Source organism: Eublepharis macularius, chromosome 3 (assembly GCF_028583425.1).
Source record: "Eublepharis macularius isolate TG4126 chromosome 3, MPM_Emac_v1.0, whole genome shotgun sequence".
NCBI lineage: Eukaryota > Metazoa > Chordata > Lepidosauria > Squamata > Eublepharidae > Eublepharis > Eublepharis macularius.
In genome coordinates, this window is record NC_072792.1 from 143,980,354 (window position 1) to 144,124,532 (window position 144,179).

General features: G+C 43.2%; 3 protein-coding genes across 4 annotated transcripts; 1 reads left to right on the top strand and 2 right to left on the bottom strand.

Annotated features, from left to right (window-relative positions):
* Window positions 1-571: 571 nt before the first annotated feature.
* Window positions 572-35,008, bottom strand: ATG3 (autophagy related 3). Its single transcript, XM_054974309.1, has 12 exons — window positions 34,789-35,008; window positions 23,226-23,267; window positions 20,820-20,869; window positions 18,692-18,762; window positions 15,013-15,120; window positions 14,707-14,756; window positions 14,141-14,219; window positions 9,877-9,911; window positions 9,536-9,691; window positions 8,070-8,197; window positions 4,819-4,887; window positions 572-854 (listed from the first exon to the last, which is right to left on the bottom strand). The coding sequence occupies exons 1-12, from the start codon at window positions 34,858-34,860 to the stop codon at window positions 773-775; spliced, it is 942 nt and encodes a 313-aa protein (XP_054830284.1). The 5' UTR covers window positions 34,861-35,008; the 3' UTR covers window positions 572-772.
* Window positions 35,009-35,263: 255 nt separating this feature from the next.
* Window positions 35,264-53,674, top strand: SLC35A5 (solute carrier family 35 member A5). Of its 2 annotated transcripts, none has more exons than XM_054975076.1 (7): window positions 35,264-35,335; window positions 38,091-38,243; window positions 38,840-38,938; window positions 43,895-44,028; window positions 46,372-46,439; window positions 47,707-48,499; window positions 50,871-53,674. In XM_054975076.1, exons 2-7 carry the CDS (start codon window positions 38,114-38,116, stop codon window positions 50,937-50,939), a joined length of 1,293 nt encoding a protein of 430 aa, XP_054831051.1. In that variant the 5' UTR covers window positions 35,264-35,335; window positions 38,091-38,113; the 3' UTR covers window positions 50,940-53,674. The 2 variants fall into 2 exon arrangements, with proteins under 2 accessions (XP_054831051.1, XP_054831052.1); XM_054975077.1 differs by lacking the exon at window positions 35,264-35,335 and adding an exon at window positions 35,446-35,514.
* A 4,087-nt stretch (window positions 53,675-57,761) lies between these two features.
* On the bottom strand, window positions 57,762-85,632 carry CCDC80 (coiled-coil domain containing 80). Its single transcript, XM_054973532.1, has 8 exons — window positions 85,025-85,632; window positions 82,699-84,566; window positions 73,165-73,321; window positions 69,664-69,800; window positions 68,671-68,819; window positions 61,842-61,945; window positions 60,378-60,458; window positions 57,762-59,842 (listed from the first exon to the last, which is right to left on the bottom strand). Exons 2-8 carry the CDS (start codon window positions 84,553-84,555, stop codon window positions 59,496-59,498), a joined length of 2,832 nt encoding a protein of 943 aa, XP_054829507.1. The 5' UTR covers window positions 84,556-84,566; window positions 85,025-85,632; the 3' UTR covers window positions 57,762-59,495.
* Window positions 85,633-144,179: the final 58,547 nt, after the last annotated feature.

The window sequence follows — 144,179 nt, forward strand, 5'->3', positions numbered from 1 at the left end:
ATGTCACTTCGTGCATGTGTATAACCTGCCACACCAAATTTTGGAGACATTTGTTTATTAATAGTCTACTTATCTCACTGAATCAAGATGTATATATTTATATTTATATTCTGCTTGACCTGCTGAGACTTGTAATTCAAATATATCTGGAAAAATGTAATAAAAATTAAGACAGTGCTGTATGTACTAATACATTTTCCATAACTTGTAGGTTTACTATGAAATGCAACAACTTAGAAATGGTGTGACATTTTTCCACCTGTCACACAGACATGTCAAACATCCTTGTTTGACTACATCTGCATCTACAACCTTAAGCGTTATTTATTACTCAGAAGCAAGTCTTGCCAAATTAAGTTGGACTTCTGGCCGAATAAGCATGCTTAAGATTGCAGCCAGAGCCACTTTAAATTACTCCGATCTTTAACCGAGAACAACAAAAGTTTACCATTTGTTAGTAATCGCTTTACAGTTTTAAATTACAGTTAAAATAGTTTACTGGTATGTTAAAGAAAAACATGTTGTAACACCTCTATCTACCACAGCACAGAAATAAAAAAGTTGTGGGAGGTTTTTTTTACACATAAAGGTCTTTATTAAAAAGTAAGGCAGGTAGTGGAATTTTATTTTGATGCATAAACTTGATAGAAGTGGCACGTTACAGAAATTGTATACAATGGTGGATAAACAAGTCAGTCACATATATGGGTTATTCTTTTTTAAAAATTAGGACCAATAATTAGCATAAATGTTCTCCCCCCCCCCCCCACAATTACATCGTAAAGTGTCTTGTATAGTCATATTCTATTGTTGGAATGACTGCTTGTACAAATTTCAAAAAAATTAGAAGGTACCTGAGTATTAAATTAAGGAAAGCAAACTGGATCATTTCACAACTCTAGTATGCAGGAAGGCTAAGCAAGACACTTTTTGAAATTCAATACTAATGCGCTTCTTGAAATTTCAATACTAATTTATCTCCTGGGAAAGATCTCGCTTAGTAGTATAGCAAGTTCAAAATAAGCAGGCAAGTCTATGCAGCACTTTGCTCTAATTATTACTACCAATGACACCAAAAGAATTTTGCTGAAGGAGCTATTGATTGTTTTCTGCCAGCCATTTCTATCATTATGGCCCCTGGAAGTGCATTCAAATTCCCACTAACTCTACACTTTTAGAAGACAGTATTTTATACTACTACACAGCAAGATCAAAGAAGATCATGCTACTTCTAAAGCTACTAAGGCCATTTGAGTGCAACAATACCTACTAAAATTTGAACATGTAGGGGTCGTACACACAAGCTGTATATCCCAACTCGGATCCTGTTGGGAAACAGGTTTTTAAATGGTTGCTAACAGGCTTTAAATGTTTTTTTCCCAGACAGATCAGAGTAAAGCTGATTTTGGAAAGAATGCAGAAAAGCAAGGGAAAACCCAGAGGTATATGGAATGGAAGCACTACGCTGGCTATCACTAGATTGCTACCCTGGTCTCTTCAACTTTTACTGAAGATTCAGCATTTTGACATTCATAATAGATCAGACAGTGATCATATGCCCCAGTTTATACTTTTTTCTGCACTTACTAAACTCTTATCTATGCTATATTATAATAATGTACGTCTTAATTTAGACAAACAACATCTTAAATGGAGTGTTAGTTTAGACAATAAAATTAAAGCTCTTCTCAAATCTCAGAAATTAATGGAATTGAGAAGTCATATGAACTCATTTGACCTAGATATTTTTCATATCTTTGCAAATATTATTTCCTTGTTGAATTCTTATCTAACCACAGTTGGATAATCTAAACAAGGCCATATAAGAAAGACTTGGTTCACTCACGTCATGAGGGAAACCTTATGTACACTCCAAAGCAGAGTTAGAATAGAAAGATTTGACAATTTAGTTCAACTGTTGTCTCAGTTCTGTTCCCAAGACAAGCAGCTCCTGAAGAGAAAAAAACCCTCACCTATTGCAAAACATAGTGGGAAGAGTTGGGTCTTTCCATCACACAAAAAATGATAACAGGTTTTGGGAACTGATAGCTTTAGTGACTCAAGTTAGTAATTTTAACACTAGTGCACTTCTTCCAGAAGAAATTTGGTTTTGTCTTTTTTTATCCTTTATAGTAATACCCAAACTGAGCTATTTTCTGAGTATACAGTTATGGAATTGGACCCTCTCCCAACCTGGGATCCAGTTTCAGCCTCAGAATGTAGTCAGCTGATTGACACCTTGTCATAAAGCTCCAGGAGAAGATACCATGCCACCTGAGGCTTTTAAAGTTCATTGGTGGTGTCCAATCTTAGCTAGACTTTTCTCAGAAATGGACTATACTTGTACTATTCCCTCCAATTGGAAACAAAGTATTATAATTCCTATTTATATAAAAGGTAATAGGCAAGACCCTGCCAATTATCGCTCTATTCGCCTTTTGGACATTACTTCTAAATTATACACACGCCATCTTTTTATTCAAACTGGAAGACTGGGCAGAATCCTCAAACCTTCTCAATCCTAAACAAACAGGTTTCCATAAGGGTCATAGTACAGTCAATCACTGTTATGACACTGAAGGCCCTGATTCAGAAATACACCAAAAATACAGAAGATGTCTTTACGATGCTTTTGATGACCTCACCTCAGCCTTTGATTCTATTGAGCAATCAAGGCTATGGAATAAACTTGATAAAACAAACATTGATAGAAGGCTTTTTAGGATACTGAAGAAACTACATTTCAGTCTTATAGTCAGGGTAAGAGTGGGTTCATATGGCTCTCTTATGGACTGTATACCATTAAAAAGGGGTGTAAAAAAAGGTTGTTTGTTGGCCCCTTTTCTGTTTAATTGTTATATCAATGATTTTGTCCAGGCTATGGAATCCCAGAACTCTTTCCCCTCCTTCATTGGCTGGTCAGAAAATTTTCGTTATGCTGTATGCAGATGGTAGGGCAATTACGACTTTTACCAAAATTGGGTTAGTTAAGTTTCCTGAGTATTGTGACAGAGAGGTATTAAGAATTATAATAAAACAAAAATTGTAGTCTTTGGTAATACTAGATCTAAGCATAGATGGATTATTAATGCTCATGAAATAGAACAATGCCCCCTTTTTAAATTTTAGGTATTGTATTTCACGGGTCTCTGTCTTGGCAGTCACATCTCAATGCCAATTTATCAACTGTTCGCGGTACATTGGGAGCCATTTTAAAATACTTTTTTCCCTAAGCACGGCCAACTAATACCCCCAGCTCTTAAAGTATTCCAGGGCAAAGTTATTATGCAGCTTTTGTATGGGGCTGAAATATGGGGGTGGAATAGGAAAAGACTTGACCAGTTTCAAATCCAGAATAACTTTTTAAGGAAATCTTGGGTCTCCCTCAGAGAAATCCTGCTGCACATTTAAGGTTAGAAGTTGGACTACTACAACAAGAGTCCATTTGAATTTATTAAAATATTATAAGAAACTTGATAGTATTTCCAAAGACCATATAGTAAAATTTTGTTTCTAGTACTATAAGGAAGGGAATCAGTAGTCTAATCTGCTGTCCCTATTCTGCAGTTATACTTCTTGCCCTCTTTAAAGGTGGTAAAGCTTTGGGACTCAAGTAAAATTCATAATTGGCATTTTGAAAAAGATGACCTTTGTGATATTGGTGTGGCTCAACAATCTAAATTTTCTTTGTGGTATTCTTGGATTAAGAAAAATAAATTCTTCTCTCATTACTTAGCTGACTTGTCTTATGTTACATTAACCTGTCTTACGTTATGTATACTAGTGCTCATTTTCAAACTATGCCATCTGAGTACGTACAGTTCAAAGAATACCCGTGGAACAACGTTTCTACCTCTGTGATTTTAATCAGGTGGAAGATATTGTATACTACATGCTATATTGCTCCTTCTATGGGTCCATTAAAAATAAATCGGGTTAGATAAGGAATGTATTAATTTTTTTATTGGCTGATGTTATCCCTCTTGTTACCCTTAAGGTAGCTACTTTTATCTTCTTATCAATAAATATAAGGAAGAAATTAGTATCCACTAATCCTGTAAGAACTTTAGCCAAATTGTAATTTTATGTCATTGCATTTTCTTCGGGTTTTTTGCTGTATTTATTTTTCATCACCTTAGTTTTAAACTTTTACGTTCTATCTATATGTTCAGTTCAGTTTTACTGTTACAGTCTTCGACCAGCTCAAGATGTAATAATGTAAAATGTAATAATGTTTCAACCCTTGTATTGTGGTATATTGTTATATATTGGTGTATATGCTGGAATGTTATGGCCTACAGCTACAACCATAAACTTATTATTCACTAGATTGCTGTGACATGAGATGAATTTATCATTAACATACAAGTTCCTAACTTTCATTTTTAAAAACCCTCTAATCCTTTTTTGTTATAGCTTGTACTTTTCACCTGACAAAGTCACAATCAAAAGGGCTATCAATCAAAAGTTTTAAAAATACAAGTTGGAAACTGGGAAATCACCATAATAATGCTATTGCAATCTAGTGGTATCCATTTTTAAAGCCCTCTTCTGGGGGGTGGGGTTAAGCAGCCATGGGGCTGGGGCAGCGAAAAATGGGGAAACCCTATTGACACTCCACTGAATAGGCAGCCACAGAAAAACTAACGAGGAAAAAGTATGTGAAAATCACTGTAGACTGGGTTAGATGAGCAGGAGAAGATTTGGGAATGCTAATATCTTATATTTCACCAGGACACAATTTGAAAAATCAGACAAGAAATCTCAAACCATTTACCTTTTTCTAAAACCTACCCACCAATTCAATAAAAAGGATACATATGGACTCCGAGTTCTCCCCCACCTTCTGCCACAGTTTCAATTATTTTCTTCATCACTTCTGCATGCCTGAAAACAATATAAACATTCTTCCATAATTCACTAAAATTAATCCATTTGCTTAAGGCAAAATTAATCCATTCATTTATGGGTATTTTCAGAAGTAGAAACTAGCAAGGACTTTTAAAAAGGGTTTGAATTGTTGGTGCAACCAACTATGGCTAATGTCTGGGTGACGAGAAATCAGATCCGCAATGGTATTTTTCGTGCTCTGTTTTGTAGTCAAAGAAATAGGAGTGCAAACAACATAGAAAAAATATCCCCGCAGAACAAGCAGCTCAGCCCTAACACAGAACTGAACAGCCAGCCAACTTGCGAAATATTTCCCTGAATTAAGCATTAGGGGCAAAAATGAAGAGGTACAAAATTTCCAAATTTCAGATATAGTACATAGCAAATTCTTGATTAAAGAAAGCTTACATCAGAATAAAAGATTTTTCCTACTTTAATAAAGAAGTTGTACTGAAGCATCAGTTTTTTGTCACAGAAAATTCTTTCAGGTTTTAAAACTGGATTAGAAGATAAAACCTCAAATTCCTCTAGAATAAGTTATTTTCTGAACAAATCTGACTGTAAACACATCATAAACATGAACATTACAAAACCACTTTCAGATATGATGGGCATTTCAGGTTTCAGCAAAAACCGTTTCAGATACTTTGGAACAATGAACCAGACTGCCTCAATTCTGGCCTACACAGTTACACAGATTTAAGAGCTAAAAGACTAAAGCACCGAGACTAAATATTTACAACAAAAACATCCACATGACCAAGTCAGGAGTCACAACTGGCTCATACAGAATTATGAGAGCTTTGTAGGTTCACAAAATCATGCACTGAAGAGTACCTAAGAAAGCAACAGGATGTTTTTCCAACATCGTTGACATTTAAGACAGGATAAATATTCTAAGTCAGTCAACAAACGGTTCAAAAAGTGAAGCTTTCCCAAGCAAGTTATGTAAGAACAAGGGGACAGGATGGGGTTCACAGGGAACAAAGAATCTCACCCACCTCCCTCCCCAGCTTCTGTCCATTCCTACTAGCCAGGTCCAGTTGCCTGCAGCACCCTTCTCACTTTGCCGCCTCACCCCAAACCACTTGGGCTTTCTCTCCCCTCTCCATGGTGCTGGAGCAAAAAAATGGGTGGGGGGGTAGAGGCTGCAAGACAGACGAAGCCCCAGCTACTCCTCATTAACTGCACTGAGTGGCCACAGGTTGATCAGAGTGATAAAGACCAGGCCAAGAAACGGGTCAAAGTGAAAATTTACTTCCAATTTGCAGATGGCAAAAAAAGCAATATGCAATGTTTCCACAATGGTACTATTATTACATAACCAATCACAGCTAGAATTATTTGTCAGAAGTCATGCATTATAGGATCTAATCAACTACCCCCAACAGTTTTAGACCTGAAATACAGGAATACTCCATATAGCGATGACGAGCATCTTTGTATTAGTGGATAAAGTTAATTAGAAGAACTTTATCTACTCCAGTGTCAATTAGATAAAAAGAGAGGCTTAGACATGAACTTGTCAGTAAACTTTTGAATTTTACAGAGGTTCAGAGAACTTCTTTAAAAGACTAATATGCAACATATTTGACAGCAGTAATCATGAAAGCTGCTGAGAATCTATATTTATGAGGGAAAATGCTGTGCTGGAGATAATGGGTGTAATGATGGACATTTTCATGTATTTCTCCTGTACTAAGTTTTGTCTTTACGGGGAACTGCAGGGACCCGATGCAATAAAATGTATGATTGACATAACGCTGTCACTCTCTGGAAACTGCTACCAAAAAAACAGGATTGTGCAATCTCAAACACAGAACAGCTGCAAAAGTGATTAGTGGAGAACCATTTCATTGCTAGGAGATAAGCAGTCATTCTATGCAAAGCAACAGGAAGCAGCTATCCAGGACTGCTCCTTTACCAGATAATAAACATCCCTCTTCCCCCTTTGCACAGATCCTGAACATATTCAGAATTTTACCTAACTTCAGTACAGCAACATCGATTGTTGCTGCAGCCCTCGGAAAGAGACCTAGATAATTTCTAATGCTAAACTTAGGTGGGAAGCTATTGCCTCATTCTAATACTGGAAGTCAGACTTCACAGCAAAACACAGAAGTGGACCCACAAAGCAGAGGTCCATAATGAGTGATTCCACACACGTTGGGTAATGCACTTCCAATCCTCTTTATAGATCATTTGGAACAGATTTTTTTGTGTGCGGAACAAATAATCCACCTCAAACGATTGATAAAGTGCATTGAAAGTGCATTATCCAATGTGTGTGGAATTAGCCACACTTTCCACAAGTACTCTTCCTAAAAGAATAGAATCAGCCCAGAATCCTTCAGAAAGCTTGTTTCCCAATCATTAAATGTAACATTCAGTTGTTCAGAAATTAGATACTCTAGAGAGAAGCAGCAGCATGAATAGCCCAGTCTCAGAGCCTGGAACCTAAGCAGGGTCAGCCACAGTTAATACTTGGATGGGAAACCATAAAGAAAGACAGGGGTTGTTATACAAAGGAAGTCAATGACAAACCGCCTCTGCTCATCTCTTGCCTTAAAAATTCCATGGTCTTGGAGTTGCCATGAGTTGGCTGCAACTTGATGGCATACAATTACTATTAAGAGGAAGCATTTCAGAAAAAGTCAGCATGAATGATAGGACTTTAGAATGAAGACTGAAAGGACGCCAGTGCATGACATGCTGTGCACACAGATACCGTTGAGAGCAAGTGTGTTTAAAGAAGAGCTGGAACCTTTATTCATTCTGCTGTGGAAAGAAGGCAAACTATTCTTAACTGTCCTGGAAGCATCTGCCACCTTCTGGAGATAATGTGAAAAAATGAAAGAAAACCAGAAAAATCAGTTTGGGCTGATTGGAACCCTGGAGTGTTTAACGTCACAGGGGATTTCAAAATACATGAAGTGTTGTGTGTTTTGAACATAGAGCAGAGGCCAGTTATTGTACAAGTAGAATTTTACAAAAAATCCTGTCAGAAGAGAAGAAAACAGCTTGAATTGAGGGGCGGGGGGTGATGTCACAAACAGAAATGACTATGTAGACTGCAGGATAGAAAGCTGCCAAACATAAATAAAAGATCACTCGTTTCACCTAAACAGCCCAAGTAAACATTTCTCATCAAGCATGTAAATTAAAGCATAAAAAAATACCTGCATGGATGAACTGAACACATTGGAGGTGGAGGAAGGTGGGGGTGGTTTTCAATAGTCACAGTTTTTTTGACATGATCTTGACTAATATCTTCATACATGTGTTCTACAGTTAACGGCTGCCGTTGCTGGAAAGGATAGAAATAAAAAGACAATATAAGTAGCCTAGACTCTTCTTCACTTAAAAAAAAGTATCAGCAAAGCAAAACATCATTTCATCATCATGAAGTATATGAACTTGCTCTGCCAGTCTCCTATACCACTTTTTCCCCCAAAGCAGGCAGATTCATTTTCATTTGTTTTATAGATGAGCCCAAGTCTCTTAAACCCAACACAATGGCTGGGAGGCCACATTTAGGGCTGCACATGATCCACAACTCCTCTAGTCCAAGTGCTTCACAAGAAGAGAATGTGGCTTTAGACAAAGAAGTCAGTATCCCAATCTCAGCTTTTGGTAAAAGAACAAGCTTCCTGCCCTGAAGGCAACACTTCATTAAATAGAAGCAATGTGAAAGGGAGGAAATGGACTCCAAGGCAGAAATGGCAAATGAACAGGCTCCCTTCAAAATGTTTTAGAAGCAGAAGTATGCAACATCTAAAGTGCAGATGTTATGCTCAACACAGTTTTTCTTGGTTTAAATTACCGTAGTAAAGATTTTTTAAAAGCCCAACTTCTAGAAGAAATCTTCATCATACAGTTCTTTTATTTCTTTCATTCTTTTCCATGAACTCAAATAGGCACCAGAGCAAAAAAAAAATGAAATGAAAGAACTTTGCAGTTTTGAGCATAACAAGATCAAAGGCACTGCACAGGGAACAGTATAAGCAGGACTTAAGAGCAGCTTATGTCTCCAAGAACGTTTTTCACACTGTACTATGTACTTGGTCTCACTTATTACTCAAAAAGCACAGTGGTCTCACCATGGGAGGTCTTGAATCTATGCTTCACACATTAGAGGAAGTTGGAAAGCAGATACACAAGCCCCTTACACATCTACTTTACAAGCCTCTCTAACACATGAGCCATTTCCAAGCGTAGCTATGGGCATGCACTTACCACATCCACAGTCCTCCCCAGCACCACACACAGGAACACACAACTAAAGCCCTTAATTTCAGTAATGAGCATTAAAAAAAGGCACATTCTGTATACATAGGAGAGCAGCGCACATTAAAAAATCCTGCAAATACACATCAGAAATACTCTTAAGTGCAGAAATAAGTTGTAGTCTCCAGAGTCAGGTGATTAGAACACAAGAAACAGGCTTATTACTCATTAAGGGAAAAGGTCATTACAAAAGTGATTTATGAACAGGTTACAGAAGGCTGGAGTACATTTATTTCCAAATGTTTGCACAACCTTTGCTGCAATCTTTTGTTTGACCTCTTGCCTGAGATCCTTAAATGCAACCTATTAACAGTTCATCTAACTGACAGGATCTGAGTAATTTCAAAAGATGGTGTACCTCATCATATCCAAACAACCAAAGCCTTGGTGTCTGGTAGTATTTGTCATACGTGATATAGAGGTCATAAGTCCTGGTTTGCAGAATAGCTTCTTCCTCTCCCGCATCACCTTTAGCCTTGGTAGCTTCTACAATTTTCCTTGTATCAAGTGTTGCCTGCTCAAGATTTAAGAATCAAGTTAGCAGCTGAAAACAGTCAGATGTTGCCTATCCCACCCTTCCTACCTCATTCAGATAATGGTATTTTAACTTAGTCCTTGAGCCAATTTCTGCTACGTAAAACACAGGTGAAATCAAAAGCAGCATTATTGAGGAATTAGAAATGAACATGATAGACTCACCTCATCAGTCTCCAACAGCCCACTTTCTTCATATTCTGAAAAACAAAAAGCCTATTGAAGTTGGTTTTTTGTTGTTAATCTGTCCCTTCCCTGAATGCCCAAAGAACAGACCACTTGAGGGTTTTTTTTTTTAAATTAGGAACAGACACTTCATGTTAAAAACTAGTTTTCAGTTGTTTTCTTGACCACCCATTCCCTGCTATGCTGAATTGTCATAGAATGCTCATCAACGGTCTATGTAGTGTGGTATTAACAGAAAGAGTTAGAACTGGCTGAGTGCGGAGAAAAATCCCAGAAGGCAAAGCAGCCAAGGTGGAATAGAAGAAAGCACAGGTTAGGGTGAAATGAAGAGCCTGGGACATACAGGAACTTCAGAAAAGGAGCTCAAGAGATACAAAAACTGATTCACAGTAGGATTGGTATTGCTTTCCTGTAAAGGAGTATTTTGTAGAGTAATGTTTTGTGTAACATTTAGGACCGTATCAAATATTTTTGTCTATGCAAAAATAATTTCAAAATTAAGTACGGGCAAGCATTATTTTTTATTTTCTGTTCCTTGCTTCAGCTTGCCCTTATCTTTGGTAATTAGCACTACAGCAGTATAGAGGATGTTTGTATTAAAAATATTGCATGCCATTAAAGGTATTTGAATTGAATTGTATTAAAAATAAGAAAATTGTCCCAGTTTTTAATTATCCTTAATTTAAAAGCTTTTTAACTTCCCCGTTGAGGAACTGGAGGGTAAAGAGAGCCATGAATGAACATGAACCATTAATAACAACCCCCGAGAAAGGCTCCTCCTCCTTGCAGATTATCAAAACTGGAAATGCGTGTATCTGGTAAAAGTTGGTTCTGAAGAGCCAGTAAAGAGAACCCCATGACACATCTGCTGCAGAACAAAATGTTTCTTGAAAACGACATATAAAACTATTGAAGAACTTGAAAGATAAAAGTTACATTAAAATTGGAAGTCTTTATCCTGAATTACATAAGAACTATTCCAAAAATATATCAAGAAGTAGTTTTATATTTGTTAGCATATGAAAGATACTGGAAGACTAAAACCACATGCACTAAGAGGGAATGGTTGATGAAAAATTCTGACGTACTAAAAGTAATCAATTGCATTAAAACAAAGAAAAAATACAAAAAACGAAAACAGTTGGATACCTTCATGTCACTTGTAGAGAAATATATGTATGCCTAAGGATTGTTTCATAGTTAAGTGTTAAAAGCATTGATGCATGGACACATGAACGCTTCCTTATACTGAATCAGAACACTGGTCTAACAAGGTCAGTACTTTCTGCCCGGATCAGCAGCAGCTCTCCAGGGTCTCAGGCAGAAGACTTTCATATCACCTACTCCCTGATCCTTTCCACTGGAGAGGCTGAGTATCAAACCTAGAACCTTCTCATGCCATGCAAATGCTCTACCACTGAACCAGATAGGATTTTCTGGTTTTGAGAGTGCATACCTAGTGGTTGGACTGCAAGACAGGATTGAGATTCTGTCAGTATACTTCCAACCCCTCCCTACTGAGCAGGCAGAGGTAGTCTTGGGGGTGGGAATGAGGACCCCTAGGCTGGCTGTCCTGGGACTTCATCCATTCTGAGACTATGTTGTTGGGAGCAGCTCAGGATATCTTGGTCTCCATGACAACCATGAGCCTGTCTCAAGTAATAACGGACCTCACAAATCACGTGAGTCACACTTTTCATCAGTTTTTTGTTCTGGGCAGGAAGAAAGTGATCTGCAGGTAGAGGAACTGAAGACCGTCCTTTGCCATGGATGGATCACTACCTGCTGTAGTTTAGACTTACAGGGATGCCAAGACTCTGCAGGGGTGGGAGACTGATTAAGGTGATCTGCCCCCAGAGTCAGAGAGATCCAAATGGTTTTCAGTTTACTCTAGGGAATTTCCCTATTGATATGGCTGGCACTCCTGCTGATGGCTGGTTGGCCTATGAATGAGGAAATTACTATGAACATTGGCACTATTGCTCCTAGGCACCCCCTCAACAACCCAAGTACCCCCTTGGTTTACTGAGAGGCTGCAGGCTATGAAAAGACAGGGGAGATGGCTACAGCAACAGTGGAGAAAGATTCATGAAATTTGTCAAGACATGGATAGAGTTTCTTTCTATTTATTTTTATCTGTTTGTGTTACTTATAGTCTGCCTGTCTCATTGAGACTCAAAGGAGATTATACAGTGTAGGTCAACACAATCAACAGCTGGGACATTCAATACACACAATGTAAGGATTGCAGAAATCTGAAAACAAGCAGAGATCAGATACACAGCTGAACCGAAACATAAGCAGATTAACATGACATATTACGTGATGTGGAACTATCCAGTAGGAGCATACTTACAGCAAAAGACAATACACAGTAGTATAGTCTACTCTGTGGTGATAACAACAAAGAAATTATACTTCGGTGCCACCATTGTATCTACATAGTATAAGCCTGCAGAACTCTTCCAACCCAGACCTATTGGGATCCAGACTACAGGAAGTGGTAGATCACTATAACTAGTTTGCAGTTTTGTCCATGGCGGTGGCTGGTCTAATTGTATGGGATATTTTTCAGTATATTCAGTCCGAGGATGGGAACAAGATTCTTGGAAGTCTGAGATCTACCACCTGCACGTATGGCCCTTGCCCCCCAAGTTGTATAAATCTCTTGGGCAGGGGCTGGCTGACTGGGTCCAGGGCATAATACATTCCTCCCTGTGTGTGAGTGGTCACACTTACCTTGAAACAGACAGTGGTGTGTCCACTTCCTAAAGAAACCTACACTGAGCCCAGGAGAGCTGAACAACTACCGTCCAGTCTCAAAACCCAGGCGAGTTGAACAACTGCCGTCCAATCTCAAATGTACCATTAATCAGCAAGGTGACTGAACAAGTAGCTGTCAGACAACTCCAGGAACTCCTGGTTGAAGTGGATTGTTTAGATCCTTTTAAATATGCTTTCAGGCCTGGTTATGGGACTGATATGGCCTTGGTCACCAGGGTAGATGACCTTCACCGGGAGACAGATAGATGCAGTGTGACCTTGTTGATTCTCCTGGATCTCTCAGCATCAGGGTTAGGACTAGAAGACAACTTCTTGTGGTGGGTTTAGTCCTATCTGGAAAGTATGTTTCAGAGGGTGGTGATGATGAACTGTTGCCTGTCCACTTGGCCTCTATGATCCCAATTTGCCTCCAGGCCCAATTCAAGGTGCTAGAACTGGCTTTTAAAGCCCTATATGGCCTGGAGCCAGTATACTTTAAGGAATTCCTACTGCATATGATTCTATCTGACCACTATGGTCATATTCAGGGGCCTTGCTTTGGGAGCTCCCATCACCTGAGATGAGAAGGGAAGGCCTTCTTGGTTGTGGCACCAAAACTATGGAATTCCCTCCCCAAGGAGATTTGCCTGACCCTACCACCACCACTATCTTCTGCCAGGCAGTAAAGACTTTTCTGTTTTGTCTGGCACTCCCTCAACAACGCTCATTCATGTTTGTTTAATTTTTGTTTTGTGAGTGTTTTAAAGCTGATGTTAATGTTTGATTGTTTCAGCATTGGGGGGCTTTCAGCTGGGTGGAAAGCCAACACTAAGTGTTTTAAATTAAATAAATTCCTTAGCTCCAATTACTATTGCATTTATTTATTTATTAATCTTTGTTTCAGAAAGAGGCTGCTTACTACAGTGAGCTCAGAGTGACTGCAACATGTTTGACTCTGTGAGGCAGGTTAAGCTGAGACAGAATTACTTGCCTAAGGCCACCAAAAGAGCATCAACACAATCAGATATCTGAATCAGATCCTCTTCATTCAAACCCAACACTCCACAGACTACATGAACACTAGGTAACAGGCTTTTGCAGTCAATCGCCCTGCCCTAATTCCACCCAATTATCATCTAGCCTGCTTTAGAGTTTCCATTACAATCACCTTACCCAACTGCGTTCTTACAGTTACAAAATTCTTTCTAAGAAGGAGTCTAAATCTTTTCAGACACAGTTTGATACCATTACTTATCTTGTCCACAGAAGACAAGAGGAGTAACTGATCCTTCTCAGCCTTAAGACAACTTTCACGTACCTGATTAACATCAGTGAAGAGTATACATAGTGCTGGACTGAATATTTCAGAAAATAAGATATCCATGTTGCAGTGCATTCAGGCAAGAACACTGTATTCTAGTGACATAACTAACAGAAGTTTCTTCTAGTGAAGTATGCCTCGTTCACAATAGATTATTACCTTCCATATCAGCTGCCTCTCCCTCCTCCTCCTCCTCATCTTCACAGGCTCCTGAGTGTTCTGGCAATTTTACACTATCCTTTGAACACAAGGGAGAAAAAGTATCTTACCATTATCATTTCACAGAGCTTCTCAGCAACATGTGAAACATGAACACATATCTATGCAATGTGCTACATAACCTTAAGATTCCTGCACTGCAATGAGCATTCACTGTAGTACCAAACCCAAGATGCTAAAATGTTCTCTGGACTTTCACCTTGCTCAAGGTTTCTATTTTAGAACTAACTATATATAATTATCACAGTTTCACACCTGGGAACTTTAAAGAGATTACTGATGTTGAGATAAATCCATAGAACAGTCCGATCCTCAATAAAAAGACATGCTGCAAGTTTACTGCTGTAGGTAATAGCAAGCTCCTACTTACTGTCACAATTTGTCGGAAGCAAAAAACAAACAATACTGGTTTTTAAGGACAGAGACAACTTCAACAAATGTGCATGTTGAGCTTTTTACTAGATTTAGCCTCCTCGCATATAAGTAAAAAATGCACAAGCTAATACCTTGCTTTCCAGCGTGATTTCCTTAACAGATTCCATTACTCCTGTAACACCTATTAAGAAAACAGATGCTATCAGAACTAAGAAGAAACTTGCTACCATTGACAGCACCTGTGATTCAGAATATTCAGTAGCTGCTTAAAGTTATTAAAGATTCAGATTCAGTAAGGAAAAGTAAGCTTAAAGATGATCCGAGTCTGCCACATTTATATACTTTAGAGCACTTTTGAAATACATTAGGTGATCTGACAGGAACTGCAGTCTGGATGCCTGTTCTTTCAAGCTTAACAAACAAAGGAACTAAAATACCTGCATTGTGAAATGTGTCTACCCATCCTCCATCACCGTCGTCTTCTTCTATAATGGCTTCCAGTTCATCGGAGTACTCCATCTGTTTACATCGCTTGTAGCATGGCACTACAAAGAGCACATAGCAGATCACACACACAAAATCAACTGGAGTCTTACAAAAAATTTTGGAACCTGGAGTCCTGGATCTTTTCAAAGTACTGATTGCCAATCTGTACACACTTCAAAATTTTTCACATAAGCCTAAACTTAATCAAATAAACCATACTGCCTTGTGGAACTGAGATTTTTAATGCTGTTCAATCTATCACTGAAGAACACACTTTTCAAGTTAATTTAAACAGCAGTATATTGAAGCATCTAGGAAATGGTAGGAACTGCATTTTCACAGGTTACAAGCACGAAGGGCAAACATCTATGTGAAATTAAAAAATACATTGGATTTAGTGCCATACAGGAATAGCTTTGATGTGCTTCTTAATGAAGAGAAGATCAGTGCCAGCACAAGCAATGTAAGACAACACCGATTAATGGAAATAAGGGCCAAGCAAAGAAAGGGACAAGAAAAGAAACTAGTAACCATTCCTCAGGTGCTAATACTGAACACTATTTCATTAGGGAATGACCCCACTGACCCGCCCAGTTACCATCCAGTATCGAATCTCCCATTTCTGGGAAAGGTGGTTTTCCTAGATGAGACCTCTGTCCTGGACCCATACCAGTCTGGTTTCCGTCCAGGCCATAGGACGGAGACAGTGTTAGTTGCCCTCATGGACGACCTCTGTAGGCACCTGCATTGTGGTGGGTCAGCGCTGCTGATTTTGTTAGACCTTTCAGCGGCATTTGACATGGTCGACCATGAGTTGTTGGCCCACCGCTTCACCGACATGGGGATTTGAGGGACAGCCTTGCAGTGGCTTGTTCCTTTTCTCCATGGTTGGGGACAGAGGGTGGTGCTGGGGGAGAGGTTGTCCACACACCAGCCTTTGGTGTGTGGTGTCCCTCAGGGGGCGATACTCTCTCCCCTGCTGTTCAATCTTTATATACGCCCCCTCGCCCAGCTGGTGCAGAGGTTTGGACTGGGATGTCATCAATATGCGGATGACACCCAGTTGTATCTGCTGATGGACCATCGACCTGACTCTGCCCCGATGCCCTGTTGAGAGCTTTGGAGGCCGTGTCTGGATAGGTGGCACAGAGCAGGCTGAAGTTGAATCCCATGAAGATGGAGGTCCTGTACTTCGGCCGTGGGCTGTCAGAGAAGGGGATCCATCTCCTGGCCTTTGTGGGGGGGGGACCACTTGTGCCCGTACTATCAGTCAGGAGTTTGGGCGTGATCCTGGATTCCTCCTTATCTACAGAGGCCCAGATTGCGACGGTTGCCCAGGCTGCTTTCTTCCATCTTCGGCAGGCCAGGCAGCTAGTCCCCTATCTCTCAGCCCAGGACCTAATGACAGTGATCCATGCCATGGTCACCTCCAGGTTGGATTACTGTAACTCGCTCTACGCAGGGATGCCCTTGGGTATGATCCGGAAACTACAGCAGGTCCAGAATACTGCTGCACGTGTTTTGACGGGTGTTCCTTATAGGACACATATTACACCAATTCTGCAGCAGCTCCACTGGCTCTCTGTGGAATTCCAGATATGGTTCAAGGCGCTGGTTTTGACCTATAAAGCCCTAAACGGACTGGGACCAGCATACCTAAGGTACTGCCTCTCCCCGTATGTGCCCTGGAGAACGCTCTGATCAGCTGGAAAACACCTGCTGGCGGTCCCTGGCCCCAGGGAGGCTCGGTTGGGCTCCACCAGGGCCAGGGCCTTTTCAGTCCTGGCCCCAACCTCGTGGAACTCTCTGTCTGAGAACACCCGGGCCCATCAGGATCTTCTATCACTTTGGCAGGCCTGTAAGATGGAGATGTTCCACCAGGTGTATGGTTGAGGCCAGCATGAGATCCTCACTGAACCTCCCACCAGTCTCCCAGTAAGTGTGGGGTTATACAGTGTCCGACGGCTGCTGCCCAATGTAGGGGTACAGCACAGGGCTATGTAGGGCCCATTCATTAGCTGACCCATGTATGGGTTGCAGTACATTATCTGTCCACTTCCCTCCCCCTGTATGCTGATGGGTAGGAATCTGAAATTGACCCCATCTTGGGACAGTTATTATCTGTTTGTTGATTTTATGATGAACTGTTGTTTTATGAATTGTTTTTAATATTTTATTGTGTTTTTATAACTGCTGTACCTTGCCCTGAGCCCACGTGCGGGAAAGGTGAGTTAGAAAGGTAAACAACAACAACAACAACAACTGATGGAATTTGCTGACATCATCAAGATGGGCAACCAAACAGTTGAGAGAGACACGGAAAAAGCTACCCTACAAATACCAAACCATGACCAGCTAACTGAACTTAAGTAAAACGTTACTAAACTTAAATATACCAAAAGTGAAAAACAAACTTTATTGATGGTTGTTGTGGGTTTTCCGGGCTGTATTGCCGTGGTTTTGGCATTGTAGTTCCTGACGTTTCGCCAGCAGCTGTGGCTGGCATCTTCAGAGGTGTAGCACCAAAAGACAGAGATCTCTCGGTGTCACAGTGACACTGAGAGATCTCTGTCTTTTGGTGCTACACCTCTGAAGATGCCAGCCACAGCTGCTGGCGAAACGTCAGGAACTACAATGCCAAGACCACGGCAATACAGCCCGGAAAACCCACAACAACCATCGTTCTCCGGCCGTGAAAGCCTTCGACAATACATAAATATTTTTGTTTACTCTGGCAGCAAGTGTTTTGCTGGGAGGATTGTGTGTTCTTCCCTTCTTCGGTTGGGAAAGCACATGTTCTTCACCAGTATTTGGAGCTTGGATAGCTAACTGCTGCATGTAGAGTAATGTGAAGAAGCTCAATAAAGTTTGTTTTTCACTTTTGGTATATTTAAGTTTAGTAACGTTTTACTTAAGTTCAGTTAGCTGGTCACGGTTTGGTATTTGTAGGGTATCATCAAGATGGGGGCAGATACTGTAAAGATACACAACGACTGCAGTATTTATACAGGATGAATTGAGTACTGCAAAGAAAATAAAATTCTGTAGTCTGTATCGGATGTATGGATAGTTAAATTTATTCTATATGTATATGTACATGAAGTATAGATTGTATGTGGATATAATGCATACATCAATACTATAAAAAAACAAAATAAATAAATAAAATAAAATAAAATTCTGTAGTATAAAACGTAAGCGCACGGCTCTGAACATTAATACATTTCTGTTACTGGCAAGGGAAACATTAGCTGAAAAAGAAGAGGTTCTATTGTTTAATTATGAAGGGAATATGAGCTGCTAGTATACTAATGCTGCAGAGGGTGACTAGCTCCTGGATATAATTTTAGTGGAATTATGGCGAGGCATTTCTAGTAAGGCTAGAAGTGCTGGCATCCTTGCACAAGGTACAGTGAGACCACATCTAGAATAATAATATGAAAATTATGACACAATAGCAAGTTATTTATTTATTTTTGTCAGATAACTATTAGAAGTGCCAGAGATTCTCAAAAGTTCACACCGTTACTCTAAAATGCAGATGATGTCAAACTTTTTTGGTGCACACTTTTGGAGGCTCACAGCTAGTATATGTTCAGTCACAATTACAAACTAATGCTAGATACTTACCATTTTTAGTGACCAAAAACTGTTTGTCTGTTGGGAGATAAGCCTTGACCTTTAATTCTTCTCCTGTAGCCCTTTGAGATACAAAATAAGACTGTGACAATCTATAGACAACAAGAAATCAAATTATGCTTTCTACAGTATTACTATGTTTCCAATAAAATTAAAACAAACAATACTGCCGTAGGGATCTAAAAATCTACATTGGAGCATCTTAAAGCAAGGACATGCCCAGCCCAATGAAATATTTGATTATTTTCTTTGATTCACAGATTTATCAATCTGTGTCACATGTGTTTTTGAAAGTGCCCTGCCACAGGCCACTGCTTTAAAGAAACAAAAGGTGAAAAAAATCCAACCAAATATGGAGGGCTTATAGGAAAAAGGGACAAAGGTATGAGCTGGCAGTAAAGAGAGCAGCTCAAAGCTTTGTACACTAACTGGTACTTTATAGGATTATCACTGGCCAATTCCACATAGAGGTTTTTCTCCATCTCAGCAACTCTAGCATGCATTTTTGTTCATTTGTTTCTAAACAACGTTGTCCTCCATTCCTACACAAATCATGAACAGCACATTTTCCCCTGCTAAAAACTCCTTTAAAAAACCCTAAAAACAGTATTTCCCATGTTCCTATTACATGTGTCTGGAAGAGAAGGTATGTCTTGTGTTTAAATGAAAGAAAATGCCCCCTGCACTCCCTTCCTCTGTGTTTTTATTGTGAAATGCCTTGGTTTCTGGTGACCAACAAAAAGGAATTTTTTTTTTATTTGGGGGAGGGTCAGGCAATGTCACAGTGGGGATACTATATTATCACAATTCGAGAGGCAAGTGTTTTTCTCTGCTCTCACTGTTAGTATTTGAAAATTTCCTGAAGCGCTTTCTTCCCTTTCTCCAAGCAATAGGAGACAACTTAGTTCTCTCAATGTAGATGATCACAACGGGACACCTAGTGCTTCCAGCAATTAGCATTACTAGTATCATGTTATTCTGGAAAAGCATTTTGCAAATGCGCTTCTTGAAAAAAGAATATAGAATTGCACTATGCACATGCCAAAATATCTAAATGGCAAATGGAGAATTATGACAGCAGCAGAACAACAGGGCTGGGGGGGCACTGTAATCTGCAACTGGTATGAAAGGGAAATCATAGCTAACAAGGGTGAAAAACTGAATTATCCTGTGCCATGTGTAATCTCTAATGCAAGCATGAACGAGCAACAATCACACTGGCAACATGACCACCACACGAAAAACCCTTATGTGGAATCAGCCACTGTTATAAAAATCACAATGATTTTAGGATAGGGTATCCACATGCAATGATTACCTAATAATGTTAATAGGTCATAGAGAAGATCCTATGCTGGTATTCTTAGTATTTGCTTTTGAATATTCTTGCTACATGTACAAGATAAAATTACTACAGCTTCTATTACAAAAAAATATTCATTTTAGCAGTTTATACATGATTAATCATCTGGATTAAATAACGTGCCAGGTACTCATGATAGTCTGCTGCAGCAAATGTAAAATGGAGTCTTGTGGTGCCTTCAACACTAACACATATTAATTCATAAGCTTTTGTGGACTTCATTAGATACATGCAAGAATATTAGCCGGTTTCTAATTATTTAATTATGACAAAGGTAATTTGGCTATAATGGCAATAGAGCCAGTACAAATGCACAAGCAATATGATATATCTAGCACAATTTCAGGTGCTCATAGCATCTGGTTGTGAGTTAAATGTCTTCCTTTAAGCACTAAATTGTAATGAATGCAAAACTTTTGACCAATTAGTGCAGTACATATTAAATCAAAATATTTGTCAAGACAACTCACGCACAACATTAGGAAGAGGTTATTGTACTTCATGCAGCACACAGAGCCAATGCAGCAAACTTTTTTCTCAATGTCTACTCAAAAGCCAGAAATCCAATGCTGAGTAAGGAGCACAAGAAGCACAAGTAGTAAAACCCAGGGATCCCTCCTGCTTCTTAACAGGAAGGGAGGGGCGTGCCCATTTTACTTCATATGCATTATGGGAGACTCCTATGTATTTTCCTTAACATATAAGATCACCAACTGAGTGCTCTTCTGATGAGCATCCTGTAGAATCTTAACTTACCATTGCCAAGTAGGACAGTGGTGAACTAGATGGTCTCCAGCTGCTACAAACTGTCAAATGCAAAAGAGCAGAATGTTACCAAATTTATATGATATATACAGAGCTGCACCAACCTAAGTAGCTTAATCATCATGAATAACATGCAACCCAAGTTGATTAGCACCAGCATAATAATCTTCCTAACCTAATGACTTCTTTGCTTGTGACCCTGTAAACTGGGGTTGCACCTACTAGATTCAGTTAATGGGACTATATACAAACCAAGTGGGATAGGTGGTCCTTGCTTAGCAAATATTCAAGGGATATCCACAGAATATGCTTCAAGACACAGCCATGAGTGCCAATGGAGCCATGCATTCGATAGTCACCACCATAAATTGTCATTTCTAAACTTTGTTTTTTAAGAAGTGCTTTCTTTCTTGTTGATTGCAGCGATAACTGCCTTGATAAATGATGTATAATCACTTTCTCAGTTCTGCCCCAAATCATTAGGCGGACACCATCTTTCATAACACTATCTCCCACATGGCATCAGAAAAAAAGTTAGTTAACAGCAATAAGCTATCTGGCACAACTGCGGCCTTTAATCATTAGATCTTGCCATTTCTATAGATGAATTAAGATAACAGCATCAACAGACTGCCACCAATGAAAGCTGTGGCTTAATTTTCAAAGCTGCAAGGACCCACAGTGAAGCAGGCAAGTAATAGTAGCAGACAAGTTAGAAAACTTACATACACTTGCTAGGCCAGCATGAAAAAGGAATAAAAACCTCAGCTGACTCAGTACTAGACAACTGCAGATTGATTCAATCAAAAGGAACCTACAAAATCTGCCATTAATTTAATGTTAATAAATATTTACAGTAGATCTGCTTCTCCTTTGGCATTCATGCAACGACTTCAGATTATTTGGCCATAACTATCTACTTGAACAGTGTCAACTATTTGTGAAATTCTATTTTCCTACAAAAAGTATGCCATTTTGAGGGGCCTGAAAAAGTCTGCAATCCTCCTCAACTGTCCTTTCATACTCTCTTGCAGCCATTGCGTTCACTGTTTCCTTAAGCAGCTGCTGTGGAGCGACGGGCAGAGGAGAACATTGCTGTTGCTTAGGCAAGCAGGCAGACATTTCTTCACATTTGGGTGTTCAACCAAATGTGCATCCCAGTGAGAGGGAACATAGCCTGACTGCCTTGGCAATGAGAACACATTCCATCTCCTTCTGATTCAGCCCCTTGGATAGTTTCATACTTTTTGCCAAGACATGGGTTCCTTTCGTGAGGGACAAAAATATTGTGAAATGCTACTCTCCCATTTCAGCAAGTTACTTTTCGTTACTTATCAATTTTATAAAAAACATAATTTGAACCGGAACGTTTTTAAGTTTGGTTTTCTTTTGATAAGAATTCACAAGCTGAAAGGCATAAGGTTGGAGCCTGAGCGGCAAAAGGAATGCATGGAAAGTACAAATTGATGCACTTTTGCATAGATCTACCACAGTCATAAGAAAACACATTTGTGAGAGATCAACTGCCATTAAAAACATCAATTCTGCGCCTCCCATTTTGTGACATTTATTTTTGACTGAGTAACTAATCTTTTCTCAAATTTACTTCTTCCATTTACGATCACCCCAGCTTCTCTGTGGATTGTAGCTTTTTGTCTCAGGTTTATACTAACAGTTAAATTAATGTTAATTTCCCAAAGGCCCTTCAAACAAGTTGGGTCCTATTCCTGGCAGATCACACAGGCTGAAGAAGTCTGTTATATCTCAATGCAAACTAGAAAGCAATGCACATGTACAAATTTAGAAACAAAGACCACAGCTTGACTAATAGTGAAAGTCACATTATAATTCCTCATTTTATATAAAGAGAGCACCAGTAGAGAACTGAAAAACAGCCTATTGATAAGACAGAGGAGAAATGCCTGGGAAATTACACATATTTATGTACTGACTGGTACCAGATAATTCTAGGGCATGCTGTTGCCAAACACTTAATATGTGAAAAACAGACTAGCATTTTGTAATATCTGCATATTTCCTTTTACAGACTTCTTTGCTCACAGCAGTATAGTATGGCTTTGTTTTATAGCCCAATCCTGTGCATATTTATAATGAGGCTGATCCTATTACGTTCAATAGAATTTCTTATCAGGTAAGCATATGTAGGATTGCATGCATAGGGGAGATAAAAAAGTTATTCAATGCTTTTATAATTTTGACCAGCTTTTCCTAGTAAGTGTTTCATTTATTTTAGCTAAACTAAAGCATCTTGTCCCAATCATAATTTGTAGCGACAGGAGTAGTAACAGGAACTAACATACCCTTCTAAAAGAACTTCCTGTTTTTACAGCTTTCAAACGCTACTCAGAAATAACAGGTGAACAATTGAACACCTACCTCTTCAGGAGTGATCACTCCAGTTTCTTTAAACTTGGATTCCTACCATAAAGAAGATTAAAGACATTAAGGTATCTGCACACATTTGAGAAAAAGTAGTGACACTAGCTGCCACCTACGCTTTCTGAACAGATTCTAATTTTTATTTTATTTATCTATGTCATTTAATGGCCCACCTTTCTCACTGAGACTCAAGGTAGACTACACAGTGTGAGATTAGTACAGTCAGTATCAAGGACAATTTCATTAACAATGACATAGGGTAAATAAACATAAGTTTACAAAGACATAACATTAGCAAATACAGAGTTGAAGAAAAGCTGATCCAAAAAACCATACAATCAAAACATACCTGCCATAGAGAAAGTTGTCCGGGGTGGGCCCTCCCCCCCCGGACTGGACCCGACCCCCCACCCCCTCGGGAGCCCCACCACCAGCCCCCCGAGCCCCGCCCAGCCCCCCAACCTACCTGGGAGCCCACGGCACAGGGTTCGGAGGGGACGTCGACCCTCGGCTTCCCGGCCGCGCTCCCGCTTGCGCCCCCGCCACCGCGGGAGCCGCGAGACCTGCCGCCACCGACGCAGCCTTCACAGGGGCAGCGGGGCCCGCCGCCGCCGCTGCGAGAACCGCCGGGTCTGCCGCCGCCGCCGCCGCCGCCGGGAGAGTTGAGCCCGGCGCCGCCGTTGCCGCGGCGGGGCCGGCCGCGGCCGCGGCCGCCTCTCGCGACCGCGGAGCGGCCGGAGCCGGGCGGGCTGCCCGGCGGGATGACGGCCGCGCGGCAGAGAAGCGGGAGCGGCGGACGGAGGAGAGTAGCTCCGACGCCGCCGCAGCCACCCGAGGAGGTGGCTCCGGGGCGAGCGCGGCCCAGCGCGGGGAGGGGGAAAGCCCAGATGGGGCGGGCGGAAGGAGGGACGCCCAGCGAGACATCCCCGCTCTGGGTTGGCTGGATGGCTCCTGGGAGGGCTCCCCGGTCTGAAGCGGCACCGGGGATTGGTGAAGGGTGGTGGAGGGAAGAAACAGGCACTAGAGAGAGGGCAGGGGGAGGAAGGGTGACGGAAGGGCAGGGGAACCAACCAGGCGGGAGTAGCCAGGTGTTAGCGACTAGGGCAGATGAGCCAGGGGAGAGGGTTGGTGGAAAGCCAGGGGGCAGAGCCAGGAGGGACTATAAGAAGGGAGCTCCCAGTGACGCCGAGGAGGAGACGGCTAGTTGGAAGGTTGGACACAGAGAGAGAGCGAGTATATTCCAGAACGCCAGATAGGAGGCAGAGCTTGGTGCTTGAACCACTGCCCCTATCCAGTCTGAGGCCGAGGGAGCACCTTCAACCTCCCCCTGGTGGTCACCCCCGGGACGGCAGGACGCGGGGAAGGCGCGGCCGGCGGGGCGGGGCGGGGCCTCACAAACTGGTGGAGAATGCAGGCACTGGCAGCCCCGTGAGGCACCCGCGCCCGCACCTGCCCACTCCAGCCGGCTGGAGCAGCCCCCGACCCCTCCTGCGCCCGGCGGTGTTGAAAGCGGCGAGTGTGGAGACCCCTGCCGAGACTGCAGGCTCCACGATGGATCTCACGCAGTTTGGCCAGTGGCTAGCCGAGCACCAGGGGCAACTATTGAAGGAGGTGGCCCAACAGCAACTGGATGCGCAAGCCGCTCTCGCGCGTCAGCAGCAGGACGCCCAGGCAAACCTCATCCAGAACCTTCAACAGGCGTTGGCTGGCGCCGGGGCCGGGGCCGCCGGAGGCGCCGGACCCAACCCCAGGCCGCCGTTCCACCTCGCTAAGCTAGGCCCGGAGGATGACGTGGATGCGTTCTTGGAGGCCTTCGAGCGTACCGCCGAGGCGGCAGGGTGGGCACCGGGCCAGTGGGCCTTCATCATCGGGCCTTACCTTACGGGGGAGGCGCAGGCCGCCCTGAAGGCCCTTCCCAAGGCCGAAAGCGCGGACTACGCGAGGCTTAAGGAGGCGATATTGGATCGCTACGAAATCATCCCGGAGACTTACCGGCAGAAGTTCCGGTCCATCGCCTTCCAGAAGACTGACCGGCCTCGCACCCTGGTGGCCAATCTCCAGGATGCCGCCTACCACTGGCTGAAGCCCACCTCGGATGACGGCCGGAGGATTGCTGACCAAGTGGTCCTCGAGCAGCTGCTCCAGGTGATTCCGACGCGGGCTCGAAACTGGGTGGCCTATAATAAGCCCGCCACCCTGAAAGAAGCCACCACGCTGTGGGAAAACGTGATGGCCGTGGAGCCCCGGGAGCCTGGGAAGCCGGAGCCCCGCCCCGGCAGCGACGGGAGCCGCAGCACAGGCGAAAAGGGGGGACGGGCGCGGGCGGGACCCCGGCACCCCGCCCCTGCCCCGCTGAATCGAGCAACCGGAGGACCCTCGGCCGGGCCCCGACTAGCTCTCCCGCCGCCCGTAACCCCCGCTACGCCTAAGCCCGGCAGCTCAGCTAGGGAGCCGGGAGACAAAGGGCCGTGCTTCACCTGCGGGCAACGGGGGCACTGGAAAAGAGAATGCCCCCTCATGGAGTGCGACCTGGGCTGGGACACGGCCCTGCCCGCAACGAGCCGGGCCCCCCGGCCTCCCCCTATGCTTGTCTTGGTCTCGGTGATGGGTAGGAAGTTGACGGCACTCCTCGACAGCGGGAGCTCCGTGTCAATGATCCGCTCCCACCTCCTGCCCGCAGACCTCCCGGTGGTCCGTCAGGCCGTCATCGCCTGTGTCCACAACCATGTGGAGGAATGCCCCGTCGTCTTGGCCCCAGTGACGTACCGGGGCCAGACCTGCGAGACGCCCTTGGCCCGGGTACAGGCTCTCCCCTACCCAGTCTTGCTGGGGAGGGATTCCCCCCACTTCCGCCCCGCCATGAAGACGGCCCTTCCCCCGGATCTGGAGGAAGTTGGGGAGGTCATGGTCGGGGACGACGAAGGAGACGCCGAGGGACACCCGGAGGAGAATGGAATCGGGGATGTCCCAGCCCAACTCCGCCGGGGATGGGGAACCGAGCCCCGATTCGCCGCCGCCCAGGCCGAGGATCCCTCGCTGGAAAGCCTACGCCGGATGACCGCGGTAAGTGAGGGACGGGTCCTTGATCCCCGCCGAGCAGGACGGCTACCGCGGGTCATCCAAGTAGGAGGGCGCTGGTACCACTTAGTGAAAGGAGGACCAGGGGAAGTGGCCCAGCTGTTGGTCCCAACTGCCTACCGCCCAGAGGTCCTCAAGGCCGCCCACGACCACCCCTGGGGCGGCCATCAGGGTGCGCGAAGCACTGCGGCCCGGATTGAAGCCCACTTCTTCTGGCCGGGGCTAGCCAAGGAGGTCAAACGCTACTGTCAGGCTTGCCCGCTGTGCCAGCGGCAAGCCAGCCGCCGTCCAGCCCGGGCCCCGTTGGCCCCGCTACCCATCATCGAGGAGCCCTTCTCCAGAGTGGCCATGGACTTCGTCGGCCCGTTGCCACGGACGCCACGGGGAGCCCGTTACATCCTGGTCCTGATGGACTATGCTACCCGGTACCCTGAAGCCATTCCCCTGCGCGACATGAAGGCCCCGGGGGTCGCCCGGGTGCTGCTGCGATTCTTCGCTCAGGTAGGATTGCCCCGGGAGCTGCTGTCGGACTGCGGGAAGCCTTTCACGGCCCAGCTCACCAGACATCTGTGCCGTACGCTGCAAGTACGACAAATCTTCACCAGTGTCTACCACCCCCAAACCGACGGGCTGGTGGAGAGGTTCAACCAGACTCTGAAGGCGATGATCCGCAAGTTAGCCCATGACCGCCCCCGCCAGTGGGATTTGTACATAGACCCCTTGCTCTTCGCGGTCCGCGAGACACCCCAGGCCTCTACGGGATATGCCCCCTTCGAGCTCCTGTATGGGCGGCGACCCCGGGGGATACTGGGACTGGTGGGGGAGCAGTGGGCCCCGAGGGCCGACCCCGAGGGACGACCCGCCCCCGAGTATGTTCAGGACCTCCAAGACCGGCTGGAGACCTGTCGGGCCGCCGCCCGGGAACATCTACGGGAAGCCCAGCGGGCCCAGAAGGCCTACTACGACCGGGGAGCCAAAGCTCGGACATTCCAGGTGGGGGCGAAGGTCCTTGTCCACCATCGGGTCATGGGGCCGGGCCCAGGGGCCCCGTGGCGGGGACCCTACCCCGTCACCAAAGTGCGGGGGCCCCTGTCGTATGAAGTCCAGTGCGGGCCGAGCCCCCGACACCGGAAGAGACTGCACATTAATGACCTGAAAGCCTGGCACGAGGCGGAGGCGCACCAGTGCAACCTGTCGCCCGACCCCCTAGAACTCCCCGCTGGCGAGTTGCCGTGGACCCCGAGCGGACTCGCCGAAGAGGAGCCCGTCCTGGACACGGACCTCCAGGACGATCAACGGGCGCAGGCAAGGGCAGTGATCCGACAGAACCCAGGTCTTTTCTCCTGCCGACCGGGCCGGACCACTATGCTGTCTCACCACATACCTACACCCCCGGGGCAAGTGGCAAGGACCCCCTGGAGGCCACTCCCCCTAAAACGGTGGGAAGTCGTGGCCAAGGAAGTGGAGGACATGCTCCGCCTCGACGTCATCGAGCCCTCTCGTAGTGCGTGGCGGAGCCCCATTGTGCTAGTGGGGAAACCGGACGGCTCCGTACGCTTCTGTGTGGACTACCGGCAGGTCAATGCCATCGCCACCTTCGATGCCTATCCCATGCCCCGGGCTGACGTACTGATCGACCAACTCGGAACGGCGCGCTACCTGTCAGCCCTGGACCTCACAAAGGGGTATTGGCAAATACCCATGGCACCCGAAGACCGGGAGAAAACGGCCTTCGCGACCCCCCAAGGCCTGTTCCAATTCAAAGTCATGCCCTTCGGGCTGCATGGGGCCGCCGCCACCTTTCAACGCCTCGTGGACCAGGTGCTGGCCCACTGCCAGGGGTTCGCCCGAGCCTATATAGATGACATCATCATCTTTAGCCCGGACTGGACGTCACATCTACAGCACCTGAGTGCGGTCCTGGCAGCCCTAGCCGGGGCCGGCTTGCGAGTCAACCCGCGCAAGAGCCGGATCGGGTTCCAGGAACTCACGTACTTGGGATTCCAGGTGGGTCGCGGGGTCTTACGCCCCGTACCCGACAAAGTCACGACGTTGGAGCAGAGCCCCCGTCCTCGAACCAAGCGGCAGATGCGGCGCTTCTTGGGGCTGGTGGGCTACTACAGTAAATTCATACCCCACTTCGCCAGCCAGGCCAGCCCACTCTCCAACTGCCTGCGCAAGGACCAACCGGCTACCATACACTGGGACCCCGACCGGCTCCGTGCCTTTGAAGCCCTACGCCGGGCCCTGTCAGGGGCCCCCGTGTTGCGGAACCCCGACTTTGAGCAACCGTTCCTCGTACACACGGACGCCTCCGACGTGGGGCTGGGGGCGGTCCTCTCCCAGGAAGTCGACGGTCAAGAGTACCCCGTGTTGTTTATCAGCCGGAAGCTGCAACCGGCAGAAGTCAGATACGCTACCGTAGAGAAAGAGGCCCTGGCGGTGAAGTGGGCAGTGGGGGCACTTCAGTTTTACCTTGCCAACAACCCCTTCACCCTGGTCACGGACCACGCCCCCCTGCTATGGATGGCCCGCATGAAGGACCACAACCCACGGGTTCTCAGGTGGTACCTCTCTCTGCTCCCTTTCAGCTTCCAGCTCCGACACCGTCCGGGACGGCTCCATGCGAATGCGGACTACATGTCGCGAATCCCGGAACATTCCACGGACCAGGAGGCTCCCGACCCCCAGGGGGGGTGTGTGTCCGGGGTGGGCCCTCCCCCCCCGGACTGGACCCGACCCCCCACCCCCTCGGGAGCCCACCACCAGCCCCCCGAGCCCCGCCCAGCCCCCCAACCTACCTGGGAGCCCACGGCACAGGGTTCGGAGGGGACGTCGACCCTCGGCTTCCCGGCCGCGCTCCCGCTTGCGCCCCCGCCGCCGCGGGAGCCGCGAGACCTGCCGCCACCGACGCAGCCTTCACAGGGGCAGCGGGGCCCGCCGCCGCCGCTGCGAGAACCGCCGGGTCTGCCGCCGCCGCCGCCGCCGCCGGGAGAGTTGAGCCCGGCGCCGCCGTTGCCGCGGCGGGGCCGGCCGCGGCCGCGGCCGCCTCTCGCGACCGCGGAGCGGCCGGAGCCGGGCGGGCTGCCCGGCGGGATGACGGCCGCGCGGCAGAGAAGCGGGAGCGGCGGACGGAGGAGAGTAGCTCCGACGCCGCCGCAGCCACCCGGGGAGGTGGCTCCGGGGCGAGCGCGGCCCAGCGCGGGGAGGGGGAAAGCCCAGATGGGGCGGGCGGAAGGAGGGACGCCCAGCGAGACATCCCCGCTCTGGGTTGGCTGGATGGCTCCTGGGAGGGCTCCCCGGTCTGAAGCGGCACCGGGGATTGGTGAAGGGTGGTGGAGGGAAGAAACAGGCACTAGAGAGAGGGCAGGGGGAGGAAGGGTGACGGAAGGGCAGGGGAACCAACCAGGCGGGAGTAGCCAGGTGTTAGCGACTAGGGCAGATGAGCCAGGGGAGAGGGTTGGTGGAAAGCCAGGGGGCAGAGCCAGGAGGGACTATAAGAAGGGAGCTCCCAGTGACGCCGAGGAGGAGACGGCTAGTTGGAAGGTTGGACACAGAGAGAGAGCGAGTATATTCCAGAACGCCAGATAGGAGGCAGAGCTTGGTGCTTGAACCACTGCCCCTATCCAGTCTGAGGCCGAGGGAGCACCTTCAACCTCCCCCTGGTGGTCACCCCCGGGACGGCAGGACGCGGGGAAGGCGCGGCCGGCGGGGCGGGGCCTCACAAAGTGTAACTCATTTCTAAGAAGCTGAAACCACTATCAACATCCCATGTCTTTTATAGGGGGGGGGACCCAACCCAAGCTGCAAGTTTTCAGAACCCCTTTGAAATTGCTTATTCAATGGTTTCAGCATTCTTTGAAACATTGCAACTGGAAAACTTTGTCATCTTCTCTGCTACCTGGTCTAATGAATGTTTAATTCAGTGGGAGAGAGAGCAGCCCCCTAAAGAGCTGAACAAAATACTGATGTATTAAATAATCTCAAGTATGCTAGGAAATTATGACAGTTTCCTGCTTAAGGAGTTCTCATATGAGTTCATACTCATATGAAAAATAAGTGCATATGATTAAGGAATTTATAAGCATTTAAAAATACTCCCTCTAAAAATGCTATCATCATGGTGACTAGTGACAAGTTTTAGAGTCAGATACAAAAAAAAGTTCAAATTCTCCCTCTGCACCCAGCCAAGACACTATTACTTCACAGGATTAGTGTAATAAGAGTTACAGAGCCTTGAATATGCTATCCTGAAACCTTGAAGGAAGGACAGGATATAAAAATGACAAAAAATATTACAAAAAGGCTTGCAACTGATCAGAAAGGTACTTCCAAATATTGCAGAAGTTCCAGATACTCTTTCAGTTTCATTCCAGGATACTCTTCCAGTGTCCAAGAACGAAATTAGTGCCAAATGCTGTTCCTGCCACATCAAACTCCGGCAAGAAATTCAGAATCAGAAGGTGTTTTAAATGAAGGGGGAAAGAGAAGGGAGAAATTAGAAATGCACAGGTCAAGTCAGAGGCAGTGTTACTTCTAGGACTGACAGGAAATATCTAGAGATATGGGGGCAGAGCCTGGAGAGGATGGGGTTTAGGCAGGAGAGAGACCTCAGCAGCTTTAATGTCACAGAATCCACCCTCCACCCAAAACAGCCAACTTCTCCAGGGGAACTGATCTCTGACCAGCTCTAATTCCGGGACATCTCCAACCCCCACCTGGAGGCTGGAAACCCTAGTTATTTCCATTTTCCTCATAAACATCACAAAGTTAGGTAATGATCCTATTCCTTGAAGACATAAACCCTATTCACTTCATTGGATTTCAAGATTTCTGTATGTGATTAAAGTATTACTACTAAATGAGTTAGTAATTTCTGCAGACTTGAACAAATATCTTACTCATCACAAAATGTACATAAAAGCATTAGCTCCTAAAGTAATAATCTATTTAGTTTGAGCTGTACTGCCCATAAGGTAACAAGCAATGTTTTTAAATCGATGGGAGGAGCCCATTCTTTTTCTCTATTCAGCATGAACTGAGACACCTTCCCTTCTCAAAGTTGTCTTCAATGCACTGAGAACTTGCATATAAGGAAAGATGAAGGAGTTCAGTATGTTTAGTCTGGAGAGGAGATGACTGAGAGGTGATATCATAGCCCTCTTCAAATATTTGTCACATAGAGAATGTCCCATAGAGAGTTGTTTTCTATTGCCCCAGAGAATTAGACCAGAACCAACAGGTTAAAATTAAACCAAGAGATTTCAGCTAAAGATTATGAAGAACTGCCTAACAGTTAGAGCAGTTCCTCAATAGAACAGGCTTCCTCAAGAGGTGGTGGTCTCTCCTCCTTTGGAAGCTATTAAGCAGAGGATGGTCATTTGTCAGTATTGCTGATTCTATGACACAGTATGAACTTAGGCAGCCCATGAGAGTGCAGAAGAGATGAGCCAGTGCTCGGCTCTCATGGCCATTTCTTATGTGTCCAGAGTAATGCAGATCACCACCTGGGGGCCAGGAAGTAATTTTCCTCCAGACCAGACCTGTCAGGGATCCTGGAGGTTTTCTGCCTTACTCTGGGCATTGTGAGTGGTAACCTGGGGGGGAAGGAGGCTGTGAATTTCCTGCATTGTGCAGGGGGTTGGATGAGATGACCCTTGGGGTACCTTCCAGCTCTATGTTTTTAACTTGAAGGGTCTAACGCTTTGCACAGGGCATCCCAGAGCAGCTAGTCACTAGAAAAAGAACCAGTAAGGTGTAGTGGTTAGATAACAGAGTAGGATCTGAGAGACCCAGGTTCAAATCCCCACTCTTCCATTCAAGCTTACTGGGTGACCTTGGACCAATCACAAACTCTAAGCCTAACATGTATTTTCAAGACCTTCTCAACAATATCAGTAGGAAAGAGCAAGAGTCCAGTAATACCTATAAGACTAACAAAATTTGTGGTAGGGTATGAGCTTTCATTAGTCACAGCTCACTTCTTCAGATACAGCTAGAATGTGAATCCATCTGTCCTTATATCTTGGAGAGCGGAGTGATTACAGAAGCAGGTTTGTGCTTCTGTAGTGGACCAGTTCCTGAATTGAGGAAATGTGTGCTGAGCCAGTATCAGAAAGTGAAGAAAAGTGTATACTGCAGCAAGAAGTTTATCATTGTTAGGAAATAAATGGGGTAGATTTAAAAAAATTGGGCTTGAAGCCACCTTGAATGTTCAGCTTCTGTAATCACTCCACTCTCCAAGATATAAGAACCAATGGATTCATATCCTAGCAGTATCTGAAAAAGTGAGCTGTGACTCACAAAAGCTCATACCCTACCACAAATTTTGTTAGTCTTATAGGTGCTACTGGTCTCTTGCTCTTTTCTACTGCTACAGACAAACACAACTACCCATCTTGATCTTTTTCAGCAACATGTGTAACTTTGTACACTTAAGTAATGATCTCTGACTAATGAAATCTTATGCTAGAATAAACTTTGTTAGTTGTTAAGGTGCCATTAGATTCCTGTTTTGGTTTTGGGTAGCATTTTTGTATAGTCAGAGTATAATCTGACTATAGGGTTTTTGTATAGTCAAGTATTCATGATAAAAACTAATTTGCCTCTGTGTCTGAAGAAAAGGCCTAAGCAAAGAAAAGACATTTTTGCAGATATTGAATATTGGACAGTCATGATTGCTGAAAGACAAGGAAAGGATAAAAGATCAGAAAGTGACACTCAAAGCTCAATTTGCATTCCAGTATTTCTAAAAACAATATTCCTCAAAACATAAGCAATTGTGGTTTTAAGGGTGGTTGTAAGTTAGCTAGAGTGCAGAATAGGACCAGGAATTTCAAAGAAATGAACTCTAATGGCAAACAATATTAAATTATATATTGTTACTCCTGATAAACACAGCTGTTTCTGCTCTTCAACCCTTCATTAAAGCCAGCAGCAATATAAAATTCAGAATAACAATGTCTTCACAGCAACAGCCTTCAGCAGTGAGAAAAATTCTACTTCAATTTCATTTATTTATTAAAAATTATACCCCAACTTTCCTGTTAATTAATCTTAACATTTAAGGTGGCTTCAAGTGCAATTTTCTCAATCTACCCCATTTCTTTCCTAACAACGATCAACTTCTAGCTGCAGTATTCACTTTTCTTCACTTTCTGATACTGGCTCAGCTCAAATTTCCTCAGTTCAGGAACTGGTCCACTACTGCACAAACCTGTCTTTCAAACCCCCTTTCTACTAAGCTAGTTAAAATCTCTCTCTTGCAGCACATTATAGATTTCTGTCACCTACAACATCATCCCAGCACCCCATTAAATTATCAAAAAGCACTAGAAACAAGAAAGTCTGAATTCTCTTTGTGCCGTAAAAAGTCTGCTCCACATCTTCTTTGGTACTGTATAAGCAGTAATGTTTTTTTAAAGCCTGTTGTGTATAGGATCATTTTAAAATATTGTATCTCCTAAACACTGGTATGACATTCCTAAAGTTACTCAGACAGTACAAGAAATTCCAACAGTCATTTTGTTATTCATTTTAATACATCCCTATTTTTAGGCACTGAGGAAACAGATTCTTCCAGTCCTGTGAATGATACTCAGATGAATGATACTCCAAGAAGGCATAAAGGTGTGAAAAATCTCTATTGCGGAGAAGGTGATTGTCTCACAACTGAAAGGGCTTTATATGAGAGTTACTCTACAGACCTTTATAAGAATGATGTATCCCCCCCACCCCCTAAATAAACTCAGTGTGCTGCAGCAGGTTGAGTAACTGGGTTTATGGCTTCCAGACAGAGAAGGGCAGCATCCATCGGGCCCAACTTCACAAACATGCATTCCCTACAAAAAGGTGTAGTAAAAAACAGAGACTTTGCAGGAAGAGGAAGAAACGGAGATATCTGTGCATCCCCCTTCAATGAAGCTCCCACAGAATACAGAACGGCCTTTCAAGGATATGGAAAAAGGCTTTAAAAAGTCCCAGGGACGCCTTAAAGACTAACAGTTCCCTACTAGAGTTACAACCCTCTGAAGTCAATGGGCTTAAAAGTGTACAACTCTACCCAGACAGTGTTGTTACAGTGCAATCCTCTGCAGATACATTCCAGACAAAACCCACTGACTTCAGCAGATAAAGCAGGGCAATCCAGCATAGGACTGCACTGTTATTGCGGCAGAGACTTCGGTGAACACCAGCTCGCTTCATCGGATGGGTAAAGCATGACAAGGCTTCTAACATGCCGCCAAGGGGAGCACAGGTGCGGCGCGCCCGCGGAGCTCTCCGAAGCAGCCAGCCTATGAGTGCGGGGAAAGGGGCGCTCCTTTGCCCAGCGGAGGTCCTACAGGGCGCAGGGGCCAGTTTTCCCTATCAGGGCCACTGAGGGAGAAGAGAGCCTTGAAGGACGCCTCTTCGCGGGCTACCTCAGTGGGGGCCCAACCACGCGCCTGTCCTCCATCCCTGGGGCTTGTGGGCGGTGCCTCACCTTCAGCACCGGCGTCAGGTACTCGGCCACCTCCAGCGCCTTCCCTTTCACAGTGTTGATGACGCTCTGCATCCTGCCTCGTCCGCAGGCAAACCGGCGAGAGCGCGCAGCCCTGTCACCTGCGCGGAGCAACCAAACCCCGGCAAGCGCCCCGCTGCCCCTTCCTTCCGGAGGCTCACAGCCACTAACGCCTTCCCGTCCGCCCACCGCTGCCAATAGGGGGAGGGATCACATGGACGGCTACTCCGGCACGTGACTTTACTGAGCTCTCTTCGGCAGACGCCGCCGCCTCCTGCTCCCGGAGGTAGCTATTGCGACTGCGCAGTAAAGGAAAATAGGCAAAGAGAGAAGCCCTCACTGCGAGGTGGTCCGCCCTTGATGGCTCTCTCTTTTGAGTCCTGTCAGAAGGCGCTCGTGTCACGTGACTGAGAGGCCGGGGTGGGGGCTGACGCTGCTTTCTGTGCGCGTGCGCGGAGCGGCCGGTAGGGGAAGGCTGAGGCAGGTGAGGGAAAGTGATGTCCGGAGAAGGAAAAATAGCAGCTGTCAGGTAAGCAGGTCAGCCGGGAGGGAGACGAGCGTCTCTTTCCCGTCTCTTATGGGGAAGAGGCAGCGCAGGTTGCCAGCGTCGGTGGAAGAAAATTTCCATTTGAGGGTCGCGTTTCTTTATTTCGTCTGCTCAGTTCATGGGACGACCCAGTTCCGGATGGCTAGCTGCCGCGTTTCTGGGTGCGTGTCTGTTCTTGTTTCAAATCTCGGCCGTGAGTAGATCTCCTTTGCCAATCCACTAGCCGAAAGTCGCCCACTAAAGCGGCCACGGTTTTGTACTTTATGGCGATTTGGCTCTGTGGACATTTTCTCCCATGTCTGCCAACTTGGGCTCCGTGCTCTCTTTCTGAGAATGTGGGTTCTAGACCACGAAAGGTTATGCCACAACTCTTTTTAAAAAGGCTTTCATATCACAGGACGCTTGTTTGGTTTTGCTGCAACAGACTGACGTGGCAATTCTAAACAGAGTTACTCCAATCCAAGCCCGCTGGACTACTTAGGGGTTCACTGTAAATCTGTGAAACTTGTCCCATGCTTAGTATGCCTTTAACAGCAATCTGAACCTTAGAAGTTTAACACAAAAAGGCTTTTTGAGCATGGAGATAGGGGGGGAAGCATATGTTGGTGCTGCTTTTAGGGCCCCAAATTATTAATATTAATCTATGTTAAAAGATGTATTGTCGAAGGCTTTCACGGCTGGAGAACGATGGTTGTTGTGGATTTTCCGGACTGTATAGCCGTGGTCTTGGCATTGTAGTTCCTGACGTTTCGCCAGCAGCTGTGACTGGCATCTTCAGAGGTGTAGCACACACTGAGAGATCTCTGTCTTTTGGTGCTACACCTCTGAAGATGCCAGTCACAGCTGCTGGCGAAACATCAGGAACTACAATGCCAAGACCATGGCTATACAGCCCGGAAAATCTGCAACAACCATCTATGTTAAAAGGTTCTTGGAAGGGCAGTGATTATGAAATTCTTTAAACACTTGAAATGAAATGCATAAGTGTTGATTGTGATGATCATGGTTTGGATCCAGCAATGTAGGTGGGAGAAAGAAAATGTGCTTTGTGCAATTCCGCGTATGTATGCAATAGCACAAGGCCTGTAGCAGCAAAATAACACTGTGCAGATGGAGCAAGACTTGTATAAATGGTTGGAGTTTTTTTTTTTAAAGTAACAACATCCTATTATCCAGTATTTTGAAAAACAGAAATAAACCATGTAAAATTATTGAAAGTTACCCTTCCTCCTTACCATTTGAGGATTGTTTTTAAGGCTGTGATTGAGTTTGTCTGACAAGCTCTTCCATCTTCTTTCCAAGATGGAAACAGGCCTAGCTTCCCTGCACCAAGATTAATGTGAATGGTTGATGGTTGTTAAGATGTCACTATAGAATTAAGGCTAGCAAACAAATAATGCTAAAAGAGAAATCACATCCATTTTTCCTTTTAAAAAATTTGCATGTTCCATAAATGATAGCATTGCTGATCTTGTGTTGGATATGATGCAGTGCAAGTTCATCTGTCAGTAGACTCAGGGCATATCCTGCACGGGAGCTTTCCCAATTGCCTGTTAAGCCTTTTACCATTGTAGCAGAAGTGTTTAAAGTAATGCCTGCAAAAGAATGGTTGTGCTGTACACTTTACTGCAACATTCCTTGGCTGGATTCGTCCCATGTTCTGTTTTTTGTTTCTCCAGCCTGGTGTATGGATTGTGATGAATCAGCACACCCAAATCCTAACAGAAATTCCTTAAAGACATGCCCAGAAGGTTAATCTTTTGTATGCCTTGATCTATTAGGATGAGTCTGTCAGGTCATGGAGCAAGTAGCTTGATACATTTGGCTTGACAGCAGTTTAACTTTTCAAACAAAACTGGGTTGCAGGTGGAATACACAAGTCTGTGCAAGTGGAGAAATGGTGTATAAAACAATTAGCTTCTTTCTGCATACCACTGTGAAAGTATTGAATGAGCTTTGCTTATTAGACAAAATGTTACTGTGTTCAGTGTGTGTTTGTGTCTTGGTGGTGGTGGAGAGTGCCCTCAAATCATAGCTGACTTATGGTGACCCCTAGTGGAGCTTTCAAGGCAAAATTTCCCATCCAATTACTAACCAAGGCTGACCCTGCTTAGCTTCTGAGATCTGATGAGATCAGGCTCACCTGGGCTATCAAGGTCAGGGTATTTGTATCTTAATCAGGCAAATATCCTCAGAGAATTTGTCTTCTAGTATATGAAAGTTAATACCTGCTCTCCCCCTTTTGTTTAATATCTGAGTTCATTTATTTGCAATTTTTAGTTAGTTCTTTGGAATGCAACTGACAATTGTTTGACTGCCATTAATGTGTGACCTGACCACTGCTGGTCACGCCTTGGTGATGTCTAGATTAGTCTATTGTAATTCACTGTATCTGGAACAGTCCATGAGGATTGTTCAGAAATTTGAACTGGTTATTGCCTATTTGCTGCTTTACACATTCATATGTCACAAGAAGTGACAATTGCATTAGCTACCGCTGTTTTCCAGGTTCAATATAACTTCAGTATAACATGTTTTGGTAAAAGTCCTAAATGAAGGGAGTTCAAGGTGTTTCTCAAGGAGTACTTCCTCATGAATCTCCCTGTAGTTTAAGATCAGCAGCCTTCATAGGGAAAGGCTTTAGCAGCCTATTTAAATGCTCCAGAAAGTTATGAACTGTACATGGTTGTTTTTCTAAAAGGCATGCTTGATAAGATTTTTGCTTTACTGTTCAAAGGTTACTGACAACAAGACAACAGAATGGAGTCCAAGTTCTACAGTCAGCCTGCTCGGTGGTCCAAGTCAGCAGTCTATACACTCCTGTTAGGAGGTGCCTTTGTTACTCTGGGATCAAGTCGCATCCTTCTGATGAAATACTCTGCCAATGAAGGTACATTTTTGCATTTAACTTTCTAATATTTATCAACTTACTGTCTGCCTTAAAGTTCTTGCCATTATATGGCATTAAATTGTTGTCTGGAGTCCTGATTTTTCTGTGAGTTTTGTGGCAATTTGGATTCTATCCCCAGAGTGACTTTGCCTGAAGTATAGTTAATATAAATCTGTATCACTAGAAAACCTTCTGTAGCATTGGACACCTTTTATTTTATATCATGTAATATACATATTTTAGATACTATTGAGAATGAGGGTGAAAGCATGAAATCCACAATCTTCTGAGATTAATAAGAGATGTGGAGGGAAGTGGTACATTTGTAGGACACTTAAACCTTATTCTGACATCTCCTTGAGATTCCATTTGCCAGCTGAGTCTTTTATGGAAGCACAATCTGTATTTTCATTTATTTCTTTACAGTCATGTGGGCTTGCTTTTTTTAATAAAAATGGGTTGCAGAGATTGTTGGTGACCCAAATCCCACAGGTAAATCTGTGCTAAATATAGTAGACATACATAAATTAAATTGTTGTTTGGTTAGTGTGAATATCTGTGACATCTTGTATAAGGCGTCTGCCAATTTTTCTCAGATAACAGGTATGATTATCTTCCGGCAACTGTGAATGTGTGCTCAGAGTTAGTGAAGCTGGTGCTGTGTCTGATAATGGCACTCTGGATAACTAGAAAAGGTAAGCTGTTGTATTTGTAGCTCTTAAATAATAGTTGTCTGCTATCTTCATATATTTGTTGGGCACTTATGAGTCGTGACACATCTTTTGACTTTCACTGACTGGGTATCTTACTGTGCAGAAAGAAAAAAAATAGAGTGGTCTGAGAAAATTGAATATTCTCTACTAGGGGTGTGCAATTCGGGTATATGATACCCGAAAAAAACCTGAAACAACCTGTTTCGGGTTTTCCCGAAACGTTTCAGAAAACCCGAAACGTTTCGGGTAATCCGAAACAGCGATTTCCGAAACGTTTCGGTATTTCAGCTTGGTTTAGTAATGCGTTTCAATGGGAAAAAGCCTCCCCCAGGCTTCCTGGAAGCCTGGAGGAGGCATTTTCCCACCATATCAAGCCAAAATTGGTGGGGACCTTCCTCTAACTCCCCTCTAACAACCCCCCAAGTTTCAGAAAAATTGGACTTTGGGGGGCCAAGTTATGGCCCCCCAAAACAGGTCCCCCTATCCTCGCCTAAAAGGGAAAGGTTTTTACTTGCTGCTGCTGATCTCTTACGTTGTGGATGCTGCTGCTGATCTCCATGTTTCCTATGGGGGAAAAATGAAGAGGCAGGCTTGTCTTTCGGGGGGGGGGTGCATTTTGCATGCAAAATGCCCCCAACCCTCAGGGGCCCTTCTCCTACCTTTCCTCCCACCCCCCACCAAAGCTCAGCCTGCTCCCACTTGGGGGGGCATTTCATGGCCTCCCAAAGTAGGTGCTCTTCCCCCCCCTTTCTGCACTATTTCCAGATGGGTAATAACAGAGGCTTGTCTTGCTAGGGGTGGCATTTTGCATGCAAAATGCCCCCAACCCTCAGGGGCCCTTTTCCTACCTTTCCTCCCACCCCCCACCAAGGCTCAGCCCCAAGGCTCAGCCTGCTCCCACTTGGGGGGGGCATTTCATGGCCTCCCAAAGTAGGTGCTCTCAGCCCCCAAAGTCCACCCCCTACAGCCCCACACATACCCAATTCTCCCCCAGCTGCCACACACAGATCCAAATCCCCACAGTAGCTCCTCACAGGCCCAAATCCAGCCCCAGAAGCCCCACACAATTCCAGGAACAGGCTGGCCAGCCTTCTCCCTTTGTTTCCTATGCTGTGAACTATAACACTCTGTTTTCCAGAGCAAATGTGCACAGCCCAGGGATGCCACAATGGTGGACACACTTCTGAGTGCCAACTTGTCCCTGTGAAAGAGCACCTGAACCACAGACACCCTCCCTCAAATTCCCCCACCACCTACAGAGATGGCTGGCCAGCCAGCTCCATTATTCTCTATGATGGGAACGAACTGGACAACAAAGAATTAAACACGAACAACACAAAGTTTTTTAAAAAACATTTCTCACTTTCAAAGTACAAGTAGGCAAAGCATTATGACACATTACACCAGCAGTCCCACACACAGAAAAATAACATGACTCACTTAAGATCAGAGAATCACAAAAACACAATTCCTGTCAAAAACACTTTATTTCTTGAACAGCTTTACGTTACACAGCAGGGGGGCACACCAAAGGGCATTCCAGCATTCCACCTCACAAAAATAACACAACTCACTTAACATCAGAGAGTCACAAAAACACAATTCCTGTCAAAAAACACTTTATTTCTTGAACAGCTTTAGGTTACACAGCAGGGGGGCACACCAAAGGGCATGGCAGCAGTATCTTACACAAAAATAACACAACTCACTTCACATTAAAGAATCACCCCAAAAAATTGCTCTCAAAAGCACTTTATTTCTTTAACTGCTTTAGGTTACACAGTAGGAAGGGCCAACAGGGCGTAAAAGCAGTCTACTACACAAAAATAACACAACTCACTTCACATCAGAGAATCACTCAAACAATTGCTGTCAAAAAAGGTGAAGTGGGCTGTATTATTTTGTGTAGTACGCTGCTTTCATGCCCTGTTGTGCCCTCCTACTGTGTTGTTTTGTGTTGTTCGTGTTTTATTCTTTGATGTGCAGTTGGTTCCCATCATAGGAAACAGAACGGCAGGCTGGCCAGGCTTCTCTGTAGGTGGTGGGGATGTCAGGGAGTGGTTGTCTGTGTGTCAGGTCAGGTGCTCTTTCCCAGGGACAAGTTGGCACTCAGAAGTGTGCCCACCATTGTGGCACCCCTGGGCTGTGCGGAATTGCCCTGGGAAAGAGAGTTTAGAAGTTCCCAGCATAGGGAACAAAGCGGGAGGGCTGGCCTTTGCTAGCCTGTTCCTGGGGTTATGGGTGTGGGGCTGCTGGGGGTGGATTTGGGTCTGTGAGGGGCTAATGTGGGGAATCGGGATTTGAGTCTGTGTGTGGCTGCTGTGGGGGAATTGGGTTTGTGTGGGGCTGTGGGGGGTGGACTTTGGGGGCTGAGAGCACCTACTTGGGGAGGCCATGAAATGCCCCCCCAAGTGGCAGCAGGCTGAGCCTTGGTAGGGAGTGGGAGTAGAGGTGGGAGAAGGGCCCCAGAGGGTTGGGGGGCATTTTGCATGCAAAATGCCACCCCTGGCAAGACAAGCCTCCCCCAGGTGGAATTGGTGGAGAAAAGAGCACCTACTTAGGGAGGCCATGAAATGGCCCCCCCAAGTGGGAGCAGGCTGAGCCTTGGTGGGGGGTGGGAGGAAAAGTGGGAGAAGGGCCCCTGAGGGTTGGGGGGCATTTTGCATGCAAACTGCCACCCTGCCAAGACAAGCCTGCCTCTTCATTTTTCCCCCATAGGAAATAATGAAGAAGATTAGCAGCAGCAAGCTAAAAATACGTTTTTAGGCGAGGATAGGGGGACCTGGTTTGGGGGGCCATAACATGGCCCCCCAAAGTCCAATCGGTCTGAAACTTGGGGGGTTGTTAGAGAGGAGTTAGAGGAAGGTCCCCACCAGGCATCCGGGAAGTCGGAGGCATTTTGCCATTGAAAAGAAACCCGAAACAACCCGAAACAATACCCGAACCGCTAAACCGCCTTTTCGGATTTAGCTGTTGCTGAAACAGATTCTCGTTTCGGGTATACCCGAAACGAGAATCCCAAAACAATGTGCCTTTGCACACCCCTATTCTCTACCCTTCATAGGGTAGAGAATACCCTTCATAGGCTAAAGGATTTTCCTCTTTTGCAGTTTTTAAATAGCTTTTACATAGTGCAATTGCACAAATTCTTGTATATTAGTCTATTTATTACGTAATATTCTTCACTAATATGTGTCTTAGGTACCACAACACTCTAATTCTGTATTTTCAGTATACCACCTAGCCACCCACATTTGTTACAGAATTGATAAGGGCCTTTCTGTAGAATTTGTTGTGTAATTCCATCTTGCTCAACCATAGGCTCATTCAGCACATCTGAACAATAAGATGGGCCATCTAAGAAAAGGGACTCTGCTTGTGTATGTGCTAGAGTTTCCCTCTCTGCTTTTGACTTCATTGTTTACCTTTGAAAGTGCTAAGTTTTGCATTAATAGAGCTCCTTGAGAAAAAATGTTTTCTGTCTCCATTCTCATCATTAGAATATGTCAATAATTCCTTGGCTTGTAGCGCAGATTACTTAATGCTCATAAAGAATCTTAAATAGATTCAGAGTGGCATTCAAAAAGATTAAACAAGGGTTTTTGTTTTTCTATAAAATAGAAGGCTTACTACTCATTTTTCAGTATTTCATAAATCAAAATGGCAGGAAATTTACTTTTCCAGAGAGTGGTTAGAATCTGAAGAGCTGTACAATTACTTCTATGCCTCCAAGGGGGCTTCAGGCACTTGATTCTTGAATAGCAGCCTCCCATGAGACATTGCTATGGACTTCTGAAACAGAGGAATTGCAAAGGTAATTTGTGATAAGGCATGATAATCTGCTTTTCAAAGAAGCCAGCCTGTCAAATAGGTGAAAACTAATACTTGGGGTAGTTTAAAGTAGCTCATGCTGTTGGTAGAAAATGTCACATGTACATCAATTATTGTTCTTCAAATGTCAATGAGCTCAAAGGATAGCTACATAATCTATCTCTTTTTGTTGTTGTTGTTATTGTTTTTAAGATTCACATTTCTTTTTTCCTATTATTTTAATCTCATCTAGCCTAGGATTGATGTGTTATAGAAATAAAGCCAATAAATTTGTGATGCCCCTTGAAGTTCAAGCAAATTTGCCACTGCTCCTCAACACCCAGGCACCTTCACCTATACATATGTACTACAGCTCATGATTGTAATTCATCATATCACAATAGGAATATAAATATCTGCAGAATTGTATCCCTTGTAATCTGTTACAAAGATGAAATTTGACTTATCTGTATTGCGACACTTTGCAATGTGTAATATACTTGTGCTTAGCAATAACAACGTGGGACTACAAGTTGTTCAGTTTACTGTATCTTGAGTACTCATGTACAATGAGTACATTCTTCATGTGATAAATGTACTTATGTTGGGAGTACACCATTTTTCATGTGATGAGGCTTTATGTAAAACAGCCTCCACCTGATAAGCCGCAACAAAGATAATATTAGAAAACTAGCCTTTTCTCTGAAGTGGGAGCTTTCCAGTTTGTTTACACCGTGTTCATTTCACGCTTTTAAAAAAAATTAAAGTCACCATGTAACACTTTTAACAAATGAGAAGGAAAGTTGAAATTGATCTGTGATCCAAGGATTGCTTCTCTGATACATCATGGATTTTTCCTGCATTCTTCTCCCGAAATAGTCCCTTCTGACCCCTCCAGAAACTGTATTCCAGATGGCACAGGACCCATGTGGATTAATAGCCACATGGGGGTCTGCATTAGGGGTGGGCAAAGGACTGAACTCTGTCCTGGTGACAGTGTTAGATAGGATCTAGCCCTTTGTGTCTCTTTAAAACCTGTTATCAATGTAGTAATTAGGGCATGGTACGTATATATTGGCAGTAGAAAACATTTGACTTACTTTGCACCTTCTCCCCAATTCCTTTTAGGAGGTTATTCTCATAGTGGATTTGGCTGCAACTCATGGAGGCAATTCTGTAGCTACATTAAATGGTCGATACCAGCCTTTCTTTATTTTTTGGATAATCTGATTGTCTTTTATGTGCTGTCCTACCTCCAGCCAGTAAGTATCACTTCAGGAATACAGAATATTTTTTCAGGTGTCTCACAGTTGTCTTATGGTGCAAAATCTATGGAGTCCTATATCTAAGTAACCTGTGACCAGTTAAGATCAAATCACAAGACTTAACTGGGCCTACTACCCCATTTTTTACCTGATTAGGTGAGCTTCTCATGTTACAAGCATCTAGATTGGTGGGTTATGGGACATTTGTCCTGAGTAAAACCAGAGTGCTTTTTGATTGTTTCAACAAAAATGAATGCATGAGACACATTATTGTGTCACTTGGTATCATGAGCTAGTGTAGTATAGTGGCTAAGAGAGTGAGCTGTGATTTGGGAAATCCCTGGTTCAAATCTTCTTGTTGCCAGAAGCTGATTTTAGGAAAGCTACTCCCCCCTCCCATCTGCAGTATGGGTATAACTTGTGACCTACCTTTCTGGACTTTTGGAAATATTGTAACAAGATATTGTATGCATTGAACTCTGAAAGTAGCATATAAATTGCAAGAATTATTATTAATTATTTATTTATTAAAACATTTTTACCCTATCTTTCGTCGTGGTTCAAGTGATGTCTTATGTCCAGTTATGGCCCAGTGCAATAATGCAAGTAGGAAAGGTTTAACAGGAATGTTCAGCCAAATATATTTTAAAAATATGAACCGTGGCATACGTTTTCAAATGCCTACATGTCCAGAATATGAATAGCAGTTTCCTGTGGCCCCAAGCAGCCCAATGTAATTTTAGTCAAAAAGTGGTAGTAATGTAAGTAGTGATGACTTCACCCACATGGAAAAGAAGAATGCTTTCAAATGGTAAGCAGCAGAGGTATTCTGTGACTTAATGTTGCAACAGCATGATTGTGTATAATCTGTATATAATATATAATATGTAAACATGTACTATGATCCCTCAGTAGATATGCTCCTAATTTGGAAAGTATTCAGTGCTACGTGATGCCATTTTTGTCATGGATCCTGATCACTCAAAAGGAGCCAACTTGTGTCATGAAACATACTTCCAGCTCCCAGACTTTTATCTGAAGTACAGAGTACCATGAATACAGAGTGGCTCTTGAGAACTCAAAAGTTGGCTAGCCCTGATCTGAAGCAAAGGCAATAAGCAATTTTTCTGTTCTTTTATCACTAATGATAGGACAAGGGTGAATAGATTTAAGATACAATAAAGGAGAGTCACAGAAAATATTTGGAGTTGCTTCCTAATAAAGATGTGGAATCTCTCTTTGGCAAATTGCAGAGGGAGGGACAGAAGAAGAGTAGGGTAAAGAACAAAAGACTATCTGACAGGGATGGTCCTGAATCCCTACTAAAGTATAGGTTAAAGTAGAATCTAGAATGATTACGTAATAGCTGTGTCATGTCACTAGCCTCTTCCTGCACAAGGGGCCATAAGCCAGTCATGAGCGGGAACACATTTGCTCTTCTGCTGTGTTGTGGGCTTCACTTAGCTCTAGTTCTTGATCCCTGCTTATTTCACTTCTCTGAAGTTCCAGGAATCAGGAACTGACCACTGTCAGACTGTGGGGTTAAAGAAGAGGCACACATTTTATTTTGGATATTTTATTAATAAATTCTACTGTGCTGTAAACAGTACAGTACTATTAAGAAACTCAACAGATCTATATGCCTCAAGTTGGTAACCTGAAATAAGATGATCCAAAGGGATAGTGTGTGTTTTATTTTTGGTCTTCTGTTTCGGTTGGAAGGAGTTGCCAGAAGTGATCTTTCTCCTTCCTCCAGAATCTTGCTGCTTTTTACAGAAGGGGGACCCCTCATGACTAAAATGCACAAAAATAGTAGGGGCTGCAGTGAGGAGGAGGAATTGGGTGAAATCATCTCCTCCTTTGCTGGCGCAAACACCATAGCTGGGAGAACAGAAGCACAAGCAACTTGTTCTACTTCCTTCCATTGTAATATATGAAATAGGCTTATAGGTCTTGCCTATGGCCCCCAGACAATTTTTGGAGCTCAGAGAAAAAAGCAAGAGTAAAATCTTTCCTTTATAGAAAAAGTAGGGGAAAGAATAACTGCAAGTTACTTGTATTTCTTCTACCTTTACTGCTCTGAAATGCACAAGTGCCAGGAAACTAGTATTTATTTGTAATAAATGTCCAGTTCTTAGTCATTTCCCCCCACCAGCTGGAGATTCTTTGATTCATTTTTATACTGAGAAGTTTTGCTTAGATGGAACAATCTCAACCATGGTTTACCAGGCTTAAGTTTGGGGAGGACCTCCTGATTCTGATAACTGAGCACTGTGATATGTATCCTATTTCAAGGCTGCATTTTACATGCAACTTTGTTCCTTGCAACCTTTTTTCTAGGCCATGGCTGTGCTGTTCTCAAATTTTGTCATCATAACAACTGCCCTCCTGTTCAGGATAGTCCTGAAGTAAGTAGCTGTGGAAACAATTTCATTAGTCATTTCTCTGTTTCTACTATTACTATTGCCAAATTTTCTTTAAAGGCCTGTAAACAAAGACCAATGGTATTTGAAATAAATAGCAAACCAGAATAAATCCAGGGTTGGGGTTTTTTTGCTTTTATGCATTAATGTACAAGCCAGTTGCTGTCTTGGCTATTGTTGATGAGAACTGCAGTCCTGAATGCGTATGCTTGGGTGTTAGTCTCATTGAACTTTGTGAGAGTTATATTTAAGTAACCGTGTTTAGGATCAGGCTGCACATAAGCCAGTGCTGTAGGCATAGATCAATTTAGATCTGTTTTGGTCACAAAACAGTTTAGAGGAATGAGTTTATAAAACCTCCTTAATTGATCTGTTTTCTTTAGCATTTTGAATGTGGTAGGCTTTGCTTAATTTCTGGTCGCTTTCAACTGTAAAGATCTAGTCCTCAGGATTGAGTACCATTCCTATAATATTTGATCTCCCCACCTTTATGCTGTATGTTTTTAGTTGTCTGAAAATAAATAGCTGTCCTATTCTATTAAATGATATTCTAGTCAAACAGGTTTTATACATTTTCAACTAATGCAAACGAGTGTCTGTTAAATCATTTTTCTAGGTGAATGAGATATGTAATCTAAACTGCTGGTTACCATCCAAGACCTTGAATGTAGCATATATCTAGTGTTCTGACATTTGGTTTATTTATTTTATTTATAGTCCGCCTTTCTCACTGTGACCCAAGGTGGATTACACAGAGCAAGTCAATATAATCAACAGCTAGGACATTCAGTGAACAAAATACAATAGGGTATGGGTTGCAGAAATTTGAAAACAAGCATAAATCCGAACATAGAGATGAAACATTTCTGAAACAAAGCGTAAGTAATTAAACATGACATCTTTAACAAAGTGGAAACTACCCAGTAGGAGCATATCTACATCAGCAGATAGTACCCAGTAGAATAGTCTACAGTCCCAGTCCCTTACCCAGCATCTTTCTGATCCATTTCTTATGGCACAGCCTCATTACCTGACTTTTGTTTAATGTGTCATAGTATGAGTCTCTGAACATATTACGTGATTACTGTAGGGAGAAGGTGGGGGAGATCTTGGCCTCACAAGGTATTTAGATTAGTATAATGTGTGTTTTATCTCTTCTTATCACTTGTGCTCTATTGCTGGAGCTTGTTAGATTGTTCAGTGTGTCTTCTTCGGTCTGCATGCTTAAAAGGCCTTTCTTGTCTACACACAGACGACAGCTCTCCTGGGTGCAGTGGGCCTCTCTGATGATTTTGTTCCTGTCTATCATAGCCCTTACTGCAGGGACTGGAAGCAACCAGCATAGCTTGGCTGTACATGGATTTCACCATGACAGTTTTTTCAGCCCATCTAACCACTGCCTGCAGTACACCAGGCCAGAGGATGAGTGCTGGGGAAGAGAAAATTGCACAACAAACTGGCACTTCCCCACTTTCACATGGAACATAACTACCACTGCTACAGGAGTCTTGAAACCATTTCAGCTTGGTCTAGGACATCTGCTCATATTACTACAGTGCTTTATATCCGCTCTAGCCAACATCTACAATGAAAAAATTCTGAAAGAGGGCGGCCAGTTCAGCGAAAACATCTTTGTACAGAACACTAAGTTGTATCTCTTTGGAGCGATATTTAATGGCCTGATACTGGGCCTACGCACTGAACATCGAGGCCAGATAGAGTACTGTGGGTTCTTCTATGGCCACAACACATTTTCTGTGGCCCTTATTTTTGTCACTGCTTTCCTGGGGCTCTCAGTGGCTTTCATCTTGAAATTCCGAGACAACATGTTTCATGTTCTGACTGCACAAGTTACAACTGTGATCATCACCACTGTGTCTGTTTTTGTTTTTGACTTCAAGCCTTCTATGGAGTTCTTCTTGGAGGCTCCTGTAGTACTTTTGTCCATATTTATCTATCATTCCAGCAGCCCTCGATGCACGGAATATACTGCACAATGGGAGAGGAGCAAACTTGGAGGAGGTACATGGGAACGCTCCAGTGGGGTAAGGTTTTGGAATGTTGCATTCTGACCCCATCCCACCCGTAAAGCTGGGATGAGATCAGACATAAGCAGTGGCTAAAGCAGCGTTCTGTCCCTTGAAAAGTGTGCTGCACTGCTACAACAAATATCAATCAACTTCCTTCCTGTAGTAATCTGCTCACAGAATAATGGCATCAAAGATAGGTGGAACTTCTCCAATGGCTCTAAAATACGGCAAAAGGTGCTGCTTTCAGCCTATTGGCTCTCCCCTTGTGCAACCTTCCTTCCTTGAAAAATTCCTTGTGCTTTAAAAATCTGTGTGTGCAGCATTGCCAAAACATTTAGCATCTTTTCTGATTACAGTGTAGCTTAATAGTCTTAATGGTGGCTGCATTGCAGGAGATGAGGCCATGATCCAGTCAAAGGCCATGATCCAGTGGTAGGAACTCCCTTTGTACCACCTTCCCACCACTGTAAGTCCCTTCCATCCTACTGAACTCCTGTTACTTAGGGCAAAGTACCTTTTCTGTACTGGTGCTATTGTGTCAAACACTTGCCTTATATCAAATGCTTTATATATCAAATGCTTTCAGAGCCCAATGTGTCAAATTGGTCAGCGTATATCGTGGAAAAAATTAAAGGCATGGGTATATCTGTGGTCTCACTGTCTATGTTAACATCAAATGCCGCATTTCAACAAATTAAGAACAGGATGCTAGATATTGAATGCCAGAAGTTAAATAGCCTGGCTACTAAAACCTGCTCTCCTCTGAGCTTTGAAATTCCCCTCACTGTAGGGAGGATGGCTCCGTATTTATCTTCCCTGCAGGTGCCACAACTTCGTAGAGCGTTCTCTCTGGCCAGGTGTAATGGCCTTTGGCCATTCTATATGGCAGATTTAACAGGATAGCCTATTCAGCTAGATACTGTTCATGTGAACAAAAATGTGTTGAGTCAATTACACATGTTCTTTTGCATTGTCATTTGTACGCTGGTATATGTCAAACATATTTAAAATCTGTTCTAGCTAGTATGATGGATTGCTCTGACTCGCTCAAAGTCTATAGACTGTTGAACGATTCCTTTTCTGATGTCACCGAGAAGGTGGCTAAGTTTCTCCATTCTGCCTTGAAGTTGCGTCAAAGGATATCACAGAAATAAGTTACAATTGTATTTATGTAGTCGTAATGTAGTATCCTTTTAATTTTTGTTTTTGTAAGTGGATAACCTAAATAGTTGATATATGCCAATAAAGGCGAACTTGAACTTGAACAATGAAAAGCTTTTAGGAGTATAACCCAGTCCATTGAACATAATTTTGATTCCCAAATTATAATGATTACTAATATTTGAATGTATATTATTAGCCTAAATTATTCAGGCGATAGACAATTTAAATACTTCAACTTCGCCACAGTCGTTTGGCTTGTTATAAAGCACTCAATATATTTTGCCTCAATATTTGGGCTTTCTTTTTTTCCCTTGCAATATTTAAAACCCCAGGATCCCAGCTACCCAAGAATTCTAGAACCTTGTAATTTCAGCAGAAATTAAAAAGATGGGGACATTTTCTAGCTGTTGTTTTCCTCAAGGTGCTTTCTGCAACTTCAGAATATTATTATTCTTGTCTTACTGGTATTTAAAACATATATTTAGAATGCAGAGCTTGCCTTTGTGTTCTGTTGAATTGAGAAATTAAAAATGTTGATGACAATCTGATGTAGATTTAAATATGCTTAAACCCATTGATTTCTATGGACTTAACTTGATGTTGAATTTTGGCTGCTCTTTGAGGCTATTGGGCACCAGGTGGCACTGTATACAATGAGCTCTTCCATTCAGGAAATAATTTATACTTAAGGAGATACTGTTAAAAAGTTATCATATGAATGCCCCCCTTCTGTGACTTACATTTACATAAGTAAGGCTGTCTGCTCTTTCCATTCTGGTCCCGCCATCTAAATCCCAGTCACAAAAAAATTCTGTACTAGTGGAGTCCGAAGTAGAGTTATACCCAGGGATCATTTCGTAGAAAAAGAGCTGGAGGAACTCATTAGCATAACTCATTAGCATATGCCACACACCCCTGACATCACCTATCCTGGCGGTTTTGGATCCAATCCTGGATGAAACGGGCCCAAAATGGCTGAGAGTCAGGTGGGCGGGGCCACCTGGCATGTGACCTCTTTGGGGAACTGCTGGAACTGCTTTCCTGCACGTTCCCCCTCGAAATGAGCCCTGGTTATACCTTTCTATGTTGAGGGTCTGTTGGTGTAACTGGATCGGGTTGTAGGGTGCATTATTGTTATAATGTCACAAAAATAAAGGATTTTTTGCATACTTGTAAAAACTTTCAATGCTGGCTTTTCACCCTCTGCTTTTGTTTTCTGTAGGATGGAGAAGAACTCGAGAGGCTCACCAAACCAGACAGTGATCATGATTCAGAAGAAGAGGCCTTATGATGTTGGGATTCTTGAGTTTTAAACACTTCTTATCAGAAGAAAGGAGTTTTGAAGTGTTGAGGTGAAAACTTTTCATGCAAAAAGGAGGGAAGTTTTTATTTTTTCACTTTTATTTTAACTTCTTTTGATCAAGACATTGAAGGAAATACATTTCACCATGTGTTCCTTCTGCAGCATAAAGTGGTTGCTGTGGCATGGATGCTAGTGGGTTAGAATTGGAAGCATCACTTTGAACCATACGTATTAAGACTCCTGATTCTTTCATATCAGTAAACAAGGGGACAACTCCATGCAAGCTGATCAAAGTACCTCAGTTCAAAGCTGTTATGAGATTCAGGACCGATAAAACATTCCAGGCTATTACAGCATTCCAGAAGAACAAATTCATATGGCGTCAAACTATATTTGAGATTATCGTATATTGCATTTACTCATGTCAAGAGTACTTTCTCCCATCAAGTACTGTGTGGCAAATTTGTCTACGCTGCTGTATATATATGTTGCAAGGAGTCGTGGCCACTCATGGCTCCTTGGTATGTATAACATCTGAGATGCATGCTGTGTGTTAGATGCACAATTATATTTTGAGGTGTAAATGTAAAATATTTTATAAGAGTACCTTTGAAATGTAATGTGTTAAGCAGCCCTCAATGGTGGATATAGTTGCAAATTGCAATACATCAGTAAAGGTTCAGTCCAAGCTTAGTCCAATGTGTTGCTGAGACTATAAAAATGCTTTAAATGTGCTAAGTTTTACATATCCTTGAATATAAGAGTTTTGATTTGAATTTCTAATATTTCCTGTGCAAATTCAAAATGATTTTTCCCTATCTTAACAAATCAAAAGAGCATCTTAGCTGAGGGATTCATAATATTTCCCAAGTATATATTTGTTGTGCTGTGGTGGTATAAACTAAAAGAACAGCCTCCAATATAAAGAAGTGTGTAGTGAATAGACAATAAGATAACATCAGGCTGAGCAATGGAACTTGTGCATTTTAGTTCCACTGTTATTCTAATTGCATTATTTCTGTTTTTGTTAAAAAAAAAAGTAAGATTGTATACTTCCCCTATCTCTAAACACAAAACTCCAAACATTCCCTGTGTTCAGAGATTCACCTTCAAGACCAGCTGTGCAGGGTGGCAGAAAGCATTTAATGTTCCACAAATATTTTATAAATCTTCTCACTTAAATACTGTTGTGTCAGAAGGTAGCTTAAACAATGTACTGATGCAACGACAAACTCATCCATGAGGACTCGCTACTATTTTGGGGCATGTGACTAATGATGTGTTGACCAGGAATATTTATCTGGGTGCTGCATGCAGAGGTGGTGCACATATGGCCCAGGCTCTACTGGGAACCTCACTGTGGATACTGTCTGCATCTAGGTAAATAGGGGGGGGGATACTAGATGTGATGTTTGAACCCCGACCCAACTCTCATTCCCCTCAGTCAGATGGCAGCTGCTAGTAACTAATTTCCTATCTATCACAAGGCCCAAACAGGATCAGGGTTGGGGAGAGGTTTCTGTCTTCCTCCCTTGCCATTTTCCCAGTTTAAGTGGTTGTGAGGGCTTTATTTGCCCCTTGGGTTTCTGCACATATAGTCCACATAGTGTTCTTTCTCTATGTGTGTGTACTGCGGTTGTACAGGAAGAAAATGGAACAAGAAGACACTACAAGTGGTAAATTAAAATGGAGCAACAATGGAATAACAATAAATGGAAATAACGATGGCTGATTCTGCACACGTTGGATATTGCACTTCCAATCCTCTTTAGAGATCATTTGGAACTGAATTTTTCGAGTGTGAAACAAAAAATCCACTTCCAAATGATAGCTAAAGTGCATTGAAAGTGCATTATCCAACGTGTGCGGAATCAGTCAATGATGCAGATACCCCCCACCCTCAATTATAATAATTTATCTAACCCTTACTATGAATATGATTAGAGAATCTAAATGGGTTGAATCCTCAGATCTTCCACTGTCACAAGTGGCAAGGAGGAGGAACCCTTTTTCAGCTATGCCAGAGATTGTGGAACTTGTGTGGGCACGAAACCAAGAGACATGGACTACTACCCCTGCCCCCATCCTTGAAGTAGTGGAATATCTGGTAGCATCCAAGCAGTGCTTCTAATTTAACAATGTGTCCAGTTAGTATCCAGACTGAAATCCAGAGGAGTTAGCCGTGTTAGTCTGTGGTAGCAAAATCGAAAAGAGTCCAGTAGCACCTTTAAGAATAACCAACTTTACTGTAGCATAAGGTTTCGAGAATCATAGTTCTCTTCATCAGATGCATGGAGGGTAAGAAGAAACTGGTCAGATATATAGGTGGAGAATGGAGGAGGAGTAGATGCAAAATGGCAACATCCACTAAATGGCAAAATGTTGTTGCCAAAATGGCAACATCCAGAAACCAGTGGGAGAACACTTCAATCTACCAGGACATTCCATCAAGGACTTAAAGGTCACTGTAGTTCAACAGAAACCTTTCAAAAACAGAATTCAAGGGGAAGCTGCTGAATTGGAATTCATATGTAAATTTGATTCAGTCAGGCTTGGATTGAAGAGAGACAATGAATGGTTATCTCATTATCAGAAGTAACTGATTTCATTATCAGAAGCCAACCGATCCCATTATCAGAAGCTACTGATTGCATCTACTCCCCCCCCTCCCCTCTCCACCTATACTGTATATCTGACCAGTTTCTTCTTACCCTCCATGCATCTGACGAAGAGAACTGTGATTCTTGAAAGCTTATGCTACAGTAAAGTTGGTTAGTCTTAAAGGTGCTACTGGACTCTTCGATTTTTATCCAAACTGAGAAAATGTATTAAAAGGGAATAATGTAGATGTAGACAAGGAGATGAAATTATCTTGATTTTTTTTTGCATAATGTAATCTAGAAATCTTGGTAACACTTGAATGGGTCACAAGTGGGCCTTCCACAACTTTTTTTTACACTTCCAGCTGGAGTCCCTATCTGTAACATGGGGTGTAGTACTGTTACATTCTGGTATTGCAATACTATTGTGATATGGACTGTGACAGTGCTCCAGTAAGTAATAATATAAGTTGCTGCAGATCACACATTTTGTTGTGTATAAATGGAAAACTCTCCTTTCATTGGGTAGCTTCTGTTTCTTATGACACTCCTACAATACAAACAGCACAATTCCAAGCAGACTTACTCCAAAGCCCATTGAAATCAATGGGCTTAAACTGGAGTAAGCCTGCTTAGGATAGCACTGAGAGTGTCTTAAGTCCATTTTAATGGAGCATCCTTTTGAACCCGGCTTGTAAATTAACAGTGTTTATTTTTCACAGATATCATTAGAAGCAAGGTTATATTGCTCCTAGTGAAAAAGTGACTGCAAAACAGGTTTTGTGTTAACAGTGGATATAATTCTGGTTTGGTTTTACTTTTTTAATAAACCTTCTAGTTTCTGAGGTAATGTTTGCTGATATATCTGATAAAAGAGGCTTTCTGATATCAGCTGCTTTTTATTATTATTCTAGTGTGTTCTTTCAGGGACTCATCTGGACTGCCTACTAGTGCCTGGGTTTAACCAAAACATGGGATCCTATTTGTGTTGAGTTTTAATATTTACTGTCCAGACTACTGTGCCACAAGGCCAAATAAATGGAAATGAACTAACACAGTGAATGAATACTGGCTTTCTTGTGTACATTTCTTGTGTATGTAGGGCTGGATGGGAGAGGTACAGGGCAATGGGGTGGGGAAGAGCAGGCTTTTTGGTTAGTCCGTGGTTGGCTAGCTTGCTCCTGCTTTTCTCCTCCCAGATTCTTTGTTTTGTTTGCAGGGGGGTGGTCAGGCTAGGATCTGGGATACCAGGTTCAAATCACTGCTGTGCAATAGAAAGTTGCTGGGTGGCAGATATCAGGAAACATTTGCTTGTTATGTATATTTCTGCCCTGAGAGAGAGAGAGAGAGATCCCTTTTCTGCAGTTATTCTGCTTTCTTTGGCTTGGTAGAACTTAGTACTTTACTTTGGCATCTGCTTGTTTTAATTAAGGTGGGCTAGCATGCTTTGCAAAGAAAACAATAACCAAAGACCCAACTACCCGAAGTGTTTGAACTAGTGAGACTACAGGGCTGTATATTTTGAGTATATTTGACTGCATGTAACGTGTGCTAGACTTGCCTCAGTCTCTTCACTTAGGTCAACACTACTGCTGTCATCCCCAGCATGATGTTTCCAGGAAGCATCTGTGAAATCCTTAGCTTTGAATTAGAGAAGTTAAGGAAGGAAAAGGCAGAGAGACTTTTACTTAAACATTCCCAAAGAATTTCCTCTCATAAAAAAGCCTGCGCACTTAAATCTGCTGAACACATCTCACAAGTTCACATTAAACAAGTGAGACTTTGAAACCTCACATTCTGCTGCCTCATTTGTGAGCCATGTATGAAGATCAATGAAAAATGAAGACTATTGTGAAGAAATGTGTTTTATGCTCTTCCATGGCAATGGATATTATATGCAAAGTTTCTTTGGTCCTTTTATCAATCACCCTGTTCTTCCCCCACCCCAGTTAAGCAAGGAAATTAGAGAACAATGACTGTGGGCTGAAACTCATTTCTGAAAGTAGACACCCAATCTTGCGGTAACAGATAAGCTGCACACACAAGAACTAAAATTAAATGCATCACTTGAAGCAGGAAACAAAGTTTTGTATGAGTCACGTCTGCAGAACACTTGGGAGAATTTGGGATTTTAGGCAGGAAGTCCATACCACTTCCCCTGTGAGCACAGGGAATAATCCTCTGTGAAACATACTCTGTGCCTGGGTGATGGCAACTTAGGTGCCAGATAAGTTTGGCTATAATTACAGCCTTAGGCTGGTGATGGCTTCTTCTGGATTCTTTTCACTTCTTCTGTTTTAAAATTATTTTCAGCTAGTAAGTAATTCTTAAACAACAAGGACTAGCTATTGAAGGTTATCTAATACACTTCTCTTAGACCTTCTCAAGTGTTATCATGCAACATTCATTATGAAATTACACTGGTGGATGAAAAGTCGGTTAAGAGCCTAGGGGTTATACTGGATCCAGCATTATTACTAGAAAAACAAGTTAAGGCAGCAGCAAAAAATGCTCTCTACAACCTCACTCTAGCCTGGAAGATGGCTTCTTATCTTGACATGGCTGACCTGGCCACATGGATCCATGCTATGGTGACATCAAGGCTTGACTATTGTAATGCTCTATACATAGGTCTCCCATCTAAGTTTAGGAGGCTCCAATTAGTGCAAAATGCTGCAGCTCAATTGTTATCAGGAGCAAGCAGGAGCATGAAAATCACTTCTATCCTATAGTCGCTCCACTGGCTACCCATCATTTACCGGGCTCAGCTCAAGGTATTAGTTATTACATACAAAGTTCTTCATGGCTTTGGTTCAGCATACCTATTGGACCGCCTCCCTCCCTATGTTCCTCCACGGCAGCTTCGCTCATCTGAACAGGGTCTCCTGCAGGTGCCAGGCTGCACACAGGTGAAGTCAGCAGCAGCCCGTACAAGGGCTTTCTCAGTGGTGGCCCCTATCCTGTGGAATGACCTGCCTGAGGAAGTCAGAAGAGCCCCCACTCTCTTAGCTTTCCATAAACAATGCAAAACTGAACTATTCAAAAAGGCTTTTTACTCAAATGGGAGGGCTGTATTGTAGGGATGGGGTCTCAGATGCTTCACTAACGAGTTGGGGATCATAGCCTTCATCATGGCGAGGTACAACATTGATTAAAATACAACTTAAAATCAATTAAAAAACAGATAAAATACTGTGCCCCTTTTGGGGGGCAACCAGCAGGAGTGGACTCTCCATACCTCTTTTAGAGGGAGACCAGTGGAAGACTCGGCAATGATGGGCTAAAATTAGCTTCCACCATATGCCTGGCAGAACATCTCTGTCTTACAGGCCCGCCTAAATGATACAAGATCCTGGCGGGCCCAAGTGTCCTCAGAGAGAAAGCTCCACCAGGTTGGGGCCAGGACCGAAAAGGCCCTGGCCCTGGTAGAGGCCAGCCAAGCCTCCCCAGGGCCAGGAACCACCAGTAGATGTTTTCCAGTTGAACAAAGTGCTCTCTGGGGCACATACAGGCATTGTATTGAAATGGATACTGACTGTATTAACCTCATACTGTGTAATCCACCTTGAGTCTCAGTGAGAAAGGCGGACTATAAATGACGTAAATAAATAAAATAAATAAAAATATATATGAAAATATTTTCATAGTCTGAATGGGTATTTTAGGCAGTTGGTTCATAGACATTCTGAAGAGTGACCCCTGTCCAAGAACTTAGCCTTAAGTCACAGGATTGTAGATGTTCAGCTTTTTAAGGGTTACGCATTTCAATGAGATTAAGAGCCATTTTCAAAGACTATGTCCTCTGCTGTGTAGAAGCAGCCCTGGCTATCTCTGGATCTGCTGGGATACTATAGCAAGAACTATGCAATTGCAGCTATAACTAGAAGCAATTCCCATTACTGTGACAGCTGGAAACGGTGCCACCAAGCACAACAAAATCAGCAACCAGTTGCATCAGTAAGTGCCCAGTGAAATCCTAAACAGAGTTACTTCAGTCTAAGCCCATTGGAATTCTTTCTCCATACAGAAACATCTCCTCCACACTGAAAACTAGAATCACAGGGAGGAGGCTAGGCTAGAATCTTTTGCCTCTACATGCTAGCCTTCTGTGTTTCTACAAATATCCCTCCATACTGTTACAGCACAGATACCAGTTTTCCAAAAACTAGGTAACCATTTCTCGAAAATATTTTCAATGTTATAAAGGCTGTAGGGGTTCATGAAGGAATTTATTATTAAATTTTATTAAAATACTTCTATGCCATCATTCTTCACTCAAGCAAACCCAAGGTGGTTTACAAAACAATAAAAAAACTCAGATAGCTCAGTTAAAAATATATGTAAAAGCTGACAGTGTAAATTCAATAAACTGGTCACCATAAAGCCACAGACACCAGTTAAGTTAAATTAAAAGTTGTCCCAGATGACCTGGGTTGCCAACCTCCAGGTGGGCCTGGTCTCCTCCCAAAATTGCAACTGATTTCCAGACTACAAAGTTGAGTTCCCCTTCAAGCAATGGCAGCTTTGATGGGCAGGTTCTATGGCATCACATCACCAATGAGCTCCCTCCCCTACCTAAACTGCCTCCAAATCTCCAGGAATTTCCCAGAACTGGAGTTGGCAGACCGACATGTGACCACCTCAAGGAATTCCACCAGAGGTATATTTTCTCTGACTTCCCAGGCAGTGGGAGTTCTGGTGGAGTGGGCTATTTTTTCTGGAATTAAGGAGTTGGCTAGTGTAATCCATGCTCTAATCCATGTTGTTCTAGGAGGTCTCACTTCCCAGGGATGATGTGCGTGAAGGTCAAGAAGAGAGCTGTGGATTGATGGGATAGGTCCTGTGTATATGAAACTGAGGGGCTCAAGTACCACCTTCCCTTAGCAGAGGATAGACTAGGTTGAAAGAGGGCAAGACTAACTCCTTTGCATGATGCAGGGCTGAACTGTTGTAAAGCACAAATCCTAAGACTAGACAAAGAAACCAATCTTGCTACAACTGGTATAAGGAGACATTTTCCTAGAAGGTACTGATTTTTACAGTTTCTGCCCCACAGCACTTGAAATACTGGGTCTGATGATATATCTATGCTGAGGCTGGGCCTTTCTTTTCTCACTAATATACATTTCCCTTTTCAAAATGTTTAGTGTGTTATTGTGTGCATTGCTGAGCTCCTTTTAATGACTCTTTTACTAAGGCAGGAAAATGTTTGGGGATCAAGGAGGAGGAATAGCCCTGCCTATTTAGTTCCTTGAGCTAAATGCTCTCCTGCCAACAAAGAGGGGGGGGGTGGAATCTGCAAGAGAAGATCCCACAACAACATGATGCAATGCTTGCAGTAAGAATTTTGTTTTCAGAATTCTTTCAAGCCTTTAGCAGTTTTAACTTTTCATACTGGAAACAGACAGGTTAAACCAGCAGACTACAAAGCTGGTTTATTATAAAAGTCTTTTTAGACAAATCCTTTAGCATTCATTTTTCTAAAAAGATCTGTTCCATAGTTGTTCCTCAAAAAATGTTTTGTAACTTGATCTGCTGCTCCTCTTCAGCAAAAACTCATACTTTCCAATAAATATTTTCCCCCTTGGGAGAGAAAAATGGTATATGTCTACCATACAGTTTGTATCCTGCCTACAGTACAACGTCCACAGCTGGAGTGGGCCAGGGGGTGAAGTATACATACATAGCACCAGGAAATACCCTCAAATTACAAGGGCTTCAAAATACAGAGGAGTCCATAAGGCATCAGTGATACTAGTCTGACCTATTTCACTTCATGGACATGCGTGTTATAGAGAAAGCCAAAGTCCAATACTCATGTAGTCCTTGATGAACACAGGAAGAAAGAAACACATTTAGGCTGCTGTGAAAGGATTTGGACATGTGGTCCCTTGTGTGTTGAACAACTATTAAGATGCAAACAAGTCATGGTCAAGCTGTTTTTTCAATAGGGGTATCCATGATGGTAACCTTCATGGTGACGATAGTCATCTTGGTAACCTTCTTGGTACCCTTGGTGATAACCATGGTATCCATACCCTGCATATTCATCTTCTGGGCAGCGCATTCCAAGTGACTGCTGAATGGCCATCTCCTGTCGTCGAAGCTGCATAGAGTCAATCAGATCATAAACAATCACCATGGACCACATCGGAGACGGGTACCAGGATTTGACATTTCCATCTTTTCCAACCAAAAGCATGGAGAAATATTCAGGGCTGATCTGGAAATAATTGCGGATGTCTTTTACCAAATGAGCAGGGAGATCTTCTCTATCCACACTAGAGCTCCCTGGGGAAGGTAAGAATCAGAAGTAATATCAGCATTAGATATATACAGGAACATTTATTTTTAAAGCAAATGTTATAGTCCATGGCTTCCTACTTCTGCTAAGGTTAGTTCTCATAATTCTTTACCGTGTAAACAAAAGTGTAATTATTTTAGTTGTAGAAAGATTTTTTTCCTTTTATAATCTGTTATTAGAGCCAGTTTGGTGTAGCGGTTAAGAGCGCAGGACTCTAACCTGGAGAGCCGGGTTTGATTCCCCACTCCTCCACTTGAAGCCAGCTGGGTGACCTTGGGCCAGTCACAGTTTCTAGGAGCTCTCTCAGCCCCACCCACCTCACAGGGTGTTTTGTTGTGGGGATAATAACGGCATACTTTGTAAACCGCTCTGAGTGGGCATTAAGTTGTCCTGAATGGTGGTATATAAATCAAATGTTGTTGTTGTTGTTATTGCTAGTAGGTGATAAACTTTTTCCTACACAAAACCAGGTGACAGCAGTCAACCCTAAGTAGCAGCTAAAACCCAGAAAATGTTTCTCACCATTAATTGGGTACAACTCCAGTAGTCCACCAATCTCGTCTCCAAGGCCTAAAAGCTTCAGGATGGTGATGTGACGCAGACCTGTAGAGAAATAAGGGAAACAGACAAAATGATGAAAGATATTTCTGGAAAGGGAAAAGCAAAATTGCTGGAATGCAAACAATAAATACATGCTCAAATGCTCCCCCCCCCCATTCTATAAGCATCCACTAAATTGGGCTGAAATTCTTTAGGAGAGATTTAGTGAGATTACCATCGAAGAATATAGGTGAAAGATGTACTATACAGTGCAAGTTGTACAGCAAGTGTGGAGACAGCTATCTCGTTGTGACTGAGAACTAAGCTTTTAGAAATCCACTTCTTGAACAAGGCTACTCACAAAGATGGGAGAGGAATTTTAAGAGTCATGTCTTATTAACTTGCTGGTATTCCTTAGTAATAGGAATAATCAATGCAAAGAAATGCTGAAAGCCACTGAAGGAACTGTACAACTAAATGCCAATTTTTAAATTTATTTAAAAATATTTCTATCCTCTTTTTCCAAGGCTTCAAGTGGCTCACAATAACAGATCAAAATGCTATTCACAAAAAACTGCTTCCACCAAAACACATCACCACAAACATGTCCTCTTAGCATATCTCAAAATCGGGATCTTCAGAGTCTGCATGTAGATGATGCTGAAAAACAGTTCTGCCTGGTGGTACCCTGTCTAAGGGCCACACTGCAGGGCAATGTTGTGTAGTGATTAGAGTGCCAGGCTAGGATCTGTTTCAGGTGGGAAGCTGCGTTTGTCTGTAGTAGAAGAGCAAAATTCACGTCCAGTAGCACCTTAAAGACAAACTAGATTTCCAGGGTGTGAGATTTCAATAGTCAAAGATACCTTCATCAAGACACCTAGTCGGACTAGGAGACCCAGGTTCAAATCCCCACTCTCCCATAGAAGCTCACTGAGTAACCGTTGTCCAAGTAACATAATCTCAAGCTAACCTACCATGCAGGGTTGTTGTGAGAATAAAATGGAGAAGTAAAGAATGATGTAAGCCGTTTTGGGTCCCCTTTGGGGGAAAGGCGGATATAAATGAGTCAATAAATAATGTTTGCAGGCCTCCTACCAGTACTCACTAGTTCACTCAGGTAGACAGTCTCCACGGCAGCACTGTGCATTGCTCATTGATGCTGGCACAGAAACTCTAAATCATCTGATTGGTACACGTGTAAAGAAAACAGTTACACTCGTTGCATAAAGCATGTCAAAATTAATTTGGGGTTATTTTTTATGTAGAGACATGGTTCTCAGACCATACCGAAGTATATATCCATGAGAAGAACATGATTGCATTAGCAAGGCAATCCAATGGTACAAGGTTATGTGCAGTCTGACAGTCAGATCTGCCATGATGTTGAAGTTTTGTTGAAGAGCAACTAATAGCCAGAAAGCAAGGGAACAGTATCTTATTATTTACCAAAATTACAAGCTTGTCCCACAAGAGCAGAAAGTTGCTGTGAGAAGGCCCAGTCTTCGTCACTGGGAGCAGATATCACTAGGAGCCTCCTCCTCCATCGGAATCTGCAATGAAAAGAGGATATGTGAAGTGTAATTGTTCCAAAATTATGGGACAGGACCCATGTTCAAATCACTATGGCATAGCTCATACAGACAACAGAGGACTAGGGATGTGCGCTTTGGGTTCCTGGTTCAGGGAAAAACCCAAATTGGGCCCAATTCATAAAGATTCGGTATTTCTGAATGGGGGCCAGTATGATGGCCCTGATTTGGAAATACTGAATCAAAGCTTCCTGAAGCGATTTGGGTCACTTCAGGAAGCTTCGTGGCCTTTTTAAAGGGCTCCCTCCCACCACCACCCCACTTACCTGGGACATCCTGGCGGCAGCAGCGTGGATGGTGTGGGCAGTGGAGGCACCGGCTACAGCCTTTCCCGCTGCCCAGTTGGCTGCTGTGGCAGCAGAGGCACCTGCTCTGGCATTCCCTGCCACCCAGCTGGCCGCTGCAGAGGCAGAAGTGGCAGCGCAGGCAGCAGAGGTGCCGGCTGCGGCCTTCCCCACCGCCCAGCGGGTTGCTGCAGCAGCAGAGGCGCCTGCTCTGGCCTTGCCCGCCGCCCAGCTGGCCACCACGGAGGTGGAGGAAGCGGCGCAGGCAGCAGTGGAGCCAGCTCCTGCCTTCAGGAAAGGTAAGTGGGGTTGGGGAAGGGGGACTCAGGGGATGGGGAGCTTCACTTTGGTATGCTCCAAGTCATTACAAAGCATACCAACGCGATTGGGTTTCGGGTTATTCCAAATCTTTTTCCTGCCTCGAGTAAACCCGAAGCGGGAAAACCGAATATTTCCCCAGTGCACACCCCTACAGAGGAATCCTTCTGTTAGTAGAGGAGGGATACAATTTCCACCAACTCCTCCTCACATTGCAGGCTCTCAATTTGCTCCCTACATTGTTCATGAGGGTCCCCTAAGCCCCAATGAGTTCTAGTGGAAGGACATAGGAAAATCCTGCTCTGTAAGCTCTGCTCCGCTTTCAGATTTCACTGTGTGAATGGGCATGAGACTGCTAACAGCGAGCGCTGGAGCCATGTAGCAGAAGCAGATGAAATGCTGGGGAGGGAGGGAAGGAGGGGAGTCCCTGTGAAATAAGGCACAGAAGATCTTTACACCACAGGTGGCCTGGTTTCTTTGTTGAGAAACTGCCCCTATAGTCTCCAGCCAAAAACTAGCCTACTGATTGTGACATAAACATTTGTGAACCGGAACTCCTGTGGTCAAATGCAGCCTTGTCGTTTATAAGGCTTCTTCATAAAAACCTACTTTGAAGTCTGAAAAAAATGAATAGGGGCATGATAAGAGAGTAGATTCAAAGTGGAGATGATGAAATATCTTGACCTGTTTTCCAAAGGAACATGAAGACTCTCTAGTTATTTACCACAGCTGCATCTTACTTCAACTGATTTTGATTATATCCAGTCCTGGCATCACCTACACCAAAAGCCCCTGTAGCTAAGCAACTGGTTAGGAATAGTCTGGGCACGTCTTGAATGTAATTTCTCTATTACAAACCAAAAAGAAAAAAGGAGAAAAAAACCCTAACATCCTGCCAGTACTATCAATAAAATACCTTTGTTTAACAAATTATAATTAAACAGTAACATTTAAGTCCTGAAGTCCCCAAAGACATTGTAAAGTAGCCTAGTTCTAGATTTTATTTCATATTGTTTTAATTTTCTAAGCTTTAACCTTGCCAAATGCAGCTGCTATAATGGTACTCAGAACTGTGCTAAATGTTCAGCCCAATCCACAATTCCTGTACATTTCAACTAAAACTACGTAAACCAGTTTCTCCATTATTGGTCCTAGTGGAATAAATTCAGCTTACATTTGCATTCATCAGTTGTCGATCAGGTTTGTTGTGAACATAAGGAAGCAATAGCACTCAAGTGCCTTAAAATACCATTTTGGGGTTCAGGTTGTCCCATTTTGTTGTTAAACTTCCCAAGTTTCTATAGACCAGCTGCACTAATATCAATGAAAGATACATTTTCCACTTAAGCTCCCCCTCTGCAATTAAGAGACCACCTTCTGCTGCCTTATTCAGGAAAGTAGGTGGGTGGGGTGACACACTGGTAGTAATGAGCTTAGATGGATTTTATACTTTCAAAACAATATTCCATTCCCATAGAAGTACCTAAGCTAACTGGGTCTAGAGGAATGTACAGAGCTACACAGCAGGAAATGGTCTTTTAAACAGCTACAGATGTTGCTGATCTGCAGGGGATTCCTGTTTCCCGCTCACTTTGGACCTTCTCTTTTCCTTTTGTAATGAGGCGTCAGTCCTTTCATCAGTGAGAAACTGATGTAGGTTTACTTATACTGTGACAGATATCACCATGGTGTGCATTTACTTCACCCTTGCACCATGCTATTGCAGACTATATTGGTCTGTCAAGTCCTCAGAGGGGCATCAAGATACATCATACTGCCCATCCATCTGGCACAAAGAGCACACGAGGCAAGGTCTTGATGGCAACTTTATTAGGCCACTATGTTTAAAGTCCTTACAGGTAGTTCTGTGAAACCTTCAGCACTTCACAAACCCACCCTCTTCACCTACTCCATCTCCACCTTTTCCGAGGCTGCTCTTGGGGCTGGGAGTTTTACTCTCCAAAGGGAGAGTGGTAGCTTGTCAACTTTCTCACCTCTCCCTTCTCTTTTTAATGGCTGAGCTCATTTCCACCCAACTTCCTTGTTCCTCCCAGGCTACCTTTTCTCACCCTCTCCCTAAACCCCAAACCCTACTCCCTGCGCTGAAAACAGGCCCAGCCAACGCTGCTGGTGGACCATCCATTCCTCCCTTGCCTAGGGCCAGGGCAGTTGGTGGGTTTGTCACTGGCAGTCACGCCCACAAACCAGTCATGTCTTGTTCAGAGAGACCTGGCCCAGCTGCACCACCTCAGTGGCACCTGCCGTGGTGCAGCTGCACCCAAAATTGAGGGGTAGAACTAACAGACAGTCATGTGGGCTACTTCCCTCTGTGTCTGGCCTGGCCTCCTCCATGACCTTGTGCCTGGAGCTCTCCCTTGCCTTGTCTGGATCCACTGCCTGCCTCTTCAGTCTGCCAGAGATCCAGGAGGCCATTCAGTGGACTTGGTAGGGCACCTGGCCAGGGTAGGAACTCTCAGTGTGTGCAGGAACTCAACACAGGGATTCCATTTTCAGTGGCAGTCATGTCAAGTGTAGTCCTCACCAGTCTGATACTGCCTTCTCCATATCAGTTTTAACAATGAAGTGTACTAACGGAATGAGGATAGGAACAGACTCTTAAGTCTGAACAGAAAGGCCTGATGGAAAGAGGGAGGGTTTTTAAAATGCAAAGAACAGACAAGTTGAAAGTAATGTATTGCCCTCATTTTGTAAAATACAAAAAAAGACAACAATCATTTTGATTATTTCAAAATGGCTCATAGGCATAAGGCTGACTATAAATAGGATTTTAGCCTACGCTGTATCATTTTCAACCTCAGTAACATAATGAGAGCAAGCCAGCATGGAATGTGAAACAATACCTGGCAGCTGCCCTTGGCAGAGAGTGGCCTGGCCTCTTCCAAGAGGAACCCGTTGGATGCACTATGCAGATTTTCCTTATGTATCTATGCAGACACATAATGACAAGCATCTGACTAACTTACATGGGCAATATAGAGTGTGGGATCAGGCCGGATTGGGAATAAATGGGCTGAGGGTGCATTATGGAGTGATGCTGAGTAGGGTTGGGAAAGAATGGGGAAGGGTCTATTCCTCTCCTCTCCTCTTCCTCTGCCAAACCTTCTAGGTCATTTGCTGGTTTATAACTAAACTCAAAGCATTCTTATGTTTAAATCCTGGGAATAGAGTTTGTGGCCCAAGATAAGTTCAGGCAACACTATCACCCTTGTTAAACTTCCTGTGGCTTTTTAAATGGAAGCAAATTAAAGTCCTGTCCCTACATGAGTCTCTGGAGGATTCTCAGCATTGTTCAGTTGCTCCCTTTGCTGGGACTTCAACATACAAATTAAGAACAATCAACATCATTAATCTGAATACTTTGCCCAGAGGAGCAATGGCCGAGAAATGATGCTGCCTCCTGCTGTTTCATTCAACAGGGAGAGGTGATTATAGGAAACAAATCAGTACTGCCAACATTCAGAAACTAGGGAGGTCTTTCTATAACATAAAATCCATTGATGCCCATTTTGCCAGCGGGAGGGGAATTATGTCTGTTGACATTTCTGTTTAAAGATGTTCTATTTCTGTAGTCCCCCCATTCTGTCTTTTATTTTAATTATCAGAGATATGTAAAGGCAAACAACATTGTGTGGTTTCCCTTTCCTTTCCAAGGATACAGACTTTTCACTGTCTCCTAATTATAGCTGTTCCTAGCGGTCTAAAGTAAAAATCAACTGATGGCAGAAAGGAAGAGCAAAAACTATCCTGCAGATTTAAAGACGCTCTTGTTCAAGAAGGTCACTTAGAATGTACAGGCTTCATTCTCAATTGTACCTGGACTCTCTCTCCTGGAATCTATATGAAAATGACATGTAGAGATTCAGAGGAAGTCAATTGCCTAATAATGGAACAGAATATTCGTCACTTTGAGGACACTTTGGGGGTGGTCTAGCATTTACCATTGTTTTAAAGGAATAGAGGGGATGCCTCAGTTAAATCAACTGTAATTGTGACTGGTTTGAGTAATCAACAAATTGTACTGTTCAGCTTATCCAGCCTCTTGCTGCTTACTCTAACCATTTCCTTACAATGGTTGTTGTGGGTTTTCCGGGCTGTATTGCCGTGGTCTTGGCATTGTAGTTTCTGACGTTTCGCCAGCAGCTGTGGCTGGCATCTTCAGAGGTGTAGCACCAAAAGACAGAGATCTCTCAGTGTCAGCAAGACCACGGCAATACAGCCCGGAAAACCCACAACAACCATCGTTCTCCGGCCGTGAAAGCCTTCGACAATACATCATTTCCTTACAGTTCTCAGCATCTCAGTCATTTTCACGGCAATTCACATTAACAAAGGACTAGTTCAGAATCCCATGCATATTGTTCAATATTCAAGCCTAATTCACCCAAACAGCAGATGAGGAGAGAGAACATTTCCTTCACTGGTTGCTATTGCAAGATTGACTGGTTGAATATTTATGCATGATAAAGATTCTCTTAACTTAAAATGCTGACATATCAATGTGAGAGAAGTTAAGCCTAAAACGCTTCTACCTGGCATCTAATTTGGTTTGTACAAAGAGTTTTTATATGGAGATGTATTCAGTCATCTGTGGCCTGAGATAACATAGGACACTGATTTTCAAAGCATGGGCTGCCTTTCGGTTCTACTTTCCCATTCCAACCCAGGGCCAATTCTCAGTTCCACAAGCAGCACAGAGAAATCAATGTGTGCCATTATGTATACACAGCCTTCCGCTCTGTTCAGTATCTGCATTTGGGAACTAATCCAATGCTAGTACTAGGGAATAGAACAAGACAATCTCAGACACTTCCTAAAAACACAACCAGGGAAATTTTCCTGATTCATATTGTAGTAAATGGGAGAACTAAAGGACTGCCTGAATCAAACATGAGGTTCCCCCACCAGAGGGTAATCAATCCACACATGTGTTGCTGATAAATGGCGCTCCAATTGTCCCAGGCTCCTCTGGATCTTACCCCATGCAGACATTGGCCATTTCCACACAGCTTACCTTGTTCCGGAAAACAGCATCTTCTTGCAAGATTTTGTGCAAGAGTTCGCTGTTTTCCGGAACAAGGTAAGCTGTGTGGAAACGGCCATTCACACACACACCCCTTTCTGGGTGGCCTATGCTCCGCAAGGGAGTCCTAGCCCACATGATATGAATAATTGGTGTGGGATCAATTTTATCACCCTATCCACTGTGTGTCTAAGGCAGATCCCAGTATCTTGAAACGCAGGGCTTTTTTTCTGGGAAAAGAGGTGGTGGAACTCAGTGGGTTGCCCTCAGAGAAAATGGTCACATGGCTGGTGGCCCCGCCCCCTGATCTCCAGACAGAGGGGAGTTGAGATTGCCCTCCGCGCCGCTGAGCGGCGTGTAGGGCAATCTAAACTCCCCTCTGTCTGGAGATCAGGGGGCGGGGCCACCAGCCATGTGACCATTTTCAAGAGGTTCTGTAACTCCCTTCCCCCGCGTTCCCCCTGAAAAAAAGCCCTGTTGAAACGTAATGTATCATCTACCTCAAGAGAAAAATACTGTGCCTGAGTTCATGCCTGGTGAGAGGAAACCTGCCTGTGGTTTAATCTGTAATTGTTATGTCACACATGCAGGTGATCATCAGGCGATTGCATGAAGCAACATGAACTTGCCCTAATGCTATAATGCGTGTGTGTGTGTGTGTGTATGTGTTCTGAAACGCTGCCCAATATCATGAACAAGAATCCAAAATTCATTTTTTAGAAGAAGCATTCATAGTAATTGGTGGCCAGAGTGGCTATAATCACCATCATTTGTTTTGTAATCTAATGGTAAATTGTACATCTTTAACCGTGCAAAGTAATTAACAAAAATATACCGTCTCTATGTATGTGCAGAGTGCCTTTCTTTTACTAGTGAGTTTTCTATCATCTATCTGCACCTACTTGGGATTACGGAACAGGTATTTTGAGCTGGAAGGTCTGGACATCTGTCCATGGTAGGCCTGAACTCAACAAATATGAAATTTATATTGTTAACAGAAATGAACAGGAGATCTGATGGAGCTGAAGAGCTTCAGGAAGTACCTGGACAAGAAGTTTTCCAGGGATTGTTTCTTGTCATCTTTGCACACAATGCCTTCACGTTTCTGCTTTTCCATTTCTTTGATACGTGACTGGAAAGTATCTACCAAATCAAACACTGACTTCATTGCTATGGGCACTTCATAGTATTGCTGTAAAAGGAAGGGAAAAGAAAAGGTCGGATCACAAACAAACCCCTAGGCATCTGCATTTCCATTTCAACTTAATTGCAAATAGTAACTAGTACTGCTAGATTTGTATTGGTATACTAGAGGAGCTTCCACCTATAGTACCTCCCAAGTGCTAATTTTGTGATACATCAGACAGACATAAAAGTTAAAAAAGAGCACCAGGCTGCTGCCGAAAATAGCTGCCATGTATTTAGGTAGTCCTTCCATAATAGCTAGTACAATTTACATCCTCATCTTATTACATGATATTCCTGCTTTTGGGGCATCCTGTGACCACCTAACATTCTTCATTCATTTTAACACATCACTGAACCAACCCATTAAAAGATTCATGGTTTGTTTTCATGTTTTGTAACCTATGGCATCTATGTCCAGGTTTGTTTATAAATATTTGTCCAACTTTTGGTCCTCCAAAAGTGTAGCCTGCTACTGATTTCCTCTAAGGTTCCAAGAAAATTCTGGAATGTCTTCTGGAAATTCATGTGATTGTAATAGTTGACAAAAAGCATCACCAACTTCCCATATTAATGTTGCCAATGCTACTGTTATTAGCCATCAGTGATTACAGAAAAGGAAATTATTGAACAGTTACATAATTAAGTCAGAGAATATGGCTAAGATCCTATTATTATTACTTAGATCCTTCAGGAGTCGCTTGACACATACACACCCCAAACCTTGAGCAGAAAGCTGGAGAGCAGCATAGAAATATCCTAACTAAATAAAATAAAGCGTGTGTGTGGGGGGGGGGGTCCTGCAGCGAGGATGGAGAATTGGTGGAAATAACTTTCTCTTCCTTCCCTACCTTGGCCCTCATGTCTGTGTCTGTTAGAACCATGAAGAAGTCATTGTAGGTCATTCCATATTCTCTTCTCAGCTCATTGATGAGATACTGGTCCACTAGGTCTTCATCTTCTATCACCTTCATAGGCTTTTCATTGTCTTCAAGCAAAAAACAGGAAGATAAGTGCTAAGAAACAAGATTAAAAACAGGACTTCCTCATAAACAGACATCTGAGAACCATTCTTCTAAACCTAACATCAAGATGGAAGTAATGAGAATTCTGCTGAATCAAGATAATTATGCAGAGTTTAAATCAGCATAAAATTAATCAGGGGTATATACTCCTGGCTTTTTTGCACTCTCTTTCTAACTGATTTGGCTTCAGAGATTAGTATGATACTTTAACAGTGAAATCCTAAGCAGAGTTACTCCAGTCTAAGCCCACTGAAATCACTGTTAGTCTCCTATCTAATCAAAAGCCAGACTATACAAACCATTTTAAGCTCCTGCTAAGAAGCACATTAATGTACAGATTCATAGTACACATTAAAACTAATAACAACAATGCAAAAAGCCTACTAGCAATAGCGTTTTAGAAGACTGATACAGCTCACTATCTGTGAAGGTGCTAAATTCCATGTTGCATTAAACTCCCAGCTGTTCTTTAATTAATGTTGTTATTTGTACACTTTAAATTAATTGGGATAATGTATGAGTATTTGCTTATACTTGCATTGCTCTGAAGCTCTTATGAATGAGCTCTTGGGGAACTGTTTATTTTAATAAAGAATCCTCATTACTCACTCTTAATGATTCTCACACAGAATCATTAAAAGAACCCTGTGCAGATGGTAACATCCATAAAGGAATTCAAAGGAAATACACAAATGCTAGAAAACTCGTCTGTTTCAGAAAGACTGAATTAGCCTGTTGTGGTCTGCATTTATCATGAATATATCAAATTCTCAACATGGCCAGATCTGTGCATACTGAAATCCAGAAACTGGAGCCTTGAACAGATCTTTCAATGAAAAAAGCCCAGGTTTTCAAAAAAATCTGAAATCTTTAAACAAAACCATGGTGGGGTAGGGTTTAAAACCCTCCAAAATTATAGAAGCAGCACCTGTAGCTTTAAGAAATGAATATCTTTAAAGGTCACTGCTAAGTAACCATAACAATATCACCAGCTTTCAAACCTTGGCTTCCCTCATTAAAATGCAGGGAGTTGGGGCCTTTTCCAGGGCTGTTTGGCCTTTAAGGGCAGACTCATTGGGACCAGGCCCAGCAGCAGCAACCACCAGCAACATGTAGGGTTGCCAGGTCCCCCAAAACCCTGGGCAGGAGGCTGGAGACCTGGCACTTGCCTGTAAGGTCCCCTCTCTTGCATGCACTCCACACACGCGTGCTCCCAGCCCACATGATGATGTCACTTTTGAGAAGTGACCTCATTGCATGGGTCACGTGCCACCCTGGGAGCACTCCTGTGCTCCGCAGGGGGCCAAATTGGCCAGAATCGCTGGCGCTCCACAGTGGCCTGAATCTGGCCTGAATTTGGCCCAAATCCAGCTGCCACACAGCACAGGAACAGTCCCACATACTGCAGCTGCCCAAATCAGGCCAGATCCAGCTGAATTGAACCTAGGGTTGTGACTTGAGCTTCGGGTTTCTGATTCGGGTTTTTAACCTGAATTGGGCCCGATTTGTATTGATTCGTGGTTCCTGAATCGGCCCCAGCATTGTTGAGCCGATTAGGGAATCCTGAAGCAAAGCTTTCTGAAGCATTTTGGAACACAGAGACTGGCATCCCTAGCAACATGCTACTTGAATGACTCACCCAGGCCTGGCTGCTTACTATTGTTCAACAGCAGCCACTCCATAAAACCCAATGTGGTATAGTGGTTAGAGTTTCAGAATAGGATATGGGAGACCCAGGTTCAAATCCGTACTCTGCTTTCGAAGCTCACTGGGTGATGGGGCCAAACATTCTCACTCTAACCTACCTTACAGAGTTGTTGCAAGGATAATATAGAGGAGAGGTGAATTTTTCCTCAACACCATACCATATAATCCTCTAAAACAGCACCTCTTGAGATCATATAGACTATTCAGATAAATATATTTATGATAGCTTGGATCCAGCAGAAGAATTCATGAAAGATGGTAGTGGGATGGATCTCCCCAAGCATCCAGCTGTTTGTCCCAAAATACATCTTTGAGGATTAGGAGAGCTTTGCAAGCAAAATGTGTCACTGAATTGCCTGCTGCCATAATGAGGAGGAATCAGGTAAAATTGCCACTTTCTCACTCTTCTTCTTTTGGCTTCTGACAGTGGAAGAGGGTGGCTGGTATACGCATACAAGAACATGTGAGAGGCATCTCATTTAACCCTCCCCTGCTATTTCTTCTTCCCCTTCCATGGACTCCCTCATAGCCTATTTTTTTCCCTGTTTCCTTCACTTGTTCCCACCCACCAGCCAACCTACATTTATCTGCCCTCCTTCTCAGCTTTTTCTCACCTGGCAGCCTCTCCCTGGGCAAACACTGCCTGAGTTGTGTGATGCTGGCAGCTGGGCCAGGTCCACTTGCATAGTGCAGATCCTGCAAGGACTTGCAACTGGCATCAGGCTTTCCTCTGTATCTCCTTCCTCACACTGTTCCCTCTTTTCCTCCTTTCGGCAACCTCCGTGCTCACTTTTCTCTGCTTCCTTCTGCCCTTCCCATCTACGCATCAACCTACATTTTACCTGTCTCCTATCTTCAGTTATATATATTATTTCATTTATGCCCTGTTTTCCTCCATAATGAGGACCCAAACTAGCTTACATAATTCTTCTTTTCTCCATTTTACCCTCTATGAGGTAAGTTAGACTGAGAATGTGTGAGATAACAGCTGGTAAAGGAACGAATTTTATTTTATTTTTTGCCATTGCCTAGATTATGGATCATAGGGCAAGCCACCAAAGTTTAAGGCTTAAGCCTTAGCAGAAATTCAAAATTCTGATCACCAGTTAAATACTGGGAAGCACAACCCTCTCTTCCTTAGAACACCACAACTGGGAATGTGAAGTAAGATGAGAGGATAAATTACTTTGTATTTAACATAAAGTAGTCAATTTTTTTAGTGTTAGCAGTTAACTGCATTCAGCCAAAAGTTGTCAAAATATGCCAAACATTCATGACTTAAGGTTAATCACACAAAGAGCTGGAGATATGAGGAGCTTCTAGCCCTGAACCCACTGACCTTTAACCCCTGGTGTGACCCAGTCACACTTTTCTGTTTTCTGCTATTCCACTAGCTTGATAAACAAGCACAGGCATACTCCATAAATTTGACTGTGTTGCCTTGGAAAAGTAAACTGAAGAAATACCAGTGCCAGCTATGCAAATACAAAGGGGAAAAAATGAACCATGTAACCACAACAAAGAAACTCTCAAGTTTTAACCCTAGTTACATGGCTCCCTTTCCCAAAAAAGGAAAGAAAGGAAGGCCTTTGCTTTTTAAATAATAATAATAATAACAACCTAGCTGGAAGTGGTCGATCTTCATGCGGCTGTTGTTCATAGTGCCAAAGATGGTGACGACTGAGATCTTTCTAGTTGCCATTTTGCAAAAGCTCTCCAGGTATTCATCTCTCTGTTGAACGTACATGGTGCTGTCAGCCTTGGGAGTCGTGATCAGCTAGGAGATGAAAGCAAACAAGATTTCAGTTGTTTGAATAAGGCATTTGTATCACAAATCTTACTCACAGGTCTTTTACAGTATTTATATATTAAGGTATGGGCTAGATGATGTATTAACCATTGGAACAGGCATCCCCTGATGCATTTCCCAACCCTGCTGATATCATTTGGTAGACTTACAGCTCAGAGTTGGACTCAAAAGTTCCTGTTGTGTGAGCAGAAAGCATTCCACCTCTGGGCGTGGGGTGGGGAGAGGATTCCCACACGCAGTTCCTTGTGCTCCCAAAACCTACTCTGAATGTCCCCAACACTCCAGAGACAATTGTGTGTGTGTGGAGGGGGTGCAGATAGGGGAGAAATCAATGGCCACCCTCTACCCAAGCAGAAGTTCCTGCTGCCCTGCTCATGCTACAGGATCTTTGTACCCAAGCCACAGTGAGGTTCTGTCTCTGTTCTGTATCGCCAGGGGCTACCAATGGGATAAGGAAACTCAACTATGCCAACCCCCATGGCAAACACAACATGCAACTCAGCTCAGATATTTCCTAGGCAAGGGTTAACAGTTAAGTGAGGCCCTCGGCAAGCTGCAAGCAAAACTAGGGTGTCTTGCTGTGAGAAGAACAGAAAAAGCCGTAGATCCCTGCTGCTTTCAGAAAACCATTAACTTAGGGGAAGTAGACTAAGGCCCATGGTCCATAGCCTACCACCCATTTTCACAGTTCCATATTGTCATTGGGTGGTAATTTATCACAGGAAGCAGTTCCAAAGGAAAAGAGCTACTGGTTAGCCTCTTCTTAACCTTTTAAAATGATATAAAAGGCTTTCATGTAGCAACAACGCATTTACTGGGTATTTATAAAGGGCTGAATTAGACTATGGCACTCCGTCAGGAATCCATCCATGAGTTGCAATGCACAGAGGCATGAGGCAAGGCTAGAGTTAGAATAAATTCTGGGAGATCCATTCAGTTATTGCTTTTAAAGGCTCCAGAAGAGTGTGATGTTCAAGTAGCTAGGCAGAGGCCCAGAAAGTAGGGCTGCCAGTCCCCCGCTGAGGGCAGGGAATCTCCTGCTTCCACCCTCCACCCCTCACCCCTGCTTATGCCTCCCAGGGTTGTGCTCCTGCGCACTCCCACGGGCTGATCCAGCCCCAAACGGGGTGCTGCGGAGCCTGGGCGTGCCCCTGCGCTCCACAGCGGCCTGACTCAAGCTGAATTGGGCCTGGATCAGGCCGCTGTGGAGCACGGAAGCACTCCCACACTCTGCAATGGCCCGATCTGGGTCAATTCAGGCCCGAATTGGGCTGGATTGAGCCCAAATAGGGTTGGATCCAGCCCAAATTGGGTCAGATCGGGCCACTGCAGAGCACAGCAGCACTCTCGCACTCTGCAGCAGCCTGATCCGCCTTGATGTGTGCCGGGAGCATGCGTACACTATGCACGCGAGGAAAGAGAGGGGGGTTAGTGCTAGGTCCCCCACCTCCCACTGGGCGGACAGGGGGACCTGGCAACCCTACCAGAAAGGCAGTCAGTTGCACAGAGTCCAGGAATTGTGCAAGGGTGGAAAGGAACACAACATACAGACAGAAGACACAGGCAGCTGGAATCTGGGACTAGGTGATCCTGAGACACAGAGATTACCAGGCGGCAGCCAGAAGGTCCACAATGTAGGGCAGGCTGACCCAAGAAGTTTATATAGGGCCAGTCAGGGGAGTGAAAGAAAACAACCACACACCATTTTGTGACAGCATAATAGTGCCTTGAAAGACATTAACCTTCTTACTGCCCTTGATTCCTAGTGTTGTGAGACAGAAGTTTCTATCTACAAGTCTGTCGTACAGAGGTCCTGCCATAACAACAACAGTGTGCTTATATACCACTAGGGTTGCCAGGTCCCCCAACCCCTAGATGGGAGGTTGGAGGCCTGGTACCTACTCTGTGTTCTCCTTCTTGCGTACATGCTCCTAGCCTGCACAATGATGTCACTTCTGGGAAGTGACATCATCACACAGGTCATGTGCCATCCTGGGAGCACTCCCATACTCCACAGGGGGACTTAATCAGGCCTGATTCAGCCCAAATACAATGGAATTGGGCTGCTGTGGAGCACCGTGCTCTACAGCAGCCCAATTTGGCCTGAATCTGGCCCAATTTGGCCCGAATCCGTCTTGATTTGGACCTAAATTGAGCCACTGTGGAGTGCAGGAGCACTGTCACACTCCACAGCATCCCGATTTGGGCTGAATCGGGCCCAAATTGGGTGCTGCAGAGCAGGAGAGCATGCCGTGCTGGTCAGGAGCATGCCCCGGGAAGCATATTGCCCCCCTGCTGGCCAGGTAAGCGGGGTGGGGGTGGAGGGTGGGAGCAGGGGATCCCCTGCTTCCAGCAGGGGACTGGCAACCCTATATACCATGCTTCTGGACAGATTAGTGCCACACTCAGACTAGTGAACAAAGTCCCCAAATCCCCAAAATACAGCTGGGCTGAGAGGAGTGGTTTACCCAAGGCCACCTACTGAGCTCATGGCAGCCAACCTGTCCAGCCTGTACATCACCAGCAGGGCTGGGGGGGGGGGAGTGCGCAGCCAGCCAGCCTGCCCAACCTCCTGCTCACCACTAGGAGAGGAGCAGCTAGCCCAGTCGCCCAGCCTCCTGAAAGGCGCTGCCCAGGAGTAACTAGCCAACCTGCCCACCCCAGAAGTGGGGTAGCATGATGACATCACCCCGGTAGTGATGTCAATGCTCCAGAGTTATGGGTGCATGAAGAAAATTACCAAGGTGAGTGCTGCCCCCCCCTCTGGGGTCCAGTGTTTTCTGGACCCAATCTAGCAACCATTTCTCCTGCTATGAGCCTGTGCATCTACTTGGATCTTTCTAGAGCTTCCTCCTGCTTATCCCATCCCTGAAATACATTAAATCTACCACAGCTCAAGCACATTCCTTCACTTAAAATAATTCTTCAAAAAGGCTTTTGAACTGAAGTGATATTTGTGAATGTGCAGCAGAGATGGCTCTAGCGCTGTTTTTTTTAAAATATGGTTATGCATTGTAAACCACCCTGAACCACTGTTTGATGGTGGGAAAGGCAGAGTATAAATATTGTAATAAATAACTAATGCAGTATCCATCATGTGTAGATTCAGCTCCAATTTATATCGTTTATGTAGAGGCTGTTTCAGGCTACACGGGATTTAATCATAGATTTACATATCAGCCAATAAGAATGATTTCTGTCACTGCTCCAGAACCACAGAATAATGATGATAAATGCTTAAAATGCACACCAAAAAAACCTGCAAATGTCCATCAGAAAGAAATTACATTCCCAATTTTCCTTCAAATAAAATGACAGTGGGACAAATTTGATCCAAAACCTCACTGTGAAACCATAGCTCTAAAATGAAACACTGCCCTTTTAAAAATAAGCAAAGGTTTTTTTAAAAAAACAGAAGGGTTTAATTTTAGTATGGATTACACATACAGCTGGGGCAAGTCCTCTATGGGTGTGAACAGAGGGCGACATGTGAGCCACAGACTGCATTTCACCACCACAGAGTAGCAAACAAAAACAAGGTAATAATCTGAAATAGACTGGCCTGAAGTAAAACCACAGACACAAGCAGCAGGTGGGCAAGTTGAAGTCAGCAGTGAATCTAGATTTAGAGTGGGCATCTGTGTTAAGTTTACCAGTCATTTGTACTGGCCCCTTGAGCCGTTAACATTAACAATAGCTTGATCTGCAGACCTTTTCCAATGATAAACATGATCTCTACATCCGAAAAAGCATGCTGTTAAAGGTACCCAAGAGGTTTTTTGTCCCGTTGAGTTGGCAAATCTTTCTCTGTATTGATCAAAGTGACACCCATCACCTGAATGAGAATCTCTTCAGTGACTATTGAAGATTCTAATTCTAATTCTAACCGGAACCTTGAAATTTGTCTCTAGTGTCCCATCCTGCCAAATGGTGAAAACAAAGATGGAAACATGGGCCATTTTTACACGTCTTACCAGCCACACAAAATCACGTTTTCATACATCTTACCAGCCGCACAAAATTGCACAAAACTCCCAGAATGACAGCGTCTTCCTGGAGCAATTTCCCATCATGACTCTGGTTTGTGGTGCGATTCACACCACAAACCGGAGTCATGCTGGGAAATCGCACCAGGAAGACGCTGTCGTTCCGGGAGTTTTGTGCAATTTTGCACGGCCAGTATGATGTATGAAAACGTGATTTTGTGTGGTAAGATGTATGAAAACGGACATGTTGATGAATCACAAGAAACAAAGCCGTAGGATTAGAAAGGGCATCTATAAGTAAACAACAGGGCTAGCAGCTAGATTCCCAAGAGACAGGCCTCCCTCTTTGCATGAAAGCTAGTACCCAGCATAGAGCTGAAAGGCACATGAGATGACAAGCTAAACTAGAGTTGCCAACCTCCAGGCAGTGGCTGGAGATTGCCTGGAATTACACCTGATCTCCAGGCCACAGAAATCAATTTCCCAGAAGAAAATGGCTGTTTTGGAGGCTGGACTCTATGGCATTATAATCCGCTCATGTCCCTCCCCAAACCTGACTCTCTCCAAGCCCCACCCTCAAAACTCTCCCAGAAGTTCCCAAACTAGAGCTGGCAACCCTAAAAGCTGCTCTGGGTCTAGTTTGTGCTTGGCTGAGAAACCTTCTGGGGACCGTAGGTATGCTTGATGGGCAGTAGAATGAAACTTCTGTGCTAAGTGTTCCTGCCCTTGCCTCACACCAGAACTGCAAGGGCTGCTGCCTCTGAAATCCCACTTAGTTATCATGGCTGACAGTTATGCCTTCCATGAATATGTCTAATCCATGAACTTGTCTAATTGAATAGTTTTTTACAGATGAATAGGACATCATCTATCTCATACGCCTCCAAAGGATGTTTTAGAGGATCAGAAACCAGCTGTAGGCTCATGCATTTCCTCCTTCACACCTCACACGCATACGGTAGCTTTCTTTTCAGTTTCCTGTTTTGTGCTAATGATAGTTTGCTGTAACATCTCAATCAGCATACTGTGGCCAGTGTTTTTCTTTCCAAACCAGAATATGAAACCATCCACAAGCCAGGATTTCTAATTCTGGTTTGGAGGGAAAGCCCTAATCAGTTTGCTGATTCAGACAGCATGACGAATTATGGAAACAGGAAATTGAAAAGTAAGTCATACATCAGTGATAAGGTAAGAAGGAAGAGGGGAGAGCACCGTTCATTTTACGGTTGCCAATTTCTCCTGTAATTACAACTGATCTCCAGACTACAGAGGTCAGTTCCCCTGGAGAAAATGCTTGCTTTTTAGGGTGGATTCTATGGCACTATACCTAGTTCTGCCAATCCCCTGCCCTGAGCTCCCATTGTCCATCGCCACTTAGAGAACTGGTGGTGGGGAACTATAAAGACTCACTGGCATCACAAGCATGATGACATCATTTTCAGGGAAAACCTGGAAGCATCTGCAGCAGCTCTAGGAATTGCCCGAAACTCTATGGTTTTACCACAGTTTCTGGTGATTCCTAGAGTTACCACTGTCACTACCAGGTTTTCCCTGGAAGTGACATCATCACATTTATGATGCTGGACTCCATGTCCCTGCCCCATCCCTCCCACCAGTTGCCTGGCAACCCTAAATATCCTTCTGAGGTCCCTCCCCTAATACCACCCTCCCAAAGCTCCACCCCAAGACTTCAGGAATTCAGCAAGTCAGAGTTGGCAACCTTAGTTCATTTCCAGTCCCTCAAGTTTCAGAATATTCCTTTATTATGGACCTACCCTGCTAGTCTTCCTCTTTCACTATGAGATTTTGTCCTCTTTTTACACTCTGATTTTACACATATGTTTGTACCCATCTATTCAATTAATATCTGGCATCCTTGAGCTCAGGTGACATGGCTATTATCAGATATAAATGATTTCCTTACTCTTTCTGCGGCAAAATATATAGGGACAATAATTAAATATCACAAAAATGATATTAAGTAAGTTTTTTCCCATTTTAATTTCTGCTTCAGGCAACGCCAGATAGATAAGAGATAGACAGAATATCTGTCATCCTTCTTGTTGCACAGGACAAAGAGAAAATTGTGTCTGATTTTGCACAATCTAGGCTGCTTTCCTATGACAACAAGCCATCATGATGATTCATGAGTTTCCCCCTTCCCTTCATTCAGTGATCCAGTGATTTAAATGTCCAGTCAAGTTCCTTGGTCAGATAACTAAGCAGAGGCCAGAATGCAGGTTAAAGGAAAATAATGCTTAAAAATGAAAAAGGAATTCTTTCCCAAAGAATATGGGCCATGCACTATATATTATGGGTTCCTGGTCTATGTAGTTTGTGAAAAAGTAAACATTAATTCTGTACTGTAAAAGTATAATGTATATGTGTTTTCCCTACATGGAGACATCTCTGAGAGAAAAAATGTAACCTGTAAAGTGGGACTGAATTGTCACAACATGCCTTCAAGATGAATTCCATCTGCCAACAAAAACATCTGAGCATATTGCTTCATGTTCTTTGAAAAATCATTTTCAAGAAGAACTTGCTAATACATGCAGTTAATCTTCATAGATGAAACACCAGCTTGTGCTGCTTTTAAGAGTCACAAGCTCACTGCAATTAGAGGATATTCTGTTTAACAGAAAAGCAATTCTACACACCTTATCAACAATATTAAAAGGAATATATTTGCAAATACATATGTTCATGCAAAGGAACAATGCCAAAACCAGCTGGCCTGGTTCCAAAATCCAGAAGTCATCAACATTGCTGTGAAACAGATGTTGACTGGAAGAGCATGCTGGGAGTTAGAATATACATGAAAACAGTGACAAGACAACCATGAACCCTAATTCCCTGAGCATGCAAAATCCTCATTTGAACTTCTTTAATTCTTCGTCCCTGTTTAGTTAGGTACAGATTATGCCATCTACAGATTCCTAGTGGTTAAGGAACAGTGATAATTTTCTGGCCGCCTATGCAAATGATTGAGAATGGTTTCATCATAGAAGGTATCACATTATTAGGACACATGCCTTTTGGAGTATGCCGTGGAGCAGTCTAAAAGTAATAACGTAGCTTTGATTAAGTGTATTCTAGGTTCCCCACATGGCCTACCCATCCCTTGCCAGCAAGCACAGACAGTCAAAAGAAGTCTTCCTTTCTACTGTTCATACCTGATGTTGAGAGAATGGCTCGCATGAACCTATAACATAGGGTTGCCAACTCTCAGTTGAGAACTTTCTGCAGATTTGGGGGTAAAACCTGGGGAAGGGAAGGTTTGAGGACGGGAGGGAGCTCATCTGAATATCTTGCCATAGAGTCCATCTGGGTATAATGCCATGGAATTCATTAGAGTCACATGCCAAAGAACCCATTTTCTATAGGGCAACTGATCTCTGTGGTCTGGAGATCAGCTGGAATTCTGGGAGATCTCCAGGACCCACCTGGAGATTGACAATCCCACCCTAACAAGCTGTGTACTGTTTGTTTAATATACCTGACACCTGGGAACATGTCTCATTTCGGTTACAACTTCAAAGTGGGGCCTGGAGTCCTCCTAAAATTACAACTGCTCTCCACACTAGAGATCAATTCCCCAGGAAGAAAAGGCAGCTTCAGAAGATGAGCTCTGTGGCATCACATCTCCACTAAGCTCCCTCCTCTCTTCAAATGCGTCCTTAATCAGGCACCTCCTCAATTGTTCTAGGCAGTTTGCAAGCCAGAGGTGGGAACCCTACCCATATTGCCAGGGATACTGGGAGGCCAGCAGGCAAAAACCACGAGGCAGAGGGCATGCACTGAAGAGGCAAATAAGGCAAACAGCCCTCACCTTGTTATTTTACCAAGAGAGCTTTTGCTCGGCTTCCTCTACCTAGCATGACCCCTGTGAGACCTTCACAGGGGTTGCAGAGGACTACTAAGAAACAAAAGAATGATCAGAGATTCCAGCATATACCATCTATTTCCAAAACCACAACATTCAATCCTTTTTTAGAGAGCAGGAATTGTGCTTTCTGCCAGCTAATTACATTATACCAAGAGTCCATATCTTTGGCCTGACTTTATGCTGCAGCATGCTTAGCATTATGGCCAATCCTGCTCTCAGCATGCCATGGATATAAGACCTCCATAACAGGAAAGGAGAAGATGATAGCAACTGAAACCTTAATCATGGTGATGAAGTTAGTGCGATTTTCTCCAGGGGAACTGATTTCTGCTGTCTGGAAATCAGTTGTAATTCTAGGGGATATCCAGGCCCCACCTAGAAGTTGGCAGTCCTACTCCAGTGTCTGGCCCCTTCAGCAGCTGAAGAACCCTAAACTAGGTTGCCAGGTCCAGGTTGGGAAATTCCTGGAGATTTTGGGGGGTACAGCCTGGAAAGAGTGGAGTTTAGGGAGGGGAGGGGTCTCAACGGGGTATAATGCCATAGTGTCTACCCTCCAAAGCACCCATTTTCTCCAGGGGAACTGCTGTCTGTGGCCTGGAGACCAATTGTAATTCTGGGAGATCACCAGCCACCACCTGGAGGTTGGTAAGCCTACCCTAAACAGAAGGCTCAACTGGGCAATGTGGAATCCTCTACCAGTTGTATTATCTAGCTGAGTTCTGACACTTTTCTGGCTTACAGCGCAATCCTAAGCGGAGTCACACACTTCCAAGTCTGTTTAAATCAAAGGACTTACAAAGATGTAACTCTGCTTAGGACTGCACTATTTGTGTCCTAGTTACTTGCAACGTGGCTATATCATCTTTGTTTGTATCCCATCCCCCTTTTATCAGAAAACATCAGAATTTTTTTCTATCTGCTTTTCCTGTAACAGGGAACTTTGGAAGGCTTATGTGAAAAGAATAATAGATAAAACAAGGGAAGGACTATACAGGAATAACTATAACAAAACAAAGAATAATAGACAGTATTTTAAAGTTAATGGCCTTGTCAAATATTAATCTCCTATGAAGCCTATGGAATGGGGTCTCCAGAAGAAAGGCTAAAATTTGCAGTCGTTTCTGGAGAGTACTTCTAGCGCTCTCTTGCCTTGTTGCTTTGCAATACAGGCTCCTGACTTCTGGTTGCCTTTGGCTGCAGATTCTTCCTTGCTTTTTTAACAGCACTTGCTCACTCTGGAGGCATCTGTTTCCCCAGGAGGGGAAAACAGACTCAGCCAGAGCAAGTGAGGCAGAAGAGAGTGGAGTAAAAGAAGGCTTGCAAGAAACTGTGATGGTGCAAAAAGTTAGCTGTTTTGTCTGGTATCATTAGGGATGGGTTATGCAAAAGTGGGGCGAAAGGAGACTTATTAAGAAACTAACTTGCGAAACTAATTTTATGCAATAAACGTTTATGAACATAATACTTACCAGGAGTCGTCTTTTGCCTTCAAAGAAATCCAGAAAAGTTGATACAGTTTTCCTGGAGGTTTGTGTGAAAGTCTTGGCATTGGGTTTCAGGATCTCCCCATTCTCAGCTTTGCTTCCCTTCTTATTCTTCTTGTTGCGTTCTTTCTCTTGTTTATTCTTTTTATCAGCTTTGTCCTTCTTGGCCTGTTTCTCGCTTTTCTTGTCAGCTCTTTCTTTCTTCTTCTTTTCAGATTTATCTAAGCGCTCATGTTTCTTTAGATCCTTTCCTTTCTTTGGCGGTGTATTTCCCACTAGAACGTCTTCCTCTAAACGGGGGACCGAAGGCTGCCCTGGGTCATATTTATCTTCATATTCATTGCTCATGATTTTGTCTTGAGCTTTCTTTTTAGGTGGCTTGCTTTTAGGTGGCTTGAGTTGGCCACCTGTGATACTGAGGTCCCGACTGTTATAGTCCTTCCTGTCTGTACGATTGTCTCTGTATCTGCTAGCACTGGCCCTCGTGTAGTGTTCAGAGGGGTCTGTTGGGGTCTCTGTGTGGGTATCATAAAGAGTGGCTTTGCTGGGTCTCTTAGTAGCTGTTGTTTGTCTGTGAGTGTGTTGGCCCTGATGTCTTTCTCTGCGGTTCTCTTTCCACAAAGGAGAGTAGAAATCCTCTGTATCTGTTACCCGGGGGGTGGTTGCCTCAGGTGCTGTGGGAAGCAATGTATGTGATTTTGTGGTCCAGGTTCGCTGTGTAGTAGGAAGAGTTGTGGTGGCTGTAAGCCTGCTAGCTGTTGTCACTATTCTGCTGACTGGTCTTGAGGTTATGGTTGTGGGAGGGGGGGCAGTAGCTCTAGTGGTGGGAGGAGGGGGAGGCACTGTGGTTTTTAAAACTTTCTTCACAGTTTTCGATTTTGTTGGCTGAAGACTTTTTCTTGCATCTTCTTTCCTTGCTGAAGATTGGATATGTCCACTGCTTGGTGTTGTCCTTGTGTTGCTACCACCATTGTTACCTTCTTCAACCACTTGGCCCTCCACTCCAGCTGCTTTACATTTCTGGATGAAACCCTTTTGCCTTATTTTCTCAATTTTCCTGATTGGGCTCTGGTCAATGATTTCATATATAGCCTCCAGCCTTACTGGGTAAGGGTATCTTTCCTCTACTTGTAATGTTTTCTTCAGAAGAGCCATGCCAAATTTTCCCTTCTCTAGCTTCAGGAAGTTCATGAGCTTAGGAATCAAGCTTGGATCTAGGGGCTGCTCCAGAATTTTCCCTTCAGTGGTTATCTTTCTGACTTTCCCTCCCTCTCCACCTTCCTCATGGAACAAGATAATCTGCTGGACATGCCTTTCAGCCAGTTCACAATAGACATCATTTTTCAAGAGACTCATCATGAGCCGGTAATAACCATCAGAGGCATGAGGAGCAGAGATGATCCAGACTCTGTTCTTTCCAGCAAAGCTGGCTAGAATATTGGGAGAGCTGGACCCAGATGGGAAACGCACCGTGCGTGAACGATGCACTGTTGATGCGCCTTCATCCTTAATCATTTCTGGCTGAGGTCTCTGCATCTGCCATACTCTAGCCCCACCATTCTTCACCTGGACACGAGCATCATCTACCAGAGGAGTTGCTTGCGGGATTTTGGACTCCAAAGAGTCTCTCTTGACAAGGGGGCGCTGGTTGAACCTCACCACTCTATGAGACACCTTTGTTCTCTTGGGCTGTGAGGCTGATCTGCTGTCACCCCTGTAGGCCAGAGGCACTTTCCTGACTCCGTGGCTTCTTCTGTCTGCTTGCCTCAAGGGCTTTTGAGAACCACACACTAGCCATGCGGCCCACAACACAATTAAGCTTACAACTGGTGTCCAGTTCATTGTGGGATAGACTTTAAAAATAAAAAGGGAGGAGGGCGTGTTAATGACCAAACTGAATATTCATACAGAGTTCAGATGTGCAGCTCTCTCATTTTCTCTCCCACACACCAAGAAAGCTTCCTACTCTTGTTGAAATACTTACAAAAAACTGCATGTTGATTTTCTGTAGTTGTTTCACCTCAATAGAACCCCCCCAAATTTGCTTCATGTTTTTTCACTTTTCACATTCATACACAATGAAAGCAACACTGTCAGTGATCAGGGAAACTAGCTTCAGTTTGGGGTTTGGAATAATTTAAATTAGGATGTGGAAAGATGCCCTCAATTAAAAAAAAAAGACTGAGGTAATCAGTCACCAATGGATAATTGGGATTTGTTGATACAGAAAAACCCAAAGGGGTTATGTAATCAGCAGATGTAACACACAGGCACACAAGTTGGCTTCAAGGCGAAGCAGCGATAAACTTACCCTTTAGTAAAGTTTCCCTTCCAGAAGTGTTTTTCCCCCAAGAACAAGTCTTTCTTTAGACCGAGAAATTGCCCATGTAGATCTGCTGCAAGCAGCTCTGCAGTTTTTCCTTCTACAAAACAAGACTCCAGGGAACGTCCGGTTATGGCTCCCCCCCCCCTTCGCCCCCCAACTTTCTTTACCAAGACGGGTGCGGTGAAAGAGAATTTCCCATGGGATGTTTCCTTCTCTCCATCTATCCGCTGCTCTGCCGTTTCTCAGGAGCAGACACACAGAAACACATTTCGCTTCAGTCCGAGCTGCTGCTGCCCAGCGCTTGCTTCTGTTTCCCTTTTAAAGTTTCATGATCCTTCCCATCGGTCCCGTCCTCCTCAGTGGAGTGGAGCGCCTTTGTCTCCAGAGAAAGGCTAATATATTTTCCAGGCAGGATTCAAACACACAAAATGTGAGGCTGAGGAGAGGGCTTCTCCTCACCTTGTTTTCCCTTTCTGATCTTCTCTTCCTCCCTCTCCCTCTCTCTCCGTTTTCTTCGTTTTTGTTTCTGGATCTCCTCCCAGAAATGTCAGGATAACTTCACAACAGCAGCCGATGGAAATCGGTGAAGCTTCAGTTTAACAGATCAGCAGAACACCACCTCCTTCCACACACTTGGTGGGGTGGAGGGTCATATAGGCTGAAATGTTACACATCATCATTATAAACCACTTTTTTGGAATGAGGTGTTAACCCTTTCAGTACCATGGGCTTCCTTGCCAAATCCTCTTCCTCCCACATTTCATTTTTTAAAAGTATGTCCATGATGTAAAAAAAAACCGAGGTAAAATATTTGCCTCACTTATGTACAAAATGTAACTTTGATATTGTAAAAACAATCTTCAGACAATCTGCTTCTTGTTTAATTCCCCTCCCCCCCTTTCTGACTGTGAAATAACCATTTGTTTCCGGCAGATTTTCTAATGGGTTAGATTTGACTAGCAGACCCTGCAAAATAACACTTTTGCACAGATTCTATGGCAGCAAACCCAAGACACGATCTGATCCCACACCACACATCATATTATAACATTCTCCTTAATAAGTATAACAGCACCATGAAATAACTAAAGTGGAATCAGACAGCCAGAAGTCTTGTGAGACCCCCTTCAAAACTCTACACTTAACAAGAGAGTTGCAGCCAATCCAGTCTCCCTGAGGAGTGTCTATCTGTAGGATAATACCTATTTCTAAACATGTGCTCCAGTCTCATTCACATATTGCATTTTAGGTGTATTCCGAAGAACTGCAACGTTCATCCCTATGCAGGGGTCATTTCATAAAAAAAGAGCGGGCACAACTCATTAGCATAACTCATTAGCATATGCCACACCTCTTGCTATCAGTGTCATTAGTATAACTGATTTGCATATGCCATACCCCCTGACATCACCTATTCTGGCTGTTTTGGACCCAATTCTAGCCATTCAGGGCCAAAATTGAGCCCAAAATGGCAAAAAGGGGCTGAAAATGGCTGAAAAGGGGCCCCAAATGGTCAGGATCGGGCTGCTGATGAGCGGGAGAGTGATCCATCACCCGTCAGAGGCCTGACCCAGGCCATTTCAACCCCAATCCAGGCCGAAACGGGCCCAAAATGGCCGAGAATCAGGTGGGTAGGGCCACCTGACATGTGACCTCTTTGGGGAACTGCCGGAACTGTGTTCCCGTGCGTTCCCCCTTGAAATGAGCCCTGTCCCTATGTCTAGCAAACTAGGATGGTGATGTTTTACAATGAGAAGTTGATTTTGGGATTCTGTGTGTGTGTAAGTGCAGGAAATAGTATATTATCCAAAATACATCAAGTATTATTCAAGTAGGATGTAACTTGTATTGTCGAAGGCTTTCACGGCTGGAGAACGATGGTTGTTGTGGGTTTTCCGGGCTGTACTGCCGTGATCTTGGCATTGTAGTTCCTGACGTTTTGCCTGCAGCTGTGGCTGGCATCTTCAGAGGTGTAGCACCAAAAGACAGAGATCTCTCAGTGTCACAGTGTGGAAAAGATGTTGGCAGGTCATTTATATCTACTCAGGAGGGGTGGGGTTGAGCTGAGTCATCCTGTAAGAGTTTCCCAGGGTGTGGAATGCTGATGGCGGGAGGCTTCACTGTATCCTGAGGAGGTTCTTTTGCATATGGATTGGTACTTGATGTGCTAATCTTCCCTGCAGGGCTATTGTCGGGTGTAGAGTGTTTTGTTATCCTGGTGTTTTTCAGAACTGGAAACCATGCTCTGTTCATTCTTAAGGTTTCTTCTTTCCTGTTGAAGTTTTGCTTATGCTTGTGAATTTCAATGGCTTCCCTATGCAGTCTGACAAAGTAGTTGGAAGTGTTGTCCAGTATTTTGGTGTCCTGGAATAAGATACTGTGCCCTGTTTGAGTTAGGCTATGTTCAGCCACTGCTGATTTTTCAGGTTGTCCAAGTCTGCAGTGTCTTTCATGTTCTTTTATTCTTGTCTGGATGCTACGCTTTGTGGTCACAAGCATAAGCAAAACTTCAACAGGAAAGAAGAAATGTTAACAAGTCTTGCCGGGCCCTGGTCTCATGAGACAGAGCATTCCACCAGGCTGAGGCCAGGACCGAAAAGGCCCTGGCCCTGGTCGACGCCAGGCAGGCGTCCCTAGGGCCAGTGACCTTTAATAGATGTTTCCCATCCGATTGAAGGGTCCTCTGGGGCTCATATGGGGAGAGACAGTCCCGTAGATATGTCAGTCCCAGTCCGCATAGGGCTTTATAGGTTAGCACCAAAACCTTGAACCTGATTCGGTACTCCACCAGCATCCAATGGCAATCAATGCAGCTGGCGTAGCACCGGCGTAATATGCTCCAACGATGGTGCTCCAACGATGACCCTCATAAAAGGAGACATAGAGCTAAGTATAGAAAGGAAATATTTACCTGTAGAAAAGGGTAATCAAAATTCAGGGGTTGGAGCACCTTCTTTATGAAGACTGGCTAATGTACTTGGGGATTTTTAGTTGAGAAAAAAATGAACAGCCCGATCCTAAATTTAAAACCACTCTTGATTAAAGCTGCCCCTTCCCCAAAAACCTTCTGTTTCCCCATTTTCCTTAACCCTATTGCTTTGGTGTGTCTCTCTGTGTGTTTCATTTTTCAAACTGTCTAGGGTTCTGGAAAAAATAATTCCTAGTGTTCCCACTTAATAATGGCTGGGTTGCAGTGCTTAGGGATGACTCTTCACATTCTTGATTCTGTAATGTGAAACATTTTTGTTCAGTCAGTACAATTATGCCAAAAAGCACTGTTCGGGAAGAACATGAGTGGTTTGCAGAGCAAAACACTTACCAAACAATGGAAATATCTGTGAACCTGCAGTGCTTGTTGTTGCTTACCTCTGTATGCCCACATTCATTCTTGACTCTTGGCTTTCAAGTTTGTTAAGCTTGGAATTTGGCCCCTTAGTATAAACACGTTGGTTGCTAGCCATACAAATAGGTATAAGAAGAGGATGGGGATTGTTGTAGTGATTGCTGATGTTACAAAGGCATTAATGTTTCCATTAAGCAGGTGAAAGCAACATTTGTATATTGTTCTTAGAAAGAAGAACCTCTCTCCTAAGCAAAAGTTTGCAAGTTTCTCACATACACTTTACCTTTTTCTTCAGCTCTGCTTTCTAATAGTACTCCTTTTCTTGCATCCACAAAATGGTTGAGGGGGAAGAAGTAGGTAGGCAGGCTGGCTCACAGAAATATGGGCACAGAGTGGTAAGCTGCAGTACTGCAGTCCAAGCTCTGCTCACGACCTGAGTTGGATCCCGGTGGAAGCTGGGTTCAGGTTGACTCAGCCTTCCATCCTTCTGAGGTCGGTAAAATGAGTACCCAGTTTCCTGGGGGTAAAGTGTAGATGACTGGGGAAGGCAATAGCAAACCACCCCATAAAAAGTCTGCCAAGAAAACGTCATGATGCGACATCCCCCCATGGGTCAGTAATGACTCAGTGCTTGCACCTTTACCTTACCTTAACCAATGTGTCTTAATTCAACTCATGCTGCACCTAGGAAAAACTCTGGGACTTTTTTACAAGTAGGCATGTAAACTGTGAAATCGCTGCATGTGGCAGTTCTCATGGTGGAAGGATGCACAAAACTCATGCATCATCATACCTGGTTTAATTCAAGATTGCTTTCCAGTCTCCTGTAGCTACAACCTGCATTGTGCCCTATTGGTCTTCAGCAATGGAACCTGACTCAAAATTAAGCCACAACTTTAGCATTAATGTTTGTAGCAGCTTCCAGCAGTACTAGCCTTTTAATGTTTGCTTGTTTACTTTTTTAAGACAAGGGAAAATATGGGGGACAATAGAGAAAACAGGAGAATGGCAGAAAGAGGAAGGGAAAAAAAGAGAGGGAAAGAGGGAAAGAGAAGATGGACATATGTGGTAAAAAAATTAAAAGTGGATTCCATTGTTTCGGGTTCTAAAAAGGTTGAAGAGAAGACTACTGGTTTGTTCTATAAGGGATTCAAACAAATAATTTACTAACCTCCATATTGCATCCTAAAGAGCATAAAACTCAGCACTGTGAAATAGTGGAAGCACTTAGGGTTGCCAGCTCCAGGTTGTGAAATTCCTGGAAGCCTGGGGATGCAGGGTTTGGGAGCAGGGTTGCCGGGTCCCTCTATCCTCCCATTGGGAGGGTTGGGGACGCAGCACTTACCTCGTGCCGGCAGCATGTATATCTTCACACATGCACAAAGAGTGTGCACTCTGGAGCTGGCATAATGACATCACTTCCAGAAGTGATGCCACCACACCGTCTGTGAGGGTGCTCCTACACTCCGCACGGGGCTGATTCAGCCCATTTGGGTCCCAAATCAGCTCCAAATGAAGCACGGGAATGCTCCCACAGCCAGTGCAATGACGTCACTTCCAGAAGTGATGTTGCCATGCGTGTTGGGAGCATGCACACAGCGTGAATTACTGAGATGCCAGTGGAGGGCAACCTCCATTAGCTTGCCCCTTTCTGCCAATCACTGGGCGGTCGGTGGATGAGAGGGCAAATCCATGGGAGTTTACCAGTCTGCTTCCTGTCTTCAATGAAGTTGCTGTTATGAGCTGTTAATCACAATACTTAATATATCCCCTTCAAACGTTTCCAAAACTGATAGGAAGGGAGGGGATGGGTCTCCCCCTGGACAGACCTGATTGCAGAGAAACAATGCCATTTCCTGGATAGCGATGGGGGGGGGGCGCATACTCATGTGCATTGTGCTCATTCTCCCTTCCCACCGCAGAATTAATTAATAAGAGCTCTCTCCCCTTCAGATCTGATTAGTGAATGCTGGCCACAAAACAAGATGGTGCCCTGTGAGGCAAGCCCAGTGTTTGCCTGCTACTGCAAAGTACAAAATAAGATACACAAACTTTTTGATGGGAGGGACTTATTACAAAATAATTTCCGGGATTTAGTTCAATGTTCCAGAAGTTAATTTACCAAAACAAAACAGCAATTTCCGGGTGTATCTTCAGCTTGGTTTTTCTGTTATGCACACCTCTAGTTGCTATTTATGTGGATTTTATTGTAGAATAGTGTCTCCTATCAATGTCTTAACAGAAAAAGTGGAGTCTAATCTTTTGTGTGTATCATTTTTGAAAAACTGTAAAGAATAGAATGAAACTCCAGAAATTCTGAACAGACAATTTCAACAAGGAAAGTTCAGCCTTCATGAGGTCATGAATTTGCTTGTGTTCCCAAACAGATCACATTCCAGAACAAATACCTGCATTGAGAATGAAAAATCTCTATCACCTAACTAGGACACCCCGGATGCTGAACCAGAGCTTGCCAGAATGTTTGGTAGTTCTGTGCATGCTATACAGACTTGGATAGCTAGATGCAAATTTTGACCCAACATTGATCAGTCTTGGCAGGGGTACCTGATAACCCTTGTTGAGTATTGGCAGTTGATTTATTTACTGAGAAGCCTAAGTTTATCTTGCATTGTATAGTTGTTACAGATAGTAGTTACTAGAGAAGTAATGATTACAGTACAAGTTAGAGGTCCACAAAAAACTGTAGGAGGGGGAGACAATTTGGAAATCCTGTCCTATCTTGTGAGTCATCCAGGCTGCTTCCCCCTGCCTCTCTTTTTTCTTCTAGTTACAAAGACTTTTTTTTACAAAGACTTCTGTTTGTATAGCTGGGGGCTTCCTCAAGTAGGTACAGAACCCTACTCTGTCAGTGACCTTGTTCTGCTATGTTCATCATCTCCACAGGGATCATATCCAGTTTGGTACTGGATACAGTGGTATTTGCTAGTGCTACAATGGATTTTCATGAGATTAGACTGTGATATGAAAAGTGGGCTTCTGCATATTTCTGGCAAAATAGTAGCAAAACATGTGGTAGCTTTATGTTCAGTGGCACATGACTGCAGTGCCCAAGCATTATTCTTGGCACATATTCAGGTTGTTCCCCTGATCTCATCACCTCTGTCAGTGTTGTGCTTGCTGGCATGAGCAGAGTTTGAACATGGATTTATTCCTTGGCATCTGTTTGACATCTGGAAGAGGGATGATGTCAACCAAAGAGAACAATATGTCTCTTGGCCTGGGCTGATACAAAATTCTACCACACTTTGAACATAGTATGTGTGAAGCAGATAGAACTACATAAATATTTATCTGTGCAACGGGCAGAAAGGATTCCTTATTTCAGAATACAAGCAAAACTGTTATAAAAGAGCCTAAGTACAAGTTACCCAGTTTTAATTGAGGAAGCAGAGCTGCATTTCTCAATCTTCTTGAATTCAGGTTGGAATTCTAGGAGTCGTTCCATGAGTCTCCTGGGCAAACATAAGGAACAGAGAGAAAGAGAAAGAGCCTGCCTGCCATGGGGCATGTGAAAGTGTGCTGGGTAGACAGCAGGGGCAGATGAAGGTCTTCTGTCTCCGTGCCTCTTCAACCCAACCATTTTTAAGGTGAGTGCAGTCACATGTTACATTTAAGCTGAGTTGGGGTTTCCCACAATCACACATGAGTTTAGTGCATATGTAACCAGACCCTAGACATACTTATCAGGGAGTACAACCATTGAACTCAACCATGTACAAAATGAGGCTGCAGCAGGGCTGGCTAAAGGTATTTTGCTGCCAAAGTACTGTGTACTTGCCACTGGTAGCATGTTGGGGTCAGGAGATGACAACGGATAAGGTCTGGGATTGTCAGGCTTCCTTTTGTGCCACTTCTGGCTGGAAGCAAACCAAGCCCCAGAGAGTTGTCACTGCTCTCCTGATTGTACCATCCAAAGCAACTGGTGGCTTGGACTTATGGCCATGAGATCCTTTTTTATTCCATAATGTCTCTTTTTAGTGCCATGTCCGTTTAGCAACCGTAGATTTAAATATCTGGCAAAACTTTGGTTTTCTATATCTGTCTGCTTTGCATTAACAGAAAAAGAAACATCCTATAGGCCCCTGACAAACACAGTTAAGAGGTGCAGCTTGTAAAAAATCAATTAGGGAAAATATTTTAAATCACATACCTGCTCAGCTTTTCACATAGGATACTAACAAGAGACAGTCTTATAATCAGGATTTTTTACATCTTTTTTTCTCCCTCCCTCTCCTTGTTGGCTTTTTAAACATACTGTCCAGGGGCATTCTTACACTGCCCCCTGCATTTTGCCCCTGTATTTTTTAACATCCAGCCCAGGGAGAGTTACACTGACAGGTGACAGCAATTCTCCAGGGTCCCTAGCAGAGGCCTTTTATATTACCTCTTACCTGATACTGGAGATGCTGGGGATTGAACCTGTGTTTTTTGTATGCAAAGCTTTATCACTGAACCATAGCAGCACCTCAGACCTAATACTAGCTCTACCTATCACCCATCACATGCGTATTCTAATCTTCCAGGCATTGTGCAGAGAAGATTTATGATCAGACCTGCAGGATCTTTTTTGATCTTCCCTTCCATTACCTTATGGTTTGCTTTTTTAACCAAAGAATAGATATACATTCACATTTTGACTAATTTGATAAGCTGTTTTTGCTTTCCCGAGTTCAGTTTAGTGCTTTTAAACGGTAGCTAGTTGTGTCAGGCAGGTCAGATAGTACTAATGATAGCTAAGACATACTTATACCCAGTGCCTTTCAGAATTGGAGAGCCCACGCATATGCATTCTTTGGCCTCATCTTTGGACCAATGGGAGGTGTTTGTCACAGTAATGTAAAAAGGACATGCTGTTAACCACAAAAATCTGGATTTCATTCTCGGTCATGGCCTACAGATTGTGAGTACTATCTGCCAAAGAAAATGTAGCCAAATAAGAATTTATTAATAAATTGCTCTCTTTTTGAATTTCTTGCTTGTAGTAGAGACTTGCGTTTTCAGTAAGAGATCTGTGAATTTGAACACTGCGATGTGTCTCTGCTGCAACGGCTAATTGTGGAGCTTCTTCTTGTATGTGGCTTGCTGCAACGTAGAAAGCTTGATTACCATTGCTCTGGTTTTCAGAAAAATTAATTATATTCACATTGTAAAGTCACATTTGTGAAGCAAAGTCATTGTGCTTGAAGAAAGCTAAAATCTTTAAGCCTGTGGGACAATATCAATGCAAATAGGAAAGAAGGTGGATTTGGATACATAGCCCAGTGCAAAGAGAAGACAGTAGCATGTCAACTGTGCATATAGCTTTATCCTTGACACTCAGAAACAATTGATGGTGTTGTGTAGTGGTTGGTGTATTGGACTAGGACAGCGAAGAACCAGGTTGACCACAACGCAGCCATGAAGCTCATTGGGTGACCTTGGGCCAGTCTCTCTCTCTAAGCCAATTCTACTTCACAAGACTGTTGTCAGGATAAAATGGAGAACAAGAGAACCACAGATGCTTGATCATCTGTCAGTTGCCTTGCTTCCCACTTGCAGGTATTGATAATGGGAGCCCAACATTCAACTCATGTTCATCTGCATTCAGACACTTCATCATGTCTGATCACAGAAAATAAGATGACTGTGCACATGCCTTGTAGCTTCTGTTCCCTCCCTCTAACGTGCCTGACACTACTGAGTTCAACTTAAAGACAATTTAAAAGAGAGAGAGAGAAACATTCTGAGTAGATTCTTTGGTATATATTTATGCTGTATAACACCATTAGTCAGTGTTTGCTGAGCTGTCTGGATCCAGATCAGTTCATGCATTTATGGCCTCATGTGGCCTCATGGGGATTGTAATCCCCCCTCCTGCATTTGCTCAAAACTTTAAAAAACTTTTATATAAATCAAAATGAGATATGTCCAGACGAATACTGTTGAAATACAGTATTCTTTCCATGGCACACGGTGCCACACTGACAGCTAAAAACAAAGGCAGCCAAACTGTCCTGATCAGGGATGAATTTATGGAAGTATATCCAATGTTGGTAATTTAAAGGATGCATCCAGCAATGTGGACACAAAAATGGAGAAAAGTACAAGTGATTCTTTGCTAACAAGACGTTCACTTTAATGACCCATTCATTTTCCTGTGGGATATACACTTTCTATTCCAGCAATGGGGAAGATTTAGTTTGTTGCCTACATATGAGCAAAAGTGGCTACAACCTGCAACACTTGTAAATTGTGAAAGTAGATTATTTACCAAGCCATGACCAGGTCATGACCCGTAGCACAAACAGCTACTGTTCTGGGCTGTGTGTTCAAAGCAAATCTTGAACAGCAACAGGGTGGTATCTACTAGCAAAGGCAGTTGACTAGTATGTCAATGAGGAATTCAATCCAGATAAATTCAGCTGGCTGTCATGTTCATGTTGAGATTCTTAGCATAAATAGGGAGAACAATGCATGAGGTTTTTTTCAAGATCAGGTTTTTTTTAGCGTTTCAGATTTTTCAGAAAATTTGGGGCATTTCTCAGGTTTGTAGAAACATCTGTCTTGTCTGCCCACAAGTTAGATCTCTGGATTTAAGTATCCAAAGATTCGGCAATGTTCCAAATATATATACTGATTATATGCACTTCATTTTTACCAAGTCTATATCTTAATAATTCTACCAATAGGATCCATTTTACTGTCCGTGCCACATGCCCTGCCACTGTGGCAGCAGGAAGGAAAGCACTCAGGAAACGTCATACCCAGGGGGTTTTTTCAGGGAAAAGAGGTGGTGGAATTCAGTGGTGGAACACAGGACCACACAATGATGTCACTTTGAGTCAGCTGGAACAAGGGGAGAGTTTTTAAAAGTTTAAATCACCCTTGGCGAAAATGGTCACATGGCCGGTGGCTATGCGCAGAGGGCAATCTAAACTCCCCCCTGTCTGGCGATCAGGGGGTGGGGCCACCGGCCATGTGACCATTTTCAAGAGGTTCCGGAACTCCGTTCCACCAGGTTCCTGCTGAAAAAAAGCCCGGGTCTTACCTAATCTTGGCACTACCCATCTGGCTCCCATTTCTCCCCCTTAGTAAAACCTTAATATAAACCTCATTTTTCTTCAAAGTAAAGAGTAAACTGAAGTGAAGCATCCTTGAAACTATCATGGGAAGAAGGCAAAATGAAGCTTTATCTTCAAAATAATAAAACTAAGTGCTGCATTTCCTCACCCCTTTAAAAGGTGTTTTCATTTTTTAACCTAGCCATGCTTGAACTCTTATCATGTAGAACTACACTGTGGCTGGGGACAAGAAAGAAAAATATCTTTAAAGGGGAATTGCAGGCTGGGACGGGGGGTGCACAGTGCACACATGTGACAGGAAGGGGCAGGGCCAGCTGCAGAAAAGTAACATGGGAACAAGACATGTGGTTGTTGTTTCTACTGTTCCCACTTCACTTGATGCTGCTATTGTGGTGTTGGTGTGTCCCTCTCTGGAAGTAGTCCATGTCTTTGAGAAAGCTACAGTACATCTTCCAATAGTAGGAAAATTGTTTCTCCTCAGCGTAGGCTTGGCTTCGTTGAGTTCCTTTTCACTAACAGTTAGCTCAACCTATTAAAAAAAATCCCTCTACCTCCTTAAAGCTGAGACCACATCTCTCACTTACTTGTCAAAGAGCCAAACTAAGCATATTTAATTCTTTTCATCTCTTCTCATAAGTCAGTCCTCAAGTCATTTAATTATTTGCACAACTCTTTACAAAATAAGCCAAATCCGCCTCTTTAAATAGCTTTAGCTGTTATTGTTTTTTCCATCCCCTAAAGTTCCTGTCATGTTTATCATGTAGTTCATTCTCTGATATACTTCAGAGATTCAAAAATGCTAAATGTTTTTGGCTACTACCACCAAAAATACTTCTCGCATGGCAAATTTTCATAGACACACTTTTAAAGATAATAGATTTATCCACATGATCCTGCAAAGTGCTCCCAGCTGAATTTTTTCTTTATGCAGTCTTCCTTCATATCCAGGGGCGGTGATGGGAATATTGTGCTCAACTTTGCATTTGCTATGACCGTGGATTTCCTCTTTCAATAGGAGGCTCTGTCCTGCCCACTTTCATGTTTTATCCTGAAAGGAGAACTATTAATCAGCTGAAATTTCCCTCTCTCTCCCCTTAAAGATGACTATCTCTATAATATAAAAGACAATTTAGTTCTTTGACCATGAAAAAATTGCTGTTAAGGATGAAAGGCAATGTGTCAAGTTAACACTCATGCTTATATCCAAAACCTCCTTCAAAAGGAGGTTTAAATGGCATCTAATGCTGCATGTCTTTCCACCATTGCATTCTTCCATCCTTGAATCAGAGGTCATTTCATAAGTGAACATGATCTGTTAAGAGCCAGCTCAGTTCTTCAGGTTTCCAGGGAGCTTGTGGTGATAATCAGTTGGGACAATGACCACAGAGACTGGTAAAACAGAACTCATTTGGAAGCTTACTATGTGGTAGTGAAGGTAGATGTGGTGGCACAGCGATAAGGTGGTGAGATGGGAGAAGAGAGAGAGAGATGAGGGAGACTTCTGAGGTAAATACCCTCTGGACTTATGGCTGCCCAACTCCCACACTCTCTCTGGTCCCTCCTGTTATTCTCAGTCACCTTGAATCAGTAAAACGGGAGGCACAAGCTTTATCTAGCTGAATCGTAGCATGTGAGCCTTGTGTTTCCTAAAGAGTTCTTATTTATGATTTATAATACTTCATATTATTATGAAATAACACTATGATACTTAATTGTTCAGTAAGTATAACTTCTTTCATGCAGATCTGAAGTGCAATCCTAAGCAGAGTTACACTTGTCTAGCTCCACAGACTTCAATGGACTTCAAAACGTTTAACTCTGCTTAGCATTTCACTGACCCACCCCCCTTACTTACAGGATGCTCCCAGTACAGTTTAGTTAAGATTTCATCAGCCTAAAAATGCTGACAGGGTGCTTGGAGAAGTGCAGCATACTAATCCTATGATTGATCCTTGCCCTTTTTAGCTTACTACATCAAACCAGAGGGGAGTCATTAGGTTACTACTGGTGGTGATGAATGACACCTTGTAAGAGGAAGTGGTCCAACTGTTTTGAAGGAGGCAATTGTGAGACCACTTCCAAAGAAGTCACCCCTGTATCCTAATTATTTGTTCAACAACAAACTGGTGACCAGTGTCCACTGCTTGGGTGAATATTCAGTGGAAAGGGATGCTTCTAGATGGCACTGATTATCTAGACCATTTAAATTTGGCTTCTGACCTGGATATGGGATCAAAACTGAATTGCTTCCCTAATGGATGATCTGTACTAAGAGGGAAAGTATGACTGTATTGGTTTTCTTGGATCTCTCTCTGTGGCTTTTGTCCTTCTGATCCTTGTGTGACCTAGGAATTGGCAACATCATGCGCTGGTGCTTCCAGTTATATCTCTCAAGTAGGTTTGAGAAGGTGGTGTGGGAGACTGTTGCTCAACCATGTGGCATTTATGCTATGAGATTCCTTAGGGCTCCATTTCATCCCCATCCATTTAAATATTTATACAGAACCACTGGGTGGGATCATCCAGATATCGCATGTCATCAATATACAAAGGATGTCCAACTTTATTTCTTCTTTCTGCCTACATCATACAAAGCTGTAAGTATGTGTTTGAAATCATTAATGGGCTGGGTGGTGTTAATAAACTGAAATTCAAACCAAGAAAGATGGAGGTTCTGCTAGTAAGCAACTCTGAGTTCTCCTGGCACATATGGACTTGGTACAATACTGTCCCTAGCCAGGGAACCTCAGAAGGACAAGGTCCCGCCATTAATAACATTTTTTTAAAAAAATATATAGCATATTATAGAAGAAGATTCCCTAGTGGTTGATCATCAAAACCAAGAGATACCCCAACATCATATAGCCCAACTTATATAAACTCCCAGACATTGCAAGTGCTTAAACTGTACTCCTATACCTCCATGCTTGTAAGGAATCAATTGGCCTTATTTAATCAAATGATTAAAAGCTTGGGCCTTTCACAATGTACCTTATTGTTTCCTTTAGGTTAGTGTGAACTTCGTTGTGAATTGTGGAGTTTGTGGGCAATACATGCAATGCTGAATTTACTCTCCTCCTGGGACCATAACCACTTCTGTAAATCAGTCCTCTCAGCCCAATGAATCTTGCATCTGTGCTGCAGAGTGTCAACTTCAGTTTTTTGCCAGTTCCTTGGTTAGCATTAAAAGCAGGTATGAAATAATTTCATATTCTTACTACATCATTTTTCTTCTGCAAACAAACACACATTTTAGGCATGATTTTAATACAACACCACTCATACACATGAAGTGTTTTCTTCCTACACCCTCAGAAAAAAGAGTTGCTCTTGGTCAACTTGAGGCAAGAAAATGTTGGGATTGGAAAAGAATGGGAGAAGAATGTTTCAGAAGATTGCGATGCGCTAACAGTGAAATCCTAAACAGTAATAAATCCTACACCCCTCTGAGCCCATTAACTTCAAGGGTCTTAGGGCTTTTTTCTGGGAAAAGAGGTGCTGGAACTCAGTGATGGAACTCAGGACCACACAATGATGTCACTTTGGGTCAGCTGAAACAAGGGGGGAGTTTTTTAAAGTTTAAATTGCCCTTGGTGAAAATGGTCACATGGCTGGTGGCCCCACCCCGATCTCCAGACAGAGGGGAGTTTAGATTGCCCTCCGCGCCACAATCTAAACTCCCCTCTGTCTGGAGATCAGGGGGTGGGGCCACCAGCCATGTGACCATTTTCAAGAGGTGCCAGAACTCTGTTCCACCGCGTTCCAGCTGGAAAAAAGCCCTGGCCTTAGAACAGTGTAGCTCAGCTTAGGACTGCACTGCAGGCCTTTCTTCCCATTAAAATGTGTAGCTATTCTGCCAGACTCAAATGAAACACGCACAGATTTTTATTTTGCTTTCATTTTTCAAAATGTAGAATTATTATTTATTACACATTTCATTTTTTGACACTGTCACTTTTTGTGGTTGCAATTTTTTTTTAAAAAAAGGATAATGAAAACCTTCTGCTTGAAAAAAATGCATGCAGTAATTTCTGGGCAGTAGCAGAAAAGCTGCTAATATCCGATGGCAAAACTGTAATTCAATTCTCCTCCTTTCTAAAGTGTTTCCATTTCTCTTCTTTACTCGACCCTTTACACAAGAAAGTGCTTTACCTGCGCAAAATGATTCTTTTTTGCTGACTTGCATTCAAAGGAATCAGATCATTAGATGAATGCATGCAAAAAGAGAGAGAGAGAAAAGAACTGGAGTATGAATGTTTGTTTGTTGTGAAGTCCTCAAAAAAGGGACCCCCCCCCAAGAGAGGCCAATTTACAAAGTAGTAGCAATGAATAATTATTGGGGGGAGTCACTAAATTGGAAAAAAGAATAAATGTAAAACTGTACCTCCATATGGATGTAAATAACAAGCTATAAGAAATGATATGAACATTCAACATAGTAGGAGGGAAGGAAATGGGTACTGTTATAGGGTTTTGTAAAGTGAAAATAAGTAGTTAAAAATCAGAAGGCATCACACAGGGTTGCCAACTCTAGCTTGGGAAATTCCTGGAGATTTGGGGGAAAGCATGGGAAAGGTGGAGTTTGACCGGGGGGGGGCATAGAGTCCACTCTGCCGTTTCCCTCCCCCCCCCCAAGGGAACTGATCTCAGTAGTCTGGAGATGTGTCGTAATTCTTGGACACCTCCAAGCCCCATCTGGGATTTGGCAACCCTAGGCATCAGGCCTACCTTCCAAACTACTCCCTGAATCTGAAGCAGGCCCTCCTAACTGAATTCAATTTACGAATTCAAATTATGTCTTGATTCTGCAACTGTAGAACATAAAGGATTTCCTGTTTTCTCCTTAAGAGACACATATCAAGAACTTCTGTTAACCCTCATCTCAAAACCTAATATTTCAAAAGTCTTCTGCTTCATACTTTCAAAAACACCAAAGAGAACTAACTGTTACAGATTTTTAGGTTTAAGTAGTCTTGGATGAGGTGCTAGTCATAAAATTTGTTCCTGCCTACAGGGCTAAAGGTTAGTGTGCAATAATCACACTAGTCTTAATAGATCAGAAAAGGCCTGCGACAGATTTAACTTTGACTAGTTGATGGGATATGTCTTTGAGGGAATAGTTAAGTATTTAAGTATGATCTGAAGTGTCAAGAATTTCTACTCTGCCATGGAAACCTTGGGCCTAAGCTACCTCACAGGATTATGGTTGTGGGGATAAAATGGAGGGGGGAGAATGATGTGAGCTACTTTGGATCTCCACTGGATAGAAAAGCAGAGTCTATAGAAAATAATAAAATATTTCCTCTTTTTCACTATGTTTTTATTTTATTCTCCTTTAATACCCTCCTGCCCACCCTGAGCTATATATCTGGAAAGAGGCAGTGACTCTCTGGGTCAAGCTACAAGTGATGAATGACACAGGTTGGACACTTGTCAGCTTTGTCCGGGGTCCACAGCCCAGCCCCCGGACTTACCTGGAGAAGATGACAGGAGACCCTCGGGAAACAACTGCCCAGCTGCCTCAACAGACAGTTGTCCAGGGTTGAACAGTCCTGGCACCCCAACAGTAGATTCAGGGCACCCAGAGGCCCCAGAAAAGGCAGCACAGCCGGCAGCAAGTGCAGGAGGGGGAGAGCCAGAGGGAGAAGCCAGCCAGGGAAGGGCAGCCACACCCAGCATCAAGGGACAGGCAGTCCAGATGCTGGACAGGGCAGCACCTTGCAAGCAAGGCCAGGGAAGTGCAGCCACGCCCGGCCCCAATGGACAAGCAGCTCAGATGCCAGCCTGGGCAGCACCTTATGAGCAGAGGCAGATATCGCCAAGGCGCGTCACCTGGAAAGGCCATCTCTGTCCTGCAGGAAAGACTGAGGGAGAAGGAAGAAAAGAAGGCACACCTGGGGAAAGCCTCAGCTGGGATACATTCACATTTAACCCCACCCTGCTAGAGAGACAAGGAAGGCCAGGAGGAGTTAGTGAAAGGGAAGGAACACCTGAGGGCAGAGACAGCTGGGCAGCATCTGGAGAGGGAAGGAGCTTGGAAGGAAGAGCAGGGGCAGGTAAAGGAAACCCTATAAAAGCTGGCTCAGGAGAGTGTCCATGGTAGGCTGTGTAGGAGTGATGGAGTGGAGTGGAGTTGAGTTGGAGAGAAGCGAGAGAGTGCAAAGAGGAAAGTTGACAAAGGAGGAGATGGAAGAGATTAAGGGGCATGATGGGAGCAGGTTGAGCAGGCCAGCAAGTGGATTGAGAGGGAATCTGGGTGATATATACCACCCCTCCTTCCACAGAGCAGGGTCCTGCAGTATCCCTGACACCCCTTTGAAGTCAGAACCAGGCATACTGGTGCCCCACCCAGCGACGCCCGCGGCAATCCCTGACAAGCTTCCCTCAGTTTTGATGGGAATTGTCGGCAGCTTGGCGGAATATTGGACAAGTGACAGTTGAAAAGTCCATTGGACAGCAGTTGGAGAGCCAAGCTGCAAGACCAGGACGCCTACATTTCCCATCAAAACTTGAGGGAAGCTGATAAGTGTCCAACCTGTGTCATTCGTCACTTGTAGCTTGGGCCTGAGTCCCTTGTTGGAACCATTTGAAAAGTATGGCTTGATCTATAGTGTTTCTTAACTGACTTTTGGTCTCTTAATTTTAGGTCCAGAACTCTCCCTGGATTAATTGTCATTTGGATTGTAGCCATTATGTATATTCTTGTCCTCTGATAAGGCAACAACCATCAAGTTGCAATTTATAGGGAAAAGATTCATGTTGAAAGGCACAGCTGGGAGCATGAACAGCTGCCATGCTCCCACAACACAGAACATGGGCCTTGTCTGCAAAAGAAGTATTTTGCTTTGTTATTTGTCACATATTGCTGCCATTTTAAATGTGCTCTAAACATACCTGACATAAAGGATCAGCATCAGAATATGCATTTATACTGTGTTCACCTGCACTTCAGAACAGGGCTTGGCACAGTCGGGAACAGTCAGCAGTCATGTCGGCATGGGATGTAAATTGTTCCTGTGCAGGCAGGAATTGTCCATTACATGATCTCTCTCTTCTACTCTGTTGTAACATTATCATTAATGCAGTCTTCAAGTTCATATGCACAGACAGACTCCACTACACATGCTTTAGCTCTTGCAGTGTCCTGGATCAAGAAGAATTGCAGACTCCTAATGCAGGGTCCTGCTGGTTCTAGAGCCAAATGAAGCTCAGTACATAATAAGATATGACTCTTTACATACAATTTTTAAAATAAGGTATATTGTAGGGATAAGTGAGATGCTAGAATAACCAGTATGTAAAGAGAATGGCAGCAAAAAGATTTTTCATGGAACTAAAGGGATTCTTAGAGATGCATTACAGAAAGGAAAATAGTAGAGGGGAATAGTTGCCACTAATCCAAGTTTTAGGTGGGGAGCCATTTGGGTCTGGTAGAACAGCAGGATTTGAATCCAGTGGCACCTTCCTATTCATGTCTGAAGAAGGGAGCTCTGAACCTCAAAAGTTTACACCCTGAAAATCTTGTTAATCTCTAAAATGGCACTGACTGGACTTAAATTTTGCAGCAATCCAAGTGTGAACCATGCACAATTTTAAGTCAGTGCACTAATAGAATTGTGCAGGGGTTTTATGTGTATATGTTTACTGCTTATTATGAGATATCATGTGTGCTACTTCCTGATAGAAGACTAGTAACAACCAGTGTTTGGGCTGCAGAAACATTACGGATTATGAATCAACATGTCAGTCATCAGTAGCATTAAGTAGTATAGTTTCAGTTATGCAAATAGGTTTTCCTATAGTGGCTCTTTTGTTGACCTCTTGCTCTGAATTTTGACATTGTTCAGATGTTTAATTATAAAAGGTTGCTGACCCCTGTCCTTATGGTTCTCAGATAATCTAAAATGTCAGAATTGAAAAATTCCTTAGTATAAAATTTAAGTGCTTCCCCCCCCCCACCCCAGTTTTGAAAGATTTACTCTCCTCTGAGAGGAAGAAATCAACACATCATTTTAGTTCGTGAAGCTCCATGGAAAAGCACCAGCACAGCACTTGGTACTTAGTGTGAAGTTTCCTGTCTTATTCCTAGCAACAGTTATTAAGAGTTGTTCATCCCAGCCTTGGGTTGAGGACAAGGCTCAACCCAAGGCTCTCCACAATGCCTGCTGTCCAGTGGAATCAAGTGATTATAAAACAGTCATTCCCAAATCTGGCCTGTCCTATTTTTAAAAGTAGGCTATATGAAGGCTCAATGGCTGTAAGGCAGACACCAAGAATTGTTTGTAGTGTTCAAGAGAGCTGGAAGAAAGCCACATAACACGAACAGAAAAAGAAAGTGCAATGCTCCAAAAACACCCACTTCAGGAGGCTGCAGAAGGAGTGATGAGAGCAGAGGGCAAGTCTCAAAGCTAGCCAAAGAGACTTCTAGAGAGGCACTGATGCTGACAAACTCTCAGGGGACTCCAACCTCTTCCCTCCCCAAACAGCCAGCTCAACTACTGAGGTAATGTTTTTCTGTCTCATTCACTGCCATGTGGTCTGAATTACAGGCAGTTTTATGTTACTGGACAGCTTTGTGAACAATGATAACAGAACTTCTGACAAAGTCAATGCAGGACATTTTTCTCTTTTCTTATAGCTCCAAATAATGGGACTTTTACTCCCTGTGAAAAATAAATCATCATTTACTGCCATTTTTACCAACTAAACACCACTCTCCATAGTCACACTTTCCCTCTTAGTACAGATCATCCATTAGGGAAGCAATTCAGTTTTGATCCCATACCCAGGTCAGAAGCCAGCCTGCCGGTAGTGGCTGGAGATCTCCTGGAATTACAACTGGTCTCCAGGCCACAGAGATCAGTTCACCTGGAGAAAATGGCTACTTTTGGGGGCGGACTCTATGGAATTATGCCATGCCAAGGTCCTTTCCCTCCCCGAACCCCACTTTCTCCAGGTTTCACACCTGAGATCTCCAGGAATTTCTCAACTTGGATCTGGCAACCCTATACTGCCATCATGTTGAATGAATTGGGGCAATTCATATATTTACCATGTGCATGTTCTAGTATGCATGAACTGACCTCTGGAATCTTCCAAAGTTTGTACTCCTGCATGGTAACTGTGTGTTGCACCTGTTCACACAACATGGCAACATGCACATATCAGGAATACTGTGAGTAGCGCATGATCCCAATACATGTTGTTGGTAGGCTTTCACATGCACAACTGCAATGTCTGAAAAGGGCTTTGAAACATTATCTTTTCCTTGACTTGCAAGCATGCAATTTGGCAATAATCTTTAGCTATTTCACTCCCTTCTCTCCCCATAGCTTATGTCCCATGAAAAAGGGAATTAAAAGCGTGCTGGTAATTCTAGTTATTTAGTAAAGTTACCATTTTCCAAATCTGATCATCCTCTCTAGATTGAGATGTGACTCTCATTCTGCTGCAGCAAGATTCTGATAATCTTTTCTTAATAAGAATCATGCTCACCTCGAACAGTGGCCATCTCCCTTTATGATAATGGAAGCACCAAAACTGGGCCACCCTGAGGCAAAATAGGGGTTACAACCTCCCTAACCCACAGATGTGATTAGCCTTGGTGAGGGAAAAAGACTAGGCAACTAGCTGTTTATTTTAAAAGCCTGGTTGCCAATGAGATTGGGAGCCTTTGCTATTTTCAGATTTTCTGAGTCTACTTTTCAAACACCTGGAGAAGGTGGTGTCCTGTGAATATCTCCATGTAATCCCATGGCTGGAGGCAGTATTGCCCTGGCCTAGTCTGTGATGGCTTTTAATAAAGCCTCGTTTTATTTTCATCATGTTGCTATTGGCAAGAGGTGAAGTGCAATGTGAAAGAAAAAAATTGTTCCCGATTGACTTCAAAACCAAAAAGTTCTTGTTTGTTTTCCTACCATTCTTTAGAGGGGGATGTGGGGTTGTTGTTGTTTTGAAGATTTGCACTCAGAGATGTGAAGTTTGTTTTCTGTCTAGCCTCAGTTTAAATGCCTTAGTTACAAAAGCTGCCTTCAGCACGTGGCTTAGGGCAAAGTCTGTGACCTGTATCCTCAGCTAGCTTGTGCAAACTAGTTCTTTCAACAGGCTGATGGGATGCTTAAAAAAAAAACAAACCTCTCTTAGCTCTTTTCTTTTAATATGTACAGTTTAGAAAGACAGAAACAGAAGAATGTTCAGAGTCCAGATTGCTGTACTTTTATTTTTAATGTGATTTTCACAGGTTGTTCCTACTTGGTAAGAACTGAAGTGCTCGCCAGAACTGAACTAGCTATAACTGAAGTGCTAGATCAGAAGGTCTGCTTGTCTCTGGAGTGATCAGAATCTTAACTCTGATCCAATTTCTGTTACTGCAGCTTATTCATTTTTTAAAAAAATCTTGGACCATTTCCTGACTGGATATTGTGCAGTATTATTATTAAGTACATTTTAATAATAACAAAAGAGTTTGCTCTTGTTCTTACAATGAACCTGAATCGGTCCAGCATAGCCATCTTTAATAACATTAATAATAACATTCGATTTATATACCGCTCTTCAGGACAACTTAATGCCCACTCAGAGCGGTTTACAAAGTGTTATTATTACCCCACAACAATCACCCTGTGAGGTGGGTGGGGCTAAGAGAGCTCAAGAGAACTGTGACTCGCCCAAGGTCACCCAGCTGGCTTTGTGGAGGAGTGGGGAATCAAACCCGGCTCTCCAGATTAGAGTCCCGTGCTCTTAACCACTACACCAAACTGGCTCTCTTTGTTGTCCTCATTATTCTTCTATGCGCCATCACTTGATCAGTGCTTTCCTGATTGCTTCAAAATCCTCGATTGATAATGAAATGTTTCTTTTGTTATCTGATAAGTCCCCTGAAATTACTGCCTCTGTTGCTGAATGTCTTTCATATGTATGCAAATCTAGGGCAGGAGCTTTTAAAATTTAGATTTTATCTTTTTCGTATTGTATTGCCTATATTCGTGTGATTCTTGGCTGGTTTCAATTTTTTTAATTACCCTTGGGTATTGATCTTGTACTTATCTTGTCTCATTTTTTCTTCTTTTATATGCCAATAAAAGGTTATGATGATGATGATGGTATTAAGTACATTTTAATCCCTCCCTCCCTTCCTCCAACTGATGAACAGAATTATGCGTCTGGAATTGTTAAAAGCAGAGACAGGTAAAAATGTAACACCAAATTCTCAGCAAGTCACTTTCCACTCTTGCCATCTTCTATATATTTTCAGCTCTATTTGCTGCTTAACCCTCAAATGGAAGGTCAGCTGCTTTCAAATCCCATCCTCATCATTACTTGACAGGACTGAGTCTAGAGACTGGGTCAGTAGATTATATAATGCATTAGCCCTCTGCAGGCATTCTAAAATTGGTTACAATTACATACCTGCACAGACATGTGCACAAACATTCATCAACATGTGGAGGTTGGGTCAGGGCTTGCTGCCAAAATCTCAGTCTCTCCATGCATTGATCATACTTAGTGTTAGAACATCTGCCTGGAGCTAGTGAGTAATCTCATATTATTACAGTTAGTGATTTTTGTCTTCTGATCATCAGAATCATGAACAATCCACTTAAGATCCTGAGAGCATCTAGGGACACTTCTACTGATGAGAGGGACTGTGAATTAAAAAGTCTGCATGAATCTTCAGATCCAAGTTAGTTGTCAGCCAGAAAAATCTGTTGGTGGCTAGAGAGAAGAAGCAATACAAACTCAAACTTTAACAAGGTACTTTAAACACTACCAACATCTTTTGTAGCCCCAGTGGGCTGAAAGGAAGAGATACTGGTACAAAACATTGTTTAGATAGCCACTGTTAGGATTTCTTTGCCTTTAAAAAAGCTATATTAAATAATTCTGTGCTTTTTATCACTGCGGCATTTCATGCCATCTGAGCAGAATTAAAGCTATGTTTCAAAATTTGAACAAGAGACAGTTTTTCCGATGTTTATTTTTTCAAGAAGAGATTGAAGCATGGTCCATTCCCCTTCTTCAGTCTTTCTGGAAACATCTAACAGAGAAATTAAGATTCATATTCATAGTAGTCAACAGCTGAGCACACCAAGCCACTATACAACGACTACCAAACCAAGAAGAATTCATCTATGTATGACTAGTCGGCTTCCTTGCCAACAGGGAACCGATGGAAATGGAAACTGTACATATGGACTGTAGATGATTGACAATATTCTGTAGTCCTTTGCTTGGCAGAACTTGTCCTATTATTCTATAATCATGTCAATTTTTTAGTATTTTGATCCAATTGTACCAGAGGAAAGGTGAGGCCCGGAAGACCAAGAAGAGATTTAGAGCAGTGAATGGAAGGGACTGTATTACCTAGTTTCTTGTTAAAAAAACTCTGAAATAGAATTTATATGGCAACCCTTTCCTAGAGAACATGACTGATGAGCAGTGGACAGCAAATATGTGGGGAATTGCTAGCTATGACCTTCAACATTCCTAAACATGGCCCTCAAGAGAAATGTTGAGGGCCATGGAAGCTGATTCTTACATATTTCTACTAGATACTCCAGTGCAGTATCTAGCAGGTAAACTGATATTCGCAAGCCTGCTTTGCTGTAGGAGAAGTAACCGTATCATTTCAGGACTGAAGACTAAATGTATACTAATAATCTATTGGAGATTAAATGTTTGGAGTTCGTTTATGGGCTGAAACACAGGTTACGCTACATACCCTGCTTAATCTGAAGAAAAATCCCACTCCTTTGCAAATGACTATGAATGGAGTTTGCATGGCGATGATCAAAAAATAGAAAAATAATTTTGTTCAGTGGAATATTTGTTAGATGGACACTGGGTTGGATACAAACTGTAAGCATAGTGAGGATCAAAGAATGGGACATGCTTGCCTTCCATTTCTGCTGCTGTCTACAAGCCCCTCTGAAATTGTGCTCTTGGAGTAGGAGAGTCAGGGGACTCACACAAACATCATGGGGAGGAAACTGAGGGTTTACAATCCAAGGTTTAATCAGAAAAAAATGGCCTTTCTTCTTTACCAGTCAAAACACATTCCATTGCCAGTTGTGCTGTTATGCTGGTAGTGGAGTACAACATCTGTGGATACAGCCCATAGTGTTTTGAACAGTTCTCTAAATCAGGAAATGAAAATAAGGAGAACTTTCAGAGAAAGAAAGTTTCTGAGCATATTGAATCAATGGAAAGTGGTTTAGGATCACTATTTAGTGGTGATAGCACATGTTGCTAAATGTACATGAAATAATAGTATGGCAGGAATAATTTCATTCACCTCAAATAAACATTAACAGAAAATTCATATTTTGCCATCATGGTTCATCATGCTTATCTAGTGGTGAGTATTTCTACCCTCTAATTCAGGGACAACTCTGTGGAAATAAGAAAATTCCTGAGGGCTTTCTATTAGAAGGAAATAGCTCTTTTTTGGCTATCCATGAAGTTTTTCCACTGTGTTTTTTTGAAGATTTTCCTAAATAACCACCATTTACAGAGAAGCTCAAATTGACTTTGAGGGAAGTTACGTCACAGATATTTTTGTATAGAGGTTTTGTCCTTTGCAAATTCATGGATAGCCAGTGTGGTGCAGTAGTTTGAGTATCAGACTAGGAACTAGGAGACCCAAGTTCAAATCCCAACTCTGCTTGAGAATGTATTGTCGAAGGCTTTCACGGCCAGAGAACGATGGTTGTTGTGGGTTTTCCGGGCTATATTGCCGTGGTCTTGGCATTGTAGTTCCTGACGTTTCGCCAGCAGCTGTGGCTGGCATCTTCAGAGGTGTAGCACCAAAAGACAGAGATCTCTCAGACACTGAGAGATCTCTGTCTTTTGGTGCTACACCTCTGAAGATGCCAGCCACAGCTGCTGGCGAAACGTCAGGAACTACAATGCCAAGACCACGGCAATACAGCCCGGAAAACCCACAACAACCATCTGCTTGAGAAGTTTGCTGGGTGACCTTGGGCCTGTCATTCTCTCTCAGATTGACCTATCTCACAAGATTGTTGTGAGGATAAAATGGAGGGGAAGAGAACGACGTAAGCTGCTTTGAGTAGAAAGGCAAAGTATAAATGACATAAATAAATATACTACTATTGCTACATTGGGCACTTCAAGCAATGTTGGATGGAATAGCATTCAGATAAAAAGTGCCTTCTTTCAAAGTAAGACCATACATTTCCAAGCACAATATTTTGACATCTGTTTCTTTTCACTCTTAAGTATAGTATTGATAAATCTATTGGATTTATCAATTCTATACTGAAGAGTAAAATGAAACAGGTGTCAAAATATTGTGTTTGGAACTGGAGAGTCGAAAGGAATATTTAAACCAAAATCACAGGATACTGCTGCCTAGAAATCTGGTGACATCATGAAATATGGACTAGAAGCCCTTTTTGAAATGAAAAACTTTCACTATCATTGTAAGGCAAAGCTGATTACTGTAAGAGTTCTCACTTGTAAATGGTATCTTAAGGTCTGTATCAGTTGAATAATAGTCATTAAGGTTGCAAGCATTTTGAATAAACAAAAATAATTCTCCTTCTATTGGTCCTTGCAAGGGAATCTCTATTTGATCATGCATGAACTCTGAGCTCTTGAAGACACTATAAAAATGAGAGATAATGTGACACTAGAGAAATGAATTAAAACATAGAAGAAAGAACAGGATATCAAAGAGAAGAGATTGAACTACATCATCCCCCCAGAGCCTCACTGTTAGTTCTTCAGATGTTCCAGTTGAGATGTGAAATATCAACAACACTGCTCAAAATGTTGATATTGTCAGAGCACATGAGCCTTTGCTCCTTCAAAGAAGCTTTGAAAGCAGTGTAGGTAGACATGCCGGACTTCAGAGCCACCCCATATTTCAGAACTCCATAGCTGAGTCAGACTGCAGGCTTACCACTGGGAGAGAGCATGGTTTATTCCTGAAATTTTCACCGGGAAGCATTCTTTGGCAGATGCAAAAAGGTTGCTATGGGTCACTGATGTTTATGCAAAGAAATCTCATCCCTCTCTAACTTTCACGCCATAGATGAATTCACTTGGCCTTAACTAGTCATCCACTTAAGTGTTTTTCTTCAAACACTATGCTAGTTTTTCAGTTTTCCCCTGAAAGCAGGCATGCTTCAACCACCTTTGTTTATAACCTCCTTTACAGAAATGTCAAAGCTCCCCTTCATTGCAAATTCTGTGTTGCAGCCCAATTCTATTTGCATTTACTTACAAATAAGTCCCACTTTATTCAGTGGGGCTTACTTCCAGGTAAGTGTGCGTAGTATTGCAGCTAGTCTTTTGCAGCAGAAATAGTGAGTTTGCATCACTTTTTACAGGGCTGTCTAAACAGACTTACTACAGTTTTACCCTTTGAAATCAATGGGCTTAGACTGGAGTAATTTTGCAAAGGATTGCACTATTATTCTGACTAGACTGGAGTCCACATAGTGTGATGCTCAATCACCTCATATACCCTGTATTTACACATACGTGTTTGCATGCAAACACACACATGGAAGTGGTTAACTGAAGAATCCAAATCGAGCTATGGCCTCTTACATCCCAGATTTATAACCTGACTTTGCCATTTCACATGGTTATTGCTGCAACTGAACAACTCTGGAAGATTTCTTTTTTAATTAAAGGGTTTGTGTGAAGATGGAGAAATGGAAAGTCAAGAAAACAGGCAACAGATATCATATATGAAAATGCAAGCACATTTTCCACATTATTCAGGAATGTTCTGATTCATGTGTCATTTTTTTTTGTTGGGGAACTGCCCCAGTCTTTTCCAGAAGGCTTTCATTTTAAATACTAATGGAGGGGGGGGATTAGATCTACATTACAGAAGGCTGTTTCAAATGTGAAAACATTTTGGCAATTTCTTAATCCCAAATGCACGGCAATTCCAGACTATAGTACATTCCAGTGGCATGAAATATGTTGCTGGTGGGAGGAGAACAAAGTCGATTTGGAGGCACACCAGAAAACACCGAAGCACCCAACAGCCCTAGATTTTACTTATTTGTATTTGTATAGCTGAACGAATTTCAAACAGTTCTGTGATGAAAACCTGTAAAAAATCCAGCATTTAAAAAGAGCCCTTAAAAATGTTGATCTAAGAACTGAATGAAGGTGCTGAAGCCAAGTTCTAAACTTTAAAAAAGAACCACCAGCCAGGGTTGCCAACTCCAGTTTGGGAAATTCCTCTAGATTTAGGGGTGGAGCCTGGGAAGGGCAGAGTTTGGGGAGGGAAAGGACCTCAAGGGGGTATAATGCCATAGAGTTCACCACCCAAAGCTGCCACTTTCTCCAGAGGAACTGATCTCTGGATATCAGTTGTAATTCTGGGAGATCTCCAGGCTCCACCTGGAGACTGGCAACCCTACTGCAGTCATGCCTTCCATAACACTGTTTCCTATAAAACTGTTTCATTATGACATTTTTCATCTTGGATGTAATCTTTTTTTAATAAGGAGAATGTTTTACTGTATGATGTGTTTTAATATTCTATTTATGTAATGTTTTAATGTTTTATTTATATAATGTTAAGTGTTTAAATTGTATTGTATGAAATGGAAATGTTGTATTCTGCCCTGAGCCCGCCTGGTGGGGAGGGCGGACTAAAAATCTAATAAATAAATAAATAAATGGAGGTGAGGGGTGGGACTGATGGCCCCTTGGTATGATTGGCTCAGCCAGAAGTAAATACAGCCTGTCTGAAAATGCTGCGATGGCACCTATATAGGTGAGACGACTGCTTCCAGCCACTTTAGAGATCTATAAAAAAAAAAATCTATGTGGCCTTAATAGGTGTTGCAAAGTTGACAGAGAAGGCATCTGCAGCTCTCCCAGGAGGAAACATTGATGTGGAAGGCAATAAAGAAAGGCTGCCTAGGATGAACCAGCGCAGGAGCCTAATAGAAGCAGTCAGCTGATAGTTGCTGCTTCATGTGCCATGAATATGTAAGACACTCTGAACACATCCCAATTAGAACTAGGGCTATTAATCCCTTGTATAGAGCTGTTTCACTTAAGACTGCTTTCAGGGACACACTCATAATGTTAAAGTCAGCATTACTGTATGACTGCAGCTGAAAAACAGACATGGAGCTTTTCCAAACTGAGTGATTGCAGCACCTCGTTTCTTAAAGGCATTGGTTTTTCTCCTCCCTTACACATGGTTTCATTTGCCCAATGTTGCTCACCCAGTTTTACTTTGAGCTTTCCCCAATGCAGATAAGACAACAGCTGCAGCAAAAACTCAGCGTGGAAAAACCAGTTGGGTGAAATTCCAGTGTTTCTTATGACATTACTTCTAAACTACAACTAACAACTGGGTTAAGTGCATGCACTTGCTGTGTTTGGTTTTCAGTTTGCATTTTAACTTTCCCTTTCTCAGGCTCTTAGCCTGCATCTTCACACATTTCCCTGATCAATACAATTTTAAACAGAAAACTAGAAGTAGTTTTGCCACCACCCCAAATCAGTCTGCTTAAGAAGACATTGACCCTTTTGATATTTAGAGCAGCCAAAGTTTTTCACAGAGGACCAAAATTCACCCTTAATGTACAGAATAAAGAAGTATTTAATGCATATATACGTGGGTAGCTGTGTTGGTCTGCAATAGAAAAGTAAGATTCAAGTCCAGTAGCACCCTAGAGACCAAGATGTCCAGGGTGTAAGTTTTTGAGCATCAAGCACCCAAAGCTTCTAACCTGGAAATCTTGTTTGTCTTAAAGTGCTATAGGACTTCTATATCCTTCAGATCATTGTCGTTAAGGGGTTGAAACTGAAAGCAGTCCATCTCTGGGATCACAATATTGTAACTGCTACAAAGAAAATTCTGGAATAGCAGCAAGACACAGCTAATGTGCATTGAGTGGCATAAGGAGATCATTTTAGTCCTGCTATCAGGATAGTTTTCAGCAGAGTAGTGCTCAAGCATGTGATGCTATAAACTTACACTGTCCATGATTGTTAAGGTTTGACCCGCTTAGAAATACTGATCATCAGGACTCTACCCTCCTGATTATTCCAGAGGTCGCCAGTGCTTGTCTGGCAACTCCAGTTGGTGCAGATTCCATGTAGTTTGTGAGCCAGGAGAAAAAGGATAAAAACATGTTGCACTTTCATTTGATTTGGATTCATCGTGGATCATTCATACCAACTGAAACACATGTTCAACAAAAATTACGTGTGAAACCAATTCAGACTGCAAGTAGAACATTGCATATTGCAATATCCTTCCATCTTTTAAAAAACACATGAAAATCTAGCCTATTATGTAGAAGGCTAGGACAGTTTTCTACAGCAGTTTTTAAATGCAATGCTCGTGCCAGTACTATGAAGTGGTACAGTCTGTCAAGGATCACACTATGTGATTTTGCTAAACATGTGCATTGGCTTGGAAGGGTGGGGGGAGGTAGGGAATGGGCCTCCTGGGTGCCAGCATGACAACATCACTGATGTCATCATGCTGCCCTGAAAGCGCTCTCACATTTTGCAGTGGGCTTTGGGCCTCAAACAGGCTGATGTGGGCCCCAAAGACCTGTGACCCGTTAGACAGGACTTCTGTCCATAAGCACCTGTAAAGAATGTATGCTAAGTCTGAGGTAACTTTTTGATATGGAGAAAATCTAGATATTTGCTACTTTGTTTCCTAATTTTACATAATTAGAAGACTCCTCCAGCCTTCTCTCCCCTCCTTTGCAGACTGACGGCAATTAATTATGGCACATTTACAGTGTAGTCTGTTTCAGTGCCACCCATTACTTTGGCCCGTAACCTGAGCTTTCATAGGTGAAATATTAAACCATGTTAGACTGTCTTGAGGCCTGCCTCGTAAGAGATTACAAGTGCTGTCTGAAGCACTCTGTTCAGAAGACTTACATCATGCCTTAGAAATTCCACAAAGGTTGAGTTCTGTCAGAGCTCAGTGACGTGAGTTCCACTTTCCTCTCCTCATCCCAAAGGGAGAGTATAACTGATTTACAGCAGACGCTAGTCATACATTCTAGCAGTGTGCCTGTGGTATCAGAATCAACTCATCCCTGAATAAGCTGGCCTGTTATATTTTTTTTAAGTGATTGAGATGATTCAAAGGGATAATATTTGCACTGGGCCACCAGCCATAAGAGTCTTTCTGCCCTGTGTTGCACTCCACCCAGATCCAACGAAACACAATGTGAAAACAAATCATATGACTTTCCCAGCTTCATAGGCTCCCAGGGTGATCTATAGTCCCCTAGGATTGCCAACTTCCAGGTGGGGCCTAGAAAACTCCCAGAATTACAACTGATCTCCTAGGGTTACCAGTTGCCTGCTGGCAGTGGGCAATCTCCCAGCAGTTTGCTCTGTTGCTCGCCAATCACTGGTGATCAGCAGGAAGTGGCATACCACTTGACCATTGCCTGCCACTGGCAGGTAACCTGGACAAGCATGCAGCGCGTGTGCTCCCAGCAAGGCATGAGGATGTCACTTCCTCAAGTGAAACCATGATGCAGGTGGGTGCATGTTCCTGCACTTCGCAGGGATCAATTTATGCCCCAAATGGGCTGAATTAGCCCCATACAAAGAGTGGGAGTGCTTCCACCACCTGCATGATGATGTCACAGAAACGACATCATCATGGCAACACTGGGAGTGCACAGGCAAAGCACATGCATAAAGATCATCCTCCCCGGTAAGTACCGGGTCCCCCCCCCCCAACACCAGGAGGATATACGACCTGGCAACCCTATCTCCAGATGAGAGAGATCCGTTCTCCTGGAGAAAATAGATGCTTTGGAGGGTGGAGTCTATGGAATTATACCCTGTTGAGGACCCTCCCTTCCCTCACCAAGCACCACTCTCTCCAGGCTCCACCCTGAAATATCAACCCAGAGTTGGCATTCCTACAGTCTTTCCCTCTTGGCCCTGACAGCCGCCCAATTTCTCATGACCGAATAATCAATAATCAGTAATCTTTGTCTGGCATTATATTTAATAATAAAGGAAGTGATCAAGCCAACATTAAGCAATTTTAAATCCCATACATTTCATCAAGGAGACTTATGCATGTTCTTAACTCACTTCTATTGAAGTAAGTGGAAGCTAAAGGTTGGCATATGCTTTATTGTTAAATTCTGAAAATTGCAGTAGGCAGCTTTAAAGGTTTCCTAAGTGCAGCACTTAGAGAGCTGGAAGGGAAGGGGTTAACAATTGCCTGGAATGAGAGCTTGATTGACAAGATGATTCCTTTTATGTGATTGGCCAGTCAGAACCAGCCTTCAGGATGACAGTTGGATGCTGGCAGGTTTTTGGGGAGTGTGTGTGTGAGAGTCTGACAGGAAAGGTCAGACACGTTCCCCTCTGAGACGTGTTTCGCTCTGAAACAATCTTTTGCCTGACTGCACCATCATTGTCTTGAAGAGGAATTTTAGTTAGGAATTCCAAGTATAAAAGCCAGCACAAACTGAAACCTGTTTACACTGCCACAATAGAACTGGGGGGGGGGGTGTTTTTGGCAAGAGTGAGTAGGTAGTAAGTGGAGACTCCCATTCAAGCCAAGTGAAGAAGGGTTAATTCTTCTTAGGGGAAGAAGATTAATTCTTGCCCAGTGTCTAAAGGGGGGGGGCTGACTCTGAGGAGGACCCTGGGTCTGTTGTAAAGGGAAAACAGTTTTGAACATCAAGAAACTTGAGTTGTAAAATGGAACTCCGTGAAGAAACATTGTTGCAGCAACCAAAGTACTAAACAAAACACCGTTAAGGATTAAGAACACAGAATTTAATCTTAAAGGAAACTATTTTGCCTGTGATTTAAAGAGTATTCTGTTCTACCAACAAATTTTACCTCAGCTCTTTCATTCCCTGACTGTCCTTATTACATCCCTGCCTGTTCAATAAAGTTGTTGTTTCTTTTGAACATGATACAGTCTCTAGTGCCTTTTCCAACACAGAAAAACAGGGCTTCTGCTCCCCCCCCCATCAAGTTTCTAGGCTGAGCTAAAAAGCCAAAATTATAACTGCTTATCAGGGTAGGACAAAACAAAGTTTAAAACCACAAAGAGAGACATGCTACTCAGTGCTGCTCAGCAGGCAAATTTGGGTTTTGGTAGGAAAATCTGCCTCAGAGTGGGGGAGTAAAGGGAGGGTCTGTCATACATGTGCTGAAGTTTGAACATAATACCTGAAATATGCTTCTCTCAAACACATGCACATGTATATCGAATTGAAGTTGCACAGTATGTATACAACAGATGTTTATTCTTCCGACACAGTTAACTTTGGATGTGTGAGTGCATCTGTCTGGAAAGTGAGTTATTGGGAGCAGGCATACATTTTAGTGGTGAAAAAGGACACTTCCTCAGTATAACAGCCTTCTGCTTCCATCACAGATGTAGAATTACTTAATTCTCTGTCTTGGCTTTCGCCACTTTTTAAAGTCTAAATGTTTCCAATTTAATTAAAGAATCATTCCATCTCTCTGATGTATCACATGGCAAGTAAATTCCGCCCAGTGTATTGTCATGATAACTAATCCATTTGTTCCTTGAATGGCTTCTCTCAAATTTCTTTGTGATGTGAACTGAACAACTGGATCTTAGGCAATTTCACTACCCAATTACTTACAAATTTACAAGAAATTTTGCCATCTATTTTTTTATCATAAATTTCCTCCCCCAGGAGCAGGGCTGCCAAAATCCAGGTGGGGCTTGCCATTCTACAGGAATTACAACTAATCTCCAGATGAACGTAATATCTGAAATATGCTTCTTTCAAACACACATGCACATATATACCAAGCTGAAGTAGCACAACAGATACTTATCCTTCCAGCACAGCTACCTTTGGATATTTGAGTGTATCTGTCTGGAAAGTGAGTTTGTTGGGAGCAGGCATATTATGTTCAGATATTATCATTTCCTCAGTTTTGGAGGGAAGACTCCCGGGAATCACATACCTGCCAAGCTCCTTCCCTTCTCCGAACCCTGTCCCCTCCAGCCTACTCCCAAATCTCCAGGAATTTCAAGCTAGAGTTGACAACCCTACCCAAGGGTTATATTTAAATTACTGTACTATATTCTCTTATTTATTTAGACCATTTGTGTACTGCTTCTCCTGAGACTTGATGAAGGCAGCTTTTTTATCATCTTTATTACAAGCCTTCCAGGGAAACGTGAAGAATAACTATTTGTTATGGGAGTGTTTATAGCTATACATATAGCTTTTTTGCCCTGAAGTTTTAGATTTGGACCACTATAAAACTGTGATTCTTGATATTTTATTATATTTTAAATCTTTACTGTAAGCCACTTTAAACTTTCATTTGAGTGGAAATGTGGCATATAAATTTCTGAAAAGAAAAACAATATATTATGTTTGTCATGGCTAGTACAATCAGGATGGGGATTGTACATTTCATAAGTTAAGCTTACGAACATTTCCTAAGTTAAGTTTCTACCTGTTTCAATTCTGTGTAGACACCAAACTGGTTCATCCATGAGGTGAGGCTGTCAGCTCAGGTGGTGGATTTTAGCAGGTACTAGTAACCTCCCACCCTCACTGCTGTACCCGCCCTCGCCTGTACCTCATCGCTGTGTCTACTCCTGCCCTGCCCATGAGCCAGAGGAATGAATGCTCCTTGACTTCTCTAAAAACTATAGCTAACCCCACATGCCCTATAGGGCTTTCTTTGTCTCCAAACAAGCCTTCCTTTCATGAGGGTTTGGCCCTCTCATGACAAGAATGAACCTCAAAGGAGTTCAAGCACTTGCTGCTCTGGTTGTAAAAAGGCTTAGGGGATGTACAAGTGAGCAGTATTAGCTCTTCTGATTTCCTGGGGAAGGGTGGGGGAGACAGTTGGGGGCAGCTGCAAGTTGCAACATGCCTTGAAATGCCGCTGCATGTATCTTGTGAAAGTATGCCTTATAGACATGTCGGCGCCACAGAACAGAGCAATTGGAAAAGAGGCTGTTCAGAAGATGTTCAACTTCAGTTCCAAATTCTGGTATCAGATGAATAAAGCAATGAACTTAACGGTAGGATCGGTTCAATGGAAATCCCTCATTTAAACTCCTGAAGTCAAGTTCTGGCCTCCTCCTATTGAGTACTTTAGAACTAGACGTGAGGTAGAATTCACTGCTGAACTTTTGGGCACTTAACCAACATTTCTAAGGTTTGCTCTCAGAAGCAAACAACAAGAAAAGCCTTGAATCTATCATCAGAGGCCTCTGCAGAGTAACTGAGAATGCTAAGCATATGCTTATGAAAGCAAAAGGTCAAGATCCTTCATACTGCCTTTGCCAGCATGATCTGCCAAGCATTGCCTAGCAGATGCCACATTGTTTAGTGCTGTGTGAGCACAACATGAAAGACCCTATTGTAATATTAAGAAGGGTGGTGTTTTGGAAGTCTTTGCTCACTTCACCTTTCTTCATCCAGGGCTCTACTACCACCATGGCCTGAAATAGCCCGAAAAATTTTGGTGCCTGAGACAGAAAACTAATCCCACCTCTGATGATACAAAGATAGTAATGTAGTAAGTAAACAGTTAACAATTTGCTACCTTTCACCCCGGCTGACACTTGTGGAAAGCTGCTTTATCCTGTCTATGATGTTTCTGGGTCCACAGAAAAACATAATGAAGAATGGCTTCAAACACTTTAATATTAATAAATATTCATATACATGTTAAGGAGTAGTAATTAAAACACCTTGTCCAGGTGGCAGTATTTAAGCCCTTTTTCGAACAAATGAGGGTCATTTTTTTTAAGTGCAAGTCCTCAAAATAACAGTTCCTTTTCATTGTTTAATATAAGGAAACATCTCTAAATCATAAATTCTATCACCACACTGTTATGAACAAGCCTACCTCCCAAAACATCCCTATACTTGTGTATGTGTGTTATGTGCCATCAAGTGCCATCAACAGACTTGCTCAGATCTTGCAAACTGGAGGATGTGGCATCTTTTATTGAGTCCATCATGTTTTAGGTCTTCCTCTTTTCCTACTGCCTTGTACTTTTCTTAGCATTATTGACTTTTCTAGAGAGCCTTTTTTTCTCATGATGTGACCAAAGTAGGCTAGCCTCAGTTATTTTAGCTTCTAGGGAGAATTCAGGCTTGAACTGATCTAGAACCCACTTATTTGTCTTTTTGCTGTCCATGGTATCCACAAAACTCTCCTCCAGCACCACATTTTCTTCCTGTCAGCTTTTCTTATTGTCCAACACTCACATTCATACATAGTAATGGGGAATACTTTAGCTTGGACTATTTTGGTCTTGGTTCCCAGAGAGACATCTTTATCTTTAAGGATCATTTCTAGTTCCCTTACAGCTGCTCTTCCAAGTCTCAATCTTCTTCTGATTTCTTGGTTGCAGTATCCCTTTTGGTTAATGATTGAGCTAAGGAATAGAAAATCTTGAACAATTTCAATTTCCTTATTGTCAATTTTAAACGTGTGTGATTTCTCAGTAGTCATTATTTTTGTCTTCTTTATGTTCAGCTGTAATCCTGCTTTGGCGCTTTCTCCTTTAACCTTCATCAATAGTGGTTTCAAGTCGTTAGCAGTCATACCCTTTCTCCTTATTGAAAGGGCAGCTTATGAATATGAAGTATCATAAAACCCTTCCTCATATGCCATAAGCACAAAACACTGCCTGGCCAGATAGAACAGATGCCAATCCTGGCTGGAGTTGGAAAATTACCAGAAGTTGAGTCAGATTGACTGAGGTCTTCCAGGAGTTCCTGCTTGATCTCATCAATACCCTTCCATAACTTCCTCACCTACCTTTCCTAATCTGGGCTATTCAGGGACCTGATAAGCCCTTCCCATCCGGCAGTTATGGGACACCAAGCACACTTCTCACCTATAGCTCCCTCCTCGGAGATATGCACAATCAAGCCTTTCCCATTTTATTGTTTCACTTCTGGACAAGCCATCAAGCTGTTGTTTTAGGGGCAGAAGTGGGCTCAAACCATGATCAAATTACAAATACCATTGTATCAGTTTTACCTTCTTTCTGTCCATAACTTAAGAATTGTATGGATAGAAAATTTAGGCAGAATGACACAATTAAAAACCACTTTTCTCATATATGGTGTAGGACAGTAGTTCCCAACCTTTTGGGTATGGTGACCCACAAGTCCAAATTTACTTGGTATGGTGACCCATCCAGGGCTAGCCCAAGGCAGACTATGATCTGAGTGCCTATGTAGTCCAGCATTCCATATTCTACAGTAGCCAAAGAGATACTTTAAAGAAACCAACAAATATTGCATAAAAAGTGCAGCTGCAAGCATGTGGTATCCCGAAGTGTACAGCCATTGCAACTGAACAGCTCCCACCATCTCTTCAGCCTTTCCCTCCTCCTTCCAGCTACGACTGTAAAATATTAGTTGCCTGACAACAATGTCCCCGTTATTGTTGCAAAGTGAGGTGAAAAGTGAGAATCTGAGAATTTGACAAGGAGTACAAGGAAAGGAAGAATGACATAAAAGGTTGGAACCTTTTGGGAGACCAACAGGTAATGATAGCCTGTGACGCACTTTCAGAGACTTCGCAGCCCACTATTGGGTCCTGAGCCACAGAGTGGGAAACACTGTTGAAGGATACTTAGATACTTCCATAGGAGGAAATGAAATGGACAAACAGATTATTTGTTGGCCAGTGAATGTAATTTATTTCTGACTTGGCTCAGCACAATCTGATGGGCTTAAACCAGATGTAGTATAGCTGGAAAAATAGTCAGCTTTTCAAGGCATCTGGCAACTGTTTTCTCAGTGAGCACCAGGAGATTGGGGGGTAGCCTTGTAAGGCTTGCCGCCTGTTTTATGCAATCTACAAAACTAGGCCATACATTGGATTGATTTGAGACATGTGCAAATAGCCAATCAGTGCTCCATTGAACTAAATGAATCACCAACTTCATGGGCTGAGAACTGCAGCCAATGAAAAGGAACCAAAATAAAAACATATTATTTCTGGGAGTAGCACGCATCCTGCAGATCTTCAGGAACTTTCATTTGCAGTTTGCACACTTCTTTATCCTGTAGGTTTAGGGAGGGTTGTAATGTATCAATATTTCCTCCCAGAACTACAACTGATCTCCAGATTACAGAGATCAGTTCTCCTGGAGAAAATGGCTACTTTGCAAGGTGAACTCTATGGCATGATACCCCATTAAGACCCCTCCCCTCCCCAAACCCCACTATCCCCAGGTTCCACCACCAAAATCTCCAGGAATTTCTCATCCTGGACTAAAACCAGTTCATATCCATCTCAAACACTCTAACTTAATATGAAAAACTGTCCTCCCCCACCCCTGCCTCCCTCTTGGATGCACACTTTAACACAGTAAGGGGGTTTGAGTGTGTCAGTGAAGCTGAGAGCAGCACCGTCAGGAGCACAGGCTTGGTCAAGAGTCTAAACTCCTGGAAGGGTCACTCAAGGCAAAATGGTCAAATGGTTAGTCTGAGATACCAGACTAAGATGCATCTGCCCCTTTCAGGAATCCACGGTCACATCAGCAGAAGAGAATTTAACGTTCCAGTGGTGATGGGAGTGGAGGAATTCTTGAAGGTTAGCTACTGGGCAGCAGCACTAGTAGAAGGTGACATTGGCGGAGGATCTTTCACAGACAACAGCAGTGTCACTTCTACTAACTCTGGTTAGTACTGTAAAGCAGAAGAAGTCAATAGTAAACCACTTCTGCTAAACTTTTACCTTAAAAACTCTATGATGAGACAACCCAAAATGAAAAAAAGATATAGTGCTGGAAGACAGGACCTCCAGGTCAGATCCAGTTGCAGGCATGAATAGATGTAAAAGGAACATCCAAAAGTGTGGGACACATAATAGGAACATGGAACATGAGAGGTATGAAGCCAGGTAAGCTAGAAATCATAAAATAGGAAATGGAATATTTAAACATTGCAGTCCTGGGGGTGAGTGAACTAATGAGGTCCAACTCTGGACATTATCAGTCAGAAAACCACACTGCGGAAATGATCTCAAAAGAAACGGTGTTGCTGTAATAGTGAGGCAAGACATAGCACAAGCAGTCAAGAGCTACAACGCAAAGTCTGACGCAAAGTAATATCAAACAGACTACAGGGAAAGCCTGATAACATAACCATCATTCAAGTTTACGCTCCAACTACAGATTATGAGGAGGAAGAAATCAAAAAATTTTACGCAAGTGTCCAGGAAGAAATTGATCATACACTGGAATGCAAACATAGAGATAAAGAAGAATCAAACATAGTTGGAAAATTTGGACTAGGATTACAAAATGAAGCAGGAGAGCGGCTCATAGAATTTTGTGAAGCCAACAACCTGTTCATTGTTAATACATGCTTCAAGGAACCAAAAAGACAATTGTATACATGGAAATCACTGGTTGACTGATACAGGAACCAAATAGATTATGTAATTGGAAGCAGAAGATGGAGAAGCTCTATTCTCTCTGCTAAAACAAGACCAGGAGCTGATTGCAGTACAGATTATGAGTTGCCAATAACAAAAATTAAAATAAAGCAGCAGAGAAACACTAAAAGAATCATGGTGCCAAAATACAATCTAAACAATATTCCTGAAGAATTTAAAGAACAGGTAAGGAACAGATTTGCAATACTAAATTTAATTGATCGTGAGCCATAAGAACTATGGGCTGAAACCAGAGATGTTATCAAGGAAGAATGTGCAAAGACTATTCCTGTAGCCAAAAGAAAGGAGAAGCCTAAATGGATGACTGAAGAAACTCTTAAAATTGCTAAAGACAGACAAGAAGCAAAAGCAAAAGTCGACAGAAATAGGGTCAAAATTCTAAATGCAGCTTTTCAGTGAATTGTATGCAGAGACAAAGAAATCTATTATAATAACCAGTGCAAAGAAATAGAAGACAACAACAAAAGGAAGAACAAGCAAAATCAAAGGGAAATTGAAGCCACGGCTTGGGATACTGAAAGATCAAATACAGTATTTGATCAGGACAAAATAAAGGAAAGATGGAAACAATACTCTGAAGACCCATACAGAAGAGATGTAAGGATGACAGATACCTTCAAAGAAGAATCTTTTGATGAAAAACCAGAAATCCTAGAAAGTGAAGTAAAAGCTGCACTCAAAGAAACTGGGAGAAACAAAGCATCTGGAGTAGATGGAATACCAATAGAGCTATTTCAAGCTACAGAAATGGAGTCTATCAGAATCTTAACAAGTATATGTCAACAAATATAGAAAACAAAACAACAGCCCATGACTGGAAACGCCCAGTCTACATACCAGTACCAAAAAGGGAATGCCAAAGAGTGCAGCAACCATCAGACTATCGCGTTAATTTCCCATGCAAGCAAAGTGATGCTCAAAATTCTACAGCAAAGACTCTTACAATATATGGAATAAGAAATGCCAGATGTTCAAGCTGGATTCAGAAAAGGAAGAGGCACCAGAGATCACATTGCAAATTTACAATGGCTAATGGAACATACCAGGGAATTTCAGAAGAAAATCAGCCTGTTTTTTATAGATTACAGCAAAGCTTTTGACTGTGTGGAACATGAAAAGCTATAGAGAGTGTTAAAAGAAATGGAGGTGCCACAACATCTGAGTGTTTTGATGCACATCTGTTCTCTGTCAGGACAGAATATGGGGAAACAGAATGGTTTCCAACTGGCAAAGGTGTCAGACAAGGATGCATATTTTCTCCCTACCTGTTCAACCTCTATGCAGAGTATATCATAAGGAAAGCTGGATTGGATCTAGAAGAAGGTGGAGTGAAAATTGGTGGAAGGAACATTAACAATTTGAGATATACAGATGACACCACATTACTGGCAGAAAATAGTGAAGACTTGAAATGGCTACTGATGATGATTAAAGGAAAAAGTGCCAAAGCAGGATTACAGCTGAATATCAAGAGGACAAAAGTAATGACTATTGAGGAATTGCACAATTTTAAAGTTGACAATGAGGAAATTGAAATTGTACAAGATTTTCTATTCCTTGGCTCAATCATCAACCAAAAGGGAGACAACAAAGAAGAAATCAGAAGAAGATTGATACTTGGAAGAGCCGCTGTGAGAGAGCTAGAGAAGATTCTTAAAAATAAAGATGTCTTTCTGGGAACCAAGATCAAGATAATCCAAACTATGGTATTCCCCATTACTATGTATGGATGTGAAAGTTGGACAGTGAAGAAAGCTGACAGGAAGAAAATGTATTTGAAATGTGGTGCTGGAGGAGAGTTTTGCGAATACCATGGACAGCCAAAAAGACAAATAAGTGGGTACTAGATCAAATCAAGCCTGAATTCTCCCTAGAATTTAAAATGACAACACTGAGGCTATTGTACTTTGGTCACATCATGAGAAGACAAGATTCTCTGGAAAAGGCAATAATGCTAGGAAAAGTGGAAGGCAGTATGAAAAGAGGAAGACCTAAAATGAGATGGCTTGATTCAATAAAAGAAGCCACATCCTCCAGTCTGCAGGATCTGAGCAAGTCTGTTAATGATAGGACGTTTTGGAGGTCCTTCATTCATAGGGTCGCCACAGGTCAGAGGTGACTTGATGACACATAACACACACACTCCTATGCTCATATTAAATCAATTCTCTGCAGGGGGGAATCTAACATTTAAATATATTTGAGTTTAGATTTGTGGATAAGTGGTTTGTCCCAATTCCTTTCCCCATATATTTTTTAAAAATAAGAATTAAATGAAACATTCAGGGGGAGGAGTATGGAAATTTCAGTTTCTGAACACAGCCAAGATATGGTTGTTGTGGGTTTTCCGGGCTGTATTGCCATGGTCTTGGCATTGTAGTTCCTGACGTTTCGCCAGCAGCTGTGGCTGGCATCTTCAGAGGTGTAGCACCAAAAGACAGAGATCTCTCAGTGTCACAGTGTGGAAAAGATGTTGGCAGGTCATTTATATCTACTCAGGAGGGGGGATGGGGTTGAGCTGAGTCATCCTGTAAGAGTTTCCCAGGGTGTGGAATGCTAATGGCGGGAGGCTTCACTGTATCCTGAGGAGGTTCTTTTGCATATGGATTGGTGCTTGATGTTCTAATCTTCTCTGCAGGGCTATTGTTGGGTATAGAGTGTTTTGTTAGCCTGGTGTTTTTCAGAACTGGAAACCATGCTCTGTTCATTCTTAAGGTTTCTTCTTTCCTGTTGAAGTTTTGCTTATGCTTGTGAATTTCAATGGCTTCCCTGTGCAGTATGACCAAGTAGTTGGAAGTGTTGTCCAGTATTTTGGTGTCCTGGAATAAGATACTGTGCCCTGTTTGAGTTAGGTTATGTTCAGCCACTGCTGATTTTTCAGGTTGTCCAAGTCTGCAGTGTCTTTCGTGTTCTTTTATTCTTGTCTGGATGCTACGCTTTGTGGTCCCGATGTAAACTTGTCCACAGCTGCAGGGTATATGGTATACTCCTGCAGAGGTGAGGGGGTCTCTACTGTCTTTTGCTGATCGTAGCATCTGTTGTATTTTTCGGGTGGGTCTGAATACTGCTTGAAGGTTATGCTTTTTCATAAGCTTTCCCATCTGATCAGTAATTTCTTTGATATATGGCAAAAACACTTTTCCTGTAGGAGACTGTTTTTCCTTGGTTGTTTGATTCATCCTGGGTTTGGTTGCTCTTCGGATTTCATTTCTGGAGTAGCCATTTTCCTGAAGTGCGTGGTTTAGATGATTAATTTCCTCATTGAGAAAGTGCAGCTCACATATCCGTCTTGCACAATCCACTAATGTTTTCATTATGCCTCTTTTCTGTCGGGGGTGGTGATTGGAGTTTTTGTGTAAGTACCGATCAGTGTGCGTTGGTTTCCTGTAGACCTTGTGACCTAACTGAAAGTTTGCTTTGCGGATGACCAAGATATCCAGGAATGGGAGTTTTCCCTCGATTTCTTTCTCCATTGTGAATTGTATGTTCAGGTGGATGTTGTTGAGATGATTCAAAAACCCCATCAATTCTTCCTCCCCATGGCTCCAAATGATAAATGTATCATCCACAAACCAGAACCATACACTAGGTTTGTGGGGTGCTGATTCTAGAGCTGTTTTTTCAAAATGTTCCATGTAGATGTTTGCTATAACTGGGCTGAGAGGGCTCCCCATGGCTACCCCATCCATCTGTTCATAGAATTCGTTATCCCATTGGAAGTAACTGGTTGTCAGACAATGATGGAATAAGGCTGTTACATCCTCTGGGAAAATCTGATTAATAAGTGCAATAGTGTCTTTTACTGGAACCTTGGTAAACAGGGATACAACATCAAAACTGACAAGTATGTCTTGTGGATTGAGTTTCAGAGAACTGATTTTGTTGATGAAATCTGCTGAATCTTTGATGTAAGACGAGGTTTTCCCGATACTGGACAACACTTCCAACTACTTTGTCAGACTGCACAGGGAAGCCATTGAAATTCATAAGCATAAGTAAAACTTCAACAGGAAAGAAGAAACCTTAAGAATGAACAGAGCATGGTTTCCAGTTCTGAAAAACACCAGGCCAACAAAACACTCTACACCCGACAATAGCCCTGCAGAGAAGATTAGAACATCAAGCACCAATCCATATGCAAAAGAACCTCCTCAGGATACAGTGAAATTAATCATCTAAACCACGCACTTCAGGCAAATGGCTACTCCACAAATGAAATCCGAAGAGCAACCAAACCCAGGATGAATCAAACAACCAAGGAAAAACAGTATCCTACAGGAAAAGTGTTTTTGCCATATATCAAAGGAATTACTGATCAGATGGGAAAGCTTATGAAAAAGCATAACCTTCAAGCAGTATTCAGACCCACCCGTAAAATACAACAGATGCTACGATCAGCAAAAGACAGTAGAGACCCCCTCACCTCTGCAGGAGTATACCGTATACCCTGCAGCTGTGGACAAGTTTACATCGGGACCACAAAGCGTAGCATCCAGACAAGAATAAAAGAACACGAAAGACACTGCAGACTTGGACAACCTGAAAAATCAGCAGTGGCTGAACATAGCCTAACTCAAACAGGGCACAGTATCTTATTCCAGGACACCAAAATACTGGACAACACTTCCAACTACTTGGTCAGACTGCACAGGGAAGCCATTGAAATTCACAAGCATAAGCAAAACTTCAACAGGAAAGAAGAAACCTTAAGAATGAACAGAGCATGGTTTCCAGTTCTGAAAAACACCAGACTAACAAAACACTCTATACCCGACAATAGCCCTGCAGAGAAGATTAGAACATCAAGCACCAATCCATATGGAAAAGAACCTCCTCAGGATACAGTGAAGCCTCCCGCCATTAGCATTCCACACCCTGGGAAACTCTTACAGGATGACTCAGCTCAACCCCACCCCCCCTCCTGAGTAGATATAAATGACCTGCCAACATCTTTTCCACACTGTGACACTGAGAGATCTCTGTCTTTTGGTGCTATACCTCTGAAGATGCCAGCCACAGCTGCTGGTGAAACGTCAGGAACTACAATGCCAAGACCATGGCTATACAGCCCGGAAAACCCACAACAACCATCATTCTCCAGCCGTGAAAGCCTTCGACAATACAGCCAAGATATCTTTCAGCTAGCAGTATAATTGCCAAAACTCAATATTTATCCTATGAAATAAATTGCAGTGGATTTTAGCACAAATACATCAGAATAACATAATAAAGATCAGTGACATTCCTAAACCCTTGGAATTCATGGATTATCTGAACCCTGAGGGGAACCACTAGATTTTGAAAGCTGGAATGGTTCCAGTATGATAAGAGACCAAATTCCGCTCTGGAAAAGGCCGAAACAGCATGCAAGGAACAAATAAACCACCCGATAATCTCTCTGCAATTTTATATAGTGCTAGGACATTCCAATCAGGCAAGTGGATTCATTCAACAGCACAGAGCCACAAGCAAGCATTTCAGATTATTTATTTCAACAAGCCCCGCTCCTTCTACCAGCCCTTAAGGAGTATATGAATAAAAATGTATTTGGATCAAAAACGCTTATGAAGAAATATCTCGGCTGTGATTCATCCTTCTTTCATAACCACCGCTGTCACACTTCCCATACTGCAGCATTTCTTTTTCTGCGTATGAATCCCATTGTCAGAGTTCCAGCCAACAATATTTTTGCTGAGGTACCAAGACGTACAATTGTCTTGGTCATTGGTGATCATGAGCTAGAAAGTCTAATCAGTTCTCTCTTCAGCTTGCAAACATGAAATGGCTATGTGTCAATCAAAGAGAAACCCGGATGAATGGTATTTGACTGTCTGAAATAGCAAGTACCTGCCAAGAATGTTGGAAAACAGTAGAAAGGAAGTGTACATACAAGTATGGCTGTGGTAGGAAGCCCTGTGGTCACAGGACTCAGCAGAAGCAATGGTACTGCTGGATCCCTTCTAGCTATAGGGTTGCCAGCGCTACTTCTGCAAATGCCAGGAGAGGGCAGGAGATTTTGAGGGCAGTTCCTGGGCAGGGTGGAGTTTGGAGACAATGTGACCTTACTTCTAGATGACTCTCCAGGAATTTCTCCTAATCTCTATGGTAAAGATCTGAGACCTAGGGAAATTTTTAGAGCTTCAGAATGGAAGCCATTTTCCATCCATTTTCCACTCAGCACTCAGGCTGCCAATTTCTTGAAGGTGGAAAATTGGAGCCAAGGGAGGGGGTGGGGTTTGTTTGCCATAGGTGGGCAAATGGCAAGCTTGTCTTGTGGGTTCATTGAAGTGAAAGCAGCCCAGTGCAGTGTCGAGGTTAGAGTGCTGGGTCAGATCTTCACTTGCCATAAAATTTGGGCCAATTGCTGCTTCTACACAGTCATGATTCTTCATGTAGCTTTCATAGCCAGTGTGAATGCAAAGGTATTGGCAATGGAGCATCAACATGGCAGTTTCTGTCATCCTTTCCTTGCTTCACCCCCCTGCATCTGCCCCTCCTCCATCATCAGAGGGCTAGTTGAAAAATCAAGCAAGTCTCTTGCGCCTTTCATTGTGGAGATAGAAAGGCCTATCTCCTCAACAAAAATGGGCTGGAAACTTATTTTTAAAATGAAAGCTGGGAATTCAGTGGAACCAACAGATTGATATAGATCTTGGATACAACCCCACTTTCTGACTCAGATTTGGTGCCTAAACCCTTCACCGCAGAGCTCTCTGCAGTACTTGAGGACTTTCCCTGACTGACCCCTCAGGCCTTACAAAGAACCTCTCCAATTGAAGTATCTGCCACCATAACCAAGTGTGACTCCTTTAAGAACTTCCAGCCTGTGTCTTGAAGGGCAGAGCCTGTAAATCCACCTCACTGTGGTAGTATTTAAGGCCTCAGTTCACCCTCAGCCTTTGCTGGAACAACCCAAGTTATAGTACTGTGGCCTCAAACTCTGATAACTTGACTCCTGGACCTCAGCTTTGAGCAGCATAAAGATAGACTGTTATAATAGTATAGCAATATGTCAATTGTCAATGTTTTAAAAATCTATAAAAAGCTCTTTAGTGATAAGGGAAAATAGTGGCTGTGAGGAGGCTAACAACTAAAATAGTGTCCATGGTGGAACTTGCAAAAATGTGCAGCTTCCCATCTATGTAGTGTACAAAGATGCTTTAGTTGTGGTCTTCCCCCACAAAAGTGTATCAAACTAGATTTGAGAAAGACCAGAGCAAAGCAGGGGGAAAGGCAGAAAGTGGTTGATTGGGGGCAACGTTATGTGGATGCCGCCGCCCCCCCCCCCCAAAACAGTCCATTTTGGATGCCATATTAGAGCAATACCTCCATGTGGCAGCCCTCATCTATCTCACAGGGATATTATGAACATAAAAGGTAGGAGGGGGAGCAAGGAGCTGCTCCTTGGAGGAAGGGTGGAATTAAAAAGTACTAAATAAACAATGACATTGGAATTAGATGGGGTACGGAAAGCTCTAAGGGCATCTATCAGAACTCCTTCCTATGGGATTCATTCTATCCAGTATAAAGTAACAAGCAAGAAGCTGGTGGTGATGGATTCAAATGCCTCTGATGACACATGGACACAATTCTCCATTATTTTGACTGTGTAAGGTAGATTTGGATATTGAAGAACAATTAATTTCTCAGCAGATGCAGCAGCTTAATTTTCAGAATGATTTGCCAGCTCAAAGTTGCAAGGCTTTCATGAGGTTGTCTCTAGGAAACAGAGCACACTTTCAAATCTGCATTAAATACAGGGGGCTGCTCCGTGGCAAGATGTTTCCTTTCCTTTAACTCAACTTTCAGTTCTGTTTTATGACCCAAAGCAATTAATTTATTTTATAGAAAGTCTGTCTACCTTTTTAATTTCAGGTGACTGCTGCTGCTCTTCTCTTGTTATTGTTAATAGATCCAGTTAAAGGCTGCAGATGTTTCTGTGCCTGTGTGTTTCTCTTGCAGCCACGTCGCATTGTGTGTTTTTAATCAGTCACTCTCACATGTGCATGTTTTACCCACAAGAATGGAGGTGGTTTGGGCAAAAAAGGTTGTAATGTCATGAAAATACAGATGTTCTGGCTGCCCACAAAAATGAAGATTCTTCAGTTTGAGTTCTTCGCTTCCACACTAAACTCCTAAAGGGGATTGTGATGGACAGGAGGCTGTTCTGACCCTGAAAGGTAAAACAGCCACTCAAGTTGATCCATCCTGAGCCCCGGCATCCAATCACCTTCCAGAGGGGGATGGAAAGTTGGAGGGAAATGCAGCAGCAGTTCAGTTTAGGGCTGCCTCAGGGAGAAAGCAATTAGTTTTGTGTATAACTCTGCCTGGTATTGTGGCGGATTGGTTTAACTCTACTTCTGAGCAAGGACAGAATTCTGATGAGCAGACCTTGTACCCTTTAGTATGACTCTTAGAGCTAAACTAAAGGAGACGAATTACACAAGGATGCTCAAGTGAAGGGAGATGCAATGTTAGCCGGGAAGCATAGTTTGAATTTCACCTATCTCTACAGAACTGACAAAGATCGCTCCTCAGAGGTCTTGTTAAGGTCACCTCTCTCTACAGAGCTGGCAAAAATAGCTTCTCAAAGGGTTTGTTAATAATTGACAGTGCCTTCAGGAGGCAAAGAGGAAATTAACAAACACTTTGAGGAGCGATTTTTGCTGGCTCTGTAGAGAGAGGTGAAATTCAAACTACGCTTCTCAGCTAACATTGCATCTCCCTTCACTTGAGCGTCCTAGTGTAATTCATCTCATGTAGTTTAGCTTTTAGGAAAGAGCAGGCTGATGCACGTGGAATACTGTTTGTGTGTAAAAGGTTCTAATATGGTGGCCAGTCAGTGAAAGCCTGTTCTGCTTGTAATTTAAAGTACTAAAGGGGAATTAAAATTAATTAAAATCACAATCTGAAGCAATAACTTGCTCACATTTAAGTGCCTCAGCCAGGTTTCTCCTTTGAATGTTGGGAGACCTGGGCTGCTGATCTGTTTTTTAAAAATAACATGTACATAAATAAATATTCTGTTACAGGAATATTAAGAATAAATGCTTGGGTTATATACCCTTTTCATTCAGGATTTAAAGAGATTGTACCAGATCTACGGTTGTCTCCCATATGATTGTCATCATAGCCAGGTTCCTGGGTTGGCCCCAAATGAACCAGAGACATTTGTCCTGTCCATGCTCAACAGAGATCACCTCTGTGGTGCTTGTGATGTCACAGGTATTTTCTGGGGCCATCTCCTGTTTTCTGCTGGTAGAGGTGCCTGAAGGCAGTGGAGGAAGTCTCTTTCATGCTTCTTTAAACCCCACCAGCATCAACAGGCTTAAAGAAGTGTGAACGAGTCATGCTTAGGAGTGCTCTAGAAGGCATTTTGTAAGGTTTGACATCAACCTTTTGGTTACTTCAAACAGATCCACTTCTGTTGGTGAAGATATGTATAGTTTTCAAAGTCCATGGAGATTTTCCTCAGGCAAAAAAAGCTGATCTAATAAAACATTTTCCTTTTCTACTTTTTTTTTCCTCTATGGAAACAGAGGCCTTCAGTTTCCAGGGCTGTTACAGCAGTGCTAAGTTCATGAAATGTTCATCTTGTTCATATCAGTGGAGGAAAAAGTTTATGGGAACTCACAGTTTCTCAGCATGTAGCTCTTGCAATAACATAATAAATATTTCATTCTACATCACACTTATGCTTACCACCACTTAATATAGAAGTGCCATTAATCCCCAGCCACTAGAGCAAAAAGACTCGTTTGGCAAATGCCTGATCCCATTACTGGAAGCCCTTCTGAAATTCATCATATAGCATGCTAGTCATAAAACAGTGGTCCTCTGGTTTCCCTTTTTAGTGCTAGAAAATTATTAGTACCAACTCTTTTTTGGCTATGGCTGCAGAGCCTCCCTCACATCTGTTTTCCTGCCATCTCTGTTAATACTGGAGTTGAATATGAATAGTCCTCTACTTTATGAGGCCACAAACAGATGGGCTGGGTCTCACTGTGAAGTCTATATTTCCTTAAGGAGCTGCTGGATGAAGCCTGGTCAAATTTTGTTTCCAGCTTGTTCAATAATATTATCTGGGCAGGGATATAACTCTTGCAAAATAATGGGAACTTACAAAACCTCTGAATGTTTAAATATGTCTGTCTCTATGCCAATGTGCAGATATACGAAGTGCCATGTGAATGTACACATAGGTGGAGGCATACTAATCCATATGCTTCAAACAGTAGTAGCTATATTTTAATATAGAAAATATGGTTGCCAGGTCCTCTTACTCAAGAGAGGGGAGACCTGGCATTCACCTTATTAGGTCAATTTGGGGTCTAACCCCAATTTGGGGTTTGAACCAAACTCTTCAAATTTCTTTCTCATCATTACATTATCTAGTGGATCTAGAGTCAAAGAGGATTGAGAGAGAGGAAGAGACACCTTAGTTAAATCTTTGACTAAATCCCAGTTTGGAATCTGGGCTTGGGGAGAGGATACAAACTCCAGTTTGCTATAGCACCTGCATTCACAGATAAGTGCAAATTGAAGCTTGACCAAAACAGGACATGTTCACTCAAGCTCAGCAAGAGAGAAGGAGGGAGCACAGGGAGTCCTAAACCATGGCCATATGTGATGCCAACTAATCAGAGGTGGATTTATGCATAAGCTAAGTAAATAGGGATCCCAGGTCCCCAGCGGAGGTGGGGGTTCCTCTGCTCCCACCCTCCACCCAGGAGCGTGTGCAAGCAAAGAACAGCAAAAAAAAGTAAGTGCTATGTCCCATCTCCCACCCACCCCCACTGGGAGGGTAAAGAGACCTGGCAACCCTATAAGTAGACTACATTTTAGGGCCTAGATAAAAAACCTGTTTAAATTACACCCCCCCCCCAAAAAAAAATTGCTAGTGCTATGGAACCTCTTCAACTTGATATAGTTTAGAGCACCAGCATGTCCTAATCAAACCCTGCAACTTATCTGCATTTGCAGTGACACCTAAATGCAGCCACAGTGAGAAACAGAGGTAAATTCCAGTGAAAGAAGTGAACTTTTGAAAAAAAACATTGCTTGAGTCAAAGCCTTTTGCTGAGCTTGGCAAGAACCAGTAATGAAGAAAGCAATAAATTATTTTTTAAAATATTAACATTTTGAATAGCCACCACTGTCAAGGGGGAAAGTATTACATTTATGTTAGTACTATCAACAATTCCTGGCCAACAGGGGCATTGTTATTTGTCCCTAAACTATCAGCTACAGGTTGGCCAATTATGTTTAAATATGGAAACTGGATTTTTCTTCTAATAGGAAGAAGCAGCAAGCCCCAAGAAATTCAGTCAGTTACAGTGAAGCTACATCTTCTGTTGTTAAAGTTATTTACAAGAAGGAGCAGATGGTAAAAATTAGGTCAAGAAACCACCTTTTCTCTGTGGGCCGAGCCAGAAAAAGAAATAAGAGGAGCAGTCTGAAAAAGTCCAATCAAGCCCAGAATCCTGCTTCCATCCATGGACAAACAGATGCTAAAGGGCCTGCAAACAACAGCCCTCACCTGCTGACTGCTTCCCAGCACCTGATAATCACACCTTTGAGCCTGGCAATCCCATTCAGCCATCATGGCCACAGACAACAGTAGAGCTATCCTCCATACATATGTCCGACCCACCTTTTAAATCCATCGAAGCCAATTGCTGTTACTACATCTGAGGGCAATTAATTCTGCAGATCAACTTGTCATGGGCCAGTCTGGGCTCAGTGAAAGTGAGGACCCTTCAGGAGAAGAGGAGCTTCGTGTAGCCAGCCCCGACTCAGCAGAAGCCAGTGATCAGGAAGAACAGCTACTGGCTAATCAGAATCCACAGCCAGTAGTTGAGGCAGAGCCACTGGCACCCTCCAGCTCCAAAACCACAGAAGCTCAGCCAGGAACTTCCAACATCACAGGGGAAGCCCAGCCAGGGGCTTCCACCCCTCCAGTTTCGCCCATACCTAAAGAGTGCTGCAGACGAAGGCAGAGAGTGGAGCTGCAAGAGAGGCAGTGAAGTGCTCGCCTCCTGGGCCGATGCCAGCTGCGTGGGGATAGTAATGATGAGTAGCATCAGGATAGAGCCCAAGCAGCTGGCTGTAAACCATGCCTGGCTATAAAAGCCAGTCTAGAGGAACCACCAATGTGTTAGAATCTTGCCACTGCAACCACTCCCTTGAACTTTGCCTTGCTCCTGTAGCTTTTGGACCATGCCCTGTCTCTGCCTGCATCTAGACCTGATCTGACCTGACCTTATCTGTAACTGACCTATGGACCTCCTGACTTGACTTTTGGACTTTAGACTCACCCTGGCTTTGGACCCATGCTCCTGTGAACTGATCAGGTATATGTTCAGATTGCATCAAATAACTTGAACAGCTACCAAACAAGGTGACAGCTTCCTGTTGGTCAAGACCCCACTGGGACTCACGTTTTCATCTCACCCTCTCAGGAAAATAGCTACACAGTAAAGTTGCAAAAGGGAAAGGAGAAAGAGTTCCTTTTTCTTCCCTCCCCTCCAAGCTGGGCAAGAACAGATGCAACACTTGCTCTCTATTGCAAAAGGGAAGGGAGAAAGAGTTTTCTCTCCAACCAAGCTGAGTTGGGACAGATGCAATGTTTCTGAGCTCCCCGTTGCAAAAGAGTGAGAAGAAAGAGCCCATTTTTCTCCTTTTCTCTGCAGCTCAAGCCAACAACTAGGAGGAAAGAAAAGAGAAATCAACTGGGATTTTGACCTCGCTCCCAAATTAGCTTCATTTTAACAAGCCTGGGAGGAAGCAAACTTTCCAGGATAGGAAATCAGAAGATCCAACTGCAAGGAGTAAATTCCTGATCATCCCCACAAATCTTTGCTGAGTTCAGAGAAAAATTTCCCCAACAGGAGATCAAAAGCCAACTCCAGCTGATTCCTCATCAGCTGGGAGTCTGCCACCAATGACTGAAGGAGCCTGTTTCTGCAAACACACACAGATTGCAAACAGTTCAACAGCCCATAGATTAGTTGGCTGCCTGATATCACTGATGCAAGAAGTGAACCAAACTGGGAGATGTTTGAACATCCCTAGTCCAATGTTAAGATGCTACAGGCATTCAAAATGCAAAATAAAATGGTCTCTCTTATAACAAACACAACTTTTTTAACAAAAATGCTTTGGTGTCTAATCTTGAGATACAAGTAACCTGTGCTGTAACAGATATAGATTTTATAGCACGTGGTGATCTGAAATCCTTATCAAAAACACCCCTTTCAATAAACCATAGCAGAGTTTTAAGAGGTCTTAGCCCCCTGACAAAACAAGAATCTAGTATATTGAACAACTCCTGATACCAAACCTTTCTTTGGTTGGAAAGATCTAGTTTCCAGACTTCTTATTAGATACAATCTGTAAATGTCATCTTTCCCCCTAATTTTTTACTGATTCTTGCTTTAATTTTTTCTAACACAAAGATTAATGTTCATGTCAGAAAAAGTACATGAAAAGTAACATGAGAATGGCCAGATGAATCCATAACTTGTTCCCTGTATTCATGTTGAGAAACTGACATAATAGTTTCCCCACACAACTAGAGTTTTTTGCTCATTAAAATCACATTTGTTTTTAATTTGTTTCTAACAGCCTACACATCTTCCCTCAAGGTAGTGCTACTATTTTGGGGATATCACATTTGTTGAACCAAACATAATACTTCATATCTAGCAAAATGTAATCTTTTCCCCAGGTTGCACATTAGTTTCTACTTTTATTGCAATGAGTAATGTGGTTGCTTAAATATCCTTGTACAATGTTCATCTTTGGAAATGGTGTTTCTTCCTCTTTGGAGAACTCTAAATTGCTTGAATATCTTTCTCTCACATCTTCCTTGTATTCCTACTGGCCTCTTCTCTAGAGTCTGCCTTCATGTCTACTCTCAGTGGTGGTAGACAAGGTAAAATACCCAGCCTTTGCATCATCAACCTTTCTCCTGCCCTTGTGATGTGTTGGAATGAGAAGATGCACTTACAATACTCCACCTTCTCATCAACTGCAGGAGAAGAGCAGGCCCATCAATTAGCACACCTATGTGATTGCTTAGAGTTGAAGGGGCATTAAACTTACTGCAAGTCCTGAGGCCTAATGGACAGGCCAGCTTCAACACCTCACCCAAGTGGAATGGCACCTGTGCTGTGGGGCCAAGGGACAGCCCAGCTGCACCATGCTGTGACTTTCCACGCCCTGTGCAGCAAGTAACTTTCCACGCCCTGTGCAGCAAGTCAAGGGATTGGATTGAGCCAACCAGTGTCATCTGCTACAAAGCTCGCCCAAAATGGCAAGCAAGAAGCTTGTTCATCTTCTGGGGCCCAACCAGTGTCATCTGCTACAAGGCTGCAATCTATGATGTCATCTAGAGATAACAATAACAACAACAACATTCAATTTATATACCATCCTTCAGGACAACTTAACGCCGTCTCAGAGTGTGTTATTATCATCCTCTCAACACCCTGTTAGGTGGGTGGGGCTGTGAGAGCTCTGGAAGAGCTGTGACTGACCCAAGGTCACTCATCTGGCTTCAAGTAGAGGAATGGGGAATCAAACCTGGTTCTCCAGATTACAGTCCTGCCACCCTTAACCACTACACCAAACTGAGAGAGGGAGGAAGGGAGTGCTTGTGTATTGGGGAGGTGGGGGGGTCACTTCTAGCTACCACCACCCCATTTATTGTACAGGACGGGATGGGAACAAGGGGTCCTTTAGTTAACCCAGCCTGCTGGGGCTGAAGACTATGGATCTATGGGGACTATGGCCAGCCCTGAACCCCAGAAGATGAGCAAGCTTCTTGCTTGCTACATTGGGCCAAGTTCATGGGCATTTCGAGGTGGATCTTGCCAATGGGGCATGAATAGGAGCTTGCCACAGCTCCTGAAGTACCCCCTCTCTCCATCTTCTCGGCCCCCCTCAGTGACAGCCCCATAGGTGGTGGCATAACATAAGCATCATCACTCCCTCCATGCCACCTCACTCTGTCTCTGGCTAGATGCCAAGTGAGGGAGATCCAACAGCTTCCCTCCCTTGCTTTCTGGCCTCCTACAATTCAGCCTCCTATTTGTCCCTCTCTCCTGACTTCTTATTCCCCACTTTTACTCCTCACATTACCACCCTGCTACCTCTCTCTTTGGAAGTTCTTCCCTGCATTTGCCCCTCATTCCTTTTATTATACTTCATCAGTCATCCAGCTTCTTTCTCACACATACCTTCCCCCATCTGTCACCAGAGTTTGCTCTATATTAAATTGTTGATAATAATAATATTTTATTTATATACCTCCCTTCAGGATAATTTAACACCCACTCAGAGTGGTTTACAAAGTATGCTATTATTATCCCCACAACAATAATCACCCTGTGAGGTGGGTGGGGCTGAGAAAGCTCTGGAAGAGCTGTGATTGACCCAAGGTTACCCACCTGGCTTCAAGTGGAGGAGTGGGGAATCAAACCTGGTTTTCCAGATTACAGTTTTGCCTAGGGTTGCCAGGCCCCCTCAACATCCCGGCAGGGAATTGGGGACTGGCACTTACCTATGGGGCTGGGGGCGTGCGTGCGCGAAGTCCTGCCTCTCTTAACCACTACACCAAACTGGCTTCAACTGCATTTGTGGAAAGACTGTGTACCAAAATCAGTTCACTTAGGGGTACCAAAGCCCCTTGGGCTAGCACTGCACGAGTCCTGTACTCAGAAGTCCTATATAGAAAACAACCACATGTTCAGAGAATTAATGGCAGGAGGGTGAGCAAGACTATGTACACTGTCCCCATCCCCACTCTTAATTTTCATGTTTTTCTGAAATCCTGAACGTAGTCTACACATGAATTGATATATATGAATAGACTCTGCCTTTTTGTAGGGTTCCCAATCTCACAGGGGGAGCACTATATATTTGGCTTGCATGTCACACATCATGAATGTGTAGAGGCTGAGGAAAGGGGTGGGGGAGAGTCTAACCCTATGCCTCTCTCCATCCATCCAATAAACATTTGAAAATATAGATTAAATCTGGCAATCCTAGAAGAACTGCATGCCCCCTAGTGGTCCCGTTCTCCAAATCAGAAGTTCTTTGTTCTTAGAGCAAAAAAGTTCATCTCCTAGCAAGACTGGCTGTATGATCTCACATTACATAGTAGTCTAGAAATGAAAAGGTTGTCTAGGGAGAAGGTGACTGAGTGGGAAATTTAGCAGCAACATATAGTAAAAGGGAAATTTCTCTTCAGTGCTCACCTCTTCCTAGAAGCAAAGTTGTTTGAGGAGTCATTTTAAGTACCTCACAACAACAGACACCAGTTTTCAAGCCCAGCCTCCACGCCCACTTTAATTTTTTTTAGCTACAGACAAGATTTTACTAGCTGTGTAAGCAAAGAAAACATTGTATTAGGCAAAGCCTCAAAGGCCAGAGAGCCCTGATTTTAACCAAAGTATTCAACGGCATCTGACAAAAAAGTAACCGATATTGCCACTGGCAGAACATCTTGTTTTTCCCACAGCATTCCTCAGAAAAGAAACAAAATGCTAATTGCTTCATTTTATATAATATGCATATTCTTTTTACCTAGCAGTCTCCAGACCAAAAAACATTCCTTCCCACAAGGACTTCCTCAAAGCTACATGAACAGAATTGCTTGTTACGTTATAGTCTTCCTTGCTAAATATCCACCAAAGTGGAGGTCCAAGTTCTTCCCACCCCCTCCTTCCTAACACATAAGCTCCCCTCTTTCCTCCTAATAGTTGCCCCTCAATTCTGTCTCCTTGGGGAGAATGTCCAGATTGAGTTGGGGGCCAGGCTCAGTGGAACCCAAAGGTGGAAATTATACCTTGCTTGTTATATCCACCACAGGGTAATTGACCATGAAATTTCTCTCATGAGTATGTAAGGTAGGGTTTTTTTTTCAGGGAGGACAAGAGAGGGAAAGGACTCTTTCCCTTTGCCAGATTTTAATTTAAAAGTTTTCACAAGGCACCACACAATCTTCAGGGTGGGTTTTTTTTGGTCACAATGGTCACACATTTCCTGTGACCATTTTTTGGGGGGGGGGGGGAAGCGTGGCACTCTTATTTGGCTGTGACTTACAAAAGCTTATACCTTACCTCAAATTTTGTTAGTCTTATACATAGGTGTAAACTACGGGAAGGCTGAGGGGCTCAAGCCCCCTGGATTTGGCCAGGGGGCTGAGCCCCCCCAGGCAACCAGTGAGCTACAAGGGAGCTGAGGGGCTCAAGCCCACTCGAATTTGGCCAGGGGGGAACCATTGACAAACTCACATGAGGGACTAAGTTACAATGGCAGATGAAGCACAGGATTGTCCACCCTTCCAATTCTATCATATCACAATTTTCATGGGGCTTTGTTCCTGTTTTTTGCTCATATGTATTTGTGTGTTTATTAAGAATTTATCATTTAAAAAATAAGAAAGAGTCCAGTGGCACCTTTAAGACTAACCAACTTTATTGTAGCATAAGCTTTCAAGAACTACAGCTCTCTTTGTAAGACGCATGGAGGATATGAAGAAACAGGCCAGAGACATATAGGTGGTGAGGGGAGGGGAGAGAGGGTGCAGAGGGTGCACACTCCACCCTTTGCATGCCTTTTGCAACTGATTTACATGGCCTTCACTCCCCCTCCAGTTCCTTGGGGGCACTCAGTCCATTGTGCATCACAGTTCTCTCACCTTGTTTTGGACATCCTGAGGAATGTATCTCCAAATCAGTGCCTACATTCCATCTATACTCTAGAGTTACTGAACTCCAGGTGCGGCCTGGAGATCTTCAAGAATTACAACTCCAAAGAACAGAGGTCCCCAGAGATCAGTTCCCCTGGGGGAAATGGCTGTTTTGAAAGGTGGACTATAGCATTATATCCTGCTGAATTCCCTCACTTCCCCAAACCCTGCCCTTTCCAGGCTCCACCTCTCCAAATCTCTAGGAATTCCTCAACCTGGAGTTGGCAACTCCACTATACACATGCAATCTAAAGGCTTCATCTTACAGATCACTCTGCTTACAATCACAGCAATCAGGATCACCCAGAGTAAAAAATGCAAAATAGATTATCAAAGCTCAGCCCCTGTGCCATAAGGAGATTCCACAAGACTTTACAACAGATTCTAGCTTTAGTGGCCAGGAAGATACTGCCTTAATCTCTCAGAACCAGATGGGTTTAGCCTGTTGTATATGCTACAGTTGTGGGAGGAGAGAGGAGAGATTCTTAGGCAGGATGTTGGCAATTGGTTGCTTTAATGGTTTAAAAATAGTGCAAAACAAATAACATGCAACAAGGCAAGCATTTCAGAGGATTTTTCTTCCAATCAGAACTCTTTTTCCAGTGATGTTGGAGAACTGTGTGGACAATTAACGTCAGAGACAATCTGACACAGAGGTGCATAATGCATCTAAAAAAATAAATAAAAGAGCTTTCATTTTGGAAAAGATCAAGATCTAGGCAAGAATGTGAAAAGAGTCTTAGTTTCTTCCAAAAGCTCCTCAAGCTGGGAAGTAAAAATGGTAAAAACCATAGAGACTAGGAGAAATTCCTAAAGCATCATCATCAACGCCTCCCACCCCCCACCCCTCCATTCTTCTCCTACTCCTCAGATTATTGAGAGTTGGGGATGGAAGTTGGGAGTGAGAGATTGCCAGCTAGCAGCAGGCAAACAGCAAGCCTAGTCCCAATACAAATCAGGCCACTGAACCCCTAAGAATGAGCTTTTCAAAGATCAATAGGAGCTTCAAACACAGAACTGCCAGATCACATCTGGTTTGTTCCGCAGTTTAATGGCATGTACAGAGGATTGTGGCCTTAGACAAGCCATTATTATTGGCCTCAAAAACCCTCCGCCCAGATCTTAACTAAAGTTGTAAGGGTTACTAAAATAATGACTGGGAAACATTTTGAGTAAGCAAAGAGGAAGTTTTGTGTGCCTCATTCACTGCTGAAATGTTTCTGTCCACCACAGCCTGTATCTAGGTCATGTGCTGTGAAGTAAGTAACATTTGCTGCTACTGCTGCCACCGTCTGAAAGAACTGTCCCTGCCCCCAACAGATACTGTTGCCAGCATGCTTGGTGTTATGTATTGCTTGAGTAGGAAAGAAGGCTCCTGAGGCCTACAAGACTATTGGTCTTTTGTGCCGGTAATGGCCAATCATAACGGTTGCCTTATAGTCCAATCACTGTGCTGCAAGTAGTTACTTTGTATATAGTTCATGCAAATGAAGGGTTCTAGCTGCTTACCTTGTATTGGTTGTTAATGGTGGGTGTGGTTTCTGCAAGTATAAATTAGTTACTGTTGAGCCTGTCCCAGCTTCCAATAAAGATGTTTACTATAATAAAGAGCTGTTAATCTCAATATATAACACCTGGAAAATTGCACACACCCAGGTGGATTTCTCCTCTCCAAATGATACCACCATTCAAGACGGCAAGGAAGCTGGACCTCTTCTACACATGTTGTTTGCTCTGGGTTCCGTGCGGTTGGGAAGCAGTTTTTTCTAGTTTCCCCACAGTAAAGTGGTGCATTTGTGTACTTCCCAGGTATTTCTCCAATCTTTCTCAAACCTGCTTTGCTGTGAAGTTTTGCAATACATTGCAGCAAAGTCTGGATGGCAACAGTGGGTGGAAAAGATCATGTTTTCTTTGTCCTACTAAAATAGTCGCCATGTACCTGTCCTCACAGCGGCCGTTTCTTCTCCTTTTCTTTCATTCTCAACTCATCTGTTCTTTCTGTCTCCCCACTGCCTCCCCTCCCTAGGTGGTATTACTTCCCACCATGGGCCCCCCACAATTTTCCTTGCTGCTGTCTCCTCTTCCTCTCCCTATGCTACTGTTTCCAAGGAGGCAAGAGAGAATAGGCACCTGGTTGCTGGGCATTCTGTTAGGTGGTTTGCCATTGCCTGTCTCTGCAACCCTGGTCTTTGTTGGAAGTCTCCCTTCCCATTATTAACCAAGGCTTAGCTTCCAAGAGCTGACAAGATCGGGCTTGCCTGGGCTATCCAGGTCAGGGCATTTGGTGAGATAGGCCATTCCTACTTAATGTTCCTGCCACAATGCTGAAAGTCACAAGCTTTTCACTGCTACATGGATATCTTTTTTATAATTTGGCGTTTTCCTTCTGCAAGTCCAGTGTAGCTGTTTCAGAACTGATTGCTCAGATCTTCAACAATGCTAAAGAGAATCTTTCTTTCTTTTTTATTTATTTATTTATTTATTTCAAATTTGTATTCCGCCCTCCCCGTGAGTGGGCTCAGGGTGGATAACAACATATTAAAAATACAATTAAAAATTCATGTTCATTAAAAACACATTTAAAACAGGATGGTGGACAGCCTTCACAGGGAGGGTTAAGATTTATACACCCCTTTTTCCAGGCTGGCAGAGGCCCAGCCTCAGCCATATGCCTGGTGGAACAACTCTGTCTTGCAGGCCCGGCGTAAAGATAGTAGGTCCTGCCGGGCCCTGATTTCAGCAGACAGCGTTCCACCAGGTGGGAGCCAGGACCAAAAAGGTCCTGGCTCTAGTCGAGGCTAGGCGGGCCTCCTTGGGGCCAGGGACCACCAACAGCTGTTTGTCCCCTGACTGGAGTGTCCTCTGGGGAATATATGGGGGGAGACAGTCCCATAGATACACTGGTACCAGTCCACACAGGGCCTTATAGGTCAATACCAGAACCTTGAATCTGATCCGGTACTCCACTGGCAACTAATGCAGCTTGCGTAAGAATGGTGTTATATGTGCCTTATTTGGCACTCTCTTAATAACACGTGCCGCTGCATTTTGTACCAGCTGTAATCTCTGGTTTAGGCTCAAGGGCAGCCCCGCGTAGAGCGAGTTACAGTAATCTAGCCTAGAGATGACTGTTGCTTGGATCACTGTAGTTAAGTCACGGGTTGACAGGTAAGGGACAAGTTGCCTGGTCTGCCGCAGATGGAAAAAAGAGGACCTGACAACCGCTGTGACCTGTGCCTCCATTTTCAAGGAGGCATCCAAGATCACCCCCAGGCTCTTAACCCTCGGAACTGGCACTAACGGTGCCCCATCGAGGGCTGGGAGCTGGAGTCCCGAATCTAATCCCCCGTGGCTCAAGTACAGGACCTCCATCTTTGTTGGGTTCAGTTTCAGCCGACTCTGCTTCAACCAACCAGTCAAGGCTGCAAAAGCATGTTCCAGGACATCTGGGGCTGAGCTGGGCCATCTGTCCATCATCAGATACAACTGGGCGTCATCTGC

Coding starts and splice junctions, on each gene's coding strand:
- ATG3 (XM_054974309.1), bottom strand. CDS start 34,860: ATGCAGAGCGTCATCAACACTGTGAAAGGGAAGGCGCTGGAGGTGGCC. Junction 15,121..18,691: donor GTTTTTGGTCACTAAAAATG/GTAAGTATCTAG, acceptor TGCTCTTTGTAG/TGCCATGCTACAAGCGATGT. Junction 855..4,818: donor GGAGAACTCGGAGTCCATAT/GTATCCTTTTTA, acceptor TTTAATACTCAG/GTACCTTCTAATTTTTTTGA.
- SLC35A5 (XM_054975076.1), top strand. CDS start 38,114: ATGGAGTCCAAGTTCTACAGTCAGCCTGCTCGGTGGTCCAAGTCAGCA. Junction 44,029..46,371: donor TGCTGTCCTACCTCCAGCCA/GTAAGTATCACT, acceptor CCTTTTTTCTAG/GCCATGGCTGTGCTGTTCTC. Junction 46,440..47,706: donor CTGTTCAGGATAGTCCTGAA/GTAAGTAGCTGT, acceptor GTCTACACACAG/ACGACAGCTCTCCTGGGTGC.
- CCDC80 (XM_054973532.1), bottom strand. CDS start 84,555: ATGAACTGGACACCAGTTGTAAGCTTAATTGTGTTGTGGGCCGCATGG. Junction 69,801..73,164: donor GATCGACCACTTCCAGCTAG/GTTGTTATTATT, acceptor TTTTGCTTGAAG/ACAATGAAAAGCCTATGAAG. Junction 61,946..68,670: donor CTGGAAAACTTCTTGTCCAG/GTACTTCCTGAA, acceptor TTTTCATTGCAG/ATTCCGATGGAGGAGGAGGC.